Here is a 123,208-nt window from a genome sequence, read left to right on the forward strand (position 1 = left end):
CATCGATGTGTACCTAAGGCCATTAGTTGATGAACTTTTACAGTTGTGGAGCAGACCTGGTGTACGTGTCTGGGATGAGCACAAAGAAGAGGAATTTGACCTACGAGCGTTGCTTTTTGTAACCATCAACGATTGGCCTGCTCTCAGTAACCTTTCGAGACAGACAAATAAGGGATACAATGCATGCACGCACTGCTTACATGAGACTGAAAGTGTACGTTTGGGTAATTGTAAGAAGAACGTGTACCTGGGTCATCGTCGATTTCTTCCCCGAAATCATAACGTAAGAAAGAAAGGCAAGCATTTCAACGGCAAGGCAGATCACCGGCCGAAGCCTGCGGAACGTACTGGTGCTGAGATATTTGATATGGTCAAGGATTTGAAAGTCATCTTTGGAAAGGGTCCTGGCGGACAATCAGTTCCGCGGGGAGTTGACAGGCACGCACCCATGTGGAAGAAGAAATCTATATTTTGGGAGCTAGAATATTGGAAAGTCCTAGATGTCCGCTCTGCAATCGACGTGATGCATGTTACGAAGAATATTTGCGTGAACCTGCTAAGCTTCTTGGGCATGTATGGGAAGACAAATGATACAAAGGAAGCACGGCAGGACCAGCAACTTTTTAAAGACCCAGATGACCGGCATCCGTAATGGTTTCAAGGTCGTGCCAGCTACGCTCTTACCAAAGAAGAGAAGGTCATTTTTTTGAATGCCTGAGCAGTATGAAGGTCCCGTCTGGCTTCTCGTCGAATATAAAGGGAATAATAAACATGGCGGACAAAAAGTTCCAAAACCTGAAGTCTCACGACTGCCACGTGATTATGACGCAATTGCTTCCGATTGCTTTGAGGGGGCTCCTACCGGAAAATGTTCGAGTAGCCATTGTGAAGCTATGTGCATTCCTCAATGCAATCTCTCAGAAGGTAATCAATCCAGAAGATCTACCACGGTTATAGAACGATGTGGTCCAATGCCTTGTTAGTTTCGAGTTGGTGTTCCCACCATCCTTCTTCGATATTATGACGCACCTCCTGCTCCACCTAGTCGAAGAGATTTCCATTCTCGGTCCTGTATTTCTACACAATATGTTCCCCTTTGAGAGGTTCATGGGAGTATTAAAGAAATATGTTCGTAACCGTGCTAGGCCAGAAGGAAGCATCGTCAAGGGCTATGGAAATGAGGAGGTAATTGAGTTCTGTATTGACTATGTTCCTGACCTTAAGCCGATTGGTATTCCTCAATCGCGGCACGAGGGGAGACTAAGTGGAAAAGGCACGATCGGAAGGAAATCAACGATATGTATGGACGGTCATTCTATGACTGAAGCACACCACATAGTTCTACAAAATTCCAGCTTGGTGGCTCCGTACTTCGAGCCACACAAGAATATTTTACGCTCGGACAACCCGGGGAAGCCTGAATCCTGGAAGGCCCACATGGAGACTTTCGGCAGTTGGTTGCGAAAACATTTAATGAATGACAATGATGTTGGAGATCAGCTGTACATGTTGGCCAAGACACCATCTTCGACTATAACGACTTTCCAAGGGTACGAGATAAATGGGAATACATTTTACACCATCGCCCAAGATAAAAAGAGCACCAACCAAAACAGTGGTGTCCGCTTTGATGCAGCAACCGAGAATGGGCAAAAGGTCACATATTATGGTTACATAGAGGAGATATGGGAACTTGACTATGGACCCTCCTTTAAGGTCCCTTTGTTCCGGTGCAAATGGTTCAAGCTAACAGGAGGTGGGGTAAAGGTGGACGAGCAATACGGAATGACAATGGTGGATTTCAACAATCTTGGTTACCTTGACGAACCATTCGTCCTTGCCAAAGATGTCGCTCAGGTTTTTTATTTGAAGGACATGAGTAGCAAACCGAGGAAACCGAAAGATAAGAAAACGATCAGTACATCATGCGATGATCCAAAGTGCCACATTGTTCTTTCAGGGAAAAGAAACATCGTGGGAGTGGAGGACAAGACAGACATGTCAGAAGATTATAATATGTTTGGTGAAATTCCGCCCTTCAAAGTGAACACTGACCCAAGCATTAAGTTAAATGATGAGGATGCTCCATGGATACGGCACAATCGTAAGCAAGCAGGGACACAAGGGAAGAATTGATGTGTAATAATTTATTGTACCAAACTTTGTTGAATGGATCATGTGAATTAAAACGTACGATGGCGAATCCGGATGATTTGTATTTGGTCGATGAACTGAATGATGTATCAAACCTTTTGTCAAACCTTCAAGGGATCGAGGATGTAGAACAAAACAATCGGTCTGAATTTTTAAAATGAATTAGTTTTATTTTTCTGGATTTTTTATATATTATTTGTATTTTTAAGATTTTAAAATGAATTAGTTTTATTTTTCTAAATTTTTTGATATATTATTTGTATTTTTAAGATTTTAAAATGAATTAGTTTTATTTTTCTTAATTATTTGATATATTATTTGTATTTTTAAGATTTTAAAATGAATTAGTTTTATTTTATTGAATTTTTTGATATATTATTTCTATTTTTAAGATTTTAAAATGAATTAGTTTTATTTTTCTGAATTTTTGATATATTATTTGTATTTTTAAGATTTAAAATGAATTAGTTTCATTTTATTGAATTTTTTGATATATTATTTCTATTTTTAAGATTTTAAAATGAATTAGTTTTATTTTTCTGAATTTTTTGATATATTGTTTGTATTTTTAAGATTTTCAAATGAAAAGTATATGAAAAAGGACCTTTAGTCGCGGTTCGTGACACGAACCGCGACTAAAGGCTCTTTCCGCGCGGGAACGAAGCGGCGCGAAAGAACCTTTTAGTCGCGGTTGGTGTCCCCAACCGGGACTAAAGGTCACCTTTAGTCGCGGTTGGTGTCCCCAACCAGGACTAATGCTCTGTCTATATATACGGCACTTAGTAAATTTTCCCCCACCTCCCATTCTCCTCTCGACGCCGACGCCCTGCCCCGACGCCGATCGACGCCGACGCCCTGCCCCGACGCCGACGCCCTGCCCCCAGTGAGCTCCGCCGCCCCTAGTGAGCTCTGCCCCCACTTCCCCTGCCCTACGCCGCCGCCCTTGCCCTCCACTACCGCCGCCGCCCCTGCCCTGCCCTGCGCCGCCGCCGCCACCGCCGCGCCTGCCCTGCCCTGCGCGCCGCCACCGCCGCCACTGCTGCCCCTACCCCTGCGCGCTGCCGCTGCCACCGCTGCCCCTGCCCCTGCCCTGCCCTGCGCGCCGCCGCCACCGCTGCCCCTGCCCCTGCGCGCTGCCTCCGCCGCCCGCCACCGCCTGCCTGCCGTCCTCCGCCTCCCGCCGCCGCCTGCCGTCCTCCGCCGCCCGCCGCCGCCTGCCGTCAACAAACGGAAAGAGAGAGCAGAGAGGAAAAAAGAAAAGGAAAAAGAAAAGGAAAAAAGAAAAGGAAAGAGAGAGCAGAGAGGAAAAAGAAAAGGAAAAAGAAATGGAAAAAGAAAAGGAAATTTATTTGGGAATAATTGTATAAAAGAAAAAGAAAAGGAAAAAAGAAAAGGAAAGAGAGAGCAGAGAGGAAAAATAAAAGGAAAAAAATGGAAAAAGAAAAGGAAAAAGAAAAGGAAATTTATTTGGGAATAATTGTATAAAGGAAAAAGAAAAGGAAAAGGAAAGGAAATTTATTTGGGAATAATTGTATAAAGGAAAAAAGAAAAGGAAAAGAAAAGGAAAAAGAAAAGGAAAGAGAGAGCAGAGAGGAAAAAGAAAAGGAAAAAAGAAAAGGAAATTTATTTGGGAATAATTGTATAAAGGAAAAAGAAAAGGAAAAGAAAAGGAAAGAGAGAGCAGAGAGGAAAAAGAAAAGGAAAAACATCAATTTTATTTTTTAATAGCTCTTAATCATTCAACCATAGCTGCTCCTCCTCTATGTCCCCTTAATCTTATTTTTTAATTCCTTTATACTTAATTAATTTTTACTACATGCAGGAGTGACATATGGCGGACGATAGAGCCGAGCCGCTTAGGGATCCGGAGGCTGAACGTTATTTAATGGGCATCATGAACAACGAGATTCCTTATGTGCCGGGCTCAGAATATGAGCAAGAAGAGGATGTAGTCTCTTCTTTTCTGAACCTGGACGGTGGAACAGACATTGTCGATGATCAAGAAGGTGAAGGAACGGACATTGTCGACGGAGGTCAACTGTCAACAAACGACGATCTCGAATTGCATGTAGCAACCACCTCCGGCGAGGTATATATATACATTGAGCCTCTCGTGATACAAACTTACTGAAATGTGAATACATATGTATTAACGCGCGCGACTCTCTTTCTTTTTTTAGCCCTCGGCCGGATCGAGTACGACAAAGCGTGGCAAATCCAAGGCGATGAAAACAGGAGAAACATATGCCAATGATTTTGTCAGTGAAACCGGCAAGCCCCTACAGCACACCTCAAAGTTTATCAACCAATGCGGAGTCGTTGTTAGAGACAACGTCCCGATCACCGTCCAGGAATGGAAGGAGCCAAAGAAGGCACGTCTTGGTTTCAGTTCTGTCGACAAGAGAACGAAAAAGGATTGCTGGAGAAAGCTTATGGAACATTTCATTCTACCTCCGGAATACAACAAAGTCGATGAATTCGGTAACGAGGTTCCGGGTGGACGTGAGAGGAGGAGGCTAGTTAAAGAGTTCGCTCTTCCGAAGATGGGCGAAGCATTCCGGAACTTCAAGAAAAATTTAACCCGTGACTATGTCAACAAGGGCAAGACTCCGGATTTCAATGGACAACATGAGAAACTGAAAGATGATTGGCCAGAATTTCAAAGGCAAAAGAAATCGGAGCATTCAAGGAAATATCGAAAAAAATAAGGATAATGCGAGTAAGAAAAAGTTCCATCATATTATGGGGCCAGGAGGATACCGCCTTTCGGAGCCTAAGTGGCAGAAGATGGAGGAGGACCTGAGGGTGCGAGGAATCCCTCTAGGTACAGAGGATGGGAGCCAAGGGCCAAAAGCTGGTGGTACGGGCATGGGGGATCGCTAGACCCGGAGACAGGGGTGTGTGTTCACCGGAAGAAAAAGTTTCCTCCCACCCAAGCCCTTATTGACGCAATGACCCAAGCTCAAGAGGGCTTGATCAAGTTCAACAGAGAGAAAGACGCACTGACAACAGCCCTCGGGAATGATGAACACGGAGGACGTGTACGAGGCAAAGGCAAAATTCCGTGGAAAGTAGGGTTTTCCCAGGACAATGACCCGTACTGTTACAGAAGCCGTAAGAGAAAGACGGACCGGGATGCAGATTTTTTGGCGAAGTTTGCATCGGAACTCCATGAGTTGAAGCAGACCGTGCATGAACTAGTAAAAGAAAAATCGGCTGCAGGGCCGCATGAAGATCATGAAGCGGATCGCGGAAGCCAGCAGCGGAGAAGCAGCGTGGCTTCCACGGATGCCCCGCCTGGTGCTAATGCACCGATGATCGAGATTCGTGCACCGGAGCCTCACTACCCCGTGGATGATGTAAAGGAGATGAAAGAATGTGATCTGCATTATCCCGTGGGGAACGTTTCCACGAAGGTAGCTACCGGCAGTGCTTTACCCTATACACCTGGAGCACTCCACCACAACAACCCCATTGCATATGGCTATGCTCGTGTCACGGTGGAAGACATAGTCCAAGAGTTTGAGGACCTGGAGATTGACAAAGCTACACCCGAAGGGGAGAGAAGACTTGCAGATGTCAAGCGCTAGATCATTCTATGGAAAAAGAAGTACATAGTGTTTCCAGGCGAGGCGCCAAGGCTAACAAGTCCACCCCCCTCCGATGGTGGTGGTGGTGGTGGTGGTGGCGGTGGTGGTGGTGGTGGTGGTTCACCTACACCTCCTTCACGCCATTCGACGCCGTCCCCCGATCCACAACCTCCGGCGGGTAAGCAGTCGCCGCCCCCCAATCCTCCTCCGGCGGGTACGACGCCCCCCAATCCTCCTCCGGCGGGTACGACGCCCCCCAATCCACCTCCGGCGAAGAAGCAGAAGCAGGCGGACAGCAAGGAAACCCGCTCCTGGACTATTAACCCGGACCCTTATGTACCTAAGACCACAAGGGTACCGGAGCCATCACTGAAGCCTCTCCTCCCAAGGCCTTGGGAACTTAGTGAAGCTGAAACCAAATTGGCCGCGTCTGCTCATTATGAGAAATGGAAGGCGGATACGAAGGCGAAAAAAGAGCCTGAGCCCAAGCAAGTATTCACTGAGAAGCAAAAGAAGTGGGCTAAGGATTTTTTGATGACACCGTCCCAAGCCGAGCTGAATATGCCTGACGACTATGGACATGAACTTCGTAGGCAAGCAAAAATATTGAAGGAGGAGAAAGAAGAAAGTAAAAAAAGCGGGAAACAAGTTGACCAGCTCGGGATGCAGAATAAACAATCGATCCCCCCGCTCATAGTGAAAGCCGGTCCGGAAGAGGACCCCGAGATCATAGCAGCTGCGGCAACACTTGGATTGACTGTAGCGAGTGCCATGAAACAAGCGTCCGAGATGGGTTTGACTCTTCGTGCCTTCTTAGGCCTTGAGGATGCGCCAGTATGTGAGATAGCATTACAATATGTGCGGAATGGGCCTCTCGTCGAGCCTGCGCGGGAAAATAGTCTACCACCACAAATGCGAAATCTGCTACGTTGGTACAAGCAATTCATAACATGGGCCGACAAAGAATATATTTATGCGGATGTTACAGAGGAGCATCACACCAAACGGTACTCTGTACAAGTTCATATGAGTGAATTGTTCTAGTTGTTCAATCTGCGCGAGCTCGACAAATCTATCCTGAGTTGCTACGTTCTGTAAGTGATTTATTTCTACCTCATCTCGTTATTCATTGCCTGCACTATATATATATATATATATATATATATATATATTGTCCTAACTATATTGTTGCGTACGCTATTATGCAGATTGAAGATTTGGGAATGCAAAATAAGAAACATCCATGATGTTGGGTTCATTGACCCACATATCGTTAATGGACATGTGTTACAAAATCACCCCGAAGACATGCAGAAAGACTTGTACAAGTTTCTTAGAAAGCATCAACTCAAAAGTCATATTCTATTTCCTTACCATTTTGGGTGAGTGTTTCTCTCTTGTGCCCATTCTCTTTTGTTTACTCCATGCATGGTATGTCTAATCGATGAGTTATGCATGACTGTGCATGTAACGTGTCCGCAAGTTCCACTGGATTCTGCTAAATATTGAACTTCACACCTCCAGAGTTCTAATCATGGACTCTATGGATTCGGATCCAAAGCGTTGGGCCGACATGAGAAAACTGCTGCAAAAGTAATTATTTTCAATCATTTGAGCTCTATATCGATCGGTCTCTTTCGTTCATTTCCTAATATCAAGTAACTAATAACTCCCTTGTTCATTTAATTTTCTTTGCCCTGTAGGGTTTGGAGACGGTTCTCAGAAGAAATTGTCGGTGAATTCAAACATGAGCTAGATTTTAGAAGGTTAGTTAATGTGGATAAGCAGCCACCGGGGACCAATCTATGTGGATATTATGTTTGTGAGAACATCCGGAGACACACCTTTGAGCGGAAGGCATCGGATAGCGTGCGGAAGGCGACGGATAACTTGCGGAGGAGGCTTAGTCCAGAAGCTCGCTTCCGACCAATTCAAGATGAATTAGCAGGATTTCTCATGAGGGAAGTCATCAATCCTAAAGGAGAACACTATACCGAGGACGAAGAAATTTATATGCATACCCGAGATTGAAACTTGTTCGAAGTTGTATATGGTCATCCATCCTAATTGTGTATGGAAACTTGTTCGAAGTTGTATATGGTCACCCGAGATTGAATATATATTATATATTCCTCTTGAATTCTTCTTGTTTGAAATTTCATATGCATGTATATAGTAGCGTAGAATATGTGTACTGAAACTTCATCAAAATTAAAATAAAACACAAAATAAAATATAAAAGAAATAAAACACTACAAATTAAAAAGAAACCAGGTTTAGGGGGGCTAAAACCCTAAACCTGCGGAGGAGGCCTTTAGTCCCGGTTAGCCACGAGAACCGGGACTAAAGGTCCTCCGCCCCGACGGACTCCTGGCGCCAACGTGGACGGGCCTTTAGTCGCGGTTCGTAAGAGGCGTGACTAAAGGGGGGGGGGCCTTTAGTCGCGCATATTTAGTCCCGGTTGCACAGCCGGGATTAATGGCCTTTGCGAACCGGGACTAAAGGCCCATTTTCTACCAGTGGGTTAAACAGAGCCATATCGCATTGGAGCTATTGTTGGCTTCAAAGACGTCGCATCACAGCCATTCATTCGAACTACGTCGCACTCCTTCCAATTCGCTTCAAAGACGTCGCACAGGAGTTATTGGCCCGCGCAAGTTCTCATAGTAGGGGTAACATAAGTGGTATCATGCACTTGGGACTCACAAACATGCTTATGTGGCAAACAATTAAAGAAGAGAGAGAGAGCGTTATAGTAACATATGTAGATACCGTATCATAATTAATGATATGCTACTATGTGTCTTGCATGGCAATAAATGAGACCATATATGATACTAATCTATGATATTATGCACTATAGATGCAGTATCATACATGATACTAGTGTATGATACTCCCCACTATGACTAGCCTTAGAGTACGTGGCCAGCTGCTACGTATCGATACATATATACATGCATTACATGCTTGGTGACGCATGCATTTGGAGCAGCCATTCGGATGTACGTGCTTCTCCAGCCAGCCTAGAACTAGAAGTCATGCAAATGATTGCACAGAAAGATCACGTGCATGTGCATTTATCAGTCAAGGTCGTCCATGACCACCTGTTTTTCAGGGATCTGCTTTGATTGATCTAAATAGGCGTTTTGGGGTCATCCAGCTCTTACATGACTCAAATTGATGATGATTAAGAGGGAGGTAAATTTTGTGGCTCTTGAGTTAGCGAAATTTGCTCCAATGTTAAAATTGAGAGTGTGTTAGTACTGGGTGGTATGTTGGCGCACGCGGGGAGTTGGTTCTTTCTGATTGTAAGAATATTTCTTGAGTAATATATGTGGTTTCGAAAAAAAATAGGGTGTATTAGTTTATCCTAAGTCAAATTATTGTAAAGGTTGCCAAATTGAGAGAGTAAATATTAACAGCTAATATACCTTAATAATAATATATTTGATGATGAATGTAATGATATTAATTGGGTATTATAGTTGTATATAATTTTTCTGTGAACTTGATCAAAATTTACAAAGTTTGGCTAACAAAATTGACATGCACTATATTTTAATATAGAGGGAGTAATGTTTATTATCTTATAGTTTAGGTGTGTATCTATGAAAAGCTATTCCTTAACCTTTTCTACTAGTACGTCTTTTTGGTCGTGTTGTAATGTTCATATTATCTTTTTGCTTAGGTGTATAACCACATCAAAAAGGGATTGTCTAACCTCTTCTACATGCAATGTCACATGTAACATGGCACGTGCAAATGACATCTACTACATAGAATCACCATTAAGCTTAGCATCTCGAACATGGAATGACACATGCAACATGCAACAATTCACATGTGCCATACCATTAAATGGACAAAAGATCATGTGCATGCAGACACTAAATGCCCAATTCTTACTCGGTAGGTTCAGCATTTTCGTGCGCAAGGTTAGCATAGGTAGCTAGAGAGCAATAAAGAGTTAGGCAGAATTCAACTTTTGTTTTCCCGATTCTTTAATTAAGGGCTTTATTTATTGCTCATGAGGATTATAAGAGATATAAATACAATCATGAAAGATGGGAGGAATAAATTTCATCCAGAGACACCTCCTTCTATCGTCAGAAGCTTGCTTTGAGCACCTATGTGGCAGCCTCATTGGCTTCAAACCTAACATGTACCAAAGCAAAGCTCTCAAAGTCCATACTCAAATATGTGATTTCATGACAGATAGATGCCATGTCCTCTCTTTCATAACAACTAGAGTTCCACAAATTAAGCAGAATCTAGGTGTCACTTTTCACTATAATGCAATGGAAGCACACATCAATAGCCAGCTTGACACCATCTCGCATTGCAATTCTTCAACACTGCAAAGAGGAAGCCGAACAGAAGCCCCCGAGCTCAGATTTGCAAGAGGAAAGTCCACTTTACAGTCCTGGACTTGCCACTCGGTTTAGTATTCAACTCTCAACTCCAAAGTCTGTGGTCCCACACCCTCGACTTGCCACTTGGTTTAGAAATCACGTGGAGGCGGACAAGTTCACTTCCTGGGTCTCAGGAGGTGGAGATTACGGAGGCGGAGCTGGAGAGCGCCGAGGCGGAACTGGAGAAGACGAAGCTTCAGTTCTCGGGACTCCTGGGCCGACACGGGGAACGGGTACCGGCGACCATTTAGATTAGGTATTAGGTATACCTCCAGAGCCAGACTAGCACCGCTTAGTTGATGTAAATGGAATGAAATTCATCATATTTAGATTAAATCCGGCCGTGCTTGAACGAACTTCGTCCGGTCGGTTCAAACTGTTGTTAAAATGTATGCGGCTATTGTTGGATGGCGACTTTCCCCATCCATGTCCGCGGACTAGTCCCGGTCCGCAGACGAATGGGGGAAACATTTACGGGTCGCCCTTGGAGATGCCCTTACAAACTAAATTTGACATGCACGCGCCAACATAAATTACCTTAAAAAAATCCGATTTACCATACTTGAATATCTCATGTCAGATTTTTAACTTTACCGTCAAAAAAGTGTACGATAATAAAAATCACAAGTCCTCATTTTTATATATAGAGCTACCTACGTCTTTATTTGTCTTGACCACACGTCCACATTTACGAAGAGATAATATAAACCTCAGATAACGATGCGCGAGTTCCTTAGAGTACGTGGTCTGCTACATATCCATACATATATACATTCAGCTTGGTGACGCATGCATTTGGACCATCCATTCAGCCAGGCTAGAAGCCATGCAAGTGCATGCATGTGCATGCGCCCATCCTGTGATCCTATTACAAACGATTGCTCGTAGTAATATGTGTCTGCACGTGTATGCATGTGCATTTATCAGTCAAGGGCGTCCATGACCACCTATTTTTCAGGGATCTGGTTTGATTGATCTGAGAGAGGCGTTTGGGGGTCATCCAGCTCTTACAGCATCTACAGCCGGCCCTTTTATTTTCTTCCCAAATGTTCGTAATGTCTGCCTGGTAAAAAAAAATTGATCCAACAAGACCCCTCACTTAGTCCCTAAATATCGAGACTGACTAGCACCCCTCAATCGGGACCAAATGTAGGGACGATATGAGGGCGACCGGACGTGACCGGGCACCCCGCTCCAGGTCATAGCGGTCCCACCTGCAGCCACCCGAAGCTCCTTCCTCTCTCATCTCTGCACATCGTGAAGGATGCAACGGCGTTGCAAGTTGGCGTGCTTCTGCTCCGGCGCGCGCGTCGGAGAGGAGCTGGTTTTTAGTTTCACCTCGCCACGCGAAGCGGACGCCGACCAGCTTAAATAGCCGCCACTGGTAGAAAATGGGCCTTTAGTCCCGGTTCGCAAAGGCCATTAATCCCGGCTGTGCAACCGGGACTAAATATGCGCGACTAAAGGCCCCCCCTTTAGTCGCGCCTCTTACGAACCGCGACTAAAGGCCCGTCCACGTGGGCGCCAGGAGTCCGTCGGGGCGGAGGACCTTTAGTCCCGGTTCTCGTGGCTAACCGGGACTAAAGGCCTCCTCCGCAGGTTTAGGGTTTTAGCCCCCCTAAACCTGGTTTCTTTTTAATTTGTAGTGTTTTATTTCTTTTATATTCTATTTTGTGTTTTATTTTAATTTTGATGAAGTTTCAGTACACATATTCTACGCTACTATATACATGCATATGAAATTTCAAACAAGAAGAATTCAAGAGGAATATATAATATATATTCAATCTCGGGTGACCATATACAACTTCGAACAAGTTTCCATACACAATTAGGATGGATGACCATATACAACTTCGAACAAGTTTCAATCTCGGGTATGCATATAAATTTCTTCGTCCTCGGTATAGTGTTCTCCTTTAGGATTGATGACTTCCCTCATGAGAAATCCTGCTAATTCATCTTGAATTGGTCGGAAGCGAGCTTCTGGACTAAGCCTCCTCTGCAAGTTATCCGTCGCCTTCCGCACGCTATCCGATGCCTTCCGCTCAGAGGTGTGTCTCCGGATGTTCTCACAAACATAGTATCCACATAGATTGGTCCCCGGTGGCTGCTTATCCACATTAACTAACCTTCTAAAATCTAGCTCATGTTTGAATTCACCGACAATTTCTTCTGAGAACCGTCTCCAAACCCTACAGGGCAAAGAAAATTAAATGAACAAGGGAGTTATTAGTTACTTGATATTAGGAAATGAACGAAAGAGACCGATCGATATAGAGCTCAAATGATTGAAAATAATTACTTTTGCAGCATTTTTCTCATGTCGGCCCAACGCTTTGGATCCGAATCCATAGAGTCCATGATTAGAACTCTGGAGGTGTGAAGTTCAATATTTAGCAGAATCCAGTGGAACCTGCGGACACGTTACATGCACAGTCATGCATAACTCATCGATTAGACATACCATGCATGGAGTAAACAAAAGAGAATGGGCACAAGAGAGAAACACTCACCCAAAATGGTAAGGGAATAGAATATGACTTTTGAGTTGATGCTTTCTAAGAAACTTGTACAAGTCTTTCTCCACGTCTTCGGGGTGATTTTGTAACACATGTCCATTAACGATATGTGGGTCAATGAACCCAACATCATGGATGTTTCTTATTTTGCATTCCCGAATCTTCAATCTGCATAATAGCGTACGCAACAATATAGTTAGGACAATATATATATATATATATATATATATATATATATATATATATATATATATATATAGTGCAGGCAATGAAGAACGAGATGAGGTAGAAATAAATCACTTACAGAACGTAGCAACTCAGCATAGATTTGTCGAGCTCGCGCAGATTGAACAGCTGGAACAATTCACTCCTATGAACTTGTACAGAGTTCCGTTTGGTGTGATGCTCCTCTGTAACATCCGCATAAATATATTCTTTGTCGGCCCATGTTATGAATTGCTTGTACCAACGTAGCAGATTTCGCATTTGTGGTGGTAGACTCTTTTCCCGCGCAGGCTCGACGAGAGGCCCATTCCGCACATATTGTAATGCTATCTCACATACTGGCGCATCCTCTAGGCCTAAGAAGGCACGAAGAGTCAAACCCATCTCGGACGCTTGTTTCATGGCACTTGCTACAGTCAATCCAAGTGCTGCCGCAGCTGCTATGATCTCGGGGTCCTCTTCCGGACCGGCTTTCACTATGAGCGGGGGGATCGATTGTTTATTCTGCATCCCGAGCTGGTCAACTTGTTTCCCGCTTTTTTTACTTTCTTCTTTCTCCTCCTTCAATATTTTTGCTTGCCTACGAAGTTCATGTCCATAGTCGTCAGGCATATTCAGCTCGGCTTGGGACGGTGTCGTCAAAAAATCCTTAGCCCACTTCTTTTGCTTCTCAGTGAATACTTGCTTGGGCTCAGGCTCTTTTTTCGCCTTCGTATCCGCCTTCCATTTATCATAATGAGCAGACGCGGCCAATTTGGTTTCAGCTTCACTAAGTTCCCAAGCCTTGGGAAGAAAGGCTTCAGTGATGGCTCCGGTACCCTTGTGGTCTTAGGTACATAAGGGTCCGGGTTAATAGTCCAGGAGCGGGTTTCCTTGCTGTCCGCCTGCTTCTGCTTCTTCGCCGGAGGTGGATTGGGGGGCGTCGTACCCGCCGGAGGAGGATTGGGGGGCGTCGTACCCGCCGGAGGTTGTGGATCGGGGGACGGCGTCGAATGGCGTGAAGGAGGTGTAGGTGAACCACCACGACCACCACGACCACCGCCACCACCACCACCACCACCATCGGAGGGGGGTGGACTTGTTAGCCTTGGCGCCTCGCCTGGAAACACCATGTACTTCTTTTTCCATAGAATGATCTGGCGCTTGACATCTCCAAGTCTTCTCTCCCCTTCGGGTGTAGCTTTGTCAATCTCCAGGTCCTCAAACTCTTGGACTATGTCTTCCACCGTGACACGAGCATAGCCATATGCAATGGGGTTGTTGTGGTGGAGTGCTCCAGGTGTACAGGGTAAAGCACTGCCGGTAGCTACCTTCGTGGAAACGTTCCCCACGGGATAATGCAGATCACATTCTTTCATCTCCTTTACATCATCCACGGGGTAGTGAGGCTCCGGTGCACGAATCTCGATCATCGGTGCATTAGCACCAGGCGGGGCATCCGTGGAAGCCACGCTGCTTCTCCGCTGCTGGCTTCCGCGATCCGCTTCATGATCTTCATGCGGCCCTGCAGCCGATTTTTCTTTTACTAGTTCATGCACGGTCTGCTTCAACTCATGGAGTTCCGATGCAAACTTCGCCAAAAGATCTGCATCCCGGTCCGTCTTTCTCTTACGGCTTCTGTAACAGTACGGGTCATTGTCCTGGGAAAACCCTACTTTCCATAGAATTCTGCCTTTGCCCCGTACACGTCCTCCGTGTTCATCATTCCCGAGGGCTATTGTCAGTGCGTCTTTCTCTCTGTTGAACTTGATCAAGCCCTCTTGAGCTTGGGTCATTGCGTCAATAAGGGCTTGGGTGGGAGCAAACTTTTTCTTCCGGTGAACACACACCCCTGTCTCCGGGTCTAGCGATCCCCCTTGCCCGTACCACCAGCTTTTGGCCCTTGGGTCCCATCCCTCTGTACCTAGAGGGATTCCTCGCACCCTCAGGTCCTCCTCCATCTTCTGCCACTTAGGCTCCGAAAGGCGGTATCCTCCTGGCCCCATAATATGATGGAACTTTTTCTTACTCGCATTATCCTTATTTTTTTCAATATTTCCTTGAAATGCTCCGATTTCTTTTGCCTCACAAATTCTGGCCAATCATCTTTCAGTTTCTCATGTTGTCCATTGAAATCCGGAGTCTTGCCCTTGTTGACATAGTCACGGGTTAAATTTTTCTTGAAGTTCCGGAATGCTTCGCCCATTTTCTGAAGAGCGAACTCTTTAACTAGCCTCCTCCTCTCACGTCCACCCGGAACCTCGTTACCGAATTCATCGACTTTGTTGTATTCCGGAGGTAGAATGAAATGTTCCATAAGCTTTCTCCAGCAATCCTTTTTCGTTCTCTTGTCGACAAAACTGAAACCAAGACGTGCCTTCTTTGGCTCCTTCCATTCCTGGACGGCGATCGGGACGTTGTCTCTAACAACGACTCCGCATTGGTTGATAAACTTTGAGGTGTGCTGTAGGGGCTTGCCGGTTTCACTGACAAAATCAATGGCATATGTTTCTCCTGTTTACATCGCCTTGGATTTGCCACGCTTTGTCGTACTCGATCCGGCCGAGGGCTAAAAAAAGAAAGAGAGTCGCGCGCGTTAATACATATGTATTCACATTTCAGTAAGTTTGTATCACGAGAGGCTCAATGTATATATATACCTCGCCGGAGGTGGTTGCTACTTGCAATTCGAGATCGACGTTTGTTGACGGTTGACCTCCGTCGACAATGTCCGTTCCTTCACCCTCTTGATCATCGACAATGTCTGTTCCACCGTCAAGGTTCAGAAAAGAAGAGACTACATCCTCTTCTTGCTCATATTCTGAGCCCGGCACATAAGGAATCTCGTTGTTTATGATGCCCATTAAATAACGTTCAGCCTCCGGATCCCTAAGCGGCTCGGCTCTATCGTCCGCCATATGTCACTCCTGCATGTAGTAAAAATAAATTAAGTATAAAGGAATTAAAAAATAAGATTAAGGGGACATAGAGGAGGAGGAATTAAAAAATAAGATTATTGAGCACTAATTTGCATAAAAGTTTTTGTTTGAGCACTGCCAAGTATTTTGTTTTTCCTTTTCTTTTTCCTTTCCTTTTTCCTTTTCTTATTTTGTTTTTCCTTTTCTTCTTCCTTTTCTTTTTCCTTTTCTTCTTCCTTTTCTTCTTCCTTTTCTTCTTCCTTTTCTTTTTCCTTTTCTTCTTCCTTTTCTTCTTCCTTTTCTTTTTCCTTTTCTTCTTCCTTTTCTTTTTCCTTTTCTTCTTCTTTTCTTCTTCCTTTTCTTCTTCCTTTTCTTTTTCCTTTTCTTCTTCCTTTTCTTTTTCCTTTTCTTATTTTGTTTTTCCTTTTCTTCTTCCTTTTGTTTTTTCCTTTTCTTCTTCCTTTTCATCTTCCTTTTCTTTTTCCTTTTCTTCTTCCTTTTCTTCTTCCTTTTCTTTTTCCTTTTCTTCCTCTTTTCTTCTTCCTTTTCTTCTTCCTTTTCTTCTTCCTTTTCTTTTTCCTTTTCTTATTTTGTTTTTCCTTTTCTTCTTCCTTTTCTTTTTCCATTTCTTCTTCCTTTTCTTTTTCCTTTTCTTATTTTGTTTTTCCTTTTCTTCTTCCTTTTCTTTTTTCCTTTTCTTCTTCCTTTTCTTTTTCCTTTTCTTAATTTGTTTTTCCTTTTCTTCTACCTTTTCTTTTTCCTTTTCTTATTTTATTTTTCCTTTTCTTCTTCCTTTTCTTTTTCCTTTTCTTATTTTGTTTTTCCTTTTCTTATTTTCTTTTTCCTTTTCTTCTTCCTTTTCTTTTTCCTTTTCTTATTTTGTTTTTTCCTTTTCTTCTTCCTTTTCTTTTTCCTTTTCTTATTTTCTTTTTCCTTTTCTTCTTCCTTTTCTTTTTTCCTTTTCTTATTTTGTTTTTCCTTTTCTTATTTTCTTTTTCCTTTTCTTCTTCCTTTTCTTTTTCCTTTTCTTATTTTGTTTTCCCTTTTCTTCTTCCTTTTCTTTTTCCTTTTCTTCTTCCTTTTCTTTGTTTGAGGAGGACGGCAGGCGGCGGCGGGCGGCGGAGGACGGCAGGCGTCGGCGGGAGGCGGAGGACGGCAGGCAGGCGGTGGCGGGCGGCGGCGGCGGTAGGGGCAGGGGCAGGGGCAGCGGTGGCGGCGGCGGCAGCGCGCAGGGGCAGGGGCAGCGGTGGCGGCGGCGGGCGGAGGCAGGGGCGGCGGCGGCTCGCACGGGGAAGGGCAGGGGCGGCGGCGGCGCGCAGGGGCAGGGCAGGGGCGGCGGCGCGCAGGGTAGGGCAGGGGCGGCGGCGGCAGTGCAGGGCAAGGGCGGCAGCGTAGGGCAGGGGAAGTGGGGGGCGGCGGAGCTCACTGGGGGCAGGGCGCCGGCGTCGGGGCAGGGCGTCGGCGTCGGGGCAGCAGCCTGGCGGCGTCGGCGTCGATCGGCGTCGGGGCAGGGCGTCGGCGTCGAGAAGAGAATGGGAGGTGGGGGAAAATTTACTAAGTGTTGTATATATAGACAGAGCAGTAGTCCCGGTTGGGGACGCCAACCGCGACTAAAGGTACCCTTTAGTCACGGTTGGTCTCCCCAACCGGGACTAAAGGTTCTTTCGCGCCGCTTTCGTTCCCGCGCGGAAAGAGCCGTTAGTCGCGGTTCGTGTCACGAACCACGACTAAAGGTCCTTTTTCATATACTTTTAAGAAAATACAAATAATATATCAAAAGATTCAGAAAAATAAAACTAATTCATATTAAAATCTTAAAAATAGAAATACTATATCAAAAAATTCAGAAAAATAAAACGAATTCATTTTAAAATCTTAAAAATAGAAATAATATATCAAAAAATTCAGAAAAATAAAACTAATTCATTTTAAAATCTTAAAAATAGAAATAATATATCAAAAAATTCAGAAAAATAAAACTAATTCATTTTAAAATCTTAAAAATAGAAATAATATATCAAAAAATTCAGAAAAATAAAACTAATTCATTTTAAAATCTTAAAAATAGAAATAATATATCAAAAAATCCAGAAAAATAAAACTAATTCATTTTAAAATCTTAAAAATAGAAATAATATATCAAAAAATTCAGAAAAATAAAACTAATTCATTTTAAAATCTTAAAAATAGAAATAATATATCAAAAAATTCAATAAAATAAAACTAATTCATTTTAAAATCTTAAAAATACAAATAATATATCAAATACAAATCATCCGGATTCGCCATCGTACGTTTTAATTCACATGATCCATTCAACAAAGTTTGGTACAATAAATTATTACACATCAATTCTTCCCTTGTGTCCCTGCTTGCTTACGATTGTGCCGTATTCATGGAGCATCCTCATCATTTAACTTAATGCTTGGGTCAGTGTACACTTTGAATGGCGGAATTTCACCAAACATATTATAATCTTCTGACATGTCTGTCTTGTCCTCCACTCCCACGATGTTTCTTTTCCCTGAAAGAACAATGTGGCGCTTTGTATCATCGCATGATGTACTGATTGTTTTCTTATCTTTCCGTTTCCTCGGTTTGCTACTCATGTCCTTCAAATAAAAAACCTGAGCGACATCTTTGGCAAGGACGAATGGTTCGTCAAGGTAACCAAGATTGTTGAAATCCACCATTGTCATTCCGTATTGCTCGTCCACCTTTACCCCATCTCCTGTTAGCTTGAACCATTTGCACCGGAACAAAGGGACCTTAAAGGAGGGTCCATAGTCAAGTTCCCATATCTCCTCTATGTAACCATAATATGTGACCTTTTGCCCATTCTCGGTTGCTGCATCAAAGCGGACACCACTGTTTTGGTTGGTGCTCTTTTTATCTTGGGCGATGGTGTAAAATGTATTCCCATTTATCTCGTACCCTTGGAAAGTCGTTATAGTCGAAGATGGTGTCTTGGCCAACATGTACAGCTGATCTCCAACATCATTGTCATTCATTAAATGTTTTCGCAACCAACTGCCGAAAGTCTCCATGTGGGCCTTTCTAATCCAGGATTCAGGCTTCCCCGGGTTGTCCGAGCGTAAAATATTCTTGTGTTGCTCGAAGTACGGAGCCACCAAGCTGGAATTTTGCAGAACTGTGTGGTGTGCTTCAGTCATAGAATGACCGTCCATACATATCGTTGATTTCCTTCCGATCGTGCCTTTTCCACATAGTCTCCCCTCGTGCCGCGATTGAGGAATACCAATCGGCTTAAGGTCAGGAACATAGTCAATACAGAACTCAATTACCTCCTCATTTCCATAGCCCTTGACGATGCTTCCTTCTGGCCTAGCACGGTTACGAACATATTTCTTTAATACTCCCATGAACCTCTCAAAGGGGAACATATTGTGTAGAAATACAGGACCGAGAATGGAAATCTCTTCGACTAGGTGGAGCAGGAGGTGCGTCATAATATCGAAGAAGGATGGTGGGAACACCAACTCAAAACTGACAAGGCATTGGACCACATCGTTCTGTAACCGTGGTAGATCTTCTGGATTGATTACCTTCTGAGAGATTGCATTGAGGAATGCACATAGCTTCACAATGGCTACTCGAACATTTTCCGGTAGGAGCCCCCTCAAAGCAATCGGAAGCAATTGCGTCATAATCACGTGGCAGTCGTGAGACTTCAGGTTTTGGAACTTTTTGTCCGCCATGTTTATTATTCCCTTTATATTCGACGAGAAGCCAGATGGGACCTTCATACTGCTCAGGCATTCAAAAAAAATGACCTTCTCTTCTTTGGTAAGAGCGTAGCTGGCACGACCTTGAAACCATTCCGGATGCCGGTCATCTGGGTCTTTCAAAAGTTGCTGGTCCTGCCGTGCTTCCTTTGTATCATTTGTCTTCCCATACATGCCCAAGAAGCTTAGCAGGTTCACGCAAATATTCTTCGTAACATGCATCACGTTGATTGCAGAGCGGACATCTAGGACTTTCCAATATTCTAGCTCCCAAAATATAGATATCTTCTTCCACATGGGTGCGTGCCCGTCAACTCCCCGCGGAACTGATTGTCCGCCAGGACCCTTTCCAAAGATGACTTTCAAATCCTTGACCATATCAAATATCTCAGCACCAGTACGTTCCGCAGGCTTCGGCCGGTGATCTGCCTTGCCGTTGAAATGCTTGCCTTTCTTTCTTACGTTATGATTTCAGGGAAGAAATCGACGATGACCCAGGTACACGTTCTTCTTACAATTACCCAAACGTACACTTTCAGTCTCATGTAAGCAGTGCGTGCATGCATTGTATCCCTTATTTGTCTGTCCCGAAAGGTTACTGAGAGCAGGCCAATCGTTGATGGTTACAAAAAGCAACGCGCGTAGGTCAAATTCCTCTTCTTTGTGCTCATCCCAGACACGTACACCAGGTCTGCTCCACAACTGTAAAAGTTCATCAACTAATGGCCTTAGGTACACATCGATGTCGTTCCCGGGTTGCTTTGGACCTTGGATGAGCACTGGCATCATAATGAACTTCCGCTTCATGCACAACCAAGGAGGAAGGTTGTAGATGCATAGAGTCACGGGCCAGGTGCTATGGCGGGAGCTCTGCTTGCCAAAAGGATTCATGCCATCAGTACTTAGACCAAATCTTATGTTCCTTGCGTCAGCTGCAAAATCTTTGAACACTCTGTCGATCTTTCTCCATTGCGTTCCATCAGCGGTGTGTCTCAACTCCCCGTCGGACTTACGGTCCTCTTTGTGCCATCGCAACGACTTGGCATGCTTTTTGTTCCTGAACAGACGTTTCAACCGTGGTATTATAGGAGCATACCACATCACCTTGGCGGGAACCCTCTTCCTGGGTTTCTCGCCCTCAACATCGTCACCAGGGTCATCGCCTCTGATCTTATAACGCAATGCAGTGCATACAGGGCATTCATTCAAATTCTCGTATTCACCGCGGTAGAGGATGCAGTCGTTAATGCATGCATGTATCTTCAGAACCTCTAAACCTAGAGGGCAGACAACCTTCTTTGCTTCGTACGTACTGGCGGGCAACTCGTTATTCTTCGAAAACATATTCTTCAACATTTTCAGCAAATTTTCAAATGATGAGTCAGCTACACCTTCCTGTGCCTTCCATTTTAGCAAATCCAGTGTGCAGCCCAGCTTTTTCAGACTATTATCGCATCCTGGATACAACGACTTTTTGTGATCCTCTAACATGCGATCCAAATTCTCCCTCTCCTTGTCAGTTTCGCAACGTCTCCGTGCATCAGCAATGGTCCGACCAAGATCATCAGCGGGCTCATCATGTGCCTCTTCTTCACCTTCACCTAACCCTTCCCCACCTTCAGCATCATCCTCCATGAAAGTATCACCGAAATGATCATGATAGTTGTCATCGATATCATCCCCTTCTTCATCTTCTTCCATTCTAACCCCTCTTTCTCCATGCTTGGTCCAACAATTATAGCTTCGCATGAAACCGTGCCGAAGCAGGTGCATGTGAACGTCTCTTGAGGAGGAGTAACCCTTCTGATTCTTACAGACAGCACATGGACAGATAATAAAACCTCGCTGCTTGTTCGCATTTGCCACTACGAGGAAATCTTTCAAACCCGTAGTGAACTCGCCGGAGAGTCGGGGACCGTACATCCATTGCCGATTCATCTGCATTATTATTATATAAAGTATATAATTAACCATCATGCATTTGTTAAACTAACTAGCTAGAAATAATACAAATTAAACAATGAACTACACACATGCATATTTTATCAATGACACATGAAAGATTCAAGTTGCTAACCGCGATCGCGGAGGAAAAATAAATGAGAAAGCTCAAGTGTGGCTCGGACACTTCATATCATGTTTGTTTCATGCTCTCAGGCATTTCATCGAACACCTTGTGTGCATAGGAGGAACCAAAAGCAAACCCACCACCCCCCTTCTGAATTGTGGCTAAGTGAAGTGAGCTGAGTCCTATATATAGGGATGGGCCTTTAGTCCCGGTTGGCCTGGCCAACCGCGACTAAAGGCCTTTGGGCCAGCCTGAGAACCTTTAGTCCCGGTTGGCCAGGCCAACCGGGACTAAAGCCCCTCCCGTCCGCCAGCTGTCGACCGAGCGCGCTGGGCCCAGATAGTTGGCCGCGGGTCTCCTCCCGAACCGCGACTAAAGACCCCTTTGGTCGCGGTTCGATTATTTTAGGGACTAATGGGGGCGTATGGAAGCCTCTTTTTCTACTAGTGCACGCCGGCGGATGGCGGCAAGCTTCTCTCTTGTTGCATAGGTCGATCAATTCCTGCTATGTGAACAAGGTAGCTTGACACTAGATTGCATTTAATAAACTGATGATTGTTCATCGAGTGTCAAGTTCACCTCGTTCATATACGTTGATATCCCTACTACAACGAAAGAAACTTTTAAATTTTTTATATACATTTTTTGGTGGGTGAAATTGTTCATATACGTTGATAGCCCGTTCGACACATGGTGATTCAAAAAGAGCCGTGGGAATATCAATGTTCTGTTTTTGAAGGAGATAGACCATGACTGTTAATATTCTCTCTGATAAGCAGAGAAGACTAATAGTAACAGTCCATCTCCTTAACAAAGGGTGCAATGATGACCGAAGCTTATCACTTCTCGACGACCCCGCTATTTAAGCCGGTCGACTAGCTCCTCACGTGATGAGGTGGGACTAATTAAACTCCGAAACCCGCCAACCCAATACGGACGTGGAGATCTTAAGTACAAGGTGTGACTAAACGTACGAAACCCTCCGTATTCGTGAGTTCTTGTGGGAGAGAGGAAGGCGAACGAGGACGAGCGACCAGAGATGAAGACATCCCAGTTTGTGGTCAATCCAGAGAGAGGGGTATGTTTGACATTTGTTCCAGGACCCACCTGACTGAGGCCAAGATAGCAAAGTTCAATGTAACAGATGGCAATGGACCAATTACAATCTAGGGGTGGCAAATTGTCAAAGCGCAAAGAAAGTTGTGGAAAAAAAAATCAGAAAGTACGACATTAAATGCCCAATTCTTCCCCAGTAGGTCCAGCATTTTCGCGCGCAAGGTTAGCATACATAGCTAGAGAGTAATAAAGAGTTAGGAGGAATTTAATTTTAGTTTTCCTGATTTTTAAATCAAGGGATTTATTTATCACTCATGAGGATTACAAGAGATATAAATACAATCACAAAAGATGGGAGGAATAAATTTCAACCAGAGACACCTCCTTCTTCCTCATAAGCTTGCTTTGAGCACCTATGGGGCAGCCTCGTCAGCTTCACACCTAACATGTACCAAATCAAAACTCTTAAATTCCATACTTAGATATGTTATTTCACGACAGATAGATACCATGTCCTATCTTTCATAACAAGTAGAGTTCCACAAACTAAGCAGAATCTGGGTGTCACTATTCAGTATAAATGAATGGAAGCACACATCAATAGCCAGTTTGACACCATCTCGCATCGCAAATTCTTCCATTGTATGAAGAGGAAGTCAAACAGAAAGCTCACGAGCTCAGGTTTGCAAGAGAAAAGTCCACTTTACAGTCCTGGACTTGCCACTCGATTTAGGATTCAACTCTCAACTCCAAGGCCGGTTGTCCCACACTCGACTTGCCACTTGGTTCAGAAATCGCCCCTCCCCCTCACTCAATTAATTGAACCCGGTTTTGACTCGGTTGACCAGCTTTGACCGTGTTGATTGCTGACTAGGCAACCCCAGCTAGCTTTTGAGTACCCAATTAGCTCTAACTGTTTTGTCTTGTTTGTGTCTTTTACATTTTATTGATCATAATAGTAATCCAAGTATATAACTCAAAACTAACTTCATCATATCGCAATTGGACTCACTGGTGATCTTTTCGGAATATTACTATCACACTCTTCTTTCGTTTATCCTCTTCATATCTCACTTTTGTTGTGTATGTACCCAACTACCATTAACAGTCTAATGCAACACAGATTCAGCTAGCAATTGAAGAAGGGAATATAGTAGATTGCAAAGTTATATGGTTTAAGTGTATACCTCCAGGAGTGGGTTTTTAGGGGATAGGGACGTTTTGAGTGTTCAATAAGAACAAGGGAGATTACATATTGATCTATTTTATCATATGGCTTGATTCTCAAGCTAGATACATACAAGGGAGTAGATCCCAAACCAATAAGTTAACTCAATACTTACGTGGTTAATAACACAAACTCTAGTAGCCCCCATAAATAGTACTCCCTCCGTCCGAAAAAGCTTGTCCCTCAAATGGATGTATCTAGCACCAAGTTAGTGCTAGATACATTCATTTGAGGGATAAGCTTGGGACAAGCTTTTCCAGACAGAGGGAGTAACTTATAAGTTAGCTATGTGCAGATTGTGGAGGTCTTTAGAGGGTTATATAGACAAGTGTTATGACGATTGTAGGTGACTATGACTTGTATTTCTTTGAGCCAACTTGGTTCCTCGGCATATAATTTATGTGGAGTAGATAGCATTGGATGGTTAGTGGCAGAAAAAGTAAAGATACCCATGAGGTGGGTTTGCTGCTTAGTTCCATTATCGTTTTTTGTCTTGTTGCGTTGTTGCAGAGACTTGGTGGACTTTGTTTATTGATTGCTGATTGTTTTGGCTATATGTTTGTGTTGTTTCTTTTATCGATCATAACACAATGAGCCATGTACACAACTCACAAACCAGCTTAATTATAGTGCAATTAAACTCATCTTGATCTTTACGGAATTTATCCTCCTTAATTATACTACTACCTCCGTCGGGAAATACTTGTTGGAGAAATGAATAAAAACTAATAAATCTAGAACTAAAATACATCTAGATACATCCATTTTCCAGACAAGTAAACGTAACTAGTATTAGCAGTCTAATGCAACAAAAAGGTTATGTATAACTATTATACATAATATGTTAGTATCATCATTAAATAAATACATATGTTTTCACATTATGGGGGTGACTGACTGGATGTGGATGAATGAGCGGCATGGCAGTGGCACGGGAATGACTAGGGACCAGTCGACTGAATTTGTTTCTGGGGTCAGTCGATTTTTTCCCTGCCGTTGAATGCAAAAGGAATGGCCAGGTCTTCTGCTTCTTCTACCTCTAAAAATATTGTTCATCGTCTTCCTTCTCCTGGTCTCGATCTGAACCGCCCACAAACATCGGCCGGACTGCCTGCCTCCTCCGCCCGCGGTCGGCGACGCTCCCGCGACCGCCTTGCCGCACCACCCTCCCCTCAACCTCTCCCCACCGCCGCCCCTGGCCATCCCTCTAGCCCCGCCCCTGGCCATCTTTTTTCTCCAGCGGAGCCCCACCACCGCCGCCACCCTAAACCCTAAAATAGATAATGGGGTGATGGCGGCGAGCCCCTTCTCTCTGGCGAGGCCCTTCCTCCTCCTTCCTTCATTCAAAATCAACTGACCCGTATTCGAAATTCAGCTTGACTGACATGTAGCTAAACTGCAGTGGCACACACAATAAAATATATTTTGCACTCGATAATGTGTGTACAATTAATGCAAGGAAAACAAAACACACTCGATGGATCGGTTCTGGTGATAGACACAGATGCATATTGGCACGCACGCATGCACAGGGGTAGGAATAGGGAAGGAGCAGCTGGATGGATCAGAAGGAGAAGGAGGAGCAACGCTGGTGGAGGTAGACGGTGCAGTCGTCCTTGGGCACGATGGTGGGCATGTAGACCGGCTCGTCGCAGCCGTGGGTGGTGTGGCGCTTGAAGTCGACGACGGAGACGAAGAGCGCGAGGAAGAGGGCGAGGTGGTTGAGGGCGTAGCGCTGGCCTATGCACTGGTGCGCGCCGGCGCCGAAGGCCAGGAAGTTGCGCTTGAACGCCTCGTCCTCCCGCCGCGCCTCCGAGAAGAAGCGGTCCGGGTCGAACGCCTCCGCCTCCGTGAACCCCTGGAACGACGACTCGTACACCGACGGGAACACGATGGCGCCCTTGGGCACCGTGTACCACTCCGTCAGCTTGAACGGCTCGGCGGCGATGTGCGGCACCAACGTCGCCGGTGGCCGGTACCGGACCACCTCGCGCGCCACCGCGTGGGTGTACTTGAGCTGCATGAACTTGTCCGGCGTGATGGGCTCCCCTGACTCCGGCGACCAGACCGCGGACACCTCGGCGCGCATGCGGGCCACCACGTCAGGGTGGGACCCCAGGGCGGCCACGGCCCAGCAGAGCGAGGAGGTGGACGCGTCCTGGGCGGCGAAGAGGAAGTCGAACAGGTAGCCCCCAAGATCCTCGTCCGCGGTGTGCTTGGGAAGCGGCCGCCCCGCCGCCGCGGCTTCGTCCATCTCCTTCACCAGGCCCTGCATCCAGTAGTCGACGAGGCACTCCGGCTCACCGCCGGCGCGCATCCGCGCCTTGCTCTGACCCACGCACTCGGCGAGGGTGCGCACCAGCCGCCCCACGGCCAGCCTCGCCCGCCGGAACGCGAAGCCGGGCAGGTCAACCGGCAAGGCGATGACGCCCACGTTGAAGACCGCGTAGTCCTCGCCGAACCTCGCCCTTGCCTCCTGGGTGAGGTACGGGCCTACGAACACCGTCTGCGAGGTCTCGAGGTTCATGTCGCGGCAGGCCACCCGTATGGGCGCCGGCGTGGCCGGAGATGTCTCATCGAGCAGCCTGCGGATGTGGGCTAGGACGATCCGCTGCTGGATGGCGGCGTAGGTGGAGAGGGCGCGCGGCGTGAAGGTGGGCGCCATCCGGCGGCGCAGGTCCTTGTGCTCGTCGCCGAAGAGGTAGATGAAGTTGTGCTCGCCGAAGAGCTTCTTGCCGAAGGGGTGGCCGACGAAGTGGAAGGCGTCGGGGCGGACGTTGGCGAAGACGCGGTGGGACAGCTCCGAGTCGCGGACGAAGAGGATGAAGCGGCCGACGAGGAAGTCGGCGGCCAGGCCGGCGCCGGAGTCCCTCGCCCGCGCGGCTTGTACCTCCCAGAAGCCGGTGGGGTCGCGGATCATGGGCACGATGCTGCCGAGGAAGGGCACCACCAAGGAGGGGCCTGGCAGGACGCCCTTGTTGCGGTGGTAGGACAGCTGCTCCACCAAAAAGTAGAAGGCCACCGCCGCCGCCACCAACGGCGCCGCCGCCCGCACGTAGCCCATGAAACCCACACCCAGAGGCAGAGGGAGCAACTCCATCATCGCCCACCACAACACAATGCCTGCACGTAACGTACCTACGTATTATTGATTTGTGATTGGCAGCTGAGAGTGTGTATTTGTATTTGTTTAACGGAGCTACTATAATATAGGAGTACTCTATATGGGGAGAATGACAGGTTGGAGTGGTCGAAGAACACATCTGTTCAATCTTTGAAACAGGCTCTCGCCCCGCTTTATATATAAAGCAAAAACATCAAGAATACATGGCCGAACGATACAATGCGGTGAGAAGGTTCTCTGAGACAGCAGATCCCTAGATAACAGGCCAACATAAACGCACGCAAACATATTACAATGCCATGACACGGCCTAGGACACCTAGCCTCCACGACAACGCCCTCAAGAGGGGAACCCGAGCACCGCCGCTGCCGAGTCCGAGGGGACAAAGGTTTTCACCCGGAGACAGTGACACAGAGAGAAGAACCATGACGACGTCTTCAAGAAGATAACAGTACCCGCAGATCTCGTCGTCGCTTGTGCCAAAGCACTGAGCTTTCGCTCGGCAGCTCACCCGTGCCACCACGAGGCACCCAGACCAGACATGGCAAGAACCGGCCTCCAGATCCGGAGCTGGGCAACAATAGGTTTGCCCGGACCACCCTCCGCTACATCCCTCGCCGCCTAGGTGACCGAGAGACGCAACCACCGCTGCCGTCATGGAGTTTGCCGAAAAGCCACCATACGGACCACCATCCGGGCCGCCGCCCCGGCATCCATGTCCCGAGTCACCGCCAGCCATCACCATCGCAACACGCAGACCACGGTGGCAAGAGTGGAAGACAGTTCTTCTACTCCTAGCCAGGCATCAGCCACCGGGCCTGGGTGATCGCCTCCACAGTAGGAGGCGCCCACGCCCACGTTTGCTCATCAATGATCTTTTTGTGTAGAATCTAAATTGTCAATAGGAATCTTCCCCGGTTTAAGATCCTACACATAGAGTTCAATGAAGACCAAGTGGTTGTGATGGTTTGAGAAGTAACGTATTTAAGGTCGTAAACACCCTGTTCGCGGAGCGAGGTGGGTCTAAACTTAATTAGAGACTAAACTTAGCAGTAGCGATGGTGGGAGAAAAGTGTTGCTGCTAAGTTCATTGTCAGTAGCGCCTTTGCGAAACCGGCGCTACTACTATACCTAGTCTGGCGCTACGTCGTGGAAATTGTAGTAGTAGCGCTGTTTTCACCTAGCGCGCTACTGCTACGCGGCTAGCAGTAGCGCAGTTTGTATCCGCGCGCTACTGCTAAGTACCAGTAGCGCCTTGTTTTATATCGCGCTGCTGGTAAGATTCTGTGTATAAGCTTTGAAGGAAATATGCCCTAGAGGCAATAATAAAGTTGTTATTTATATTTCCTTATATCGTGATAAATGTTTATTATTCATGCTAGAATTGTATTAAAAGGAAACTTATTACATGTGCGAATATATAGACAAACAGAGTGTCCCTAGTATGCCTCTACTTGACTAGCTCGTTAATCAAAGATGGTTAAGTTTCCTACCCATAGACATGTGTTGTCATTTGATGAACGGGATCACATCATTAGAGAATGATGTGATGGACAAGACCCATCCGTTAGCTTAGCACTATGATCGTTTAGTTTATTGCTATTGCTTTCTTCGTGACTTATACATGTTCCTATGAGTACGAGATTATGCAACTCCCGAATACCGGAGGAACACTTAGTGTGCTATCAAATGTCACAACGTAACTGGGTGATTATAAAGATGCTCTACAGGTGTCTCTGATGGTGTTTGTTGAGTTGGCATAGATCGAGATTAGGATTTGTCACTACGATTTTCAGAGAGGTATCTCCGGGCCCTCTCGGTAATGCACATCACTATAAGCCTTGCAAGCAATGTGACTAATGAGTTAGTTATGAGATGATGCATTATGGAACAAGTAAAGCGACTTGCCGGTAATGAGATTGAACTAGGTATGATGATACCGACGATCGAATCTCGGGCAAGTAACATACCGATGACAAAGGGAACAACGTATGTTGTTGTGCGGTTTGACCGATAAAGATCTTCGTAGAATATGTAGGAACCAATATGAGCATCCAGGTTCCGCTATTGGTTATTGACCAGAGAGGAGTCTCGGTCATGTCTACATAGTTCTCGAACCCGTAGGGTCCGCACGCTTAACGTTCGATGACGATATGTATTATGAGTTATGTGATTTTATGTACCGAAGGTAGTTCGGAGTCCCGGATGTGATCACGGACATGACGAGGAGTCTCGAAATGGTCGAGAAATAAAGAATGATATATTGGACAATGTTATTCGGACACCGGATGAGTTCCAGGGGCCACCGTATAAATATCAGAGTGCTGGAAGGGTTATCGGAACCACCGGAGAAGTAATGGGCCTTATTGAGCCGAGGGGAGAGAGAGAGGGGCAGCCAAGGGCTGGCCGCGGGCCCCCCATGGGCCTAGTCCGAATTGGACTAGGTGCAGGGGCGGCGCCCCCTCCTTCCTTCTCTTTCCCCTCTCCTTCCTTCTTCTCCTAGTAGGACTAGGAAAGGAGGGAATCCAACTCCTACTAGGAGTAGGATTGCCCCCCTTGGGCGCGCCGTATAGGGCCAGCCGGCCTCCCCCTTGCTCCTTTATATACGGGGGCAGGGGGCACCCTAGAACACACAAGTTGACAATTGTTTTAGCCGTGTGCGGTGCCCCCGTCCACATACCACCTCGGTCATATTGTCGTAGTGCTTAGGCGAAGCCCTGCGTCGGTAACTTCATCATCACCGTCACCACGCTGTCGTGCTAACGAAACTCTTCCTCGGCCTCAGCTGGATCTAGAGTTCGTGGGACGTCACTGAGCTGAACGTGTGCAGATCGCGGAGGTGTCGTGCGTTCGGTACTTGATCGGTTGGATCGCGAAGACGTTCGACTACATCAACCGCGTTACTTAACGCTTTCGCTTTCGGTCTACGAGGGTACGTGGACACACTCTCCCCGCTTGTTGCTATGCTTCTCCTAGATAGATCTTGTGTGATCATAGGAATTTTTTTGAAATACTATGTTCCCCAACAGTGGCATCCGAGCCAGGTCTATGCGTAGATGTTATTTGCACGAGTAGAACACAAATAAAGGAGTTGTGGGCCTGGGTATATACATATTGCTTGCCATCACTAGTTGCATCTTGATTCGACGGTATTGTTGGATGAAGCGGCCCAGACCGACATTACATGACCGCGTTCATGAGACTGGTTCTACCGACGTGCTTTGCACACTAGTGGCTGGCGGGTGTCTGTTTCTCCAACTTTAGTTGAATCGGATTCAATGAGCAGGGTTCTTTCTGAAGAACAAAAAGCAATCACTATACCACGTTGTGGTTTTTATGTCATAGGTAAGAACGGTTCTTGCTAAGCCCGTAGCCGCCACGTAAAACTTGCAACAACAAAGTAGAGGACGTCCAACTTGTTTTTCAGGGCATGTTATGATGTGATATGGTCAAGACATGATGATATATAATTTGTTGTATGAGATGATCATGTTTTGTAACAGCTATCGGCAACTGGCAGGAGCCATATGGTTGTTGCTTTATTTATGAAATGCAATCACCATGTAATTGCTTTACTTTATCACTAAGCGGTAGCGATAGTCGTAGAAGCAATAGTCGATGGAGATCAAGGTGTCAAGCCGGTGACAATGATGATCATGATGGTGCTTTGAAGATGGAGATCAAAGGCACAAGATGATGATGGCCATATCATATCACTTATTTGATTGCATGTGATGTTTCTCTTTTTATGAATCTTATTTTGCTTAGTACGGTGGTAGCATCACTACTAGGAAAAGGCTAATTAGTGGCGCACCTGTTTTGGCCATTAATGGCGCACTACAGGTGCGCCACTATCATCACGCCACTTGTAACTAATACTAATCGCGCACCCCTGGTGCGCCATTAGTATACCAGACAATAGTGGCGCACCAGGGAGTGCGCCATCAGTATGTCAAACGGTGCGCCATTAATGTGCCTCTCAGGGGACCATATTTACCTTGTGCTCTGGGTTACTAATGGCGCACTACTAGATAGTGCGCCACTAGTGTGTTTATTGCAGTGCGCCACTAATTAAAGTGCAGTGTGGTGCGCCATTAGTATGAATATTAGGATTTTTTTCTTTTCTGATATTTGCGCAGGTTACAAAATATATTACTGCACAGAATATAGACAGCACAACATATAAACAGCAGATTTATCAAATACAATAGAAGATTAGTCTCCGAATACAATTCATCATATTATTCTCCGAATTCAAAAGACCGAACAAGGTTAGAACATTACAAGTCTCGAGACCGCGAGTAGCTAGTTTGTCTTCACATTACAAGTCAATATCGATCATCTAAACTACCATCACATAGAAGAGAGCTGCGGTCATCACGATGAGCATCATCGCGATGAAACTGGTCTTCATCCGGTTCCTCCTCCGCTCCCTCCTCTCTCCCGCTAGATAGCGCGCGTATCTAGGTTCCGCCTCCGCCCTAGTGGTGTACCCTTTGTAACTGTTACCGCTGAAATCGTGAACCTGTCTCCGACACTCCTCCCAATCGTCGTAGACTTCGGGAACCTTACCCTTGTACACGACATACGACGACATCTCTATGCACTAGCCAAACAAAATGTTAGTAGCAATTCACAGACAATACATAAGCAATATATCAATATGCAACAAAAGGATCGGAAGAGAAAAGCAAGACATTAATAGCACGATTCATGGTCCTACTAATAAATAGCATCGATTACATATAAGTTGAACGACTGTCCAAACCAAAGAGACATACAAGTTCATTAAAGTTTAATTACAACATGAGCTAATCGATATTTCAGAACTACATAGCATCACTACTTTCGACTCGACTCAGGGATCGGAGCGTGGATGAAGTCGCCGTCTGTCGTGATGGTCATGAAATCGCGGGCGTTGTCAGCCTGCATTTGTAGCGTTGTTTCTATCTCGCTGTTGGACGGTTGATATCTGAGGTAGAACTGCCCCAAGGTGCGAAGGACATCTTGATGGATGATTTCCGCAAACTCCGACTGGATGCGAAAGAATTCTTGTCTGATGTCTGCGTCCTGGATTGCCGACAAGCTTGCGGCCCAATCTTTGAGATTATTTGGTAGCAGAAGGTGATTATGGTCCCCTATGATCGCCCGCATGTGATGGAGGGCGTAGTAGGCATCCTTCTGATCGCCAGGCGGCTGCTTGACGCAGGGGAACGTCGTATTGTGGGTGAACACGTGCTTGCCGTACCTACGAATTGGCCTACTGAAGGTGCCTCCAGATCTAGCGTAGCCGGGGAGAACACCATCAAGAACTTTCTTGATATTTGTGTAGTCTTTCTTCGGCTGACGGTCCGAGTCGAAATACGTGGCCATGGAATATTTCGGGCTTAAGAGGATGATTGTGCAATGTGTGTCACTGCACAAAACACGGAATGTTAGAAAAAAGAAAGAACGATCCAAACCTAAGAAATCATATGTTACGGGGCGGTGAGGGGATGACTTACTCGGGAAAGTAAGGCACGAGGAAGTTATCCTTATCTGGGTTTGCCAGATGACGCCTTCGAGGTATGAACTCGCGACTTGTCTGTCCCCAGCGCTGCCCAAGATCTTGGCACACATGTAGCAGGGGTCGACTATCACAATGTCCGGGGTCTTGTGTCTAATGATCCGCATCTCCATACTCAGCGAAAATAGCCGAACGAAGGAGTAGTGCAGCGGATGAAGGTTAAACATAGTGAAGATGTCATCAAACCGCAGGACGATCGTACCCCCGATGGTGCTATCCACAAAGCCCTTGCCCTCTGGCACCTTGGCCACGAAAACCGGGTATGCCACATCATTCTCGGAGAGACGCCGCTTCTCCAAAGAAAGAACACTGTCATGCAGACTCCACATAGCACCGGTTGCAGCATTGAGCAGATTACTCGGTAGCATCGGCTTACCCGCCACATGCACCCTCCTCGAGATATCCTTAGGTGAAGGTGGCCCGTCCTGAGCACGGATCGTCCTCGGTGCTGGCTGGCTCGCACCCTTGTTACTCTTTCTTTTCCGTCCCTTCTTCTTCTGCTGTAATGGGATCGAGTTCTGCTCACAGACCGCCTTCTTGAGTGTGTTGGGGCTGATAATATTTCGCACCTCGGCTATCTGAGGCTCGGTGAAGGCGGCAGCTGGAGGCGTCTCCTGAGAACTGAACGCCAGACAACGCCTGTTGCAATTGGGTTTCTCCGCGGTACCAGCTAGATCGTCTTTTGCAGGGTTGGGTTATTGAGAAGGAGCAACAAGAATTCGTCACCGTACCCATGCTCGTTGAAGTACTTATCGACGTTGGTAAATGTACCGTCGTCGTCGTCATCCGGATCCTGTGCCATATGCATGTCCGGATCCTGCGCCATATGCATGTCCGGCATGTCCGGTAGCGTTGCGGCGGTCTTGCCATGGCTTGGCGCCGGCATGACTGGCGGTGTTGTCTGGCTCTTCGGCCAAAGCATGGGCCAGCTTATGCAGGCGCTGAGGGTCATCACATCATCTTCGTCGGCCCCATGGGGTCGATACGGAGGTAATATGTCGTCGAAGCCCGGCAGCACCCGAACCAGTTGAACCCTATAAACGGTGGGTGGCATCTGATTACCGTGGAACACACGGCTGCCCGGTTGAACGATTCTGCCCTTGGCGACATCGACCAACTCATCGTTCACGAAGTGCAGGAGAGTATCACAGGCACACACATATATGGTGACAGATAGAGTAATAACTATGATCGAGTTGATATCACACTTCTATATGTATAACACAAGAGGCAGTTGATCCTACTTAATTAAGTACTAAGATACCCCGGCCCATGCATTAGTCGCAAGTACCCCATATGTCCTATTTTTAGCAAAGTCATGCTAAATTTCACGGAAAATTTCAGCATGACCTTTGCTGAAAATAGGACATATGGAGTACCTGAATTTGCCAGAATGGATGTTAATCGACATTCCGGCAAACTCAAGGGCCTCTCGGGGTACCTGCAAAATCATTATCCCCGCATAATGAAGTCGCCAATGGGTCATTTCAGAAGATCACAAGTAGCATCATCACAAGTACAACATCATCACAAGTACAGCAGCAGCAGCAGCGAATACAGGCATAACAGCAACAGCAGCAGGTTTATTCTACTTCTTCATAAACACTAATTGTCTAATTGAGCAATACAGCGACAGTGTGAACAAATAAAAACACAAACTACACCTACATATTTTGGTACCTCTATGGTAGTAACATGCCATGCTCTGCCTAGAGCTACTGCAGCACGATGAACCCCTCAAACCGCATACTATGAGAACCCAGCGACCATATAAACATCTAAATTTATATATACCGAGCATTCATGGCAGTTCTAGCTACAACATCAAAATCAAGGAGAGATAGGTCAGATTACACAAATAGGTTCCATATTCTGAGAGAAAAGAACAAGTGATAAAATGTATAGCTGGAGCTTTTAAGAAAAAGTTGCAGAAGCTTGTAAAACTATACTTTGAAGTTGAAGCTTTTAAGAAGAAGAAAATCCAGCCAGATAACTGTAAGGTAATGATGTTCAGAAGATGGCAGATAATGATTTCCTCCTTAAATCACTACACTGTTGACTGTTCATTCACCAAATTTACCATACAAAATTGACTCTACTCCATGCTTGAGAACTTTCTTCTGCACTATCAGACACGAGGAGGGTAAAACCCTTTGATATAATTCGAACCAAGTGACAAACTGACACCACATGATTGGGGAACACCCAGAATAAATCCAGTCGCCAGTACATGGTACGTTGGCTATCTGTCGTTCAGCAAAGAGATACCTTCAGAAAATAAATAGGAGTACTGTACTATAGTACTCTGAATATCACCACTCTCATATCCTAGATAAAACCAAAATGACATATCCTTGTTCAGTTCGGCTAGCAGAATTTGTTGCCTAGCTAGTCACATTCTCACATCTGGACATCAATCCCCTCACTCGCATCTACACCTACCAATATCATACGGTTACGGTAGCACATGATTGCTAGACTACACTCTTAAACTCATTTTGTGATCAGTGGAAAACAGTTAGTGCCAAATTCCTGCTCCACTTTTCTGTCTTGTTTTTTCACTAAAAACTGATATGGGAAAAGTAGTAAATAATTAGCACTAGTTGGCTGGTACAGTAACAGATGGCAACCAATTGACAATGTGGAGCAGAATTTTGTCTCAGACTCATTTGTGCACTGGTAACTAGTTTTTTACAGCAACCAACAACAACACTGATCAGGGAGCTGCCTGCATATTTCTAAAAGAGAAGGAAAATTCTGCTTGCTCGTAAACTTGCTGGAGGCTACATAACTAGTGTAAGTTGTCGCTGTTCTACACACACTTAGTTCCAATTCATGACCATTTCAAGTTAAATGTTCTTCCTGTCTTCCAGGCCCATCTAAGCATGTCCGTCCACTCAATAACTCTATGACTACTTCTAATGGAGGAGAGGAGGAACAGCAGAGGTGGCTACTCACATCTGCTTCTGGTGGGTGTTGAGGTAGGACTTCTCGCAGTACTCGGAGGCGGGGTAGAGCTGCGGCCGCAGGTTCTTGAGCTCCTGCATCAAGCATGGCCACAACGCGTCAAGAAGGGGAACATGTCGGATCCCCGAAAGGTCCTAAAACAATTTATAGCTTAAAAAAGAAGAACATGGAGTTGGAAGAGAGAGGATGGCTCACCGTGGAGGAGTGGAGGAATGGATGATCTGCAGCTTCGGGCGGAGGCGTCGTGGGCAGCCGGTGCAGAGGGGTGCGGCGCCGGCTTCCCGTTGTCCCAGCTATGGTAGAGGGCAGAGGGGCAGACGGGCCGTGGAGGAAGCTGGGCTGCGGCGGGAGTGGGTCCCGACGGCGGCGAGGACCGAGACGGCGAGGCGGGGCTGGCGGCAGCGCTGGCCCTGCTCGAGTTCGAGCCAAGCGAAGGAGGGTTGTTCGCCTGTTCGGTCGGAGCAACTTGTCGGAGCGGGCGCGGGGGTCGTCGGAGCGGGTGTGGAGCGGGCGCGGTGGTCGTCGGAGCGGGCGCGGGGGTCGTCGGAGCGGGCGCGGGGGTCGTCGAAGCGGGTGTGGCGAGGGAGGGAAGGGGGATCTGGCGAGGGAGGGAAGGGGGATCGGGCGAAGGGGGATCTAGCTAGAGGGGGGAAGGTTAGTAATGGCGCACCATCTAGGGGTGCGCCATAAAAACACTGATAGCAATGGCGCACCCTCCTCTGGTGCGCCATTAGTAACTTTTTTTCTGATAGCAATGGCGCACCCTCCTTCGGTGCACCATTAGTAACTTTTTTTCATTATTTTTTGTTGCATCTAATAATTTGTTTTTTTATCAAATTTGTTATTTTCATGAGGACTAGAACAGAACATATCATCAAATATCATCAAATTTGTTTTTTTAAATATCATCAAATTTGTTTTTTTATTTTTAATTGAAAATATCATCCAATTTGTTATTTGAAAATATCATCAAATTTGTTATTTAAAAATATCATCAATATTGTTTTTGGATTTTTAGTTGCGTTCATTTGTGAATTGGTAAAACATTTATGAATATGAAAAAATATCATCAAATTTGAAAAAATATTCATGAATTCAAAAAGTGCCCATGAAATTAAAAAATATTCATGAGTTCAAAAAAATTAACAAATTCAATATTCATGAGGACTAGAACAGAAGAAATATCATTTCAAAATGTCGAAATACAATCGAGAAATGAAGACTACGATTTAAATACAATCGATCTTAGCTAGTTATCTTTTCACAATCTTCTTGCCCTTCTTTTTTGCAAATGGAGTTCTTCTGTTGAACAGACGTCCTTTAGGTAGGGTGGTCCTGCTTCTTCTTGTGGTGTATGACACTTCATCGTCGTCGTCATGTTCCATCTTCGGGTCTCCGTACTTGTCGAAGTCTTGCCCATTGGCGACTCCATCCATTCCGATGATCTTCCTTTTGCCTCTCCCCACGACAACACGACTGGGCTTTGACGGGTCGGTAATGAAGAAGCATTGGTCCACTTGGGAAGCCAGTACCCATGGCTCATTTTTCGCGGTGACGTTTGCGCCCGCGGTCTTGGATTTGGCTTCGGGTATAACCATGGTGGTGAAATACCGGTCTTCTTTTAGGACGCTCTTTGCCCATCTGACACGGAACATCGGGACCTTCTCTCCAGCGTAGCTCAGCTCCCAGATCTCCTCGATCCTTCCGTAGTATCTGTCCTTGTCGTTACCGGTGTAGGATTCGTCGTTACCCCGGAGTTCTGATAACCATCGCTCTTCATGTCCTTGTCCTCGGTGTAGAATGTGTAGCTGTTGATATCGTACGCCTCATAGGTCATCAGGTTGTGCTCGACGCCCTGTGACAAGGCGAATATGAGTTTTCCTTCCGCGGAAGAATCCTCATGTAAAGGGTACGACAGAAGCTTCTCCTTGAACCAACGCGTGAAACATGAGTTGTGCTCTTTGATTATATCTCCATCCGTCCTCTGTTGGCCTCGGTCATTGTACGTCTTCTCAATAAAGGTTTTCTGCTCTACCACCCAAGGATCGACCACGTCTGTGTGTTGTAGCGCGACTAGGTTTGCTCTTTCAAAGTCGGCGAGTCGACCCTCGAAGTCGACATGCATTTCGCGGCGACCATTGCGGTGACCCCATCCAGCGAGCCTGCCGAGGTGCCTGTTGACGGGCAGACCAACGGGGTTCTCGATGCCTAGATAATTCGTGTAGTAGGAGATGCACTCTTCGGTCAGAATGCCCCTGGCTATGCTTCCCTTTGGACGTGACATGTTGCAAACGTATCCTTTGATGACACCATTCATCCTTTCGAACGGCATCATGATGTGCAGGAACGTCGGCCCGAGTTGGATGATATCCTCCACGATACGGACCAGCAGATGCACCATAACATCGAAGAATGCGGGCGGGAAGTACATCTCAAGCTCGCATAGTATCACCACGATCTCTTCCTGTAGCCTTCTGAGTTGCCTCACGCCAACCGACTTCCGAGAGATGATGTCGAAAAAGTTACATAGGACAAATAGCGTTTCACGGACGTGCGCGTCCATGATCCCACGGATTGCAACTGGAAGTATCTGCGTCATCAGCACGTGACAGTCGTGAGACTTCATCCCGCTGAACTTCTGCTTCGCTGAGTCTAGGAATCTACTTATCTTCCCCGCGTAACAGTAAGGAAGTTTTACTCCTACGAGGCAGGTGAAAAACTCCTCGATCTCCTCCTGCCTTAGAGTGAAGCACGCGGGAGGGTAGTCATTTCCGGTCTTCTTGGCCTTTTTGCCTTTGCGACGACTTTCCGTGTCCTGCTTCGCCTCATCATCATCATCATCATCATTAGCGTGAAGCTCCTCCCTGATGCCCATTGATTTCAAGTCTGCCCTTGCTTTCGGCCCATCTTTGGTCCTCTCTGGCATGTTGAGCAGGGTACCAAGCAGACTCTCGCACACGTTCTTCGTGATATGCATGACATCAAGGTTGTGAGGCACACGGTGGATCTTCCAGTATGGCAAGTCCCAGAAAACAGACCTCGTTTTCCATACCTTCAGTAGTGGCTCTGGCGCCTTTCGCTTCTTTCCCGGCTCTGGCGCCTTTTGCTTCTTTCCCGGCAGTGGGCAATCTTTCCAATTATCAACAGCTCATCTATTTCCTCGCCACTCCTCGTACGCGGGCGTCTTCGGGGTTCCGTTTCACCATCGAACAGATCCTTGCGTTTTCTCCATGGGTCATCATCGCGAAGCCACCTTCGATGTCCCATGAACACGGTTTTCAAAGACCCGGGATCTCTATCTAGCTGGCGATATGCTGTGTCATCCATGCACCTGACGCATCTAGAAAATCCGTAGACCACCTGCCCCGCGAGATATCCGTAACCGAGATAGTCGTGCACCGTCGTGAGCAGTGCGGCTCTCATAGGGAAATATTCTTTCTCTGCGGCATCCCACGTATTGGCTGGCGTTTTCCACAGCGTGTCTAGCTCCTTTTTCAGCAGCCCCAGATACAGATTGATGTCGTTCCCTGGTGGTTTCGTCCCTTCAATTAGCATACTCATGTGAATGTACTTCCTCTTCATGCACAACCAGGGGGGAAGGTTGTACATCCACACAAACACAGGCCAGGTGCTATGTGTGCTTCTCTGGCTGCCAAACGGATTGACTCCATCGGTGCTCGCGCCCAACACGATGTTCCGTGGATCATCCCCAAATTCTGGGTGTTCGAAGTTCAATGCTTGCCACTGGCTCGCATCCTTAGGGTGACTCATTATCTTGTCTTTTTTATTTATCTCCGGATCATTTCCGTCATCTTCCCGCTTCTTCTCCTCCCTATCCGCGTGCCAACGCAGGAGCTTTGCTAGCTTAGGGTCCGCGAAATACCGCTGCAGACGAGGAGTGATCAGAAAGTACCACACCACTTTTCGAGGAGCTTTCTTCCTCTTCTTGTATCGAGTGATGCCGCACACCGGACATATGGTAGACTCCGCGTGCTCGTCCCGATAAATGATGCAATTGTTCATGCACACATGGTATTTCACGTGCGGTAAATCCAGAGGACACACGATTTTCTTCGCCTGCTCGAAACTGGTTGGGCACTTGTTCCCCTTGGGAAGACGTTCGTGCCAGAATGACATGTTCTCGTCGAAGCATCCGTCGGTCATTTTGTGTTTTACCTTCATCTCCAGAGCCATGAGTGTTACTTTTAGGCGGGTATCCTCAGGCCTGCATCCTTCATACAATGGAGTAACCGCGTCTATCTCCAATTGATCCAGCTTGGCTTTCTCCCGGGCGGCAGCTCTTGCGTTATCCGTCTGCTTGAGAAGCAGCTCTTGAATATGAGGGTCCTGCACCCAGCCCATCGATGGTCCATCTCGTCTGCTCCGGCATCTTCATCTTCATGATCATGCCCTTCGTCTTGATCTTCCTCATCATCATGTCCGGCATCTTCTACATGATGACTGTGTACTGCATCACCGTCGTGATCATGTCCTGTTGATTCTTCGTCTTCTCGCCCGCCCTCGCCGCGGTGGTTGTCTTGCTGCCCTTCCTCATTTCTTGCCCGGCCCCCGTGGATGACTTCATAGTCATCTTCATCACCTTGCCACTGATAGCCATCCATGAAACCACGCAAGAGCAGGTGGTCCCGCACCTGCCCAGAATCCGGGTCCACAATAAGGCTCTTCAGCTTGCATCTTCGACACGGACATCTTATCTCCGTCTCGTTCTTTTGAAGCATCACGGCCTTCACGGAGCTCAAAAACCTATTCACGATGCCTTCGGTCATCGTGCGGACCATGGTCGCCTGCGGGGTAGAGCAAAACGATATTTTAGAACCAAGAAAAGATTTGTCATGACTTTGCCTAAAAATAGGACCAAAAAGAATGCATAGTGCCAAATTCTCGCCGAAACGGAAATGAATCAACATTCCGGCAAAATATTGGCAACTATCGCATTTCAAATACCGGTACCTACAAACACAAATATATATGCAACACCACAAACATACGTAGATCTAGCTAGGCCATAAAAAGTGCATGTGCACGTTGTTGGAGGCAGAAAAAAGTAGATCTACAACATAAAGAAAGCTTTCCTCTTACTTTCCTATCAAAAAAAGGTAATTTAACCACTTAATTTGGGTGAATCTATGGTGCAAATGAGGTGAGGAGGAGGAGGCGGCCGAGACAAGCTTGGAGGAGGAGGTGGAGAGAATGAAGTGGGGAAAGTGAGTGTGGTAGGTGGTTGTCCAAAATATCTAGCTGGTCTCAGGTTACTAATGGCGCACCACCTAAAAATGCGCCATTAGTAACCTTGGTTACTAATGGCGCACCAGTTAGGGGTGCGCCATTACTAGTTTTGCAAAAAATATATATATATATATAATTGTAAGTAGTGGCGGACCGTGGTTGTGGTGCGCCATTACTAGTTTGAACTAGTAATGGCGCACTTCACACAGGTGCGCCATTACTAGTTTTGAAAAAAAAGTAAAAAAAATTGTTAGTAGTGGCGCACAGAGCGTGTGGTGCGCCATTACTAGTTAAAACTAGTAACTAGTAATGGCGCACTGTGCCCTGTTGCACCATTAATAGTTTTGGAAAAATAAAAAAAATAAAATTTGCTAGTAATGGCGCACCGTGTGTCTAGTGCGCCATTAGTAATGAGGACACTAATGGTGCACCTGTATCTGGTGCGCCACTGCTACATAGCAGTGGCGCACCACATACATGGTGCGCCATTAATGTCCATATTAGCTATAGCCCTTTTCCTAGTAGTGCATTATAAGATGATCTCTTATTAAAATTTCAAGGTATAAGTGTTCTCCCTGAGTGTGCACCGTTGCGACAGTTCTTCGTGCTGAGACACCACGTGATGATCGGGTGTGATATGCTCTACATTCACATACAACGGGTGTAAGACAGTTTTGCACGCGCAAAATACTCGGGTTAAACTTGACGAGCCTAGCATATGCAGATATGACCTCGGAACACTGAGACCGAAAGGTCGAGCGTGAATCATATAGTAGATATGATCAACATAGTGATGTTCACCATTGAAAACTACTCCATCTCACGTGATGATCGGTTATGGTTTAGTTTATTTGGATCACGTGATCACTTAGATGATTAGAGGGATGTCAATCTAACTGGGAGTTCTTAAGTACTATGATTAATTGAACTTTAATTTATGATGAACTTAGTCCTGGTAGTATTAGCATATCTATGTTGTAGATCAATAGCTCGCGTTTAGCTCCCCTGTTTTATTTTTATATGTTCCTAGAGAAAACTAAGTTGAAAAATGTTAGTAGCAATGATGCGGACTTGGTCCGTGATCTGAGGATTAACCTCATTGCTGCACAAAAGTATTATGTCCTTGATGCACCGCTAGGTGACAGAACTATTGCAGGAGCAGATGCAAACGTTATGAACATTTGGCAAGCTCGATATGATGACTACTTGATAGTTTAGTGCACCATGCTTTACGGCTTAGAACCGACACTTCAAAAATTGTTTTGAACGCCATAGAACATGTAAGATGTTCCAAGAGTTGAAATTGGTATTTCATACTCATGCCCGTGTCGAGAGGTATGAGACCTCTGACAAGTACTTTGCCTACAAGATGGAGGAGAACAGCTCAACTAGTGAGCATGTGTTCAGAATGTCTGATTACTACAATCGCTTGAATCAAGTGGGAGTTAATCTTCCAGATAAGATAGCGATTGACAAAGTTCTCTAGTCACTATCACCAAGTTACTAGAACTTCATGATGAACTATAATATGCAAGGTATAACGGAAACGATTCCCAAGCTCTACGTGATGCTGAAATCGACGAAGGTAGAAATCAAGAAAGAGCATCAAGTGTTGATGGTTAACAAGACCACTAGTTTCAAGAAAAGGGAAAAGGGATAGAAGGGGAACTTCAAGAAGAACGGCAAGCAAGTTGTTGCTCAAGTGAAGAAGCCCAAGTCTGGACCTAAGCCTCAAACTGAGTGCTTCTACTGCAAAGGGACTGGTCACTGGAAACGGAACTGCCCCATGTATTTGACGGATAAGAAGGATGGCAAAGTGAACAAAAGTATATTTGATATACATGTTATTGATGTGTACTTTACTAGTGTTTATAGCAACCCCTTGGTATTTGATACTGGTTCAGTTGCTAAGAGTAGTAACTCGAAACGGGAGTTGCAAAATAAACAGAGACTAGTTAAGGGTGAAGTGACGATGTGTGTTGGAAGTGGTTCCAAGATTCATATGATCATCATCGCACACTCCCTATACTTTCGGGATTAGTGTTGAACCTAAATAAATGTTATTTGGTGTTTGCGTTGAGCATGAATATGATTTGACCATGTTTATTGCAATACAGTTATTCATTTAAGTTAGAAAACAATTGTTGTTCTGTTTACATGAATAAAACCTTCTATGGTCATACACACCAACGAAAATGGTTTGTTGGATCTCGATCATAGTGATACACATATTCATAATATTGAAGCCAAAAGATGCAAAGTTAATAATGATAGTGCAACTTATTTGTGGCACTGCCGTTTAGGTCATATTGGTGTAAAGCGCATGAAGAAACTCCATGCTAATAGGATTGTGGAATCACTTGATTATGAATCACTTGATGCTTGCGAACCATGCCTTATGGGCAAGATGACTAAAACTCCGTTCTCCGGAACAATGGAGCAAGCAACTGACTTATTGGAAATAATACATACTGATGTATGCGATCCGATGAGTGTTGAGGCTCGCGACGGGTATCTTTATTTTCTGACCTTCACAGATGATTTGAGCAGATATGGGTATATCTACTTCATGACACATAAGTCTGAAACATTTGAAAAGTTCATATAATTTCAGAGTGAAGTGGAAATCATCGTAACAAGAAATAAAGTTTCTACGATCTGATTGTGGAGGAGAATATTTGAGTTACGAGTTTGGTCTTCATTTAAAACAATGCAAAATAGTTTCGCAACTCACGCCACCTGGAACACCACAGCGTAATGGTGTGTCCGAACATCGTAACCGTACTTTATTAGATATGGTGCAATCTATGATGTCTCTCACCGATTTACCACTATTGTTTTGGGGTTATGCATTAGAGACAGCTGCATTCACGTTAAATAGGGCACCATCTAAATCCGTGGAGATGACACCGTATGAACTGTGGTTTGGCGAGAAACCTAAGCTGTCATTTCTTAAAGTTTGGGACTGCGATGCTTATGTGAAAAGGTTTCAACATGATAAGCTCGAACCCAAATCGGAGAAGTAAATCTTCATAGGATACCCAAAAAGAAACTATTGGGTACACCTTCTATCACAGATCCGAAGGCAAGATCTTTGTTGCTAAGAATGGATCATTTCTAGAGAAGGAGTTTCTCTCGAAAGAAGTGACTGGGAGGAAAGTAGAACTTGATGAGGTAATTGTACCTTCTCCCGAATTGGAAAATAGTTCATCACAGAAGTCAGTTCCAGTGAGGCCTACACCAATTAGTGAGGAAGTTAATGATTATGATCATGAAACTTCAGATCAAGTTGCTACTGAACCTCATTGGTTAACCAGAGTACGTTCCGCACCAGAGTGGTATGGTAATCCGGTTCTGGAAGTCATGTTACTAGACCATGACGAACCTACGAACTATGAGGAAGCGATGATGAGCCCAGATTCCGCAAAATGGTTTAAGGCCATGAAATCTGCGATAGGATCCATGTATGAAAATAAAGTATCGACTTTGGTGGAATTGCCCGATGATCGGCAAGCCATTGGGAATAAATGGATCTTCAAGAAGAACATGGACGCTGTTAGTAGTGTTACTATCTAGAAAGCTCGAATTGTCGCAAAATGTTTTCGACAAGTTCAAGGTGTTGACTACGATGAGATTTTCTCACTCGTAGTGATGCTTAAGTCTGTCCGAATCATGTTAGCAATTGCCACATTCGATGAAATCTGGCAAATGGATGTCAAAACTGCATTCCTTAATGTATTTCTTAAAGAAGAGTTGTATATGATACAACAAGAAGGTTTTGTCAATCCTAAAGGTTCTAACAAAGTGTGCAAGCTCCAGCGATCCATCTATTGACTGGTGCAAGCATCTCAGAGTTGGAATATACACTTTGATAAGTTGATCAAAGCATATAGTTTTATACAGACTTGCGGTGAAGCCTGTATTTACAAGAAAGTGAGTGGGAGCACTACAGCCTTTCTAATAAGTATATGTGAGTGACATATTGTTGATCGGAAATAATGTAGAATTTTCTGGAAATCATATAGGAGTGTTTGAAAGGAGTTTTTCAAAGAAAGACCTTGGTGAAGCTGCTTACATATTGAGCATCATGATCTATAGAGATAGATCAAGACACTTGATAAGATTTTTCAATGAGTACATACCTTGACAAAGATTTTGAAGTAGTTCAAAATGGAACAGTCAAAGAAGGAGTTCTTGCCTGTGTTTTAAGGTGTGAAGTTGAGTGAAGACTCAAAACCCGACCACGGCAGAAAATAGAAAGAGAATGAAAAGTCATTCCCTATGCTTCAGTCATAGGTTCTATAAAAGTATGCTATGATGTGTACCAGATCTCTTGTATACCCTACATTGAGTTTGGCAAGGGAGTACAATAGTGATCTAGGAGTAGATCACTGGACAGCGGTCAAAATTATCCTTAGTGGAATAAGGATATGTTTCTCGATTATGGAGGTGAAAAAAGGTTCATCGTAAAAGGTTACGTCGATGCAAGTTTTGACACTGATCCAGATGACTCTAAGTCTCAATCTGGATACATATTGAAAGTGGGAGCAATTAGCTAGAGTAGCTCCGTGCGGAGCATTGTTGACATAGAAATTTGCAAATTACATACGGATCTGAATTTGGCAGACCCATTGACTAAACTTCTCTCACAAGCAAAACATGATCACACCTTAGTACTCTTTGGGTGTTAATCACATAGCGATGTAAACTAGATTATTGAATCTAGTAAACCCTTTGGGTGTTGGTCACATGACGATGTGAACTATGGATATTAATCACATGGTGATGTAAACTGTTGATGTTAAATCACATGGCGATGTGAACTAGATTATTGACTCTAGTGCAAGTGGCAGACTGAAGGAAATATGCCCTAGAGGCAATAAGAAAGTTATTATTTATTTCCTTATTTCATGATAAATGTTTATTATTCATGCTAGAATTGTATTAACCGAAAACATAATACATGTGTGAATACATAGACAAACAGAGTGTCACTAGTATGCCTCTACTTTACTAGCTCGTTGATCAAAGATGATTATGTTTCCTAACCATAGACATGAGTTGTCATTTGATAAACAGGATCACATCATTAGGAGAATGATGTGATTGACTTGACCCATTCCGTTAGCTTAGCACTTGATCGTTTTAGTTTACTGCTATTGCTTTCTTCATGACTTATACATGTTCGTATGACTATGATATAATGCAACTCCCGATTACCGGAGGAACACTTTGTGTGCTACCAAACGTCACAACGTAACTGGGTGATTATAAAGGTGCTCTACAGGTGTCTCCGATGGTACTTTTTGAGTTGGCATAGATCGAGATTAGGATTTGTCACTCCGATTGTCGGAGAGGTATCTCTGGGCCCTCTCGGTAATGCACATCATTATAAGCCTTGCAAGCAATGTGACTAATGAGTTAGTTGCGGGATGATGCATTACGGAACGAGTAAAGAGACTTGCCGGTAACGAGATTTAGCTAGGTATTGAGATACCGACAATTGAATCTCGGGCAAGTAACATACTGATGACAAAGGGAACAACGTATGTTGTTATGCGGTTTGACCGATAAAGATCTTCATAGAATATGTAGGAACCAATATGAGCATCCAGGTTCCGCTATTGGTTATTGACCAGAGATGTGTCTCGGTCATGTCTACATAGTTCTCGAACCCGTAGGGTCCGCACGCTTAACGTTCGGTGACGATCGGTAATATGAGTTTATATGTTTTGATGTACCGAAGGTAGTTCGGAGTCCCGGATGAGATCGGGGACATGACGAGGAGTCTCAAAATGGTCGAGACGTAAAAATCGATATATTGGACGACCATATTCGGACTTCGGAAAGGTTCCGAGTGATTCGGGTATTTTTCGGAGTACAGGAGAGTTACGGGAATTCGTCGGGGAGTATATGGGCCTTATTGGGCTTTAGGGGAAAGAGAGAGAGGAGGCTGCGTGCCCCCCCCCCCAAGGTTTATTACCGATCCCTCCTTCCTTCTCTTCTCTTTTCCCTTTCCTTCTCTCCTACTCCTACTACTTGGAAGGGCTTAGTTCTACTAGGAAAGGGGGAATCCTACTCCCGATGGGAGTAGGACTCCCCTAGGGCGCGCCATGGAGAGGGCCGGTCCTCCCCCTCCTCCAGTCCTTTATATACGGGGAGAGGGGCATCCCATGGAGACACAACAATTGATCATTGATCTCTTAGCCGTGTGCGGTGCCCCCCTCCACCATATTCCACCTCGGTAATATCGTAGCGGTGCTTAGGCGAAGCCCTGCGTCAGTAGCATCATCAACACCGTCATCAAGCCGTTGTGTTTACGGAACTCTCCCGCAAAGCTCTGCTGGATCGGAGTTCGTGGGACGTCATCGAGCTAAACGTGTGCTGAACTCGGAGGTGCCGTACGTTCGGTACTTGGATCGGTCGGATCGTGAAGACGTACGACTACAGCAACCGCGTTGTCATAACGCTTCCGCTTTCAGTCTACGAGGGTACGTGGACACACTCTCCCCTCTCGTTGCTATGCATCACCATGATCTTGCGTGTGCGTAGGAATTTTTTTGAAATTACTACGTTCCCAACACTTCTATCATATTAATCTATCGTTATTTCTATTACCGTTTATTTTGCTTTCTTTACTATTAGTCTTTATCATAAAAATACCAAAAATATTATCTTATTATCTCTATCAGATCTCACTTTTGCAAGTGGCCGTGAAGGGATTGACAACCCATTTATCGCGTAGGTTGCAAGGTTCTTATTTGTTTGTGTAGGTGCGTGGGACTTGAGCGTGGTCTCCTACCGGATTGATACCTTGGTTCTCAAAACTGAGGGAAATACTTACGCTACTTTACTGCATCACCCTTTCTTCTTCAAGGGAAAACCAACGCAGTGCTCAAGAGGTAGCAAGAAGGATTTCTGGCGCCGTTGCCGGGGAGTCTACGCACAAGTCAAGACATACCAAGTACCCATCACAAACTCTTATCCCTCGCATTACATTATTTGACATTTGCCTCTCGTTTTCCTCTCCCCCACTTCATCCTTGCCGTTTTATTCACTCTTCTTCTGTTCGTCTTTTTGTTTGCTTTGATGTCTTGGCTCGTTTGCTCGTTTGGTTGGAATAGTTGTTTATTACTAAACAGAGAACCTAAGATCTATGGATCCTCATCCATTTGTTAATCTTTTTAAGAGATCAAATTATGATGAACCAATTGCTAGTGAGTTTTGTGCACTAGATTATCTTTATGAAGTTTTGCTTGAAATCTGTGAATCTGAAAATTGTGATGAAGTAATTTATGAAGAGATTCACGATAGCTCCTTGAATAAAAAGCATGATTGCAATGATTTTACTATAAATTCTCTTGATGTCAATTGTGCTAGTAATATGCAAAACCCAAAGCTTGGGGATGCTAAGATTGCTATGTCTACTACTTGTTGCAATGATCATGATTGGGGTGATTCTTCTTAAGATCTTGAAAATTTATTTAAGCCCCATGATGAATATGAGATTGATAATAGTGTTTGCAATAATATTGAAAGTGGGTTTGGAAGAGTGTCAACTTTAGATCCCACATATTTGGATAATGTTCAATCTTATGGAGTTTTTGATAAAAGTGGGTTCGAGGAGGTCATGACTTTATTTTATGATAATCCCACTATTTTGGAAGTGTGTCAACTTTGCATGAATGTGGTTCATAAAGAGAATATTCTATGTGATAGTTATATTATTGCGTTTGAATACGATCCCACATGTAATTATCATGAGAGAGGAAAATATGGTTGTAGAAATCTTCATGTTACAAAATTACCTCTCGTTATGTTGAGATTGCTATCGTCTCTTCCTTCTTCCTTGCATATGCTAGTTTTTGCTTGTCTTGATAATTTGTTTGACAATAAGATGCCTATGCATAGGAAGTATGTTAGACTTAGATGTGTTTTTCACATGTTTTATGATGTTCTCTTTGTGCTTCAATTCTTGTCTTTCATGTGAGCATAATTAAAATTATCAATGCCTAGCTAAAAGGCTTTAAAGAAAAGCGCTTGTTGGGAGACAACCCAATATTTTTCCTTGCTGTTATTCAATAAATATTTGATCTAGCCTCTGGTTAGATTTTTTTTATGTTTTAATTAGTGTTTGTGCCAAGTAAAACCTATAGGATCTTCTTGGGTGATAGTTAATTTGATCTTGCTGAAAAACAGAAACTTTTGCGCGCACGAGATTAGTTTTCATAAATCACAGAAACGTGCTATTCAGTTGATTCTTTTGCAGAAGATTAATAGACAAATTATCTAGAACTTCCCATTTTGGTAGAATTTTTTGAGTTACAGAAGTTTGCGTTAGATACAGATTACTACAGATTGTTCTGTTTTTGACAGATTCTGTTTTTCGTGTGTTGTTTGCTTATTTTGATGAATCTATGGCTAGTAAAAGAGCTTATGAACCATAAAGAAGTTGGAATACAGTAGGTTTAACACCAATATAAACAAAGAATGAGTTCATTACAGTACCTTATAGTAGTGGTTTGTTTTATTTCGCTAACGGAGTTCATGAGCTTTTCTGTTGAGTTTTGTGTTGTGAAGTTTTCAAGTTTTGGGTAAAGGTTTGATGGATTATGGAACAAGGATTGGCAAGATCCTAAACTTGGGTATGCCCCGGAAGGCATCCCCTCTTTCGTCTTCGTCTATCGGTAACTTTACTTGGGGCTATATTTTTATTCACCACATGATTTGCTTGGAGCGTCTTGTATGATTTGAGTCTTTGCTTGCCACAATCATCCTTGCTGTACACACCTTTTGGGAGAGACACACATGATTCTGAATTTATTAGAACACTCTATGTGCTTCACTTATATCTTTTGAGCTATATAGTTTTTGCTCTAGTGCTTCACTTATATCTTTTAGAGCACGGCGGTGTCTTAATTTTGTAGAAATTATTGATCTCTCATGCTTCACTTATATTATTTTGAGAGTCTTCTAGAACATCATGGTATTTTCTATGGTTATAAAAATTGATCCTAGTATAATGGGCATCCAAGTTGGGTATAATAAAAACTATCATAGAAAGTGCATTAAACACTATGATCAAATTTTTTTTTTGAGAATAACACTATGATCAATTTGATGCTTGATAATTGTTTTGAGATATAAAGGTGGTAATGTTAGAGTCATGCTAGTTGGGTAATTATGAAATTGAGAAATACTTGTGTTGAAGTTGGCAAGTCCCGTAGCATGCACGTATGGTAAAAGTTGTGTAACAAATTTGTTGCATGGGGTGCTCTTTTGATTGCCTTCCTTATGTGTGGAGGTCGGGATCGCGTGATGGTTAACTCCTACCAACCCTTCCCCTAGGAGCATGCGTAGTAGTACTTTGCTTAGAGGGCTAGTAAACTTTTGCAATAAGTATATGAGTTCTTTATGACTAATGTGAGTCCATGGATTATACGCACTCTCATCCTTCCACAATTTTCTAGCCTCTACGGTACCGTGCATTGCCCTTTCTCACCTTGAGAGTTGGTACAAACTTCGCCGGTGCATCCAAACCCCGTGATATGATACGCTCTATCACACATAAGCCTCCTTATATCTTCCTCAAAACAGCCACCATACCTACCTATCATGGCATTTCCATAATCATTCCAAGATATATTGCCATGCAACTTTCCACCGTTCCGTTTATTATGACACGCTCCATCATTGTCATATTGCTTTGCATGATCATGTAGTTGACATTGTATTTGTGGCAAAGACACCATTCATAATTTTTCATACATGTCACTCTTGGTTCATTGCATATCCCAGTACACCGCCGGAGGCATTCACATAGAGTCATATTTTGTTCTAAGTATTGAGTTGTAAGTAAATAAAAGTGTGATGATCATTATTAGAGAATTGTCCCATGTGAGGAAAGGATGATGGAGACTATGATTCCCCCACAAGTCGGGATGAGATTCCGGACTAAGAAAAAAAAACAGGCCAAAGAAAAAAAAGAGAAAGGCCAAGAGAAAAAAATAAAAAAATGAGAGAAAAAGAGAGAAGGGACAATGTTACTATCCTTTTTCCACACTTTTGCTTCAAAGTAGCACCATGATCTTCATGATAGAGAGTCTTCTATGTTGTCACTTTCATATACTAGTGGGAATTTTTCATTATAGAACTTGGCTTGTATATTCCAATGATGCGCTTCCTCAAAATGCCCTAGGTCTTCGTGAGAAAGTAAGTTGGATGCACACCCACTTAGTTTCTTTTGTTGAGCTTTCATACATTTATAGCTCTAGTGCATCCGTTGCATGGCAATCCCAACTCACTCACATTGATATCTATTGACGGGCATCTCCATAGCCCGTTGATGCGCCTAGCTGATGTGAGACTATCTTCTCCCTTTTTGTCCTCTTCACAACCACCACTCTATTCCACATATAGTGCTATATCCATGGCTTGCGCTCATGTATTGCGTGAGAGTTGAAAAAGCTGAAGTGCGTTAAAAAGTATGAACCAATTGCTTGGCTGAAACCGGGGTTGTGCATGATGGGAGTATTTTGTGTGATGAAAATGAAGCATAGCCTAACTATATGATTTTGTAGGGATAAGCTTTCTTTGGCTATGCTATTTTGATAAGACATGATTACTTGTTAGTATGCTTGAAGTATTACTATTTTTTTTGTCAATATGAACTTTTATTTTGAATCATTTGGATCTAAATATGCATGCCACAATTAAGATAATTACATTGAAAATATGCTAGGTAGCATTCCACATCAAAAATTCTGTTTTTATCATTTACCTACTCGAGGACGAGCAGGAATTAAGCTTGGGGATGCTTGATACGTCTCCAACGTATCTATAATTTTTGATTGTTCCATGTTATTATATTATCTGTTTTGAATGTTTAATGGGCTTTATTATATACTTTTATATTATTTTTGGGACTAACCTATTAACCGGAGGCGCGGCCCGAATTGCTTTTTTTTGCCTATTTCAGTGTTTCGAAGGAAAGGAATATCAAACGGAGTCCAAACGGAATGAAACCTTCGGGGACGTGATTTTTGGAACAAACATGATCCAGAGGACTTGGAGTGGACGTCAAGCAATCAACGAGGAGGCCATGAGGCAGGGAGGCGCGCCTGCCCCCCTGGGCGCGCCCCCCACCCTCGTGGGCCCCTCGTAGCTCTCCTGACCGACTTCTTTCGCCTATATATACTCTTATACCCTGGAAACATCAGGGACGGAGCCAAAACCCTATTTCCACCGCCGCAACTCTCTGTACCCGTGAGATCCCATCTTGGGGCCTTTTCCGGCGCTCCGCTGGAGGAGGCATTGATCACGGAGGGCTTCTACATCAACACCATAGCCTCTCCGATGATGTGTCGGTAGTTTACCTCAGACCCTCGGGTCCATAGTTATTAGCTAGATGGCTTCTTCTCTCTCTTTGGATCTCAATACAAAGTTCTCCTCGATTCTCTTGGAGATCTATTTGATGTAATCTTCTTTTGCGGTGTGTTTGTCGAGATCCGATGAATTGTGGGTTTATGATCAAGATTATCTATGAACAATATTTGAATCTCCTCTGAATTCTTTTATGTATGATTGGTTATCTTTGCAAGTCTCTTCGAATTATCAGTTTGGTTTGGCCTACTAGATTGATCTTTCTTGCAATGGGAGAGTGCTTAGCTTTGGGTTCAATCTTGCGGTGCTCGATCCCAGTGACAGTAGGGGAAACGACACGTATTGTATTGTTGCCATCGAGGATAAAAAGCCGGGGTTTATATCATATTGCTTGAGTTTATCCCTACATCATGTCATCTTGCTTAAAGCGTTACTCTGTTCTTATGAACTTAATAATCTATATGCATGCTGGATAGCGGTCGATGTGTGGAGTAATAGTAGTAGATGCAGGCAAGAGTCGGTCTACTTGTCGCGGACGTGATGCCTATATACATGATCATACCTAGATATTCTCATAACTATGCTCAGTTCTATCAATTGCTCGACAGTAATTCGTTCACCCACCGTAATACTTATGCTCTTGAGAGAAGCCACTAGTGAAACCTATGGCCCCTAGTGAAACCTATGGCCCCGGGGTCTATCTTCTATCATATTAATCATCGTTATTTCTATTACCATTTATTTTGCTTTCTTTACTTTTAGTCTTTATCATAAAAATACCAAAATATTATCTTATCATCTCTATCAGATCTCACTTTTGCAAGTGGCCGTGAAGGGATTGACAACCCCTTTATCGCGTTGGTTGCAAGGTTCTTATTTGTTTGTGTAGGTGCGTGGGACTTGAGCATGGTCTCCTACTAGATTGATACCTTGGTTCTCAAAACTGAGGGAAATACTTACAGTACTTTACTGCATCACCATTTCCTCTTCAAGGGAAAACCAACGCAGTGCTCAAGAGGTAGCAAGGAGCATGTGAGATTGTTGAGAAAAGTACTGCAAACACTGAAGGAACACAGCCTGAAGGTCAAACGCTCGAAGTGCTTGTTCGCGCAGCAGCAGATAATATACTTGGGGCACAAGATCAGCAGTGATGGGGTGGCCATGGATGACCGCAAAATTGAGTCAGTCCGTGATTGGCCGCATCCGGAATCAGTTCGTAAGCTGAGGGAGTTCTGGGGGCTGGCGGGCTATTACCGTAAGTTCGTCAGAAACTTTGGTATCATTTCTCGCCCCTTGATGGACATGCTTAAGAAAGGTACCTTGTTTATCTGGACACCAACGGCTGAGACAGCATTCAATGAATTGAAGAAAGCCCTGGTTCAGGCCCCGGTGCTGGCATTGCCAGATTTCACAAAGAAGTTTGTGGTCGAGACGGACGCTAGTGCTACGGGAGTGGGTGCAGTGCTTATGCAGGACGCTCACCCCCTGGCCTACTTGAGCAGGGCTCTCGCCCCACGCAACCTTGAATTCTCTGCTTATGAAAAAGAATGCCTAGCGCTGATGCTTGCAGTGGACCACTGGTGCCCGTATCTGCAACACGCGGAGTTCCTGGTGCGCACGGATCAAAAGAGCTTGCTCCACTTGACAGATCAGCGGCTAAACACACCAATTCAACAGAGAGCCTTCACCAAGCTCGTGGGTCTTCAATTTCAAATCCAGTACAAAACGGGCATCACCAACAAGGCAGCCGATGCGTTGTCAAGAAGAGATCATTGGGAGGAGGGGGAGCTCGCAGCAGTCTCAGTCTGTCGGCCAGCATGGCTCGAGGCCGTCGCAAGCAGTTATCGTCAGGACACGGAGGCCCAGCGCAAACTGGAACAGCTAACGCTGGATCCAACTAGTGACAGTGATTACGCATTGCAGGATGGGGTGATTCATCACAAAGGACGTATTTGGATTGGCTCTTATGAAACAACTCAGCTAGCCTTGATCAAAGCTCTGCATGACAGCGCGATCGGAGGCCATTCAAGATTCTATGCTACTTATCATCGTGTCAAAAACCTCTTCTCTTGGAAAGGTATGAAGGCCATGATCAAACAGTACGTGAAATCTTGCGACACTTGTTAGAGAGCTAAGACAGAGAGGATCTCTCCAGCAGGATTACTGCAACCTCTTCCAATTCCTAAAAGACCGTGGGCAGTTGTGTCTCTTGATTTCATCGAGGGGCTGCCGACCTCAGGAGGGCAGAACGTAATTCTCGTGGTGGTGGATAAATTCTCAAAATATGCTCACTGCATACCCCTGAAACACCCTTACACAGCTTTGACAGTGGCAGAAGCGGTCATGAAGAACATTTTCCGTCTGCATGGGTTGCCCCTGGCCATCATCTCGGACAGAGACGGATCTTCACCAGCGCGATTTGGTAGGAACTATTCAAGCGATCTCAAACCAAGCTGAGATTGAGCTCATCTTATCATCCACAGATTGATGGGAAAACCGAGTGGGTGAATCAGTGCTTAGAAGGATACTTACATTGTGCGGTGCACTCGTGCCCGAAGAACTGGAGCAAGTGGCTGTTTTTGGCTGAATATTGGTACAATACGGCTTTTCACTCCTTGCTAGGGTGCACTCCTTTTGAAGTGATCTATGGGCACCTGCCGCGAGAATTTGCATTTACACAGGTGGAGGAGAGCTCAGTGCCGGACCTGTCAGCGTAGTTACAGGAGAGAGCAGTCATGATGGATCACTTGCAGCAGCAGCTAAAACACGCACAAGATCGAATGAAGAAGCAACCAGACAAGCACCGCACGGATCGGTCCTTTGAGGTAGGGGATCTGCTGTACTTGAGGCTTCAGCCATTCATTCAGACATCGGTGGCTCAGTGGCCATATCAAAAGCTGGCGTTCAGATATTACGGGCCATATCCTGTCATAGCTCAGATCGGGAAGGTGGCATACAAGCTCCAGTTGCCGGTCGACAGTAAAATACACCCAGTTGTGCATGTCTCTCAATTGAAGAAGGCAATCAGTCCAGGCATTTCGGTAAGTCCGAGCCTTCCACCAGCTAACTCTGTGTTGCAGGAAGAACACTTTCGTGAGGCGATTTTGGCAACCAAGTTCATCAAGACGCAAGGGGAGATGCGCCCACGACTCCTGGTGCAGTGGAGCGAGATATCGCCGTCGTTGGGAACCTGGGAGGAACCAGCAGACCTTCGTCGTCATTTTCCAGCAAGCACGGCTTGGGGACAAGCCGAGACTCAAGGGGGAGAATGTCACGCCTGCAGGGGCGACCCCATCGGCAGAAGGCCAAGGAGAGGGACTGGACCGGGTGGCAGTTAGAGAATGAGGCTAGTTGGCATTTCCTGTTGGGCTTTAGTGTGTGCGTTGCGTATTGGGCCAACCGAGCCTGCGTGCCTGTGAGTGTGGTTAAGTAGCTAGGCTACCAGAGAGTGAATTATCGAAGAATATAGAACTGGATCGGCAGAGAGAAGTTTCTCTTCCTCTGATTTCTACCTTTCCCCTTCCTCCAAACCCTACCTACCTCTTTCTTCATCCCCTCCCAGATCCGATCCTGAGCCTTCAGTAGATCGAGCCTGTTACACTCAGACCCACTTTCTACAGTGTTTGTGGCTTGCCAAAGTCCTCAGTCGGGCAACTCCGGCCTCGGCGACCCAATAGCTGCATCCCTTTCAGCTTGCTTAGCTCGTCGATGTCCCGATAGCTACGGCCTCGATAGCTTGGATCTGCATCCCTCTAGTACTAGCTTCCTATGTTGTGGGTTGCCGCCGCCTTCCCTCACGGTTGTCTTTGCTTTGCTGCCTGCCCTATCCCGTACACCTCAAAGACTCCCCTTTCCCTAGATCTAATTCTCATGGGTATGGAGGCGGTGCTAACCTCCGGCGGCAGGTGCAACACCATCAACTCCCCTTACAGTCATGGCAATTCCAACCAGCGGTGGCTTCCTCATCTTTGATCCCAGATCCGACGGCTATGGGATTGCTCAGCCTCAGGCCAGGGAGAAATCCCTACTCAGCTTACCGGGTGTCGTGGAATTGTCACGGCAGATGTCCTAGTGTGAGGACTTGAGAGGGGTTGAGTGGAATCGAGAAACGCAACACAAGACAAGGATTTAGATAGCTTCGGGCCTCGGGAAACATCATCCGGTAACAACCCTACATGTTGTTTGTGGCTAGGTCTCATTATCATCACGAGGGAGTCGCCGTAAACCGGCTCTCCTAGTTATGGCTAACCCTTAAGATTATTTTTCTCCCTTCCTCTTGGGGTGCCCTGCCCCTCCTTATATATGTTGAAGGGGCGGGTTACATGTAGAGTCCAACTCGGATTAAGACTAAAACTATTCTGACTTCTCTTCATGGGCTTCTTAACGTATTGGGCTTCATAACGTCTCGGGCTTCATAACTCCAGGCAACTCTATCTGCCGAGTTATGACTGTCAACCAGTTATCATTGTCTGTCGGGTTATGACTATCAACCAGTTATCATTGTCTGCCGGTTTATGATTGCCCGCCGAGTTATGACTGTCAACTAGTTATCACTGTCTACCGGTTTATGATGGTCTGCCGGTTTATGAACTGACTTAACATCTGTCGGGTTATCATCTGACTTAACACCTGCCGGGTTATCATCTGACTTAGCTCCTGTCGGTTTACCACCAGCCGGTTTACCGTCTGTCTTAGCCATCTGTCTTAACTATCTGTCTTAACTGTCTGCCAGTTTACCAAGTCCCAGCCGGCTAATAACTCCGGCCGGGTCATACCGCCGGAGGTTAGCACCGCCTCAGCCTCAGGCCAGGGAGAAATCCCTACTCAGTTTACCGGGGCAGGCAGAAGCGGCGCCCACTGATACGTCTCCGTCGTATCTATAATTGTTTATTGTTCCATGCCAATATTATACAACTTTCATATACTTTTTGGCAACTTTTTATACTATTTTTGGGACTAACATATTGATCCAGTGCCCAGTGCCAGTTCCTGTTTGTTGCATGTTTTTGTTTCGCAGAATATCCATATCAAACGGAATCCAAACCGGATAAAAACGGTCGGAGAATATTTTTGGAATATTTGGAGAATTCTGGAAGAAAAATTCCGCGAGACGGTGCCCGAGGGAGGCACGAGGCAGGGCGGCGCGCCCCACCCCCCTAGGCACGCCCCTGACCCTCATGGGCCCCCCGTAAGGCAGTTGATCCCCTTCTTCGGCCGCAAGAAAGCTAATTTTTGGTTAAAAAAATACGGTGAAGGTTTCAGTCCAATCGGAGTTACGGATCTCCATATATATACGAAACGGTGAAAGGGCAGCTAGGAAAAAATGCAGAAACAGAGAGAGACAGAGAGACAGATCCAATCTCGGAGGGGCTCATGCCCCTCCCAAGCCATGGAGGCCAAGAACCATAGGGGAAACCCTTCTCTCATCTAGGGAGAAGGTTAAGGAAGAAGAAGGAGGAGGGGGGCTCTCTCCCCCTCGCTTCCGTGGCGCTGGAGTGCCACCGGGGCCATCATCATCACCGCCATCTTCATCAACAACTTCACCGCCATCATCACCAACTCTTCCCCCCTCTATGCAGCGGTGTAACCTCTCTCTTACCCGCTGTAATCTTTACTTAAACATGGTGCTCGACGCTATATGTTATTTCCCAATGATGTATGGCTATCTTATGGTGTTTGAGTAGATCCGTTTTGTCCTAATGGCTATTTGATGATCAAGATTGGTTTGAGTTGCATGTTTTATTATTGGTGTTGTCCTATGGTGCTCTCCGTGTCGCGCAAGCGTGAGGGATCCCCGCTGTAGGGTGTTGCAATATGTTTATGATTTGCTTATGGTGGGTGGCGTGAGCGACAGAAGCACAGACCCGAGTAAGTAGGTTGTTTGCGTATGGGATAAAGGGGACTTGATACTTTAATGCTATGGTTGGGTCTTACCTTAATGATCTTTAGTAGTTGCGGATGCTTGCTAGAGTTCCAATCATAAGTGCATATGATCCAAGTAGAGAAAGTATGTTAGCTTATGCCTCTCCCTCAAATGAAATTGCAATAGTGATTACCGGTCTAGTTATCGATTGCCTAGGGACAAATAACTTTCTCGTAACAAAAAGCTCTCTACTAAAATTAATTTAGTTGTGTCTTTATCTAAACAGCCCCTAGCTTTTATTTACGCGCTCTTTATTATCTTGCAGACCTATCCAAAACACCTACAAAGTACTTCTAGTTTCATACTTGTTCTAGGTAAAGTAAATGTTAAGCGTGCGTAGAGTTGTATCGGTTGTCGATAGAACTTGAGGGAATATTTATTCTACCTTTAGCTCCTCGTTGGGTTCGACACTCTTACTTATCGAAAACTGTTGCGATCCTCTATACTTGTGGGTTATCACCCACGGGTGTCGCTTTTCGGCACTGCCATGGCCTCCAGCTATGCCCCTCTTCGAGCTCAAGGCAAACCCTAGGGCCGATTTCTTTGGACATGATGGCAACGGTGTCTGGTCATCGTCTTCCTTCTTGAAGGTGTTGTCTTGTTGGGTTTGGCGATTTTGGACTTCTTGCTGGTTTGACATGCTGCTTTTGGTTCGGGTGTGGGAAGTTTAGCTGTTTTGTATCCTCTGTTCGGCCAAAGCATCCCTTGTCTCTCTGCTCTAGGCACCATGTTACGCATTCCTGCATCTGTTTCACGCGTATGTCCCTCATTGTACTCATTCTATTTTCTTGTATCAATGAAAAAAGATACGCAATCTTTGCGTATTCGCAAAAAAGAGAGTCGACCACAACGTCCTAGTTGTTGGCCGGCCGGCCTGGCATCCAAGTGCCCGCCCAGTGGCAAGGGGGCCCCGAAAATCCTACATCTACGAAGAGCTAGGAAAACTTTTACGTAAACCTCCAATCTAAACTCTTCCCCCCCCCCCCCCCCCCCGATTTTTTGGGGGTGGGCCCGTCCGCCCCTTATCTCCAATCATACTTCTCCACCTGCCTCATTACGTTAATCCCGTACAATTATTTAAATAGCTCTAGCATTGCTCAAGGGGGCCCCGTGGTGAGCGTCTGGAACTCATCCTCTAGTCACGCCAACCACCGGCTGAGTAGCTTGTCCACATGGTTGCTCGTCGGAGCTTTCGTTCAATCGATATACCAAGATGATACAACTGTACCGAGCAAAATGTCTAGTCTCTACGTAGGACGATGCACACAACCAACACGCTCAACATACCAAAAAGGAAAAAAAATGATTTTACACCCCAAAAAAAAAGCTCGCCAGAGCTGATGTGGCATGTCAATGCGGACAATCACTACTAGCCACAAGAAGATTAACTAAGCAGGCCGCTTGTGTGTAAATAAATACTAGGGCAATATATTTATGGCTGTTGTTGATTGGTTTTAGATAGCTAACCGCTCATGCCCAGCAGTGATATATTATGGTTATAGTTGACTTGTCGAGATCGATAGTGGAATCTTCATTTTGATATGATTGTATATTTCAATCGAATCGTGAATTGGTCGATGATCCTGGTATGCATATCCAGCTTAATTTTGTTTATAGACGGCAGCCGCCCCAACTAACGGCAGCTAGCGAATAATCAAGGGGAACAATGGGTAGATAAAAGTAGGAGTACGTACGTTGGCTGATTATTAGAGCATCTGCATGCCAAAGCATCAAGTGCTCGACTTATTAAGACTAATTAACAAGATAAAACTGAAATTTTGTCTTCTTAGCATGCATGGGTTTGCCGCAGTTTATCATGTTTGTAACCATTGCATGAACCACACATGAAGCACTTGATAGAAAATATTACGGCCAGGAAGGTTTTGTTCTATCATGATGGTGGTGCAATCTTCCGATAAGACCTCAGCTATCTTGATAGAAAATACTAAAAACTAGTGGTATTATATTAATATATGACAGGCTACCAGCCTACCACCGGAATTGGTTGCTACAAGTTTGATGTACAAGGCTTGATTCTCAACTTAACTTGATCCTCGAGATTTCAAGAAAATGATAGAAAATCCACCGGAAAGAAGAATAAGAATATATTAGGAGATTACAAACAAAATTATATTATCAGATCTCAACCATGCATGTTGTTGCATACCCAACCTGGCATGCTACAGATAGTACCAGCTCGTGTTGGATGTCCTGGTTGAGAAATCAAGAAAAGGAGAGAGAAGACGTTGCTATCGAATTCAAGACTTTTTCTAGCTTATCACTGATCCAAGACATGTGAGCTTCTGTTCTGAGATCGAGATCGAGATTGAGATGGGAAGGCGGGGGTGAAGATGGAGATGGGGCATGTGCTTAGTCAAACCAGGTGGCATGCACATATTGCTTGCACGCATGGGCTTAATAGCAAGCAGTATGGCAGATGGCAGATGCAAGCAAGAAATAATTATCGAGGTGCATGGTAGCTAGATAGCACAAGAAATAATACCACTGCTTACTATCAAGCTCACCCCTGTTGGAAATATGAGCAATTTACTAAATGATTTTATTAACAGAAATACTAGATAAAGCATGACTAATATAGTAGAGATAAAACAAGTCATGCGTTCTGACAGAGAGAAGGTAAATAGCATCTGTATATATGAACTGTAGCTTAGCATATCTATAGCAGACAATAGAGCTAGTCGCATATATGAAGTAGAACCTAACATGTCTAGGGCAAGTACTATTACGAGATACCGTGGCAGGACATCCAACAGAAAGAAGAACGCATACGGAACAGTAGCAGCACTGGACTTGGCGGTGTCCTCGCCAGCCATGTTGTCGAGGAGGTTGTCGACGTCGGGGAAGTAGTCGTCGGAGTCCGGGGCGTCCGTGACGAAGGAGTCAAGTCAGTAGTCGCGCACAGCGCTCCCAAAAAACCTTATCACCCTTCTCCCGTACAGAACTCAAAGAGGTGCGGTTTCAGAGGCCTACTGTCCTGACCTGCGGTGCACGCCGCAAGCCGGGATGGGGAAGAACGTAGCAGCAGCGCAGTGCTCAGGAACTTGTGGCGAGAGGAAGAAGAGGTTCTGGTGCGTCTCTCGCAGGGAGCTGTAGAGAACGAGCGAGACGAAATGAACAGGCAGCAGGCGAAGAGGTGCGCCGTTCGTATTCAATATCGGCTCATTCCTGCAACCCGCGGCGTGGCGCGTCGTGACGAGGCGAGGCGTGGCGGGCAGCGGAGGAGGAGCGCGCGTGGATGTCCCTCTTGTTCTCATCCTCATACATGTGGAGAAAGAGCCCCCCTTATAAAGAGGTCCAACTCCCTCTAAACTAGCAATGTGGGACTAAACTTTAGTTCCACCTCTTGCCTTGCACGAATGGGCTGCGGGGGCCTCTAGGATTTATTAGGAATTTCTGAAACTGCTATTGGGCTAGGCCCAAAATAGACAAAATTCCAGCAATCCCCCACCAAATCCCAGAGGCACACAAAATTTGCCTTTGGTTCCAAAACACTGTTTTATATACAGGTACTACAGTGGAGACTGTTAAGTAGAACTTCCACCTAGAACTCTATGCTACACTAGTAAGCAACTTGGACAGTGGACTGGGCCTTGAACTGCAAGTTTTCTGCGAATCTAGCTTCACATAAAGCCTTGACCGATATGTGGCTACCATGGGTCTTCCCCGCGGGTGGAGCTTATGTGTCATACTCCGAGACCTTTGATGTCTACTACGTAACCTTCTCCTTGTAGACGTTGTTGGGCCTCCAACTGCAGAGGTTTGTAGGACAGTAGCAAATTTCCCTCAAGTGGGTGACCTAAGGTTTATCAATCCATGGGAGGTGTAGGATGAAGATGGTCTCTCTCAAACAACCCTGCAACCAAATAACAAAGAGTCTCTTGTGTCTCCAACACACCCAATACAATGCTAAATTGTATAGGTGCACTAGTTCGGCGAAGAGATGGTGATACAAGTGCAATATGGATGGTAGATATAGGTTTTGTAATCTGAAAATATAAAAACAGCAAGGTAGCAAGTGGTAAAAGTGAGCGTAAACGGTATTGAAATGCTAGGAAACAAGGCCTAGGGTTCATACTTTCAGTAGTGCAAGTTCTCTCAACAATAATAACATAACTGGATCATATAACTGTCCCTCAACATGCAACAAAGAGTCACTCCAAAGTCACTAATAGCGGAGAACAAACGAAGAGATTATTGTAGGGTACGAAACCACCTCAAAGTTATTCTTTCAGATCGATCTATTCAAGAGTCCGTAGTAAAATAACACGAAGCTATTCTTTCCGTTCGATCTATCATAGAGTTCGTACTAGAATAACACCTTCAGACACAAATCAACCAAAACCCTGATGTCACCTAGATACTCCAATGTCACCTCAAGTATCCATGGGTATGATTATATGATATGCATCACACAATCTCAGATTCATCTATTCAACCAACACAAAGAACTTCAAAGAGTGCCCCAAAGTTTCTACCGGAGAGTCAAGTCGAAAACGTGTGCCAACCCCTATGCATAAGTTCACAAGGTCACTGAACCCGCAAGTTGATCACCAAAACATACATCAAGTGAATCACGTGAATATCCCATTGTCACCACAGATAAGCACATGCAAGACATACATCAAGTGTTCTCAAATCCTTAAAGACTCAATCCAATAAGATAACTTCAAAGGGAAAACTCAATCCATTACAAGAGAGTAGAGGGGGAGAAACATCATAAGATCCAACTATAATAGCAAAGCTCGCGGTACATCAAGATCGTGCCAAATCAAGAACACGAGAGAGAGAGAGAGAGAGAGAGAGAGAGAGATCAAACACATAGCTACTGGTACATACCCTCAGCTCCGAGTGTGAACTACTCCCTCCTCGTCATGGAGAGCGTCGGGATGATGAAGATGTCCACCGGTGATGGATCCCCCCTCCGGCAGGGTGCCGAAACAGGGTCCCGATTGGTTTTTGGTGTCTACAGAGGCTTGCGGCGGCGGAACTCCCGATCTATTCTGCTACCCGATGTTTTTAGGGTATATGGACATAAATAGGCGAAAGAAGTCGGTCAGGGGAGCTATGAGGAGCCCACGAGGGTGGGGGGCACGCCCAGGGGGGTTGGGCGCGCCTCCCTGCCTCGTGGCTTCCTCAAAGCTTCCCTGACGTCTACTCCAAGTCTCTTGGATTGCTTCCGTTTCAAAAATAACTCTCCTGAAGGTTTCATTCCGTTTGGACTCCGTTTGATATTCCTTTTCTTCGAAACACTGAAATAGGCAAGAAAATAACAATTTGGGTTGGGCCTCCGGTTAATACGTTAGTCCCAAAAAATAATATAAAAGTGTTTAGTAAAGGCCATAAACATCCAAAACAGATAATATAATAGCATGAATACTTCATAAATTATAGATACGTTGGAGACGTATCAGCATCCCCAAGCTTAATCCTGCTCGTCCTCGAGTAGGTAAATGATAAAAAGAAATAATTTATGAAGTGTGAATGCTAGAAGGTGTACAAGTTTGATCAATGATAATTTCAATCACCTTTTCTAGCATCATCATATGTCATACCAGTATATCATCTCATAAAACTTCTCATGATCAAGTAACAAGCTATTCACATGTTAAAGCATAGACCATAAACTTTCTTGAAAACTAGCAAACTATGTTCTCAGTCATCAAACAATTGCAATTCATCTTATTTTCAGGAAGAGTCTATGTAAGAGCTTTGATTTAGCAAATCCCACATACTCAACTATCATATAGTCTTCCATGATTGCTACCACTCAAAGCATATTTTTAGAACAAATAGCATCCATCAAACACAGAGAAAGATAGGGGCTTAATGTTTTGCCTCCCAACTTAATTATCATATAGATAATTGTCAACAATAATAATTCATCATCAAATATATTTGAATGGCCATATATGCTTAAATCTTCCATCACATGATGCTTGCCAACTAAATAGTGTAGGGGAACGCAGCAGAAAACAAAAAATTTCCGACCTACGCACCAGCCCAGGACCACTATGGAGACTGCATACATGGTTTGATCTTTTTCGTTACCGACTCGTAGCGCAGCGGGAAGTAGAGTCGATGACGATCGGCGGTGCAGATCCCCGCAGCTAGGATTTACAACCTCCCAACCGCAAGGATGTATACCCTCATCTGCTCCTCAGACAGCCCTCCAGGAGGCGGTCGAACAGCCCCCCGGACGGTGTCGCGGACAGCCCTTCGGGAGGACCTTCGAAACTCGAACGGTCACTCGGACAGCCCTTCGGGAGGACCTTCGAAACTCGGACGGTCACACGGACAGCCCTTCGGGAGGCACTCACGAACTAAGAACGAAGCTACGATCTCTCTACAGAGTTGCACACATACGGTGTCATCTATCCGGCAGGGCTTCGCCGTCCAGAACTAGTTCCTGCCGGAACCCAGACAGCCTTACGGCTCTACGAAACTCTTTTCGTGGGAGGGAGAGAAGAAGCCAGATAATGCATGGCATGTGTATGAGAGCAAGGGATGATCCTTTAGGCAGCCCCCTCCACCCCTATATATAGGCCAAGCCCAAGGGTGGCTTCTCCAAGAAGCCAAGGGGGGAAATACCAAAAAGGCCCTCAAGGTGGCTTCTCCAAGAAGCCAAGCAAAAAGCACTTTCACTATTCATGACGACATTTTTCAGCGTCCGTTCAAATTAAAAATATTTATGTGGGCTCAGAACATTTCCAGTACCCACTAAAATAATTTTCAACGCGTTCCGAAACAATTTCGGTTTAGTGATTTTCATCTGCGAAAAGCAAACAAGAATGCGTTTTCACTATTCATGAAGAGAATTTTTCGCGTCCACTAAATCCGAAAATATTTCTGTGGGTCTTAGAATAATTCCAGTACCCACTAAAATGATTTTGGATTCGTTCTGAAACAATTTCAGATTAGTGAATTTCATCTGCGAAAAACAGCCAAAGCGGTACCGGCAGCTCCGAAACATTTTCGGTTTTTATTTCTAAAAATTCCAAAAAGTTTCCAGAATGATTCTGGCACCCTCCAAGAATTAGCAGGCATGTGCCGAAACCATTTTGACTTAATGGCATACCCCGAAACAACTTTTTCGGTTTCACCGAAACTCATCCAATGACCTCTCTCTGCGGTACGATTCCGCTGTCCGAAACTTTTTGGTGTCCGAAACTTTTTCGGTGATTTTCTCTCAGACTCCCTGTCTAGTATTCAGCAGATAGATGACCCTTAAGCGTGTGACCCTATAGGTTTGGTGAAGTATAGACATGACCTGGAACCCCTTCCGATCAATGATCAACATCGGAGCCGTGGACACCCATATTGACCCCTATACCCACACGAATGAATATTCGAGTGAACCTCCAGTTGCCGTGTGCTATTCCTGTTGCTTCGCGATATGTTACAAATACCCGAGGTGAGACATGTTGGCATTCCCGTGGATCAACAACTTGTCCACTATGCTAGTTACCTCGTTGCCGGTTTTGTTCTCTTTTCTCATTTCATGTTCCGGCATCCCCATGATCAAATCACAAAGTGTCTGGCCAGACGATGATGGACACCATAACACCGAGAGGGCCCGAGTATATCTCTCCATCGTCGGAGGAGCAAATCCCAATCTTGAGCTATCAAGTTACTTGACACACTTTTCCATGAACCCGTAAGCCGCCGTAATAGACACCCATTTACGGATGATGTTTAACAAACCCCAAAGTTCATGAAGCAAGCATGAAGAAACTCGATACTCTCATGGTCTAAGGAATCATGCAAACGTTAACCATCTCTGTGTTATGTACCAATAAACTTGTGACGAAAGAATCTCATAGCATAACATCAATCCGGGTCGATTCAACACAAATGTTCTCTTAACATTGTGCCCTCAAAATTGCTGGCATAGACATGCCCATGACCAGGAAAACAAAATCATCATGCAACACTTGAGCTAGCCTTAGAGGCCAGACTAGGAATACTTCTTACCGTTTATTATTCCACACGTGCATATGAGTCTTCCTCCGAGCCTCGTGGATATTGCAGACTCGAGAATCATTGCAGTTATAGCATGGAACATAAACATAATTGTGAACTCGGAGATAAATAATATCATTTATTATTGCCTCTAGGGCATATCTCCTACAGACTCCCACTTGCACTAGAGTCAATAATCTAATTAATGCTAATGCACTTCGCTTGTGGTATAGCCTGATGTCCAACGGATCTGACGACTTCAGTTCCGTGTGTATCTTTGCATGTCCTCGCGTTTTCACGTTTTCACGAAATTCATATTTTGTGTGGACTTGGCTTTGTATGTATGTGAATCACAGGTCGAACCTGGATTCCTCAGACTGAGTTATGGAGCAACTACCTGCAGTAGTGTCCGATTGTCAAAAGCCATCTTGGAACTATACTAAGTTCATGAATGAACTATATGATTCAACATCTTCTTTGTCGCTTCTAAAGCGTCAACATACTTAGCCCTTGTTATAGAATTCGCCACAGTAACTAGTTTGAACAAATTCCAACTAACTATGCCACCACATTGTGTGTTACACAAAACCCTTAACTTAAACCGAAAATCGCACGGTGAAAAGATGAAGACTATCGATGTAACATTTTACAACGAACTCTTCATGATCTCCGCTTGCAAGAAAACATATCATCAGTACTTACTCTAGTACTCAATGACATCTTTCACTGTTGTCCCACGATCAGTACTTTGATCACTTTAGTATCCATACTCGCAACACCTTGGGAGTATCGGACATATCTGGTTGTTTTACATACCATGGAATACATGATTAATCCAAACACAAAAGTGTGTGGAATCTGCATCATGTATTTTACTCATCAGTGTTTTGGGACACCGAGTCTTGCAAAAACTCTTTCCATGTGACTTTGGCAAGAATCACTCCTTGGCGTTTTAAATGCTGAAAGGTTTTAGCATCTTGTCAATATGTATTCATTGCTTAGCCCCATTAGGTAAATCTATCTCCATAGATCATCATGCCTAATATTGAGGCTATTTAGCCTAAGCACTTCATCGAAAAACTATTTTCAAATGAAGTCCTAATTCGTGTCAAGAAATTTATTTCCAATTACCAATGTGCCAAGCACATAAGGTTTTTAGAAATATTATTACGCTCCCACTTACTTTCTTGAATTACAAGCATCTTCGTTACCCATTGATGAAGTCAAAACCTCTTTGACCATTTCATCAAAACACGAAGATTCCAACTCCATTTTGCTCTCTTCTGTCCATTGCTGGAACTCTGAAGTTTGCATACCTACTAGCATCCTCTGGATCGACAAATTACTTTGGACTGTATCATATACAAGTCCTAGCTTTCATTTCCATCAGATGGAAATCCTTTTATCATCCATGTTTCATATCTCATAATTGAAATATGTATTAATTGCTAGTTTAACCCGAACCGACTTTAAGCATCGCTACGATGAAAACAACCTCATCGTAGTCAACTCTTGAACTTGTTATTTCAACAAGTCGAGCTTTATGGATAAAACATTTTTATCCGTATCAGTTTTAAGTTCCATAAATATTCGTTAGACTCTAAGTCTTCCGAAAGGTGTATCAAGGTTTAAATCTTGAATCACTTATATGGAAACTAACTCGGGTTGTATTGGCATTTAGCCAATTCCGGAGTCAGGGCCCACCAACGCTTCCTTGTGTATCGTAGGTATAATGTTGTCTAACAACAATATCTCGTTTGCGCACCTGAGAGGTTTGCACGAGCCTTGCCTACGTGGTTCAGCTGCAAGTTCGACCGAAGTTCATACATTTTATTGTAGAGACTTCCGTATCAGTCGCAGTAGGAAACTCTGGAATTACTTCCAAGGTCTCTTTCCTTTGATCTGATGATGTAGATACTGTTTATCTCGTCGAGTTGCACTATTCTCCCACTCACCTTTTTGAAAGAACCATTCTCTTTAAAAGCACACCGTTTCGTGGCAAAACTATTTGCCTCGGTATAGTGAGGGAGGAATACCCAACATTTTGGTATAACCTACAAAGTAGCACTTGTCTGATTTGGAATAGGTTTGTAACCTTTTACATAAGCCCCATATTCCAAATGTTAAGAAAAGATATAACATGGTTGGGCGTACCATACCATGGCTTCATTTCAACAGACCCGATGTAGCTCTTTTCAGTGTAAAAGCCGCAGTCTCTAAAGCATCACTTTAAAAGGGATAATCACAAATTTATTTATGTCATCTTTGACCTTACCATGTCATAAATTGTTTGATTACATCTCCACAGACTTTCCACTTGCAGTGGTGTTCCGGGAGGTGCAAGTTATGAAACCCCTTTCACAACTCATCAGACATTCGCTAAACATGTAACTCAAATATTCCTTTGTGCAATCAAATTGCAGAAACATAATTTTCTTGTTACAATAACTTCTACTTCATTTTTGAGAACCTTTCGAATGATTTCAAAAGATCCAGACTTGCGTCTCATCAAGTAAATATCCATATATCTACTTGAGTCATTTCTGAAGATAAATAAATCCACCACTAACAACACTTATCGGACTACACACATCAAATGTATGATCACTAATAAGTTTGTTGTTCGTTCCTTATGGCATGTGAACGGTATTTTAGTCACTTCACTTTTCGGAGGAAAGTTGCAAGTGTCAGATGATTCAAAATCAAAAAGACTTCAAAATTCATCATAATGGAATTTTCCATGCGGGTTTCTCCAATGTGACCAAATGTAGTGCCACACTTGTGTGGTATTCTTTTAGTCTTGCGACATTTAGCGTCAGTGTTATGGATGTATCATATTACCATCAATATTCATAACATACATGCCATCTTGGATGGAAGCATGGCCCTTCATGTTATTCATAATACTTAACAACAATTGTTGTGTTTATGAACAACTCTTTTGCAACAAACATTGTGCAATGGGCTAGAGTGTATGAAACTCTAAAATGAATTACGAAAGTAAACCCAGAGGCATTGTATTATTATCAATATTCATAACATACATCTCATTCATAATGAAAGTATGACCCTTGTGTTATTCATAACATCGAACATAAAAAGTTCTCTTATGAACAACCTTCTTGCAAGATACCTTATGCAATGGGATAGAGTTTGTAAAACTCTAAATGAATTATGAAAATAAATACAGACGGCAATACACCGATGGAAGGTATAGTAACATTTACTATGTTCCCTGTGTATACCTTAACCTCATTTCTAGCTAGTCTTTCAGGCCATAGTAGTTCTTACATCGAGTTGCAACAGAATGCAATCGAGCGGGCAATTTTGTGATGAACTCACAATACCCAAGAATTAGTGATTAACATGTTTAACCATAATTCGCAAGAACTATATCTTTGACCAGCCTTCTATACATCAAAAACTTGTATGACATTCATACATGAGCTGGATATTCCAGTCTTCTTTCCTTTTGCCTTTATACTTCTAACAGTTTAACCTTTAGTATTTCTCCTACTCTCAGAAGAAGCACCCAACTTAAGAGTGGCATTAGCCCCGGACTTCCTAGGCGTGTAAGTCATACTAACACCCTTTGGACACTTCCTTTCTCCTTAATTTGTTGTTTTATTCACCTTTCATTATATGACAGGCGTTCTTTTGGATCCCTTTCCCAATAGTAAAATGCATAGTAAACACTTTTACTAATACTTGCAAACAAACATTGCTTTGTTTGTATCTGAAAATAATTTTCAGTTCCATGAATATCATATAACTATCCCAACTTTCGAAGTTTGGGTTTCATGGAAGCAAACATATTCCACTTGACCGTAACAGAATTCTAGCTTTTGGATCGAAGGACGAGAGTCACATGATCCATAGCATTAGCGGGAGGATACGGAAAGCATGCGATAGGACAAAGTCCTTCTCGGCACTTTTGAGGACAATCCTCATATTACGTTACCAATCGTAAAGTTTTAACCAGATATTTAACAGCTATTCAATTTTAATAGGGAAGGTGGAAATGCGAGCCATTATTCTACAACTATTATGCAAGAAACACTTAGACAGTGTTCATAATTAATTGCACTGAGAATTAAACATGTTAATTCAACAGTGCGCTCCCACTCAAATCAATATCTCTCATAATTGATCTAGAGTGATTCAAGATCCATATTTCTATTCGATGCCATTGACGGGTTCATCACTGATGACACGAATTTCAATCGGTAGGCCAACTTGCCGATCACATCTCTATGTGATTCTTGTTCATCTTTCGATGGGCGTGTTCCGAGCTCAGGACTCTCCTGCCTGAACGTCAAAGACAACCAAGTGATCTTGCTGCGAGGTCTGACCTCACCCGCCTCATTCCTCTCGATTCGTTCGTGCTCATGTGTACATGGCGCACCCCGAAAAGATACGAATTTTCAGACGGTGCTACACTTGGGTGAACACTAACTACTTTGATATTTTAAGTGAGAGATCACCCTAATAAAAAGCGACTACCGCGCAATCAAGAAGGGTGCATCATAAGGGATAAACATCTCAGGCAATTCATAATAGCATGATATGGTATAGCCCTTTCTGACGGAGAAGTATTTCATTTCTTCGTCTTCGGCATTCGCGTCGGTGTTCACCTTCACGAAGATTGCCACCACCTTGTCGATGCACCAGATAATATTGCTATCCCTATAGCTAATAAAATAAGTGCATTACTTAAGGTTGACACGCAGGTCATTAAAGTGACAATCATATGGCTCCAGCCATCATGCCGAATCATGACACGCAGGTCATGTTAATTACATCATATAGTCATCTCATACATAATCAAATTGAATATGAGCATTGCTATACCACATCACATGCACATCCTGCAAAACCAAGTTAGACGCCTCTAATCGGTTTATGCAAAAATTTATTTTACGTGGCTTCTAAGGTTTTGACTTAAACCGCAGCTACCAACGTTTTATCATCAAGTATGATTATTCAAGTTGCTAGATTAACATCTCGGGGTGTATGAGACACGAGATAATTAAATCACGAGCCCCATACTAAACTTCGTCATACGCATGACCCCCGTGCAGATCATATCTGCAATGCCCTTTCATCTGCGAATTTCATCTTTCTTTTGACTACGGCAGAACCCAAAGAAGTGATAGCACTTCCATGATCAATCAGGATCACGGATTGCCAGAACTTTGTCAAATTCCACCATGTTGTCTCGAGATTGAGCAAACACAAATTCTAGGGAAGTAACAAGAACGTCGGGTAACAGATTTCATCTGTCACCCGCATAAATAATTTTCAGCAATAGATCTTATCTACTACCTAATTATATTATGCAATACCCATACATCTCTATGTATTCTAGATCGCAACCTGCATCTACGCATAGCACGGCTCATGATGCCACTGTAGGTGAACGCAGCAGAAAACAAAAAATTTCGAACCTACGCACCAGCCCAGGACCACTATGGAGAATACATGGTTTGATCTTTTTCGTTACCGACTCGTAGCGCAGCGGGAAGTAGAGTCGATGACGATCGGCGGTGCAGATCCCCGCAGCTAGGATTTACAACCTCCCAACCGCGAGGATGTATACCCTCATCTGCTCCTCAGACAGCCCTCCGGGAGGCGGTCGAACAGCCCCCCGGACGGTGTCGCAGACAGCCCTTCGGGAGGACCTTCGAAACTCGAACGGTCACTCGGACAGCCCTTCGGGAGGACCTTCGAAACTCGGACGGTCACACGGACAGCCCTTCGGGAGGCACTCACGAACTAAGACCGAAACTACAATCTCTCTACAGAGTTGCACACATACGGTGTCATCTATCCGGCAGGGCTTCGCCGTCCAGAACTAGTTCCTGCCGGAACCCAGACAGCCTTACGGCTCTACGAAACTCTTTTCGTGGGAGGGAGAGAAGAAGCCAGATAATGCATGGCATGTGTATGAGAGCAAGGGATGATCCTTTAGGCAGCCCCCTCCACCCCTATATATAGGCCAAGCCCAAGGGTGGCTTCTCCAAGAAGCCAAGGGGGGAAATACCAAAAAGGCCCTCAAGGTGGCTTCTCCAAGAAGCCAAGCAAAAAGCACTTTCACTATTCATGACGACATTTTTCAGCGTCCGTTCGAATTAAAAATATTTATGTGGGCTCAGAACATTTCCAGTACCCACTAAAATAATTTTCAACGCATTCCGAAACAATTTCGGTTTAGTGATTTTCATCTGCGAAAAGCAAACAAGAATGCGTTTTCACTAATCATGAAGAGAATTTTTCGCGTCCACTAAATCCGAAAATATTTCTGTGGGTCTTAGAATAATTCCAGTACCCACTAAAATGATTTTGGATTCGTTCTGAAACAATTTCAGATTAGTGAATTTCATCTGCGAAAAACAGCCAAAGCGGTACCGGCAGCTCCGAAACATTTTCGGTTTTTATTTCTGAAAATTCCAAAAAGTTTCCAGAATGATTCTGGCACCCTCCAAGAATTAGCAGGCATGTGCCGAAACCATTTTGACTTAATGGCATACCCCGAAACAACTTTTTCGGTTTCACCGAAACTCATCCAATGACCTCTCTCTGCGGTACGATTCCGCTGTCCGAAACTTTTTGGTGTCCGAAACTTTTTCGGTGATTTTCTCTCAGACTCCCTGTCTAGTATTCAGCAGATAGATGACCCTTAAGCGTGTGACCCTATAGGTTTGGTGAAGTAGAGACATCACCTGGAACCCCTTCCGATCAATGATCAACATCGGAGCCGTGGACACCCATATTGACCCCTATACCCACGCGAATGAATATTCGAGTGAACCTCCAGTTGCCGTGTGCTATTCCTGTTGCTTCGCGATATGTTACAAATACCCGAGGTGAGACATGTTGGCATTCCCGTGGATCAACAACTTGTCCACTATGCTAGTTACCTCGTTGCCGGTTTTGTTCTCTTTTCTCATTTCATGTTCCGGCATCCCCATGATCAAATCACAAAGTGTCTGGCCAGACGATGATGGACACCATAACACCGAGAGGGCCCGAGTATATCTCTCCATCGTCGGAGGAGCAAATCCCAATCTTGAGCTATCAAGTTACTTGACACACTTTTCCATGAACCCGTAAGCCGCCGTAATAGCCACCCATTTACGGATGATGTTTAACAAACCCCAAAGTTCATGAAGCAAGCATGAAGAAACTCGATACTCTCATGGTCTAAGGAATCATGCAAACGTTAACCATCTCTGTGTTATGTACCAATAAACTTGTGACGAAAGAATCTCATAGCATAACATCAATCCGGGTCGATTCAACACAAATGTTCTCTTAACATTGTGCCCTCAAAATTGCTGGCATAGACATGCCCATGACCAGGAAAACAGAATCATCATGCAACACTTGAGCTAGCCTTAGAGGCCAGACTAGGAATACTTCTTACCGTTTATTATTCCACACGTGCATATGAGTCTTCCTCCGAGCCTCGTGGATATTGCAGACTCGAGAATCATTGCAGTTATAGCATGGAACATAAACATAATTGTGAACTCGGAGATAAATAATATCATTTATTATTGCCTCTAGGGCATATCTCCTACAGACTCCCACTTGCACTAGAGTCAATAATCTAATTAATGCTAATGCACTTCACACCTGTGGCACACCGGTGTAAATATTCTTCGCTTGTGGTATAGCCTGATGTCCAATGGATCTGACGACTTCAGTTCCGTGTGTATCTTTGCATGTCCTCGCGTTTTCACGTTTTCACGAAATTCATATTTTGTGTGGACTTGGCTTTGTATGTATGTGAATCACAGGTCGAACCTGGATTCCTCAGACTGAGTTATGGAGCAACTACCTGCAGTAGTGTCCGATTGTCAAAAGCCATCTTGGAACTATACTAAGTTCATGAATGAACTATATGATTCAACATCTTCTTTGTCGCTTCTAAAGCGTCAACATACTTAGCCCTTGTTATAGAATTCGCCACAGTAACTAGTTTGAACAAATTCCAACTAACTATGCCACCACATTGTGTGTTACACAAAACCCTTAACTTAAACCGAAAATCGCACGGTGAAAAGATGAAGACTATCGATGTAACATTTTACAACGAACTCTTCATGATCTCCGCTTGCAAGAAAACATATCATTAGTACTTACTCTAGTACTCAATGACATCTTTCACTGTTGTCCCACGATCAGTACTTTGATCACTTTAGTATCCATACTCGCAACACCTTGGGAGTATCGGACATATCTGGTTGTTTTACATACCATGGAATACATGATTAATCCAAACACAAAAGTGTGTGGAATCTGCATCATGTATTTTACTCATCAGTGTTTTGGGACACCGAGTCTTGCAAAAACTCTTTCCATGTGACTTTGGCAAGAATCACTCCTTGGCGTTTTAAATGCTAAAAGGTTTTAGCATCTTGTCAATATGTATTCATTGCTTAGCCCCATTAGGTAAATCTATCTCCATAGATCATCATGCCTAATATTGAGGCTATTTAGCCTAAGCACTTCATCGAAAAACTATTTTCAAATGAAGTCCTAATTCGTGTCAAGAAATTTATTTCCAATTACCAATGTGCCAAGCACATAAGGTTTTTAGAAATATTATTACGCTCCCACTTACTTTCTTGAATTACAAGCATCTTCGTTACCCATTGATGAAGTCAAAACCTCTTTGACCATTTCATCAAAACACGAAGATTCCAACTCCATTTTGCTCTCTTCTGTCCATTGCTGGAACTCTGAAGTTTGCATACCCACTAGCATCCTCTGGATCGACAAATTACTTTGGACTGTATCATATACAAGTCCTAGCTTTCATTTCCATCAGATGGAAATCCTTTTATCATCCATGTTTCATATCTCATAATTGAAATATGTATTAATTGCTAGTTCAACCCGAACCGACTTTAAGCATCGCTACGATGAAAACAACCTCATCGTAGTCAACTCTTGAACTTGTTATTTCAACAAGTCGAGCTTTATGGATAAAACATTTTTATCCGTATCAGTTTTAAGTTCCATAAATATTCGTTAGACTCTAAGTCTTCCGAAAGGTGTATCAAGGTTTAAATCTTGAATCACTTATATGGAAACTAACTCGGGTTGTATTGGCATTTAGCCAATTCCGGAGTCAGGGCCCACCAACGCTTCCTTGTGTATCGTAGGTATAATGTTGTCTAACAATAATATCTCGTTTGCGTACCTGAGAGGTTTGCACGAGCCTTGCCTACGTGGTTCAGCTGCAAGTTCGACCAAAGTTCATACATTTTATTGTAGAGACTTCCGTATCAGTCGCAGTAGGAAACTCTGGAATTACTTCCAAGGTCTCTTTCCTTTGATCTGATGATGTAGATACTGTTTATCTCGTCGAGTTGCACTATTCTCCCACTCACCTTTTTGAAAGAACCATTCTCTTTAAAAGCACACCGTTTCGTGGCAAAACTATTTGCCTCGGTATAGTGAGGGAGGAATACCCAACATTTTGGTATAACCTACAAAGTAGCACTTGTCTGATTTGGAATAGGTTTGTAACCTTTTACATAAGCCCCATATTCCAAATGTTAAGAAAAGATATAACATGGTTGGGCGTACCATACCATGGCTTCATTTCAACAGACCCGATGTAGCTCTTTTCAGTGTAAAAGCCGCAGTCTCTAAAGCATCACTTTAAAAGGGATAATCACAAATTTATTTATGTCATCTTTGACCTTACCATGTCATAAATTGTTTGATTACATCTCCACAGACTTTCCACTTGCAGTGGTGTTCCGGGAGGTGCAAGTTATGAAACCCCTTTCACAACTCATCAGACATTCGCTAAACATGTAACTCAAATATTCCTTTGTGCAATCAAATTGCAGAAACATAATTTTCTTGTTACAATAACTTCTACTTCATTTTTGAGAACCTTTCGAATGATTTCAAAAGATCCAGACTTGCGTCTCATCAAGTAAATATCCATATATCTACTTGAGTCATTTCTGAAGATAAATAAATCCACCACTAACAACACTTATCGGACTACACACATCAAATGTATGATCACTAATAAGTTTGTTGTTCGTTCCTTATGGCATGTGAACGGTATTTTAGTCACTTCACTTTTCAGAGGAAAGTTGCAAGTGTCAGATGATTCAAAATCAAAAAGACTTCAAAATTCATCATAATGGAATTTTCCATGCGGGTTTCTCCAATGTGACCAAATGTAGTGCCACACTTGTGTGGTATTCTTTTGGTCTTGCGACATTTAGCGTCAGTGTTATGGATGTATCATATTACCATCAATATTCATAACATACATGCCATCTTGGATGGAAGCATGGCCCTTCATGTTATTCATAATACTTAACAACAATTGTTGTGTTTATGAACAACTCTTTTGCAACAAACATTGTGCAATGGGCTAGAGTGTATGAAACTCTAAAATGAATTACGAAAGTAAACCCAGAGGCATTGTATTATTATCAATATTCATAACATACATCTCATTCATAATGAAAGTATGACCCTTGTGTTATTCATAACATCGAACATAAAAAGTTCTCTTATGAACAACCTTCTTGCAAGATACCTTATGCAATGGGATAGAGTTTGTAAAACTCTAAATGAATTATGAAAATAAATACAGACGGCAATACACCGATGGAAGGTATAGTAACATTTACTATGTTCCCTGTGTATACCTTAACCTCATTTCTAGCTAGTCTTTCAGGCCATAGTAGTTCTTACATCGAGTTGCAACAGAATGCAATCGAGCAGGCAATTTTGTGATGAACTCACAATACCCAAGAATTAGTGATTAAGATGTTTAACCATAATTCGCAAGAACTATATCTTTGACCAGCCTTCTATACATCAAAAACTTGTATGACATTCATACATGAGCTGGATATTCCAGTCTTCTTTCCTTTTGCCTTTATACTTCTAACAGTTTAACCTTTAGTATTTCTCCTACTCTCAGAAGAAGCACCCAACTTAAGAGTGGCATTAGCCCCGGACTTCCTAGGCGTGTAAGTCATACTAACACCCTTTGGACACTTCCTTTCTCCTTAAGTTGTTGTTTTATTCACCTTTCATTATATGACAGGCGTTCTTCTGGATCCCTTTCCCAATAGTAAAATGCATAGTAAACACTTTTACTAATACTTGCAAACAAACATTGCTTTGTTTGTATCTGAAAATAATTTTCAGTTCCATGAATATCATATAACTATCCCAACTTTCGAAGTTTGGGTTTCATGGAAGCAAACATATTCCACTTGACCGTAACAGAATTCTAGCTTTTGGATCGAAGGACGAGAGTCACATGATCCATAGCATTAGCGGGAGGATACGGAAAGCATGCGATAGGACAAAGTCCTTCTCGGCACTTTTGAGGACAATCCTCATATTACGTTACCAATCGTAAAGTTTTAACCAGATATTTAACAGCTATTCAATTTTAATAGGGAAGGTGGAAATGCGAGCCATTATTCTACAACTATTATGCAAGAAACACTTAGACAGTGTTCATAATTAATTGCACTGAGAATTAAACATGTTAATTCAACAGTGCGCTCCCACTCAAATCAATATCTCTCATAATTGATCTAGAGTGATTCAAGATCCATATTTCTATTCGATGCCATTGACGGGTTCATCACTGATGACACGAATTTCAATCGGTAGGCCAACTTGCCGATCACATCTCTATGTGATTCTTGTTCATCTTTCGATGGGCGTGTTCCGAGCTCAGGACTCTCCTGCCTGAACGTCAAAGACAACCAAGTGATCTTGCTGCGAGGTCTGACCTCACCCGCCTCATTCCTCTCGATTCGTTCGTGCTCATGTGTACATGGCGCACCCCGAAAAGATACGAATTTTCAGACGGTGCTACACTTGGGTGAACACTAACTACTTTGATATTTTAAGTGAGAGATCACCCTAATAAAAAGCGACTACCGCGCAATCAAGAAGGGTGCATCATAAGGGATAAACATCTCAGGCAATTCATAATAGCATGATATGGTATAGCCCTTTCTGACGGAGAAGTATTTCATTTCTTCGTCTTCGGCATTCGCGTCGGTGTTCACCTTCACGAAGATTGCCACCACCTTGTCGATGCACCAGATAATATTGCTATCCCTATAGCTAATAAAATAAGTGCATTACTTAAGGTTGACACGCAGGTCATTAAAGTGACAATCATATGGCTCCAGCCATCATGCCGAATCATGACACGCAGGTCATGTTAATTACATCATATAGTCATCTCATACATAATCAAATTGAATATGAGCATTGCTATACCACATCACATGCACATCCTGCAAAACCAAGTTAGACGCCTCTAATCGGTTTATGCAAAAATTTATTTTACGTGGCTTCTAAGGTTTTGACTTAAACCGCAGCTACCAACGTTTTATCATCAAGTATGATTATTCAAGTTGCTAGATTAACATCTCGGGGTGTATGAGACACGAGATAATTAAATCACGAGCCCCATACTAAACTTCGTCATACGCATGACCCCCGTGCAGATCATATCTGCAATGCCCTTTCATCTGCGAATTTCATCTTTCTTTTGACTACGGCAGAACCCAAAGAAGTGATAGCACTTCCATGATCAATCAGGATCACGGATTGCCAGAACTTTGTCAAATTCCACCATGTTGTCTCGAGATTGAGCAAACACAAATTCTAGGGAAGTAACAAGAACGTCGGGTAACAGATTTCATCTGTCACCCGCATAAATAATTTTCAGCAATAGATCTTATCTACTACCTAATTATATTATGCAATACCCATACATCTCTATGTATTCTAGATCGCAACCTGCATCTACGCATAGCACGGCTCATGATGCCACTGTAGGTGAACGCAGCAGAAAACAAAAAATTTCGAACCTACGCACCAGCCCAGGACCACTATGGAGAATACATGGTTTGATCTTTTTCGTTACCGACTCGTAGCGCAGCGGGAAGTAGAGTCGATGACGATCGGCGGTGCAGATCCCCGCAGCTAGGATTTACAACCTCCCAACCGCGAGGATGTATACCCTCATCTGCTCCTCAGACAGCCCTCCGGGAGGCGGTCGAACAGCCCCCCGGACGGTGTCGCAGACAGCCCTTCGGGAGGACCTTCGAAACTCGAACGGTCACTCGGACAGCCCTTCGGGAGGACCTTCGAAACTCGGACGGTCACACGGACAGCCCTTCGGGAGGCACTCACGAACTAAGACCGAAACTACAATCTCTCTACAGAGTTGCACACATACGGTGTCATCTATCCGGCAGGGCTTCGCCGTCCAGAACTAGTTCCTGCCGGAACCCAGACAGCCTTACGGCTCTACGAAACTCTTTTCGTGGGAGGGAGAGAAGAAGCCAGATAATGCATGGCATGTGTATGAGAGCAAGGGATGATCCTTTAGGCAGCCCCCTCCACCCCTATATATAGGCCAAGCCCAAGGGTGGCTTCTCCAAGAAGCCAAGGGGGGAAATACCAAAAAGGCCCTCAAGGTGGCTTCTCCAAGAAGCCAAGCAAAAAGCACTTTCACTATTCATGACGACATTTTTCAGCGTCCGTTCGAATTAAAAATATTTATGTGGGCTCAGAACATTTCCAGTACCCACTAAAATAATTTTCAACGCGTTCCGAAACAATTTCGGTTTAGTGATTTTCATCTGCGAAAAGCAAACAAGAATGCGTTTTCACTATTCATGAAGAGAATTTTTCGCGTCCACTAAATCCGAAAATATTTCTGTGGGTCTTAGAATAATTCCAGTACCCACTAAAATGATTTTGGATTCGTTCTGAAACAATTTCAGATTAGTGAATTTCATCTGCGAAAAACAGCCAAAGCGGTACCGGCAGCTCCGAAACATTTTCGGTTTTTATTTCTGAAAATTCCAAAAAGTTTCCAGAATGATTCTGGCACCCTCCAAGAATTAGCAGGCATGTGCCGAAACCATTTTGACTTAATGGCATACCCCGAAACAACTTTTTCGGTTTCACCGAAACTCATCCAATGACCTCTCTCTGCGGTACGATTCCGCTGTCCGAAACTTTTTGGTGTCCGAAACTTTTTCGGTGATTTTCTCTCAGACTCCCTGTCTAGTATTCAGCAGATAGATGACCCTTAAGCGTGTGACCCTATAGGTTTGGTGAAGTATAGACATGACCTGGAACCCCTTCCGATCAATGATCAACATCGGAGCCGTGGACACCCATATTGACCCCTATACCCACACGAATGAATATTCGAGTGAACCTCCAGTTGCCGTGTGCTATTCCTGTTGCTTCGCGATATGTTACAAATACCCGAGGTGAGACATGTTGGCATTCCCGTGGATCAACAACTTGTCCACTATGCTAGTTACCTCGTTACCATGTGCTATCAAATCACAAAGTGTCTGGCCAGACGATGATGGACACCGTAACACCGAGAGGGCCCGAGTATATCTCTCCATCGTCGGAGGAGCAAATCCCAATCTTGAGCTATCAAGTTACTTGACACACTTTTCCATGAACCCGTAAGCCGCCGTAATAGCCACCCATTTACGGATGATGTTTAACAAACCCCAAAGTTCATGAAGCAAGCATGAAGAAACTCGATACTCTCATGGTCTAAGGAATCATGCAAACGTTAACCATCTCTGTGTTATGTACCAATAAACTTGTGACGAAAGAATCTCATAGCATAACATCAATCCGGGTCGATTCGACACAAATGTTCTCTTAACATTGTGCCCTCAAAATTGCTGGCATAGACATGCCCATGACCAGGAAAACAGAATCATCATGCAACACTTGAGCTAGCCTTAGAGGCCAGACTAGGAATACTTCTTACCGTTTATTATTCCACACGTGCATATGAGTCTTCCTCCGAGCCTCGTGGATATTGCAGACTCGAGAATCATTGCAGTTATAGCATGGAACATAAACATAATTGTGAACTCGGAGATAAATAATATCATTTATTATTTCCTCTAGGGCATATCTCCTACAAATAGTAGGTTGGAATGAGAAGGAATACTACTGACTCTTGCATAAAAGTAAAAAGTAGGCCCTTCGCAGAGGGAAGCAGGGATTTGCAAAGGTGCCAGAGCTCGAAGCTTTAAAACGGAGATGAAAATAATTAAGAGAGGTATGCTTTCATTGTCAACATAACGACCAAGAGTTTCCAATATCTTCCATACTACATACATTATAGGTGTTTCCCAAATAGAAAGGTAAAATTTTTACTCCCCCTCCACCAACAATCACACTCCACGGCTTGTCTGAAACAACGGGTGTCGTCCAACTATCAACAATCCTGGGGGAGTTTTGTCTAAATTATTTGCGATTTTGTTTTTGATCTTTTGATCATAGGACTGGGCATCCCAGTTACCAGCCATTTTCTCGTGAATGATGAGCGGAGTCCACTCATCGTGAGAATAACCCACCTAGCATGGAAGATACTGACAGCCCCTAGTCGCTACATGAGCGATTCGGGCATACAAAACAGATTATTATTTGAAGGTTTAGAGTTTGGCACATGCAAATTTACTTGGAACGGCAGGTAAATACCGCATATAGGTAGATATGGTGGACACTCATGGAATAAACTTGGTTCAAGGAATTTGGATGCACAAGCAGTATTCCCGCTTAGTACAGAAATCTTGGGTAGCAAAGGATTCTAAATAGCAAGCACCACATGTTGGAGGATCTATAACAATATAACTTCTATACAAATATACCCAAGCATAACTCATTATGTTGTCTTCCTTGTCCAACTTCAACTAATTTGCTCAGGTTTGAAAATAATTAATGGGGATCACAATCATAGAAGATGTCCAGGATAGTATATTTATATGTGAAATCTCTCTTCCTTCAATATTCTTTCATGAATTGTTCAAGTGACCAATACAATGTTTGCTAACTTTCAATAAATTTACCAACTCTAATTCTTATATGTGAAGTCATTACTCCCCATGGGATAAGCATATGAAACATATATAATTTCAGATTTATGATATTCAAAACATTCAACCATTTACTCATACGATATAAGTGAATCACATGAGTAAATGACAAACTACTCCAAAAAGATATAAGTGAAGATCAATGAGTAGTTAAATAATTATGTAGCTATGTGAAGACTCTCCCTCATTTAAGAATTTCAAATCTAATGTATTTTATTCAAGCTACAAGCAAAGCAAAACAAAATGACATTGCAAGGATAGCACACATCATGTGAAGAAGCAAAAACTTTGGTTCAACCGATACTAACCGATAATTGTTGAGGAAGAAAGGTGGCATGCCTACCGGGGCATCCCCAAGCTTCGATGCTTGAGACTTCTTGAAATATTATCTTGGGATGCCTTGGGCATCCCCAAGCTTGAGCTTTTGTGTCTCCTTAATTCCTTTTATATCTCGGTTTCCCTAATCTCAAATACTTCATCCACACAAAACTCAACAAGAACTCGTGAGATAAGTTAGTATAAACCAATGCAAAAAACCTTATCATTTTCTACTTTAACAAATCACTAAAAATTATTATTCAACACTGCACACTAAATTCCTCTGGGTATTTCATACTCCTATCCTCAAATAGAATCATTAAAACAAGCAAACATATGCAAACATAACAGCAATCTGCCAAAACAGTACAGTCTGTAAAGAATGCAAGAGTATGAATACTTCCCTACCTCCAAACATTATGAAATTCTACCACACTGTAGAAAATTTATCAGAGCTTAATATGCAAAAAGTTTCAACATTTTATCATATTCTGACTTTTCTAGGGAATTTGTGCAACAGCGGTAAACTTTCTGTTTTGAAACAACAACATGTATACTTGCAAAATAGGCATGGTAAAGGCTATCCTTGACATTTTTATTGAAAATAGAGATGCAAAACATTAATCTAAATAACAGAAAGCAAATTTTAACAAAGGAAAATGACACTCCAAGCAAAATACATATCATGTGGTGAATAAAAATATAGCTCCAAGTAAAGTTACCGATGAACGAAGACGAAAGAGGGGATGCCATCTGGGGCATCCCCAAGCTTAGGCTCTTGGTTGTCCTTTAATATTACCTTGGGGTGCCATGGGCATCCCCAAGCTTAGGCTCTTGCCACTCCTTATTCCATAGTCCATCGAATCTTTACCCAAAACTTGAAAACTTCACAACACAAAACTCAACAGAAAATCTTATGAGCTCCGTTAGTATAAGAAATTAAATCACCACTTTTTGTACTGTTGTGAACTCATTCTAAATTCATAATGGTGTAATATATACTGTATTCCAACTTCTCTATGGTTCATACCCTCCGATACTACTCATAGATTCATCAAAATAAGCAAACAACACACGAAAACAGAATCTGTCAAAAACAGAATAGTCTGTAGCAATCTGTAACTTTCGAATACTTCTGGAACTCTAAAAATTCGACAAAATTAGGAAGTCCTAAGAATTTGTTATTTAATCTTATACAAAAAGAATCAACTGAAAAGAACGTTCCCGTGATTTATGAAAACTAATCTCGTGCGCGCAAAAGTTTCTGTTTTTCAGCAAGATCAAATTAACTATCACCGTAGGTTATCCTAAAGGTCTTACTTGGCACTTTATTGAAACAAAAAGCTATAAAACATGATTACTACAGTAGCATAATCATGTGAACACACAAAAACAGTAAAGGTAAATATTGGGTTGTCTCCCAACAAGCGCTTTTCTTTATTGCCTTTTTAGCTAGGCATGATGATGACAATGATGCTCACATAAAAGATAAGAATTGAAACATAACAGGAGCGTCATTAAGCATATGACTAGCACATTTAAGCCTAACCCACTTCCTATGCATAGGGTTTTTGTGAGCAAACAACTTATGGAAACAAGAATCAACTAGCATAGGAAGGTAAAACAAGCATAGCTTCAAGATTTTCAACACATAGAGAGGAAACTTGATATTATTGCAATTCCTACAAGCATATGTTCCTCCCTCATAATAATTTTCAGTATCATCATGAATGAATTCAACAATATAACCAGCACATAAAGCATTTTTTCATGATCTACTTGCATAGAAATTTTACTACTCTCCACATAAGCAAATTTATTCTCATCAATAGTAGTGGGAGCAAACTCAACAAAATAACTATCATGTGAAGCATAATTCAATTGAAAATTAAAATCATGATGACAAGTTTCATGCTTATCTTTATTCTTTATAGCACACGTGTCATCACAATAATAATCATAAATAGGAGGCATTGTTTCATCATAATAAATTTGCTCATCAAAACTTGGGGGACTAAACATATCATCTTCATCAAACATAGCATCCCCAAGCTTGTGGCTTTGCATATCCTTAGCATCATGGGTATTCAAAGAATTCATACTAACAACATTGCAATCATTCTCATCATTCAAAGATTTAGTGCCAAACATTTTAATGCATTCTTCCTCTAGCAATTGAGCACAATTATCGGAATCCTTATTCTCATGAAAGATATTAAAAAGATGAAGCATATGAGGCACCCTCAATTCCTTTTTTTGTAGTTTTCTTTTAGATACTAAACTAGTGATAAAACAAGAAACTAAAAGATTTGATTGCAAGATCTAAAGATATACCTTCAAGCACTCACCTCCCCGGCAATGGCGCCAGAAAAGAGCTTCATGTCTACTACGCAACCTTCTCCTTGTGTAGACGTTGTTGGGCCTCCAAGTGCAAAGGTTTGTAGGACAGTAGCAAATTTCCCTCATGTAACATCCCAAAATTCTAAATTTTGGAATGTTATAATAAATAGATAGATTTGATTGTTTGTTTGATTGTTGTGTGATTGATTGACTGAATGTGAGTGAAATTCTAACTTTTTCAAAGTTAAATGAGAGGGAATAAAAAGGACTTTCCCAAACTTTCATTTTGCATTTATGATCTTCGTGAATTCAAATTCTTTTCAAATACAAAAACCCTAGAGAGAAGATGACATGACTTCTTCCATTTAAATAAATGAAAAGGGATTTGAAAGGATTTGAATTTTATTTGGAAATGTTTTCAATTCAGAAAACTTTAAGCAACTCAATGATTTTCATGAGAGAAGATAAAATGACTTCTTCAAAACTTATGAAATATGAGTTGGAAGTTTAAAAGGATCAAATTTAAAATCCTTTTGAAATTATTTTCAATTTGGAGTTATTTGATTTTTTATTCAAATTATTTTTCTACAAAAATAAAATATATGGAAAATAGGGTAACATGATTCTCTACATCAGAAAATTGGAGATAAATAAATTTGAAATTTATTTTTTTATTTTTAAAATGATTTTTATTGGATTTTAGTAGGGCAGTAGCACTCTTTGAATTATTTGAAATGGTGTGGACTTTATTTGACTCTAGAAAAATGTTCGTCTCGTAGAAAATATTTTTCTGAAAATTTTGATATATTACATACCTATATAAAAATTTATTTTACTTTTATTTATTCAGTTTTCCTTTCTGTTTCTATTTAAAATAAAACTATATGTGCGGCCTGTAATTATTTGTCGCTCACGTGCGCTGCATAGTGGCATCGGGCGCCCCATCACTTCATTTTTTTCTTCTCTACTACATGGGCCAGGCCCAGCCGGCCCTATTCCTCCCCATATTTTTTTCCATAATTTTTTTTCTTTTCTTTCTCTTCAATTGCTCAAAAAAAACTGCAATGCGGACGGCCGGCCGAACCGCCTAAGGCCTTTAGGCCCATGCGAGGCGCCTCCCTGTTTCTTTTCTTTTCGTCTACGTTTAGTCCCACATTGCCTAGCTTTTGACCCCTAAACCTCTTTTCCACCTATAAATATAGACCCATAGAGCCTCCAAAAATCATCCGACTCGGGTTAAATCAATATTTTGGTTTGACTAGATTTCTTAAAGAAAAATATATCTCTCCTCTCCGGCGGGACTTTTGGAAGTTGTCTCCTCACTCCGAAGTCGTCTTTTCTATACCTTATAAAGGTATATTTATTCGTTCTCTGTATTTATATGTTAGACCAAAAATTCTTTTAGTCGTAGCTATTTTTCTTCTATAAAATAGCTTGGCTCTGATTTTTCAAATAGCCATAACTTTTTACTCGTTCATCCAAATTAGATGAAACCAGCACCTATAGTTTTGTTTTGTTTTCACCTATCCAGTGAATCTGTCACATCAACTTTTTGAAATTTTCAAATTTCGAAATTTGTTCAGATTCGTATTCAAACTTCTTTTGATCGTAACTTGAGTTTCGTAGCTCGGTTTGAGTTGATTCTTTTTGCAAATCGAAGCTCTTGACATAAACTTTGTGATAAGGCCAAATTTATATAATTTTGGTACTGTTAGAAATTGTTTTATGTTGCGAGAATTATTTGCTTGGTTTTGATGTTTTCCGAACTGTCTTCTTCGTCCTTCCCGATATTCTGAGTGATTGCTTATGTGTGGTTACTATTGCTTGCTCACGATAGATTGAACGGAGTGCGACGAGTAGAACTATCAAGAGTTACGAGTGCAAATCATATTCATCAACATTGCAGGCAAGTTCACACTTTGATCATATCCCTTTATTACCCAGTTTTTATGCATTAGATCAACCCTCACACATTGCATGAGTAGGATCTCTTAACTTGTGGGTTTGGGAAGTAGTTGATGAGGTAGGAACCTATTGTCCTGCATTCAAACCTTGGGAGTTACTTCTACGTTTTGCTTATACTGCTATGCTATGCTCGTAGACATGGATTGGGTTTGAGTGTATTCCATGACAGATGTGAGATTGTTAATTAATGGTTAAACTTAAGGTCGCTACTTAAATACACATCTGGGTGGATTGAGGCACCTGGGGTATCCAAAGATTGCCTGTTTTTTTTTTGGAAATCCCGGGGTTCCGTGTGATTCTCCTATGGACCGCCACCCAGGCTCAAAGGGATCATAAGATTATTCATGCTAGAATCTTCCGTGTGCAGCCACAAGCTATTATGGGCTCTAGCATAGTTGAGTATGTTGCATGAGCTGTTCCAGTGGTAGGCTAGCAGATGTAGGGGATGTAGGTTGGTACTGTCTACCCGGGGTTAGAGTTAATGCTTCTGAAAGACTGTGTCTCGGTCATCCGTTTGTCAAACACCATGTAGTGCAAGAATCCCAACGGAGGAGATCGAGTCTTGTGGGGAAAAGTGCACAAACCTCTGCAGAGTGTACAAACTAATCATGGTTAGCCGTGTCCCTGGTTATGGACAATTTTGAGTCTCTCGTCTTTGGATATTCATATTGATATCATCATGTTACTTTAATTAATCTTGTTGGGTTAATGATGATACTTAATTGGGATTGAGATGCTATCAACCATCTCAATGTTTAACAACTACCATGATAGTCAAATAAAATTTATTCCTTTGCAGTAGGGAAAAATTGGCTTGTCGCAAAAACATTATAACCATAGAGCTCTTCCACCAGCCATATATGCATGTAGTGATAGCCTTTGTTCATCATTTCTCTATGGTATGAATTTGCCAGTATATTCCATGTGATGACCCGTTTTCAGGCTGCAACGTTTCATGTTGCAGGATATCTACGACAAGTAAGTGATACGTTAGGGTTATGATTTCTACACTCAACTTTGCCGTTGGTGTTGATGGGAATCCACAACCTTGTTACTTCCGCTATTTGGATTGAGGTAATAGTATTTACATTACTTTATACATGTGATTTACCTCTGTTATAAATCCTCGAGTACTATGCGTGTCAGCATACCGATCCAGGGATGACACTTAAGCGCAGAGACATGATCCTTTCGGGTCGGGTCACTACAAGATGGTATCAAAGCACATGTTGACTGTAGGACATGACCCTAGAAACTCGCAAGCCCATAGGAAGGATTTTCTCTAAAACCTTCTTTTTCAAAATGATCTTTTACCTCTTTTCTCTTCTCAGCTTATTCAAACATTCCCTTTAAGTGAGACCGTACCCCTTTTCCCTTTGGACCACTCGAAGATTCGACGGATGAGACCACTTCAAGAAGTACAAGATATCGGACAACTAAGACCACTTTGGAATGAAGAAGATTTTACCATGTAAATGGAAACTACAACGGTTGAAGACTCTGAAGACTAGGAGAATTTGAAGATTTGTATGACCTAGGAATGGCTACTCTTATGGAAGTTGGCAGATATGGAAGCCGTCAATGCCCGAGATCAAGGTGTATCGGAGAAAGACTGGAACGTGGAGCATTAGAAAACAAAGTTTTTTCAAGGAAAACCCTAAGGCAGGAGATATCCACTATGGAGAGATAGCTCATGGAAATGACAAGGACAGAAACACGGCTATCCATGAAGTTATCGCCCGCTTATGCTATTTTCACCGTGCTGAGTTAAGCATGCATATGCATGGAAGGATTGGATGGTAGAAGGCTGATGGAACACCTATCAGCAAGATGAAGTTTTAACATTAGCCGGTGTATCACCAGGATCTGGAGTATTACATCAAGAAGTTAATATGGACCTGCAGGAAACAGTATTTGATAAGGAAGCGTTTCGTGAAGAACTCAGGACCCAGAAGCTGAAAGTAGCTAAGCTAGAGGAGCAAAACCTTGAGACATCAAAGATTCGTCAGGAACTGAAGGACAGTAGGATCATGGTTCATGTCAAGGATGTTGAAACCCAGAAGTTTGGAACGCAACTCCAGAAATATGAAGGACGTCACGAGAGACTTCGCGTCAACAGAGATGATCTGGCAAAAGAACTTGAGAAAGACAAGCATGATCGGAAGAAGCCATCGGAGACATGAACAAGACTTGAAGAGTTTGACGATTTTGAAGATTTATTGACCTTTAGAAGACCAAACCCCTGTTATATACCTACATTAGATGCGACGATTGTCAGCTGTCATTTGTTTGATGTTTCTCCGACAGCCACAAATAAAAATCTGTCTTTTCAAAAACATTGTTTGTATTGTGTGCATCCCTCTCTATCTCTCTTATCCCACCCCAAACCCATGGACCCAATAGAGGATGAATGGAGATGAGCTTATATTTTCTGGACCAATGACTCAATTGGAGACGGACCGATGGATTCAGAACATGGAGGATCACATGGAGAATAACCCTATAGCCGGAAAGGATATGACCCAGCATGCTCTTGAGTGCTTTGAAAGAGGTGCCACTACCTGGTAGAGGATGTACCAAACCATCAATGGATGGCAAGGAGTAACCACTTGGAAGGAATTTAAGTGGACTTTGTTAAAGTCTTGGCTTGTGTCCCAAAAGTTGAGGCCTTATGGAAAGGATATGAAGAAACCTTGTGCATACAAGCTTTGTGGAGAAATAGGACACAACCATAAAGAAAACAAGGAAGAATACCCTCATAAGCGGAGGATTACCAAAGGAGTTAGCAGAGGATCTCAGGGAACTTCGGTTGGAGATTGTTCCCAAAGGTTTTGTTGCAGCAATGGAAGTTCAGTCTACATTGTTGGGAAAGATCCGTGAAGCTCAGAAGGATGACAAAGAGATTGCCGAGATAAAAGTGAGAATGAGCAAAGGAAAGGCCAAGGATTTTCGTAAGGATGAGCACGACACCTTATGGTTCGAGGACCGTGTATACGTGCCCAATAATGCAAATATCAGGAAGTTAATACTTCAGGAGGCTCATGACTCACCATACTCGATTCGCCTTGGAAACACCAAGATGTATTTGGATTTGAAGGAGCATTTCTGGTGGACTGGTATGAAGAAGGATATTGCGGAGTATGTAGTCGTAGGTGATGTATGCCATAGAGAGTAAAAGCAGAGCATCAGAAGCCAGCAGGATTACTACAGCCTATGCCAATACCCGAAGGGAAGTGGGATAAGCTTGGCATGGATTTCATTACCGGATTTCCCAGAACCAGATCGGGATATGATTCTATCTGGGTAGTAGTTGATTCGCTTGACCAAAGTGGCTCACTTTATCCCAGTGAAAACCACCTATACAAGTGCGAAGTTGGCCAAGATATATTTGACCAGGATCGTATGTCTGCATGGAGTTCCGAGGACCATCGTATCAGATAGAGGAACACAGTTTACCTCAAAGTTTTGGAATCAGCTGCACCAGACTTTGGGTACTAGGCTAGAGTTCAGTACAGCCTTTCATCCACAGACAGATGGATAGACCGAGAGAGTCAATCAGACTCTGGAGGACATGTTGAGAGCGTGTGCGCTAGATTATGGATCTAGTAGGGATGATAAGCTACCTTACGCGGAGTTCTCATACAACAACAGTTACCAAGCCAGTTTGAAGATGGCCCCTTTTGAAGCTTTGTATGGGAAAAGGAGCCAGACACCGTTGATGTGGGATGAAGTTAGAGGCCGTCAGTTGTTTGGACCAAAAGTGATCAAGGAGTCAGAAGAGAATGTTAAGTTGATTCGAGGTAGACTGAAGGTAGCTCAGTCCAGGCAGAAGAGTTATGCAGACTCAAAAACGCAAGGAGGTAGTCCATGAAATTGGAGACAGAGCATGTCTTCATGTGTCCCCTCTGTGAGGAATTAAACGATTTGGAGTTAAGGGAAAGTTAGCCCCGAGATTTGTAGGACCATAACGAGTTTTGGAGCGTATGGGAGAAGTGGCCTACAAGTTGGAGTTACCCGAAGGACTGTCAGGAGTTCATGATGTGTTTCATGTTTCCTAATTGAAGAAGTGCCATGCAGAGATGGCCAATATTCCCCTATAAGGACGCTTGACCCCTGGAAAAGACAATGATATTCCACGGAGTGAATTTCGGACAAAATTAGTACGTTTATCTCGATATGTGGGATATCCCCAGAAATATGAAGAGATGAAGTACTGTTGGATATAAAGGAGGTAGAATTTTGGTGATATGGATCAATGGAAATTCCATGATGAGTCTGAGTAATCACGTCGTAGTTTGGTACCAATAGAAGGAAGAGAAATAGTACCATTGGATGGATTTTAAGTATGCTAGGAAGTTGGATGTTGGAATAATGATCAGTTGCCCCGATGATGAGTTCAAGGTTTGCAAGTGATGAGATGGGCCATAACCCACATGCTCCAGGACCTGCCAAGAAGCAAGCACATTCTTGCTGCAGGAAAACCCCTGGAAGAAGTTACGATTTTTATCGATAGACGATTTTATAGGAGTTTACGTAAAACCTGAGAGTTGTGAAGAAACGATAGATGTTTGTTTGGCTTGCAGAATCAATGGATTTATCCGAACTTGGTTCGTTGACAAGAGAAATTCTGCAATGTTTGTGAGGATGACCGAGTGTTAGAATGCGAGATTCGCTAAACCATGTACAAGGAAATGATTTGGGTGCGGGATGGATTGATCACCATACCGACTTACTCTTATTGTTCACCTTGCTATACGGGATGGTAAATCTGAGTGACTTACCTATAGTAGAGAGACGACGGTGTTAAACCTTGTTTGAACTTTAGAATGGTATAAGAATGTTTCCCTTGTACACGGCAGTTGTTGCCAATCGTAGGTTATACGGTGAGGATCAAGCAGACCCATTTCCTGCAGGAGAAACCATAAATCGTTGACCACCATGAGATACCGATAGTTGTTTAGTATTGGCGCCAGACCCATCAGCTATGAAGACCCAGTCTCGGAATAACCTTACCAAGATGAAAAGACAGAAGAATTGAGGAAAAGGTTATGCCGCTACCCAAAGAGCCAGAGAAGGAATTTTCCTGAAAATTTGAGAAGACCGGCCCCGTCAAGAATAAGGATGGAGTATATGAGTACTGATGGGACCATGACAATGTTTCTAAGGGTGGTAGCACCCCAGACCCCCTGGGATGATCGATGGATTTTGAGAAGACCCCAAACCTAACCTATTTCTTGCTAGCCTCTCCGAATCTCGAGGACGAGATTCCTTTTAAGGGTGGTAGGTTTGTAACATCCCAAAATTCTAAATTTTGGAATGTTATAATAAATAGATAGATTTGATTGTTTGTTTGATTGTTGTGTGATTGATTGACTGAATGTGAGTGAAATTCGAACTTTTTGAAAGTTAAATGAGAGGGAATAAAAAGGACTTTCCCAAACTTTCATTTTGCATTTATGATCTTCGTGAATTCAAATTCTTGTCAAATACAAAACCCTAGAGAGAAGATGACATGACTTCTTCCATTTAAATAAATGAAAAGGGATTTGAAAGGATTTGAATTTTATTTGGAAATGTTTTCAATTCAGAAAACTTTAAGCAACTCAATGATTTTCATGAGAGAAGATAAAATGACTTCTTCAAAACATATGAAATATGAGTTGGAAGTTTAAAAGGATCAAATTTAAAATCCCAACCGGCCCTATTCCTCCCCATATTTTTTTCCATAATTTTTTTCTTTTCTTTCTTTTCAATTGCTCAAAAAAACTGCATTGCGGACGGCCGGCCGAACCGCCTAAGGCCTTTAGGCCCATGCGAGGCGCCTCCCCGTTTCTTTTCTTTTCGTCTACGTTTAGTCCCACATTGCCTAGCTTTTAACCCCTAAACCTCTTTTCCACCTATAAATATAGACCCATAAAGCCTCCAAAAATCATCCGACTCGGGTTAAATAAATATTTTGGTTTGACTAGATTCCTTAAAGAAAAATATATCTCTCCTCTCCGGCGGGACTTTTGGAAGTTGTCTCCTCACTCCGAAGTTGTCTTTTCTATACCTTATAAAGGTATATTTATTCGTTCTCTGTATTTATAGGTTAGACCTAAGATTCTTTTAGCCGTAGCTATTTTTCTTCTATAAAATAGCTTGGCCCTGATTTTTCAAATAGCCATAACTTTTTACTCGTTCATCCAAATTAGATGAAACCAGCGCCTATAGTTCTGTTTTGTTTTCACCTATCCAGTGAACCTATCACATAAACTTTTTGAAATTTTCAAATTTCGAAATTTGTTCAGATTCGTATTCAAACTTCTTTTGATCGTAACTTGAGTTTCGTAGCTCCGTTTGAGTTGATTCTTTTTGCTAATCGAAGCTCTTGACCTAAACTTTCTGATAAGGCCAAATTCATATAATTTTGGTACTGTTAGAAACTGTTTTATGTTGCGAGAGTTATTTGCTTGGTTTTGATGTTTTCCGAACTGTCTTCTTCGTTCTTCCCGATATTTTGAGTGATTGCTTATGTGTGGTTACTATGGCTTGCTCACGATAGATTGAACGAAGTGTGACGAGTAGAACTATCAAGAGTTATGAGTGCGAATCATCTTCATCAACATTGCAGGCAAGTTCACACTTTGATCATATCCCTTTATTACCCAGTTTTTATGCATTAGATCAACCCTCACACATTGCATGAGTAGGATCTCTTGACTTGTGGGTTTGGGATGTAGTTGATGAGGTAGGAACCTATTGTCCTGCATTCAAACCTTGGGAGTTACTTCTACGTTTTGCTTATACTGCTATGCTATGATCGTAGACGTGGATTGGGTTTGAGTGTATTCCATGACAGATGTGAGATTGTTAATTAATGGTTCAACTTAAGGTCGCTACTTAAATACACATCTGGGTGGATTGAGGCACCTGGGGTATCCAAGCATTGCCTGTTTTTTTTGGAAATCCCGGGGTTCCGTGTGATTCTCCTATGGACCGCCACCCAGGCTCAAAGGGATCCTAAGATTATTCATGCTAGAAACTTCTGTGTGCAGCCACAAGCTATTATGGGCTCTAGCATAGTTGAGTATGTTGCATGACCTCTTCCAGTGGTAGGCTAGCAGATGTAGGGGGTGTAGGTTGGTACTGTCTACCCGAGGTTAGAGTTAATGCTTCTGAAAGACTGTGTCTTGGTCATCCGTTTCTCAAACACCATGTAGTGCAAGAATCCCAACGGAGGAGATCGAGTCTTGTGGGGAAAAGTGCACAAACCTCTGCAGAGTGTACAAACTAATCATGGTTAGCCGTGTCCCCGGTTATGGACAATTTTGAGTCTCTCGTCTTTGGATATTCATATTGATCTCATCATGTTACATTAATTAATCTTGTTGGGTTAATGATGATACTTAATTTGGATTGAGATGCTGTCAACCATCTCAATGTTTAACAACTACCATGATAGTCAAATAAAATTTATTCCTTTGCAGTAGGGAAAAATTGGCTTTTCGCAAAAACATTATAACCATAGAGCTCTTCCACCAGCCATATATGCATGTAGTGATAGCCTTTGTTCATCATTTCTCTATGGTATGAATTTGCCAGTATATTCCATGTGATGACCCGTTTTCAGGCTGCAACGTTTCATGTTGCAGGATATCTACGACGAGTAAGTGATACGTTAGGGTTATGATTTCTACACTCAACTTTGCCGTTGGTGTTGATGGGAATCCACAACCTTGTTACTTCCGCTATTTGGATTGAGGTAATAGTATTTACGTTACTTTATACATGTGATTTACCTCTGTTATAAATCCTCGAGTACTGTGCGTGTCAGCATACCGATCCAGGGATGACACTTAAGCGCAGAGACATGATCCTTTCGGGTCGGGTCGCTACACCTCAACTGGGTGACCTAAGGTTTATCAATCCGTGGGAGGTGTAGGATGAAGATGGTCTCTCTCAAACAACCGTGCAACTAAATAACAAAGAGTCTCTTGTGTCCCCAACACACCCAATACGATGCTAAATTGTATAGGTGCACTAGTTCGGCGAAGAGATGGTGATACAAGTGCAATATGGATGGTAGATATAGGTTTTTGTAATCTGAAAATATAAACAGCAAGGTAGCAAGTGGTAAAAGTGAGCGTAAACGGTATTGAAATGCTAGGAAACAAGGCCTAGGGTTCATACTTTCACTAGTGCAAGTTCTCTCAACAATAATAACATAACTGGATCATATAGCTATCCCTCAACATGCAACAAAGAGTCACTCCAAAGTCACTAATAGTGGAGAACAAACGAAGAGATTATTGTAGGGTATGAAACCACCTCAAAGTTATTCTTTCTGATCGGTCTATTCAAGAGTCCGTAGTAAAATAACACAAAGCTATTCTTTCCGTTCGATCTATCATAGAGTTCCTACTAGAATAACACCTTAAGACACAAATCAACCAAAACCCTAATGTTACCTAGATACTCCAATGCCACCTCAAGTATCCGTGGGTCTGATTATATGATATGCATCACACAATCTCAGATTCATCTATTCAACCAACACAACGAACTTCAAAGAGTGCCCCAAAGTTTCTACCGGAGAGTCAAGACGAAAACGTGTGCCAACCCCTATGCATAAGTTCACAAGGTCACTGAACCCGCAAGTTGATCACCGAAACATACATCAAGTGAATCACGTGAATATCCCATTGTCACCACAGATAAGCACATACAAGACATACATCAAGTGTTCTCAAATCCTTAAAGACTCAATCCAATAAGATAACTTCAAAGGGAAAACTCAATCCATTACAAGAGAGTAGAGGGGGAGAAACATCATAAGATCCAACAATAATAGCAAAGCTCGCGGTACATCAAGATCGTGCCAGATCAAGAACACGAGAGAGAGAGAGAGAGATCAAACACATAGCTACTAGTACATACCCTCAGCCCCGAGGGTGAACTAATCCCTCCTCGTCATGGAGAGCATCGGGATGATGAAGATGGCCACCTGTGATGGACCCCCCCTCCGGCAGGGTGCCGAAACAGGGTCCCCATTGGTTTTCGGTGGCTATAGAGGCTTACGGCGGCGGAATTCCCGATCTATTCTGCTCCCCGATGTTTTTAGGGTATATGGACATATATAGGCGAAAGAAGTCGGTCAAGGGAGCCACGAGGGGCCCACGAGGGTGGGGGCGCGCCCAGGGGGTAGGGCGCGCCTCCCTGCCTCGTGGCTTCCTCGAATCTTCGCTGACGTCTACTCCAAGTCTCCTGGATTGCTTCCGTTCCAAAAATAACTCTCCCGGAGGTTTCATTCCGTTTGGACTCCGTTTGATATTCCTTTTCTTCGAAACACTGAAATAGGCAAGAAAACAACAATTTGGGATGGGCCTCCGGTTAATAGGTTAGTCCCAAAAAATAATATAAAAGTGTTTAGTAAAGCCCATAAACATCCAAAACAGATAATATAATAGCATGAATATTTCATAAATTATAGATATGTTGGAGACGTATCAACCTTTCATGAGTTTACTAGAGAGAGCCCTACTCTCATAGATTGCGACGTTTAACAATCAGACTCATATAGGTGTGTTCTTCAAAAGATGTTCTGCAGGACGACATCTCTGCTTCAATGAGCCACTTAGAACACATTAAGATATACATCAACCTGCCATGAAGATTAGGAGAGTATTGCTAGAGGTATATATGATTACTATGATGTGGAACGAATAGAAGAATTTGTTGCTTTTATGGGTGCTTATGAAATTGAATCTATGTTTAAAGAGTTTGAAGATTTTGATGATTCAGTTTATAGACCTGAAAATTTAGCTATCCTTAAATATTGTTATGAGAATTATGAATACAATTACGATATTAATGCACTTATTGAGAAAGTCTCCGCTGTCCAAGAAGAGACTAATATTTTGCAGGAATCTATGGAAGAAGAAGTTGATGAAACTGTGAGCTCATTGGATGAGAAAGATGAGGAGGAGAGCGAAGAACAAAAGGAGGAAGAGCGGAAATATCACCCGTGCCCACCTTCTAATGTGAGTAACTCTTCAACTCATAAATTGTGTAATTCCCCTTCGTGCTTACCGAAGGATGATTGCTATGATGACTGTTATGATCCCTTTGATTCTTTTGAAATATCCCTTTTTGATGATGCTTGCTATGCTTGTGGCCAAGATGCCAATATAAATTATTCTTATGGAGATGAACTTGCTATAGTTCCTTATGTTAAACATGAAATAGTTGCTATTGCACCCACGCATGATAGTCCTATTATCTTTTTGAATTCTCCCAACTACACTATATCGGAGAAGTTTGTGCTTATTAAGGATTATATTGATGGGTTGCGTTTTACTACCACACATGATGATTTTGATAGATATAATATGCATGTGCTTGCTGCTCCTACTTGCAATTATTATGAGAGAGGAACTACATCTCCGCCTCTTTACGTTTCCAACACGATAGAATTGCAAGAAACTGCTTATACTATGCATTGGCCTTTACTTTGCGTGCATGAATTGTTCTTTTATGACATGCCGATGCATAAGAAGAGAGTTAGACTACGTCATTACATGATATATGTTACTTTGTGCTCACTACTAAATTACAAATCATTGTTAATTAAAATTGGCTTTGATATACCTTGGGATCCGGGTGGATTCACTACTTGAGCACTATATGCCTAGCTTAATGGCTTTAAAAAAAGCGCTGCCAGGGAGACAACCCGGAAGTTTTAGAGAGTCATTTATTTCTGTTGAGTGCTTTCATATAGTTTAAAAACAACAAAAATAAAGAGGGGAACCCAAAACTTTTTCAAAAAGAAAAGTGAAAGTGAGAGAGACGAGCATTGTGAAAGTGGGGGACGTCCTTGAACTTTGTTCATGCCCATGGGAACTTTGTGAATCTTAATTACAGAAACTTTTCAACAAAAATAATTATCCCCTTGTACAATTCCATTGTATTATAAAAATAATGTGCCAAGGTTTGCCTTTAGGATGTTTACAATGCTTGTTGGTTTGTACGGTGCAGGACAGAAACTTTGGCTGTAGTGCGCGATTTTACATTTTTTACTGGAATGTCAAATGGTTCTTATTCTTTTTGCAGTGTATTTCTATACAAATTGTTTATGTTTCCTAATTTTGGCAGAATTGTTCAAGTATCAGAAGTATGGTGAATGTTCAGATTGTTACAGACTGTTCTGTTTTAGACAGATTCTGTTTTTGATGCATAGTTTGCTTGTTTTGATGAAACTATCAATTTATATCAGTGGATTAAGCCATGGAAAAGTTATATTACAGTAGACATAATGCAAAAACAAAATATTAATTGGTTTGCAACAGTACATAGAGTAGTGATTTGCTTTATTATACTAACGGATCTTACCGAGTTTTCTGTTGAAGTTTTGTGTGGATGAAGTGTTCGATGATCGAGAAGGTCTCGATATGAGGAAAAGGAGGAGAGGCAAGAGCTCAAGCTTGGGGATGCCCAAGGCACCCCAAGTAAATATTCAAGGAGACTCAAGCGTCTAAGCTTGGGGATGCCCCGGAAGGCATCCCCTCTTTCTTCAACAAGTATCGGTATGTTTTCGGATTCGTTTCGTTCATGCGATATGTGCAAGTCTTGGAGCGTCTTTTGCATTTAGTTTTCACTTTTCTTTTATGCACCATGCTGGTATGAGATAGTCCTTGGTTGATTTATAGGCTCTTTCCACCTCACTTATATCTTTTGAGTATGGCTTTATAGAATGCTTCATGTGCTTCACTTATATCATTTGAAGTTTGGATTGCCTGTTTCTCTTCACATAGACAACCGCCATTTGTAGAATGCTCTTTTGCTTCACTTATATTTGTTAGAGCGTGGGCATATCTTTTGTAGAAAGAATTAAACTCTCTTGCTTCACTTATATCTATTTAGAGAGATGACAGGAATTGGTCATTCACATGGTTAGTCATAAAATCCTACATGAACTTGTAGATCGCTAAATATGATATGTTTGATTCCTTGCAATAGTTTTGCGATATAAAGGTGGTGATATTAAAGTGTGCTAGTGGGTAGTTGTGGATTAGTAGAAATACTTGTCTTGAGGTTTGTGATTCCCGTAGCATGCACGTATGGTGAACCGTTATGTAACGAAGTTGGAGCATGAGGTATTTATTGATTGTCTTCCCTTGTGCGGAGGTCGGGGGCGCGCGATGGTTAACTCCTACCAACCTCCCCCCCTAGGGGCATGCGTAGTAGTACTTTGCTTCGAGGGCTAATAAACTTTTGCAATAAGTATATGAGTTCTTTATGACTAATGTTGAGTCCATGGATTATACGCACTCTCACCCTTCCACTATTGCTAGCCTCTCTAGTACCGCGCAACTTTCGCCGGTGCATTACACCCACCATATACCTTCCTCAAAACATCCACCATACCTACCTATTATGGCATTTCCATAGCCATTCCGAGATATATTGCCATGCAACTTCCATCATCATCATATACATGACTTGAGCATCATTGTCATATTGCTTTGCATGATCGTAAGATAGCTAGCATGATGTTTTCATGGCTTGTCCGTTTTTTGATGTCGTTGCTACGCTAGATCATTGCACATCCCGGTACACCGCCGGAGGCATTCATATAGTCATATCTTTGTTCTAGCATCGAGTTGTAATATTGATTTGTAAGTAAATAGAAGTGTGATGATCATCATTATTAGAGCATTGTCCCAAAAAAAGGAGAGGCCAAAGAAGCCTAAATAAAAAAAATGGGGGGCCAAAGAAGCCCGCAAAAAAAGAAGAAGAAGAAGAGGCAATGTTACCATCCTTTTACCACACTTGTGCTTCAAAGTAGCACCATGTTCTTCATATAGAGAGTGTCTTGAGTTATCACTTTCATATACTAGTGGGAATCTCCATTATAGAACTTGGCTTGTATATTCCAATGATGGGCTTCCTCAAATGCCCGAGGTCTTCATGAGCAAGCAAGTTGGATGCACACCCACTTAGTTTTCAGTTTGAGCTTTCATACACTTATATCTCTAGTGCATCCGTTGCATGGCAATCCCTGCTCACTCACATTGATATCTATTGATGGGCATCACCATAGCCCGTTGATACGCCTAGTTGATGTGAGACTATCTTCCTCCTTTTTTGTCTTCTCCATAACCACCATATTCTATTCCACCTATAGTGCTATATCCATGGCTTGCGCTCATTTATTGCGTGAGGGTTGAAAAGGCTGAAGCGCGTTAAAAAGTATGAAACAATTGCTTGGCTGAAACCGGGGTTGTGCATGATCTGAATATTTTGTGTGATGAAGATGGAGCATAGCCAGACTATATGATTTTGTAGGGATAACTTTCTTTGGCCATGTTATTTTGAAAAGACATGATTGCTTTATTAGTATGCTTGAAGTATTATTGTTTTTATGTCAAATGATAGACTATTGCTTTGAATCACTCGTGTCTTAATATTCATGCCATGATTAGATACATGATCAAGGTTATGCTAGGTAGCATTCCACATCAAAAATTATCTTTTTTTATCATTTACCTACTCGAGGACGAGCAGGAATTAAGCTTGGGGATGCTGATACGTCTCCGTCGTATCTATAATTTTTGATTGTTCCATGCCAATATTATACAACTTTCATATACTTTTTGGCAACTTTTTATACTATTTTTGGGACTAACATATTGATCCAGTGCCCAGTGCCAGTTCTTGTTTGTTGCATGTTTTTGTTTCGTAGAATATCCATATCAAACGGAATCCAAACCGGATAAAAACGGACGGAAATATTTTTGGAATATTTGGAGAATTCCGGAAGAAAAATCCACGCGAGACGGTACCCGAGGGAGGCACGAGGCAGGGGGTGCGCCCCACCCCCTGGGCGCGCCCCTGACCCTCGTGGGCCCCCCGTAAGGCAGATGATGCCCTTCTTCGGCCGCAAGAAAGCTAATTTTTGGTAAAAAAAATCACGGTGAAGGTTTCAGTCCAATCGGAGTTACGGATCTCCATATATATACGAAACGGGAAAAGGGCAGCCAGGAAAAAACGCAGAAACAGATAGAGACAGAGAGACAGATCCAATCTCGGAGGGGCTCACGCCCCTCCCAAGCCATGGAGGCCAAGAACCAGAGGGGAAACCCTTCTCCCATCTAGGGAGAAGGTGAAGGAAGAAGAAGGAGGAGGGGGGCTCTCTCCCCCTCGCTTCCGGTGGCGCCTGAGTGCCACCGGGGCCATCATCATTACCGCCATCTTCATCAACAACTACACCACCATCATCACCAACTCGTCCCCCCTCTATGCAGCGGTGTAACCTCTCTCTTACCCGCTGTAATCTCTACTTAAACATGGTGCTCAACGCTATATGTTATTTCCCAATGATGTATGGATATCTTATGATGTTTGAGTAGATCCGTTTTGTCCTAATGGCTATTTGATGATCAAGATTGGTTTGAGTTGCATGTTTTATTATTGGTGTTGTCCTATGGTGCTCTCCGCGTCGCGCAAGCGTGAGGGATCCCCACTGTAGGGTGTTGCAATATGTTTATGATTTGCTTATGGTGGGTGGCGTGAGTGACAGAAGCACATACCCGAGTAAGTAGGTTGTTTGCGTATGGGATAAAGGGGACTTGATACTTTAATGCTATGGTTGGGTTTTACCTTAATGATCTTTAGTAGTTGCGGATGCTTGCTAGAGTTCCAATCATAAGTGCATATGATCCAAGTACAGAAAGTATGTTAGCTTATGCCGCTCCCTCAAATGAAATTGCAATAGTGATTACCGGTCCAGTTAGTGATTGCCTAGGGACAAATAACTTTCTCGTAACAAAAAGCTCTCTACTAAAATTAATTTAGTTGTGTCTTTATCTAAACAACCCCTAGCTTTTATTTACGCGCTCTTTATTATCTTGCAGACCTATCCAAAACACCTACAAAGTACTTCTAGTTTCATACTTGTTCTAGGTAAAGTAAATGTTAAGCGTGCGTAGAGTTGTATCGGTGGTCGATAGAACTTGAGGGAATATTTATTCTACCTTTAGCTCCTCGTTGGGTTCGACACTCTTACTTATCGAAAACTTTTGCGATCCTCTATACTTGTGGGTTATCACCCACGGGTGTCGCTTTTCGGCACTGCCATGGCCTCCAACTATGCCCCTCTTCGAGCTCAAGGCAAACCCTAGGGCCGATTTCTTTGGACATGATGGCAACGGTGTCTGGTCATCGTCTTCCTTCTTGAAGGTGTTGTCTTGTTGGGTTTGGCGATTTTGGACTTCTTGCTGGTTTGACATGCTGCTTTTGGTTCGGGCGTGGGAAGTTTAGCTGTTTTGTATCCTCTGTTCGGCCAAAGCATCCCTTGTCTCTCTGCTCTAGGCACCATGTTACGCATTCCTGCATCTGTTTCACGCATATGTCCCTCATTGTACTCATTCTATTTTCTTGTATCAATGAAAAAAGATACGCAATCTTTGCGTATTCGCAAAAAAGAGAGTCGACCACAACGTCCTAGTTGTTGGCCGGCCGGCCTGGCATCCAAGTGCCCGCCCAGTGGCAAGGGGCCCCGAAAATCCTACATCTACGAAGAGCTAGGAAAACTTTTACGTAAACCTCCAATCTAAACTCTTCCCCCCCCCCCCCCCCCGATTTTTTGGGGGTGGGCCCGTCCGCCCCTTATCTCCAATCATACTTCTCCACCTGCCTCATTACGTTAATCCCATACAATTATTTAAATAGCTCTAGCATTGCTCAAGGGGGGCCCCGTGGTGAGCGTCTGGAACTCATCCTTTAGTCACGCCAACCACCGGCTGAGTAGCTTGTCCACGTGGTTGCTCGTCGGAGCTTTCGTTCAATCGATATACCAAGATGATACAACTGTACCGAGCAAAATGTCTAGTCTCTACGTAGCACGATGCACACAACCTGAAGGTCAACGCAGTGCTCAAGAGGTAGCAAGGAGCATGTGAGATTGTTGAGAAAATTACTGCAAACACTGAAGGAACACAGCCTGAAGGTCAAACGATCGAAGTGCTTGTTCGCGCAGCAGCAGATAATATACTTGGGGCACAAGATCAGCAGTGATGGGGTGGCCATGGATGACAGCAAAATTGAATCAGTCCGTGATTGGCCGCGTCCGGAATCAGTTCGTAAGCTGAGGGAGTTCTGGGGGCTGGCGGGCTATTACCGTAAGTTCGTCAGAAACTTTGGTATCATTTCTCGCCCCTTGACGGACATGCTTAAGAAAGGTACCTTGTTTATCTGGACACCAACGGCTGAGACAGCATTCAATGAATTGAAGAAAGCCCTGGTTCAGGCCCCGGTGCTGGCATTGCCAGATTTCACAAAGAAGTTTGTGGTCGAGACGGACGCGAGTGCTACGGGAGTGGGTGCTGTGCTTATGCAGGACGCTCACCCCCTGGCCTACTTGAGCAGGGCTCTCGCCCCACGCAACCTTGAATTCTCTGCTTATGAAAAAGAATGCCTAGCGCTGATGCTTGCAGTGGACCACTGGTGCCCGTATCTGCAACACGCGGAGTTCCTGGTGCGCACGGATCAAAAGAGCTTGCTCCACTTGACAGATCAGCGGCTAAACACACCAATTCAACAGAGAGCCTTCACCAAGCTCGTGGGTCTTCAATTTCAAATCCAGTACAAAACGGGCATCACCAACAAGGCAGCCGATGCGTTGTCAAGAAGAGATCATTGGGAGGAGGGGGAGCTCGCAGCAGTCTCAGTCTGTCGGCCAGCATGGCTCGAGGCCGTCGCAAGCAGTTATCGTCAGGACACGGAGGCCCAGCGCAAACTGGAACAGCTAACGCTGGATCCAACTAGTGACAGTGATTACGCATTGCAGGATGGGGTGATTCGTCACAAAGGACGCATTTGGATTGGCTCTTATGAAACAACTCAGCTAGCCTTGATCAAAGCTCTGCATGACAGCGCGATCGGAGGCCATTCAAGATTCTATGCTACTTATCATCGTGTCAAAAACCTCTTCTCTTGGAAAGGTATGAAGGCCATGATCAAACAGTACGTGAAATCTTGCGACACTTGTTAGAGAGCTAAGACAGAGAGGATCTCTCCAGCAGGATTACTGCAACCTCTTCCAATTCCTAAAAGACCGTGGGCAGTTGTGTCTCTTGATTTCATCGAGGAGCTGCCGACCTTAGGAGGGCAGAACGTAATTCTCGTGGTGGTGGATAAATTCTCAAAATATGCTCATTGCATACCCCTGAAACACCCTTACACAGCTTTGACAGTGGCAGAAGCGGTCATGAAGAACATTTTCCGTTTGCATGGGTTGCCCCTGGCCATCATCTCGGACAGAGACCGGATCTTCACCAGCGCGATTTGGTAGGAACTATTCAAGCGATCTCAAACCAAGCTGAGATTGAGCTCATCTTATCATCCACAGATTGATGGGAAAACCGAGTGGGTGAATCAGTGCTTAGAAGGATACTTACGTTGTGCGGTGCACTCGTGCCCGAAGAACTGGAGCAAGTGGCTGTTTTTGGCTGAATATTGGTACAATACGGCTTTTCACTCCTTGCTAGGGTGCACTCCTTTTGAAGTGATCTATGGGCACCTGCCGCGGGAATTTGCATTTACACAGGTGGAGGAGAGCTCAGTGCCGGACCTGTCAGCGTGGTTACAGGAGAGAGCAGTCATGATGGATCACTTGCAGCAGCAGCTAAAACACGCACAAGATCGAATGAAGAAGCAACCAGACAAGCACCGCACGGATCGGTCCTTTGAGGTAGGGGATCTGCTGTACTTGAGGCTTCAGCCATTCATTCAGACATCGGTGGCTCAGCGGCCATATCAAAAGCTGGCGTTCAGATATTACGGGCCGTATCCTGTCATAGCTCAGATCGGGAAGGTGGCATACAAGCTCCAGTTGCCGGTCGACAGTAAAATACACCCAGTTGTGCATGTCTCTCAATTGAAGAAGGCGATCAGTCCAGGCATTTCTGTAAGTCCGAGCCTTCCACCAGCTAACTCTGTGTTGCAGGAAGAACACTTCCGTGAGGCGATTTTGGCAACCAAGTTCATCAAGACGCAAGGGGAGATGCGCCCACGACTCCTGGTGCAGTGGAGCGAGATATCGCCGTCGTTGGGAACCTGGGAGGAACCAGCAGACCTTCGTCGTCATTTTCCAGCAAGCACGGCTTGGGGACAAGCCGAGACTCAAGGGGGAGAATGTCACGCCTGCAGGGGCGACCCCGACGGCAGAAGGCCAAGGAGAGGGACTGGACCAGGTGGCAGTTAGAGAATGAGGCTAATTGGCATTTCCTATTGGGCTTTAGTGTGTGCGTTGCGTGTTGGGCCAACCGGGCCTGCGTGCCTGTGAGTGTGGTTAAGTAGCTAGGCTACCAGAGAGTGAATTATCGAAGAACATAGAACTGGATCGGCAGAGAGAAGTTTCTCTTCCTCTGATTTCTACCTTTCCCCTTCCTCCAAACCCTACCTACCTCTTTCTTCATCCCCTCCCAGATCCGATCCCGAGCCTTCAGTAGATCGAGCCTGTTACACACAGACCCACTTTCTACAGTGTTTGTGGCTTGCCAAAGTCCTCAGTCGGGCAACTCCGGCCTCGGCGACCCAATAGCTGCATCCCTTTCAGCTTGCTTAGCTCGTCGATGTCCCGATAGCTACGGCCTCGATAGCTTGGATCTGCATCCCTCTAGTACTAGCTTCCTATGTTGTGGGTTGCCGCCGCCTTCCCTCACGGTTGTCTTTGCTTTGCTGCCTGCCCTATCCTGTACACCTCAAAGACTCCCCTTTCCCTAGATCTAATTCTCGTGGGTATGGAGGCGGTGCTAACCTCCAGCGGCAGGTGCAACACCATCAACTCCCCTTACAGTCATGGCAATTCCAACCAGCGGTGGCTTCCTCATCTTTGATCCCAGATCCGATGGCTATGGGATTGCTCAGCCTCAGGCCAGGGAGAAATCCCTACTCAGCTTACCGGGTGTCGTGGAATTGTCACGGCAGATGTCCTAGTGTGAGGACTTGAGAGGGGTTGAGTGGAATCGAGAAACGCAACACAAGACAAGGATTTAGATAGCTTCGGGCCTCGGGAAACATCATCCGGTAACAACCCTACATGTTGTTTGTGGCTAGGTCTCATTATCATCACGAGGGAGTCGCCGTAAACCGGCTCTCCTAGTTATGGCTAACCCTTAAGATTATTTTTCTCCCTTCCTCTTGGGGTGCCCTGCCCCTCCTTATATATGTTGAAGGGGCGGGTTACATGTAGAGTCCAACTCGGATTAAGACTTAAACTATTCTGACTTCTCTTCATGGGCTTCTTAACGTATTGGGCTTCATAACGTCTCGGGCTTCATAACTCCAGGCAACTCTATCTGCCGAGTTATGACTGTCAACCAGTTATCATTGTCTGTCGGGTTATGACTATCAACCAGTTATCATTGTCTGCCGGTTTATGATTGTCCGCCGAGTTATGACTGTCAACTAGTTATCACTGTCTACCGGTTTATGATGGTCTGCCGGTTTATGAACTGACTTAACATCTGTCGGGTAATCGTCTGACTTAACACCTGCCGGGTTATCATCTGACTTAGCTCCTGTCGGTTTACCACCAGCCGGTTTACCGTCTGTCTTAGCCATCTGTCTTAACTATCTGTCTTGACTGTCTGCCAGTTTACCAAGTCCCAGCCGGCTAATAACTCCGGCCGGGTCATACCGCCGGAGGTTAGCACCGCCTCAGCCTCAGGCCAGGGAGAAATCCCTACTCAGCTTACCGGGGCAGGCAGAAGCGGCGCCCACTGATACGTCTCCGTCGTATCTATAATTATTTATTGTTCCATGCCAATATTATACAACTTTCATATACTTTTTGGCAACTTTTTATACTATTTTTGGGACTAACATATTGATCCAGTGCCCAGTGCCAGTTCCTGTTTGTTGCATGTTTTTGTTTCGCAGAATATCCATATCAAACGGAATCCAAACCGGATAAAAACGGTCGGAGAATATTTTTGGAATATTTGGAGAATTCCGGAAGAAAAATCCACGCGAGACGGTGCCCGAGGGAGGCACGAGGCAGGGCGGCGCGCCCCACCCCCCTAGGCGCGCCCCTGACCCTCGTGGGCCCCCCGTAAGGCGGTTGATCCCCTTCTTCGGCCGCAAGAAAGCTAATTTTTGGTTAAAAAAATACGGTGAAGGTTTCAGTCCAATCGGAGTTACGGATCTCCATATATATACGAAACGGTGAAAGGGCAGCTAGGAAAAAATGCAGAAACAGAGAGAGACAGAGAGACAGATCCAATCTCGGAGGGGCTCATGCCCCTCCCAAGCCATGGAGACCAAGAACCATTGGGGAAACCCTTCTCCCATCTAGGGAGAAGGTTAAGGAAGAAGAAGGAGGAGGGGGGCTCTCTCCCCCTCGCTTCCGGTGGCGCCGGAGTACCACCGGGGCCATCATCATCACCGCCATCTTCATCAACAACTTCACCGCCATCATCACCAACTCTTCCCCCCTCTATGCAGCGGTGTAACCTCTCTCTTACCCGCTGTAATCTTTACTTAAACATGGTGCTCAACGCTATATGTTATTTCCCAATGATGTATGGCTATCTTATGGTGTTTGAGTAGATCCGTTTTGTCCTAATGGCTATTTGAGGATCAAGATTGGTTTGAGTTGCATGTTTTATTATTGGTGTTTTCCTATGGTGCTCTCCGTGTCGCGCAAGCGTGAGGGATCCCCGTTGTAGGGTGTTGCAATATGTTTATGATTTGCTTATGGTGGGTGGCGTGAGTGACAGAAGCACAGACCTGAGTAAGTAGGTTGTTTGCGTATGGGATAAAGGGGACTTGATACTTTAATGCTATGGTTGGGTTTTACCTTAATGATCTTTAGTAGTTGCGGATGCTTGCTAGAGTTCCAATCATAAGTGCATATGATCCAAGTAGAGAAAGTATGTTAGCTTATGCCTCTCCCTCAAATGAAATTGCAATAGTGATTACCGGTCTAGTTATCGATTGCCTAGGGACAAATAACTTTCTCGTAACAAAAAGCTCTCTACTAAAATTAATTTAGTTGTGTCTTTATCTAAACAGCCCCTAGCTTTTATTTACGCGCTCTTTATTATCTTGCAGACCTATCCAAAACACCTACAAAGTACTTCTAGTTTCATACTTGTTCTAGGTAAAGTAAATGTTAAGCGTGCGTAGAGTTGTATCGGTTGTCGATAGAACTTGAGGGAATATTTATTCTACCTTTAGCTCCTCGTTGGGTTCGACACTCTTACTTATCGAAAACTGTTGCGATCCTCTATACTTGTGGGTTATCACCCACGGGTGTCGCTTTTCGGCACTGCCATGGCCTCCAGCTATGCCCCTCTTCGAGCTCAAGGCAAACCCTAGGGCCGATTTCTTTGGACATGATGGCAACGGTGTCTGGTCATCGTCTTCCTTCTTGAAGGTGTTGTCTTGTTGGGTTTGGCGATTTTGGACTTCTTGCTGGTTTGACATGCTGCTTTTGGTTCGGGTGTGGGAAGTTTAGCTGTTTTGTATCCTCTGTTCGGCCAAAGCATCCCTTGTCTCTCTGCTCTAGGCACCATGTTACGCATTCCTGCATCTGTTTCACGCGTATGTCCCTCATTGTACTCATTCTATTTTCTTGTATCAATGAAAAAAGATACGCAATCTTTGCGTATTCGCAAAAAAGAGAGTCGACCACAACGTCCTAGTTGTTGGCCGGCCGGCCTGGCATCCAAGTGCCCGCCCAGTGGCAAGGGGGCCCCGAAAATCCTACATCTACGAAGAGCTAGGAAAACTTTTACGTAAACCTCCAATCTAAACTCTTCCCCCCCCCCCCCCCCGATTTTTTGGGGGTGGGCCCGTCCGCCCCTTATCTCCAATCATACTTCTCCACCTGCCTCATTACGTTAATCCCGTACAATTATTTAAATAGCTCTAGCATTGCTCAAGGGGGCCCCGTGGTGAGCGTCTGGAACTCATCCTCTAGTCACGCCAACCACCGGCTGAGTAGCTTGTCCACATGGTTGCTCGTCGGAGCTTTCGTTCAATCGATATACCAAGATGATACAACTGTACCGAGCAAAATGTCTAGTCTCTACGTAGGACGATGCACACAACCAACACGCTCAACATACCAAAAAGGGAAAAAAATGATTTTACACCCCAAAAAAAAAGCTCGCCAGAGCTGATGTGGCATGTCAATGCGGACAATCACTACTAGCCACAAGAAGATTAACTAAGCAGGCCGCTTGTGTGTAAATAAATACTAGGGCAATATATTTATGGCTGTTGTTGATTGGTTTTAGATAGCTAACCGCTCATGCCCAGCAGTGATATATTATGGTTATAGTTGACTTGTCGAGATCGATAGTGGAATCTTCATTTTGATATGATTGTATATTTCAATCGAATCGTGAATTGGTCGATGATCCTGGTATGCATATCCAGCTTAATTTTGTTTATAGACGGCAGCCGCCCCAACTAACGGCAGCTAGCGAATAATCAAGGGGAACAATGGGTAGATAAAAGTAGGAGTACGTACGTTGGCTGATTATTAGAGCATCTGCATGCCAAAGCATCAAGTGCTCGACTTATTAAGACTAATTAACAAGATAAAACTGAAATTTTGTCTTCTTAGCATGCATGGGTTTGCCGCAGTTTATCATGTTTGTAACCATTGCATGAAGCACACATGAAGCACTTGATAGAAAATATTACGGCCAGGAAGGTTTTGTTCTATCATGATGGTGGTGCAATCTTCCGATAAGACCTCAGCTATCTTGATAGAAAATACTAAAAACTAGTGGTATTATATTAATATATGACAGGCTACCAGCCTACCACCGGAATTGGTTGCTACAAGTTTGATGTACAAGGCTTGATTCTCAACTTAACTTGATCCTCGAGATTTCAAGAAAATGATAGAAAATCCACCGGAAAGAAGAATAAGAATATATTAGGAGATTACAAACAAAATTATATTATCAGATCTCAACCATGCATGTTGTTGCATACCCAACCTGGCATGCTACAGATAGTACCAGCTCGTGTTGGATGTCCTGGTTGAGAAATCAAGAAAAGGAGAGAGAAGACGTTGCTATCGAATTCAAGACTTTTTCTAGCTTATCACTGATCCAAGACATGTGAGCTTCTGTTCTGAGATCGAGATCGAGATTGAGATGGGAAGGCGGGGGTGAAGATGGAGATGGGGCATGTGCTTAGTCAAACCAGGTGGCATGCACATATTGCTTGCACGCATGGGCTTAATAGCAAGCAGTATGGCAGATGGCAGATGCAAGCAAGAAATAATTATCGAGGTGCATGGTAGCTAGATAGCACAAGAAATAATACCACTGCTTACTATCAAGCTCACCCTTGTTGGAAATATGAGCAATTTACCAAATGATTTTATTAACAGAAATACTAGATAAAGCATGACTAATATAGTAGAGATAAAACAAGTCATGCGTTCTGACATAGAGAAGGTAAATAGCATCTGTATATATGAACTGTAGCTTAGCATATCTATAGCAGACAATAGAGCTAGTCGCATATATGAAGTAGAACCTAACATGTCTAGGGCAAGTACTATTACGAGAAACTGTGGCAGGACATCCAACAGAAAGAAGAACGCATACAGAACAGCAGCAACACTGGACTTGGGGCGGTGTCCTCGCCAGCCATGTTGTCGAGGAGGTTGTCGACGTCGGGGAAGTAGTCGTTGGAGTCCGGGGCGTCCGTGACGAAGGAGTCAAGTCAGTAGTCGCGCACAGCGCTCCCCGGGGAAGAACGTAGCAGCAGCGCAGTGCTCAGGAAGTTGTGGCGAGAGGAAGAAGAGGTTCTGGTGCGTCTCTCTGAGAGGAGCGAGGCTGCGCAGGGAGCTGAAGAGAACGAGCGAGACGAAATGAACAGGCAGCAGGCGAAGAGGTGCGCCGTTCGTATTCGATCTCTGCTCATTCCTACAACCGGCGGCGCGGCGGGCGGCGGAGGAGGAGCGCACGTGGATGTCCCTCTTGTTCTCATCCTCATACATGTGGAGAAAGAGCCTCCCTTATAAAGAGGTCCAACTCCCTCTAAACTAGCAATGTGGGACTAAACTTTAGTTCCACCTCTTGCCTTGCACGAATGGGCCGCGTGGGCCTCTAGGATTTATTAGGAATTTCTGAAACTGCTATTGGGCTAGGCCCAAAATAGACAAAATTCCAGCAATCCCCCACCAAATCCCAGAGGCACACAAAATTTGCCTTTGGTTCCAAAACACTGTTTTGTATACCGGTACTACAGTGGAGACTGTTAAGTAGAACTTCCACCTAGAACTCTATGCTACACTAGTAAGCAACTTGGACAGTGGACTGGGCCTTGAACTGGAAGTTTTCTGCGAATCTAGCTTCACATAAAGCCTTGACCAATATGTGGCTACCGTGGGTCTTCCCCACGGGTGGAGCTTATGCGTCATACTCCGAGACCTTTGATGTCTACTACGCAACCTTCTCCTTGTAGACGTTGTTGGGCCTCCAAGTGCAGAGGTTTGTAGGACAGTAGCAAATTTCCCTCAACTGGGTGACCTAAGGTTTATCAATCCGTGGGAGGTGTAGGATGAAGATGGTCTCTCTCAAACAACCCTGCAACCAAATAACAAAGAGTCTCTTGTGTCCCCAACACACCCAATACAATGGTAAATTGTATAGGTGCACTAGCTCGGCGAAGAGATGGTGATACAAGTGCAATATGGATGGTAGATATAGGTTTTTGTAATCTTAAAATATAAAAACAGCAAGGTAGCAGGTGGTAAAAGTGAGCGTAAACGGTATTGAAATGCTAGGAAACAAGGCCTATGGTTCATACTTTCACTAGTGCAAGTTCTCTCAACAATAATAACATAACTGGATCATATAACTATCCCGAAACATGCAACAAAGAGTGACTCCAAAGTCACTAATAGCGGCGAACAAACTAAGAGATTATTGTAGGGTACGAAACCACCTCAAAGTTATTCTTTCAGATCGATCTATTCAAGAGTCCGTAGTAAAATAGCACGAAGCTATTCTTTCCGTTCGATCTATCATAGAGTTCGTACTAGAATAACACCTTAAGACACAAATCAACCAAAACCCTAATGTCACCTAGATACTCCAATCTCACCTCAAGTATCCGTGGGTATGATTATATGATATGGATCACACAATCTCAGATTCATCTATTCAACCAACACAAAGAACTTCAAAGAGTGCCCCAAAGTTTCTACCGGAGAGTCAAGTCGAAAACGTGTGCCAACCCCTATGCATAAGTTCACAAGGTCACTGAACCCGCAAGTTGATCACCAAAACATACATCAGGTGAATCACGTGAATATCCCATCGTCACCACAGATAAGCACATGCAAGACATACATCAAGTGTTCTCAAATCCTAAAGACTCAATCCAATAAGATAACTTCAAAGGGAAAACTCAATCCATTTCAAGAGAGTAGAGGGGGAGAAACATCATAAGATCCAACTATAATAGCAAAGCTCGCGGTACATCAAGATCGTGCCAAATCAAGAACACGAGAGAGAGAGAGAGAGGGATCAAACACAGAGCTACTGGTACATACCCTCAGCCCCGAGGGTGAATTACTCCCTCCTCGTCATGGAGAGCATCGGGATGATGAAGATGGCCACCGGTGATGGATCCCACCTCCGGCAGGGTGCCGAAACAGGGTCCCGATTGGTTTTCGGTGGCTACAGAGGGTTGCGGCAGCGGAACTCCCGATCTATTCTGCTCCCCGATGTTTTTAGGGTATATGGACATAAATAGGCGAAAGAAGTCGGTCAGGGGAGCCATGAGAGCCCACGAGGGTGGGGGCGCGCCCAGGGGGGTAGGGCGTGCCTCCCTGCCTCGTGGCTTCCTCGAAGCTTCCCTGATGTCTACTCCAAGTCTCCTGGATTGCTTCCATTTCAAAAATAACTCTCCCGAAGGTTTCATTCCGTTTGGACTCCGTTTGATATTCCTTTTCTTCGAAACACTGAAATAGGCAAGAAAACAACAATTTGGGTTGGGCCTTCGGTTAATACGTTAGTCCCAAAAAATAATATAAAAGTGTTTAGTAAAGGCCATAAACATCCAAAACAGATAATATAATAGCATGAATACTTCATAAATTATAGATACGTTGGAGACGTATCAGCATCCCCAAGCTTAATTCCTGCTCGTCCTCGAGTAGGTAAATGATAAAAAGAAATAATTTATGAAGTGTGAATGCTAGAAGGTGCACAAGTTTGATCAATGATAATTTCAATCACCTTTTCTAGCATCATCATATGTCATACCAGTATATCGTCTCATAAAACTTCTCATGATCAAGTAACAAGCTATTCACATGTTAAAGCATAGACCATAACTTTCTTGAAAACTAGCAAACTATGTTCTCAGTCATCAAACAATTGCAATTCATCTTATTTTCAGGAAGAGTCTATGTAAGAGCTTTGATTTAGCAAATCCCACATACTCAACTATCATATAGTCTTCCATGATTGCTACCACTCAAAGCATATTTTTAGAACAAATAGCATCCATCGAACACAGAGAAAGATAGGGGCTTAATGTTTTGCCTCCCAACTTATTTATCATATAGATAATTGTCAACAATAATAATTCATCATCAAATATATTTGAATGGCCATATATGCTTAAATCTTCCATCACATGATGCTTGCCAACTAAATAGTAGGTTGGAATGAGAAGGAATACTACTGACTCTTGCATAAAAGTAAAAAATAGGTCCTTCGCGGAGGGAAGCAGGGATTTGCAGAGGTGCCAGAGCTCGAAGCTTTAAAACGGAGATGAAATAATTTTGAGAGGTATGCTTTCATTGTCAACATAACGACCAAGAGTTCCCAATATCTTCCATACTACATACATTATAGGTGTTTCCCAAACAGAAAGGTAAAGTTTTTACTCCCCCTCCACCAACAATCACGCTCCACGGCTTGTCTGAAACAACGGGTGTCGTCCAACTATCAACAATCCTGGGGGAGTTTTGTTTAAATTATTTGTGATTTTGTTTTTTATCTTTTGATCATAGGACTGGGCATCCCAGTTACCAGCCATTTTCTCGTGAATGATGAGTGGAGTCCACTCATCGTGAGAATAACCCACCTAGCATGGAAGATACTGACAGCCCCTAGTTGCTACATGAGCGATTCGGGCATACAAAACAGATTATTATTTGAAGGTTTAGAGTTTGGCACATGCAAATTTACATGGAACGGCAGGTAAATACCGCATATAGGTAGATATGGTGGACACTCATGGAATAAACTTGGTTCAAGGAATTTGGATGCACAAGCAGTACTCCCGCTTAGTACAGAAATTTTGGGTAGCAAAGGATTCTAAATAGCAAGCACCACATGTTGGAGGATCTATAACAATATAACTTCTATACAAATATACCCAAGCATAACTCATTATGTTGTCTTCCTTGTCCAACTTCAACTAATTTGCTCAGGTTTGAAAATAATTAATGGGGATCACAATCATAGAAGATGTCCAAGATAGTATATTTATATGTGAAATCTCTCTTCCTTCAATATTCTTTCATGAATTGTTCAAGTGACCAATACAATGTTTGCTAACTTTCAATAAATTTACCAACTCTAATTCTTATATGTGAAGTCATTACTCCCCATGGGATAAGCATACGAAACATATATAATTTCAGATTTATGATATTCAAAACATTCAACCATTTACTCATAGGATATAAGTGAAGCACACGAGTAAATGAAAAACTACTCCAAAAAGATATAAGTGAAGATCAATGAGTAGTTAAATAATTATGTAGCTATGTGAAGACTCTCTCTCATTTAAGAATTTCAGATCTAATGTATTTTATTCAAGCAGCAAGCAAAGCAAAACAAAATGACATTGCAAGGATAGCACACATCATGTGAAGAAGCAAAAAACTTTGGTTCAACCGATACTAACCGATAATTGTTTAGGAAGAAAGGTGGGATGCCTACCGGGGCATCCCCAAGCTTAGATGCTTGAGACTTCTTGAAATATTATCTTGGGATGCCTTGGGCATCCCCAAGCTTGAGCTTTTGTGTCTCCTTAATTCCTTTTATATCTCGGTTTCCCTAAATCTCAAATACTTCATCCACACAAAACTCAACAAGAACTCGTGAGATAAGTTAGTATAAACCAATGCAAAAACCTTATCATTTTCTACTGTAACAAATCACTAAAATTATTATTCAACACTGCACACTAAATGCCTCTGCGTATGTAATACTCCTATCCTCAAATAGAATCATTAAAACAAGCAAACATATGCAAACATAACAGCAATCTGCCAAAACAGTACAGTCTGTAAAGAATGCAAGAGTATCAATACTTCCCTAACTCCAAACATTATGAAATTCTACCACACTGTAGAAAATTTATCAGAGCTTAATATGCAAAAAGTTTCAACATTATCATATTCTGACTTTTCTAGGGAATTTTTGCAACAGCAGTAAACTTTCTGTTTTGAAACAGCAACATGTATACTTGCAAAATAGACATGGTAAAGGCTATCCTTGACATTTTTATTGAAAATAGAGATGCAAAACATTAATCTAAATAACATAAAGCAAATTCTAACAAAAGAAAATGACACACCAAGCAAAATACATATCATGTGGTGAATAAAAATATAGCTCCAAGTAAAGTTACCGATGAACGAAGACGAAAGAGGGGATGCCATCCGGGGCATCCCCAAGCTTAGGCTCTGGGTTGTCCTTTAATATTACCTTTGGGTGCCATGGGCATCCCCAAGCTTAGGCTCTTGCCACTCCTTATTCCATAGTCCATCGAATCTTTACCCAAAACTTGAAAACTTCACAACACAAAACTCAACAGAAAATCTTATGAGCTCCGTTAGTATAAGAAATTAAATCACCACTTTTTGTACTGTTGTGAACTCATTCTAAATTCATAATGGTGTAATATCTACTGTATTCCAACTTCTCTATGGTTCATACCCTCTGATACTACTCATAGATTCATCAAAATAAGCAAACAACACATGAAAACAGAATCTGTAAAAAACAGAACAGTCTGTAGCAATCTGTAGCTTTCGAATACTTCTGGAACTCCAAAAAATCTACCAAATTAGGAAGGCCTAAGCAATTTGTTATTTATTCATATACAAAAAGAATCAACTGAAAAGAACGTTCCTGTGATTTATGAAAACTAATCTTGTGCGCGCAAAAGTTTCTGTTTTTCAGCAAGATCAAATTAACTATCACCGTAGGTTATCCTAAAGGTCTTACTTGGCACTTTATTGAAAAAAGCTATAAAACATGATTACTACAGTAGCATAATCATGTGAACACACAAAAACAGTAAAGTTAAATATTGGGTTGTCTCCCAACAAGCGCTTTTCTTTATTGCCTTTTTAGCTAGGCATGATGATGACAATGATGCTCACATAAAAGATAGGAATTGAAACATAACAGGAGCATCATGAAGCATATGACTAGCACATTTAAGCCTAACCCACTTCCTATGCATAGGGTTTTTGTGAGCAAACAATTTATGGAAACAAGAATCAACTAGCATAGGAAGGTAAAACAAGCATAGCTTCAAGATTTTCAACACATAGAGAGGAAACTTGATATTATTGCAATTCCTACAAGCATATGTTCCTCCATCATAATAATTTTCAGTAGCATCATGAATGAATTCAACAATATAACCAGCACATAAAGCATTTTTTCCATGATCTACTTGCATAAAAATTTTACTACTCTCCACATAAGCAAATTTATTCTCATCAATAGTAGTGGGAGCAAACTCAACAAAATAACTATCATATGAAGCATAATTCAATTGAAAATTAAAATCATGATGACAAGTTTCATGGTTATCTTTATTCTTTATAGAATACGTGTCATCACAATAATCATCATAAATAGGAGGCATTCTTTCATCATAATAAATTTGCTCATCAGAACTTGGGGGACTAAACATATCATCTTCATCAAACATAGCATCCCCAAGCTTGTGGCTTTGCATATCATTAGCATCATGGATATTCAAAGAATTCATACTAACAACATTGCAATCATGCTCATCATTCAAAGATTTAGTGCCAAACATTTTAATGCATTCTTCCTCTAGCAATTGAGCACAATTATCGGAATCCTTATTCTCATGAAAGATATTAAAAAGATGAAGCATATGAGGCGCCCTCAATTCCAATTTTTTTTGTAGTTTTCTTTTAGATACTAAACTAGTGATAAAACAAGAAACTAAAAGATTTGATTGCAAGATCTAAAGATATACCTTCAAGCACTCACCTCCCCGGCAACGGCGCGAGAAAAGAGCTTGATGTCTACTACGCAACCTTCTCCTTGTGTAGACGTTGTTGGGCCTCCAAGTGCAGAGGTTTGTAGGACAGTAGCAAATTTCCCTCAACTGGGTGACCTAAGGTTTATCAATCCGTGGGAGGTGTAGGATGAAGATGGTCTCTCTCAAACAACCCTGCAACTAAATAACAAAGAGTCTCTTGTGTCCCCAACACACCCAATACAATGGTAAATTGTATAGGTGCACTAGTTCGGCGAAGAGATGGTGATACAAGTGCAATATGGATGGTAGATATAGGTTTTTGTAATCTGGAAATATAAACAGCAAGGTAGCAAGTGGTAAAAGTGAGCGTAAACGGTATTGAAATGCTAGGAAACAAGGCCTAGGGTTCATACTTTCACTAGTGCAAGTTCTCTCAACAATAATAACATAACTGGATCATATAGCTATCCCTCAACATGCAACAAAGAGTCACTCCAAAGTCACTAATAGCGGAGAACAAACGAAGAGATTATTGTAGGGTACGAAACCACCTCAAAGTTATTTTTCTGATCGGTCTATTCAAGAGTCCGTAGTAAAATAACACGAAGCTATTCTTTCCGTTCGATCTATCATAGAGTTCGTACTAGAATACCACCTTAAGACACAAATCAACCAAAACCCTAATGTTACCTAGATACTCCAATGTCACCTCAAGTATCCGTGGGTATGATTATATGATATGCATCACACAGTCTCAGATTCATCTATTCAACCAACACAAAGAACTTCAAAGAGTGCCCCAAAGTTTCTACCGGAGAGTCAAGATGAAAACGTGTGCCAACCCCTATGCATAAGTTCACAAGGTCACTGAACCCGCAAGTTGATGACCAAAACATACATCAAGTGAATCACGTGAATATCCCATTGTCACCACAGATAAGCACATACAAGACATACATCAAGTGTTCTCAAATCCTTAAAGACTCAATCCAATAAGATAACTTCAAAGGGAAAAATCAATCCATTACAAGAGAGTAGAGGGGGAGAAACATCATAAGATCCAACAATAATAGCAAAGCTCGCGGTACATCAAGATCGTGCCAAATAAAGAACACGAGAGAGAGAGAGAGAGAGAGAGAGATCAAACACATAGCTACTGGTACATACCCTCAGCCCCGAGGGTGAACTACTCCCTCCTCGTCATGGAGAGCGTCGGGATGATGAAGATGGCCACCGGTGATGGACCCCCCCTCCGGCAGGGTGCCGGAACAGGGTCCCAATTGGTTTTCGGTGGCTATAGAGGCTTGCGGCGGCGGAACTCCCGATCTATTCTGCTCCCCGATGTTTTTAGGGTATATGGACATATATAGGCGAAAGAAGCCGGTCAGGGGAGCCACGAGGGGCCCACGAGGGTGGGGGCGCGCCCAGGGGGGTAGGGCGCGCCTCCCTGCCTCGTGGCTTCCTCAAAGCTTCCCTGACGTCTACTCCAAGTCTCCTGGATTGCTTCCGTTCCAAAAATAACTCTCCCCGAGGTTTCATTCCGTTTGGACTCCGTTTGATATTCCTTTTCTTCGAAACACTGAAATAGGCAAGAAAATAGCAATTTGGGCTGGGCCTCCGGTTAATAGGTTAGTCCCAAAAAATAATATAAAAGTGTTTAGTAAAGCCCATAAACATCCAAAACAGATAATATAATAGCATGAATACTTCATAAATTATAGATATGTTGGAGACATATCAACCTTTCATGAGTTTACTAGAGAGAACCCTACTCTCATAGATTGCGATGTTTAACAATCAGACTCATATAGGTGCGTTCTTCAAAAGATGTTCTGCAGGACGACATCTCTGCTTCAATGAGCCACTTAGAACACATTAAGATATACATCAACCTGCCATGAAGATTAGGAGAGTATTGCATCTTCATGGAGTGGTATTAATAGTAAGGATACTCTCCTCTCAGTTGACCAACAGCTTGTCTTCCACATCTAATTCACGGGATCTCCGATCATATAGACTAGGTTACCACTGTGAACTCATATTGTAGGTCTCATGCCCATCTCCCTCGATGCATTATCTATCACATTACGTGATAGACCCTTAGTAAAAGGATCTGCCAGATTTTTAGACGTTTGGATATAATCCAATGCAATAACTCCAGAGTTTCTCATTTTTCTAATAGACTTTAACATTCTCTGAACGTGTCTTGATGACTTCATGTTATGCTTTGAGCTGCTCACTTTCGTGATCACAGTTTGATTGTCGCAGTTCATAAGGATACCCGGTACAGGTTTCTCAACAACCGGCAAGTCATTTAAGAGCCGGCGAATCCAATCTGCTTCGACCGTAGCTGTATCTAGTGATGTGAGTTCTGCTTCCATTGTTGACCTCGTTAAGATGGTCGGCTTGCAAGACTTCCAAGAAACAGCGCCACCTCCATGAGTGAATACATAACCGCTCATGGCCTTTATCTCATCAGCATCTGAGATCCAGTTTGAGTCACTATACCCTTCAAGGACCTTTGGGTGCCTGGTGTAGTGAATTCCATAATTCGCAGTGCCTTCCAAATAACGCAAAACTCTCTCTAGAGCTTTCCAATGCACATCTCCTGGTTTTGAGACAAACCGACTCAGTTTGCTAACAGCAAAAGAGATGTCAGGTCTTGTAGCACTGGCTAAGTACATAAGCGAGCCAATAATCTGAGAATATTTCAATTAATCTCTAGCAATTCTTCGATTCTTTCGAAGTAACACACTCGCATCATATGGTGTTGGAGAGGGCTTGCAGTCACTATAGCCAAAGCGACTCAAGATCTTTTCCACATAGCGAGATTGAAGCAATGTAATCCCACCATCATCGTCTCTCAACAACTTGATGTTCAGAACGACATCAGCCACTCCTAAATCCTTCATCTCAAAACAACGAGATAGGAAATCCTTGACCTCCTTAATAACATTCAGATTTGTTCCGAAAATTAGTATGTCATCAACATACAAGCAAAGGATAACTCCCTCGCCCCCACCATGGCGATAGTACACACATTTATCAGCTTCGTTTACTACAAAGCCTGCAGATGTTAAAGTTCTTTCAAACTTCTCATGCCACTGTTTGGGTGCTTGCTTGAGTCCATACAAAGACTTTAGCAACTTGCACACTTTTCCTTCCTGACCATCTAGTACAAGCCCATCTGGTTGTTCCATATAAATTTCCTCATCTAACTCTCCATTTAGGAAAGCAATCTTAACATCCATTTGATGAACGAGAAGACCATGTGAGGCAGCTAGTGAAAGTAGAACTCGAATAGTGTTCAGTCGAGCCACAAGTGAGTAAGTATCAAAGAAGTCTTCACCTTCTTTTCGGGTATAACCCTTAGCCATGATCCGAGCCTTGTAATTTCCAATAGTACCATCAGGCCTAAGCTTCTTCTTGAATACCCATTTGCATCCTATAGGTTTGCACCCATAAGGACGATCAGTTATCTCCCAAGTTTCATTCGCCAAGATGGAATCCATCTCGCTACGAATTGCTTCCTTCCAGTAGTCAGCATCTTCAGATGCATAGGCCTCTGAAATAGAACTGGGAGTGTCATCTATGAGATACACAAGAAAATCATCACCAAAAGACTTTGCAGTCCTCTGTCTCTTGCTCCTAGTAGGAACTTCATTGTTCTTCTCCACAGGATTTTCAAAGTGTTCCATCGAAATGACAGGTTCAATAATTGTAATTGGTTCCTGATTCGATGAACTAGGCATCTCCTGATTAGATGAGGTAGCCATATCCTTCATGGGAAAGATATCTTCAAAGAAAGTCGCATCATTCGACTCCATGATCGTACCGACATGCATGCCATGTACTTTAGATTTTACAACCAAGAATCTATAACCAATGCTATGAAAAGCATATCCCAGGAAAACACAATCCACGGTCTTTGGTCCAAGCTTGCACTTCTTCGGAATTGGCACATTGACTTTCACCAAACAACCCCAGGTTCGTAGATAAGAGAGTTTTAATCTCTTCTTCTCCCATTCCTCGAATGGAGTTATCTCTTTATTCTTTGTGGGAACTCGGTTTAGGACATGACATGCAGTCAATATCGCCTCCCCCCACCATGCCTTGGAGAGACCCGATGTGTCTAACATGGCATTAACCAAATCTGTTAGAGTACGGTTCTTTCTTTCGGCCACCCCATTTGACTGAGGTGAATAGGGAGGCATCCTCTCATGGATTATACCATGTTCCGCACAAAAAGCATCAAATTCATTGGAAAAATACTCTCCACCACGGTCAGATCTAAGCCTCTTGATTTTCCGATCAAGTTGGTTTTCCACTTCAGCTTTATAGATCTTGAAAAAGTTCAAAGCCTCATCCTTAGATTTCAGAAGATACACACGGTAGTATCTAGTGGAGTCGTCAATTAACGTCATGAAATATTTCTTTCCACCTTTTGTCAAAACACCATTCATTTCACATAGATCTGAATGTATGAGTTCTAGTGGTGCAAGATTTCTCGTTTCCGCAGTCACATGAGACTTACGGGGTTGCTTAGCTTGCACACAAACTTGACACTTAGATCCCTTGACAGTGGGGAAACTAGGGATTAAGTTCAACTTCGCTATAATAAGGTTTTTGGATTGTTGGAAATATGAGTAATTTACCAAATGATTTTACTAACAGAAATACTAGATAAAGCATGACTAATATAGTAGAGATAAAACAAGTCATGCGTTCTGACAGAGAGAAGGTAAATAGCATCTGCATATATGAACTGTAGCCTAGCATATCTATAGCAGACAGTAGAGCTAGTCGCATATATGAAGTAGAACCTAACATGTCTAGGGCAAGTACTAGTACGAGAAACTGTGGCAGGACATCCAACAAAAAGAACACATACGGAACAGCAGCAGCACTGGACTTGGGGTCGGTATCCTCGCCAGCCATGTTGTCGAGGAGGTTGTCGACGTCGGGGAAGAAGTCGTCGTCGGAGTCCGGGGCGTCCGTGACGAAGGAGTCAAGTCAGTAGTCGCGCACAGCGCTCCCCAAAAACCTTATCACCCTTCTCCCATACAGGACTCAAAGAGGTGCGGTTTCGGAGGCCTACTGTCCCGACCTGTGGTGCACGCCACAAGCCGGGATGGGAAAGAACGTAGCAGCAGCGCAGTGCTCAGGAACTTGTGGCGAGAGGAAGAAGAGGTTCTGGTGCGTCTCTCTGAGAGGAGCGACCTCCGTTTTATAGGCGCAAGAGAAGGAGGCGAGAGGCTGCAGGCAGCAGGCGAAGAGGTGCGCCGTTCGTATTCAATCTCCACTACAGCAAAAATGTTTCATCTTCCGCGTGACCTTTCGTATACCCGTCTTCGTATACCCGTCGTGCGTGGCAAAAATTTAGACATCGGCTCGGCTCATTCCCGCGCCGCGCCGCGCCGTGGCGGGCGGCGGAGGGCCACGGCGGCGGAGGAGGAGCGCGCGTGGATGTCCCTCTTGTTCTCATCCTCATACACGTGGAGAAAGAGCCTCCCTTATAAAGAGGTCCAACTCCCTCTAAACTAACAATGTGGGACTAAACTTTAGTTCCACCTCTTGCCTTACACGAATGGGCTGCGTGGGCCTCTAGTATTTATTAGGAATTTCTGAAACTGCTATTGGGCTAGGCCCAAAATAGACAAAATTCCAGCAACCCTTGCCTAACCTACTATACTGTTTGAACAAGCACATGCCTCCTATCTCTCTCATGCGCGTGCCCAAACAGAACCTGACATAATGTTGGACATATATATACTCCATCCATGCCATAATATAAGAGCGTACATGTAAAAAAACGCTTTTATATTATGGGATGGAGGTAGTATATTAGTATTTTTGGATGTACTAGTATTGTCTCTCTATATTACTGTTTGAACAGAAATGTTGGCTACGCTCTCTGCCTCTCTATATTTGTCATATAGGCCTGTGCACAGGTTATCTTCTCAAGCTAGAGAGTAGCCAACATATCGCCTTGCATAATGTTGGATATATTACTAGTATTTTTTGGCTACTTTCTGTCTCTCTACATTTGTCAGCAGAAATGCAGTTAATTGTCCCTTTCCATGCAGGCATAGAGAGACAGAGAGAGTTGCAAAAAAAAACTGCTTTGCATGCGGTGCTAGCAGAGCGTTTCTCGGTGTTTAGTACTCCCTCCATCCGGAAATACTTCCGGACGGAGGGAGTAGATTAAAGGATGCACTACAATGAACACATAATGGATGGTTGTTAGGTGG

At 43.4% G+C, this 123,208-nt stretch overlaps 2 protein-coding genes across 2 annotated transcripts; one reads left to right on the forward strand and one right to left on the reverse strand.

The window, feature by feature from the left end:
- Nucleotides 1-25,303: 25,303 nt before the first annotated feature.
- On the reverse strand, nt 25,304-27,148 carry LOC109772439 (cytochrome P450 710A1). Its single transcript, XM_020331125.4, has one exon. It carries the CDS (start codon nt 27,002-27,004, stop codon nt 25,466-25,468), a length of 1,539 nt encoding a protein of 512 aa, XP_020186714.1. The 5' UTR covers nt 27,005-27,148; the 3' UTR covers nt 25,304-25,465.
- A 27,774-nt stretch (nt 27,149-54,922) lies between these two features.
- LOC120963603 (uncharacterized) lies at nt 54,923-104,907 on the forward strand. Its single transcript, XM_073497968.1, has 4 exons — nt 54,923-55,228; nt 56,920-56,970; nt 102,637-103,645; nt 104,192-104,907. Exons 1-4 carry the CDS (start codon nt 54,923-54,925, stop codon nt 104,905-104,907), a joined length of 2,082 nt encoding a protein of 693 aa, XP_073354069.1.
- The last annotated feature ends 18,301 nt before the right edge of the window (nt 104,908-123,208 follow it).

Source organism: Aegilops tauschii, chromosome 4 (assembly GCF_002575655.3).
Source record: "Aegilops tauschii subsp. strangulata cultivar AL8/78 chromosome 4, Aet v6.0, whole genome shotgun sequence".
NCBI lineage: Eukaryota > Viridiplantae > Streptophyta > Magnoliopsida > Poales > Poaceae > Aegilops > Aegilops tauschii.

Excerpts from the sequence above, each read along its gene's own strand:
- LOC109772439 (XM_020331125.4), bottom strand. The coding sequence starts at position 27,004 with ATGATGGAGTTGCTCCCTCTGCCTCTGGGTGTGGGTTTCATGGGCTAC.
- LOC120963603 (XM_073497968.1), top strand. The coding sequence starts at position 54,923 with ATGATGGATCACTTGCAGCAGCAGCTAAAACACGCACAAGATCGAATG. Across the intron at positions 56,971-102,636 it reads GCCGGGTCATACCGCCGGAG|GAACACAGCCTGAAGGTCAA; the intron begins GTTAGCACCGCC and ends CAAACACTGAAG. Across the intron at positions 103,646-104,191 it reads AAACCTCTTCTCTTGGAAAG|GGTGCACTCCTTTTGAAGTG; the intron begins GTATGAAGGCCA and ends ACTCCTTGCTAG.